Source organism: Nomascus leucogenys, chromosome 10, assembly GCF_006542625.1.
Source record: "Nomascus leucogenys isolate Asia chromosome 10, Asia_NLE_v1, whole genome shotgun sequence".
Classification (NCBI taxonomy): Eukaryota; Metazoa; Chordata; class Mammalia; order Primates; family Hylobatidae; genus Nomascus; species Nomascus leucogenys.
The window spans coordinates 53147573-53262769 of NC_044390.1; the positions used below are offsets into that span (position 1 = coordinate 53147573).

Genomic DNA, 115197 nt, shown 5'->3' on the forward strand with positions numbered 1-115197 from the left:
GTAGTGAGCTGAGATTGCACCACTACACTCTACACTATGCCTGAGCGACACAGCAAGACTCCTTCTAAAAAACAAAAATGAACAGAAAAAACCCCACAAAAACCAAACGTAGACTCAGGTGACAGGATGTTCCCGTACTCAGGCAGCTCCTCCCAGCCCCAGCCCCCTGCTCCCCACTCTTTGAGGATAGAGTTCTCTGCTTGTCCTCCACTGTTCAGCCCCCGCCAGCCTCTGAGACTCCCACAGGGAGTGCAAGTATGGCGCCCAGGGCTCGGCTCCCACCCCAGCTCAGCCTCCTCATGTGTCCTTGGGCCAACCCCCTCCCAGTCCTGGGCCTCAGTTTCCCCTTCTGAATCATGGGCCCCTTTGCCTTCCTTGGCCAGGAATTTAGTCTCCAAGATAGTGACTAGGGGTGGCAGTCCCAGTTCCCTCAGCAGCCGGATGGCGGGGAAATAAACCAAGAAGCCTGGATTCTTTCTCCACATGTTTACTTTTAAAAAATAATTGTATAAAACAGAATGAATTCTTAAGGCATATCAGAAATGCTGAGTCCCAGGCTGGGGCCCTGCCCCAGCCAGGGCTGGGACTCCGCAGTTGGGAGCTTGTCCAGCTGCCCCCTCTAATGCTCTTCTCCTCCAGGACACAGGGAGCCTCCGGAAGCACAGTAGTCCCAGTGTGTCACCTTAGGCTGACCTCTGTCCCCAGGGGTGACGTAATGCTGTCACCGTCTTGAATTCTTCATCATTTAACAGGGAGCCTAGTGTTTTCACTTTGCACATTAGGTATCTGGTCTTGCCTGTCCTACCCTGAACCTGGGTTCCCTGGGCTATGTAACACCCAGGCAGCTCTGATGCCCCTGGGTACTTGGAGGAGCTCCCAGGAAGTCCAAGCCTGCGCCAGGAATCTCTGGCTTTCAGTCTTCAAAGGCTGGAGCGGCTGCCCCTGCCACCCACAGACTCCACATAGCTCTGACAACCTGCTTTCCTGAACGCCTCATCCCTGGGTCCTTTCACCCACCGGACCTCACTGTGTGGCCTCAACTCTGAGGCACCTGCCCTCTGAACCCCCAATTCAACAATAAACGGGGTGGATTCCAAACATCACTCAGCTCTGACCTTCTCTGACCTTTCTTCCTCATTCATCTGCCTGCTGAGCTCCTATTCATACTCCAAAGCTTCAGCTAAAATGCCCTTTCTGCAAGGACGCCTTCTCTGCTTCCTGTCTGGACTCACAGCTGCAGGTCTCTTCTTCTGGTTCTGTGATGCTGGAACTGTCTATGTCTGGCTCTGTTTCTCCCAGACTGAAGGCTCCTGGGGGATTCCAGCACCGCCAACAGGCTGGCAAGACAGGTTATTAAACAGTCTCTCGGATACTGCACTGGGCATTCAATGCCTCACAAGGACAGCGGTCCAGATAAGTCAGATTCCAGCCGGGCTCTTCCTCTGTCCCATGTGATATCCGAAAGGCCCCGCCTCACTCTGACACTTGGTTCCCCAACTTCGATGCAGTCGGGGAGGTCAGCCCTTGGTCCAGCCGCTCCCCCACAGTCACGGTGGCTGAAAGCTGGTGTGCAACCTCATTCCTCGAGGGGTCCCTGTGCCGTTCAGCAAGTCATGCAGCGCGGCCTCATGTCCCCCGAGGGTGGGTTTGGATCCTCCTAAGAGAAATGTTCCTATTAAGCCTCAGGGGACACTGGAAACAGAAATTCAGAAATACCGCTCCCCATCCAGCCATCTCCCAACTCCCACCCTTGACCAGGGAAGAGGCCATCGGGAGGTGGTGTCTACGGCAGACTGGGGTGCAAGGAGGGTTTTGGAGCTGAGTGTATACTGTCCCTTGGTATCCACAGGGGATTGGTTCCAGGAACCCTGTGGATACCAAAATCCACAGATGCTCAGGTCCCTGATATAAAATGGCCTAATATTTGCAAATAGTCTAAGCCCATCCTCCTGTGTACTTTATTTTTATTTCATTTTATTTTTCGAGACAGAGTCTCGCTTTCTCACCCAGGCTGGAATGCAGTGGCACGATCTTGGCTCACTGCAACCTCTACCTCCTGGGTTCAAGCGATTCTCCTGCCTCAGCCTCCTGAGTAGCTGGGATCACAGGTGGACGCCACCACGCCTGGCTAATTTTTGTATTTTTGGTAGAGACCTGGTTTCACCATGTTGGCCAGGCTGGTCTCAAACTCCTGACCTCAAGTCATCTGCCCACCTCAACCTCCCAAAGTGCTGGGATTACAGGCATGAGCCACTGCGTCCAGCCCTCCCATGTACTTTAAATCTCTTCTAGATTACCTGTAATACTTTATGGCCGGGTGTGGTGGCTCACGCCTGTAATCCTAGCATTCTGGGAGGCCAAGGCAGGCAGATCACCTGAGGTCAGGAGTTCGAGACCAGCCTGGCCAACATGGCAAAACCCCGTCTCTACTAAAAAATACAAAAATTAGCTGGGCATGGTGGTGGATGCCTGTAATCCCAGCTACTCGGGAGGCTGAGACAGGGAGAATCGCTTGAACCCAGGAGGTGGAGATTGCAGTGAGCCGAGATTGTGCCACTGCACTCCAGCCTGGGTGACACAGCAAGACTCCATCTCAAAAAAAAAAAAAAAAAAAAAAAAAAAAAAAAAAAATATATATATATATATACACACACACACACACAATATAAATGCTATTTAATCGCTGTTATACTGCATTATTACTATTAGTAGTAGTATTGAGATGAGGTCTTGTTTTGTCTCCCAGACTGGAGTGTGTAGTAGCACAATCATTGCTCACTGCAGCCTCAAACTCCTGGGCTCAAGCGATCCTCCTGTCTCAGCCTCCTGACCATAGATGGGCTCCACCATGCCTGGGTAATTTTGTATTATTTGCAGTAGAGATGGGGGTCTTGCTATGTTACCCAGGTTGGTCTTATACTCCTGGCCTCAAGCGGTCCTCCCATCTTGGCCTCTCAAAGTGCTGGGATTACAGGCATGAGCCACCGCACCCAGCCTATCATATTTTTAATCTGTATTATCCACGTATGTATTTATTTTTCAAATGTCTCTGACCCATGTTTGGTTGAATCTGCAGATTCCAAACCAGCTAACGTAGAGGGCCGACTGTATGTAGAGAAATTCCATCGACAATTAAAATCCACTGCCAGTCAGGTGCAGTGGCTCACGCCTGTAATCCCAGCACTTTGGCGAGGCCAAGGTGGGAGGATCATTTGAGCCCAGGAGTTCAAGACCAGCCTGGACAACATAGTGAGACCCCATTTCTACAAAAAATACAAAAATTGGCCGGGCGTGGTAGCTCACGCATATAATCCCAGCACTTTGGGATGCTGAGGCAGGCGATCACCTGAGGTCAGGAGTTCGAGACCAGCCTGACCAACATGGTGAAACCCCGTCTCTACTAAAAATACAAAAATTAGCCACACGTGGTGGCTAACACCTGTAATCCCAACTACTCGGAAGGCTAAGGCAGGAGAATCACTTGTACCAGGGATGCGGAGGTTGAAGTGAGCTGAGATCGCACCATTGCACTCCAGCCTGGGTGACAAGACTGAAACTCCATCTCAAAAAGCAAAGCAAAACAAAACAAAGCACAAAAATTAGCAGGACGTGGTGGCATGCGCCTGTAGTCCCAGCTAGTCAAGAGGCTGAGGTGAAAGGATTGCTTGAGCCCGGGAGGTCGAGGCTGCAGCGAGCTATGATTATGCCACTGCACTCCAGCCTGGGTAACAGAGCAAGACCCTGTCTAAAAAAACAAAAAACAAAAAAACCCATCTACTATGTCTGCCACCCCACCAAGGCTCCCACGGTCCAGAGAGGCATGGGTGGTTCTCAGACCCCTGAGCTCACCTCAGAGTACAGGGGTGGCGGGCGGTAGCGGAACTCTTGGATGTAGGCAAAGAACGGGCCTTCAAGGCTCATGTCGGGGTCCTGCGGAAGTGGGAAGGGGCTCTGCCCCAAGGCTGCTTCCTCGGTGTCGGCTACCACCTCCGAGTACTCAGGAGGAGCTGGAAGCGAGAGACAGGGTGGGTGAGGTTGGCAGGAGAGAGCCCTGCTCCAAGGGACCAGGGGCCAGGAGCTGGCTTATGCCAGCTCTGGGGCTGCCAGGCTGTATGTCCTTTGGTTGGGATTCCAGGAGACTCGTGGTGAGAGAGTTGACCCGGCATCCACCTCTCCATGTATCCACCCACCCTCTGCATGCAAGCAGGGTGGGAGCTTACCCTCAGGCCGCTCCGGCAAGGCCCCCAGCCTCCAGTCCAGCAGGAAGCTGGCATGGCTGCCCACACTGGAGGAACGGCTGCCAAAAGGGTGCAAGGGAATGGTGCCGATCACCAGTGGCAGCTCCAGCAGCAGCTTGGACGTTCCCGGGATATCCACACAGACCTGGAGGAAGGAACCATAAGGGAGGGTGCCCAGGCAGCCTCCCCCACCCCCACCTCCCTTCTATGCCTGGGGAGACTAAGGCCTCAGCTTCCCCCAGTCTGAGGGAATACAGGGTGAATGTAGCCAATGTCCCCCAGGGCCAGCAGAATGCCCTACCTTGAGTGCGTAGTCCACATGTAGAACGCGGCAGTGCAGGATGGAAGGACCCACTGGGGGGATCCGCAGTGCCCGGCCCTGCCACAGCGCCCGCTGCCCGGGGCCCACTGGCTCGCCCGCGAGGCTGGCCACCACCGCCCGTTTCTGCTTTCGGGCGCCTCGGGCCATGAACGTCTGTGTCTGCACCACAGCTGCCCGAGGCAGCACAGGACGTGTGGAGCCATTGTCGATCTCGGCAAAGACAGGGATGACCTCTCCTGCAGCAAGGAGCAGTGGGGCCTCAGTTTCCCCTCCTGCAGCCCCAACACCAGCCCCTGTCTCGACCCAGTCCGGTCTGCCTACCTGGGGTGTAGCCCTTGCGGTCGATCTTGGCCGAAAGGGAGACAAGGCCACGGTTACAGTACCAGGATCGGGCAACCTTTTCCCGAGCCCCCGCTTGAGGTGCCTGTCGGTGTAGAGGAAAGTGACATGGATGAGTCACTTTGTGCAAACCACAGGCGCTGTGGAGCTTCCAAACCACCCCCAGCTGAGGGAGGACTTTGGGCAGGGCTTGGTTTCTTTTTAACAATCCAGGAACTATCCGTTAAATAGAGCCAGGGACACAACCCATCTTATAAAGCCAGAAATGAAATGTATAAGCCAAGTGTTTGGTGTGTAATTCGCACTTGGTAAGCCCTAGCTGTGGTCTATTTCACAGAAGAGGCATCTGAGGCTCAGAGAGGGCTTCAAGACACTTGCCCAGAGTCACACGGCAAATGGGTGCAGATCCCAGTGGATTCCACACGCATTCCCACACCTGCCTCCCTCCCTGCCAGGGCCCACCTATGACCTCCATCTTATTGGTTGGTGTCACCTAGCAGCCAGGCCCCTTCCTACAATACTCCTATCCTACCTCCCCAAGGGTGGCCACTCACCAGCAGGGCTGGCGTGTTGATGTCCACAGGCTCGATGACAGTGAACACCTTCCTTGCCCGGCGTGCTGGGACCCAGGGCCGGTGCAGGGTGGCCTTGATACAGTAGCGGACACTACCGTGTTTGCCCTCGAAGGATGTCACCAGGGTCCTAGGGTGGAGGGATGAGACTTCAGGGGGCAAGATACAGAGACAAGCAGGCAGGGAGAAGGAGACACAGACACTCCGGGGGCCTCCCACGGGGAGAGTCTTGGGGCTCAGAGGTGCCCAGATACCCAGTATTGGAGGTACAAATCTGGAAGGGGCTGCAGGCTTAGGGCAACCCTGCACCCCAGAGGACTTACGGGGGCAGCTGGAAGCTGAACAGGAACTCATGGCGCCCAGGAGGCAGCGTCGTGGTCGTCCCGGTATCTGCGGGTGGGAGCAAAAGGAGGCGACTGAGCGGTTGCGCTGGGGTCCCAGGGCTGACGGAGGCACCCGCCGTCCAGGTGGTGGGAGGCACACAACCGATGCACACAGCAGGGGTCCCCCATCCGTACCTGGCGCCAGGAGCGTGGCGCGGTGGCTCACAACCTCCACGCGTTCACTGTAGCTCTGCGTGTAAGCCGTGCTCGAGCCCGCGCTGCGCGACTCGGTCCAGTGCACGTGGGCGCGGCCCCGCGCGCGCAGCCTCAGGGCACCCACGCGCGCGGCGCTTGCCAGCTCCAGCAGCACCCGGCCCGCCACGGCCTGGCCGCCGCTAAACACGGGCTCGACGCCCGCGGTCGCGCCGTCCAACTGCACTGAGAACACTTTCACCTTGTTGAATAGCATCGCGCCCAGGGTGCGAACCCACGACACGCGGAACCTGGTCTCGAACCCGCGAACCGGCAGCTCAAGAAGCCGACGCTGCAGCCTCAGAACGCAAAATCGCCGTCAACGCGCAAGCGCGCTCACAAACCAGAGCAGAAAATCCCCGCGCCGTGCGTCGGCGCCGCTTTTATACGGCAGGGCGGGGGGGGGTGGGGTCACCGTCTCTCCCCCGCCCCCGGAAGGGACTCCACCAATAGCGCGATAAGGGGCGTGGCTCTGCCCAGGCGTGGAGCAAAATAACAAACGCCCCTGCTCACCGCCGGCTGCCCCCTTCCCTTGCGGACCCAGGGGAGAAACTGAAGCCCTTAGGCGGCCAGAGCTGGCCTCTCGCGGACCCCGGGGGCAAAGAGGGGAAAAAGAGGTCCCGAGGCAGAGCCCAGGCCTGAGGTCACCTAGCAGAGCCTTCAGCTTCTCGGCTTAATTCGCTCACCAGCAGCCCCTCGTAGACGTGACTCGAGGCATGTCCAGCCCGATTTGGGGCGGGGGACTCTCGCCCCAGTTGAGGGCCAGAGAGCCTATGACTGTTCCAGGCCTGTTTCCCCCGCTATGCAAAGGGAGAAGTGGAGGAGGTGGGTGGGACCGCCCTCCACACTGGTGCCTGCTGCACCCCTTCCCTGATTCAAGTCCCGCTTAGCTGGTGGCTCTGGGCAAATGACAACCTCTTGGAGCCTCAGTTTCCACCTCTGTAGAGCCGGGAGAAAGTAATAATCAGTCCTGACCTCAGAAGGTTATGCATGGGTCATCGTGCAGCCCCAGCTGGACTCCTCCAAGAGCCTCGCTCCCCGGTCATCAACCAGCTCTTGACATACCTGATGTTCCCTTCCCAATTTTCAGCCTCTGGCAAACCCTACCTTCCCCGCAGCCCTTGTGCCTGCTCCAGTCATCCTCAGCCCCCGTCCCGCCACAGAGCTGAATGCAGGGGACGCTCGGGCACCCCCAGGTCCACAGCTGCGGTGTGGCCTCGGGACGGCGTGACCTCTCTCTGGGCTTCAGTTTCCCCAAAGAAAAGTCGCATGGAGTTTCTCCAGCGGTAGTTGCCTCTGCGTCGTCTGCGGGACGCTGTCGCCCTCTCGTGGCAGCGGAGTGCGCTGCCGCTGAACCCATCCCCTGCCCTGACTGTCCGCCTCTGACTGAGCCTGGCTCAGGAGACCACGAGACTTCCACCACCTCAGTGAGGTGTGTGGGTGTGGAGGGGGCGGTCATAAACAAACACGGTCACCCGCAGTCCTTGATGGGGATCAGAACAGGAACGAAGGAGTTGGAGGCACAGTGATCAGCCTGGAAGGCTGCCTGGGAGGATGGGTCTTTGGAATTGAAAGGAAGGCCTGGGACATTAGGCCAGGTTTCAGTGGATACTAGAGGGGAGACAGTAGGCCGTTAAGTCCGGGAGGATAAGCGGGATGAGGTAACCCTGAAGGGAATACTGAGCCAGCGCCTCCCTCAATTCATTTCACAGATGGACCCCAGAGGCCCAGAGAGGGGTGGGGTTCTGCCCGAGGTCACACAGCAGCTCCACTGAACTCGCTCCTCCAGTGTCACTGTTTTTTTCCTTAAATGTTTAACAATTTTTTTTTTTTTTTTTTTTTTTTTGAGACGGAGTCTCGCTCTGTCGCCCAGGCTGGAGTGCAGTGGCGCAATCTCGGCTCACTGCAAGCTCCGCCTCCCAGGTTCACGCCGTTCTCCTGCCTCAGCCTCTCCGAGTAGCTGGGACTACAGGCGCCCGCCACCACGCCCGGCTAATTTTTATGTATTTTTAGTAGAGACGGGGTTTCACCGTGGTCTCGATCTCCTGACCTCGTGATCCGCCCGCCTCGGCCTCCCAAAGTGCTGAGATTACAAGCATGAGCCACCGCGCCCGGCCGCCAAATGTTTAACAATTTTTTAATTTTCTTTTCTTTTCTTTTTTTTTTTTTGAGACAGGATCTCACTCTGTCGCCCAGGCTGGAGTGCAGTGGTGCCATCTAGGCTCACTGCAACCTCTGCCTCCCTTCCACCTCAGCCTCCCAAGTAGCCGGGATTACAGGTGTGTACCACCACGCCCGACTAATTTTTGTATTTTTTGTAGAGATGGGGTTTCACTATGTTGCCCAGGCTGTCTGACTCAGCTCTGCCGCCCAGGCTGGTACGTGGCCAGCCGATTTTTTTTTTTTTTTTTTTTTTTTTTGCAGTGTTGCGCCATCTCGGCTCACTGCAACCTCCACCTTCCGGGTTCCAGCGATTCTCCTGCCTTAGCCCCCTGGGTAGCTGGGAGAATTTAAAAATTAGCCCAGCTTGGCCGGGCGCAGTGGCTCACGCCTGTAATCCCAGCACTTTGGGAGGCCGAGGCAGGCGGATCACCTGAGGTCAGGAGTTCGAGACCAGCTTGACCAACATGGAGACACCCCGTCTCTACTAAAAATACAAAATTAGCCGGGTGTGGTGGCGCATGCCTGTAATCCCAGCTATTTGGGAGGCTGAGGCAGGAGAATTACTTGAACCTGGGAGGTGGAGGTTGCAGTGAGGCGAGATCACGCCATTGCACTCCAGCCTGGGCAACAAGAGTGAAATTCCACCTAAAAAAAAAAAAAAAGTTAGCCCGGCTAATTTTTGTATTTTTAGTAGAGACGGGGCTTCACCATGTTGGCCAGGCTGGTCTTGAACTCCTGACCTCAAGTGATCCTCCTGCCTCGGCCTCCCAAAGTACTGGGATTACAGGCGTGAGCCACTGCGCCCAGCCAATTTTTATGTATTTTAAGAGATGGGGGCCGGGCATGGTGGCTCATGCCTGTAAGCCAAGCATTTTGGAAGGCCGAGGCGGGTAGATCACCTGAGGTCAGGAATTCGTGACCAGCCTGCCCAACATGGTGAAACCCGTCTCTACTAAAAATACAAAAATTGGCCGGGCACGGTGGCTCTACTAAAAATACAAAAAATTAGCCGGGCATGGTGGCGGGTGCCTGTAGTCCCAGCAACTCAGGAGGCTGAGGCAGGAGAATGGCGTGAACCCGGGAGGCAGAGCTTGCAGTGAGCCCAGATGGCGCCACTGCACTCCAGCCTGGGCAACAGAGGGAAACTCCATCTCAAACAAATAAAAATAAAAATAAAAATTAGCCAGCGTGTTGGCGGGTGCCTATAATCCCAGCTACTCGGGAGGCTGAGGCAGGAGAATCACTGGAACCCGGGAGGCAGAGGTTGCAGTGAGCCGAGATTGCGCCGGTGCCACTGCACTCCAGCCTGGGTGACAGAGCGAGACTCTGTCTCAAAAAAAAAAAAAAAGTTAGCTGGGTGTGGTGGTGGCCACCTGTAGTCCCAGCTACTCAGGAGGCTGAGGTTGCAGAATCGCTTGAACACGGGAGGCAGAGGTTGCAGTGAGCCGAGATCGTGCCACTGCACTCCAGCCTGAGCAACAGAGTAAGACCCTGTCTCAAAAACAAAAACAAACAAACACAAAAACAGGGTGGGGGGTGGGAGGTCTTGCTATGTTGCCCGGGCTGGCCTCTAACTTAGCTCAAGCAATCCTTCCGCTTCAGCCTCTGTGGTAGCTGGGACCACAGGTGGACTCACCAGGCTCGCCTCGCCAGTGTTTTTCGTTTGTTTGTTTTTGTTTTTGAGACGGAGTTTTGCTCTGTTGCCCAGGCTGGAGTGCAGTGGTGCCATCTCAGCTCACTGCAACCTCCGCCTGCCGGGTTCAAGCAATTCTTCTGCCTCAGCCTCCCCAGTAGCTGGGATTTCAGGCGCCCACCAGAATGCCCGGCTAATTTTTTTATTTTTAGTGGAGACAAAGTTTCACCATGTTGGCCAGGCTGGTCGTGAACTCCTGACCTCAGGTAATCCGCCCGCCTCAGCCTCCCAAAGTGCTGGGATTACAGGCGTGAGCCACTGCACCCAGCTGCCTCTCCAGTGTTTTAAGGAAGTCGCCGTTGAGTGTCTGGGACGGCCGGCCTTCGGGTGAAAGCGGTCCCAATAGTTCTGAGTCGCAGGGGAAGGGAAGTGCCTCCAGCGCCCCTTCCTGCCCCGCCTCACCACACTTGCTCCTGTTTCCACTGCTGGGGAGGGAAGGGTCCCCCGCACCTGTGGCTCCTGTGTGCCCAAAGCTTCTATTGCCCGCAGCGCTGGGAAAAAAGTGGGGCTGTCGGGAATCTGAGCTGCCTCCCTCCCGGCCCATTTTACAGACGGGTATAGTGAGTTCTGGCTTGGCCCGGAGGAATAGTCAGGGCGGCCTAGAGAGGATGATGCCCTCCCGCAGCCACACAGTAGGGTGTGAGGCTATGGACCACCTCCTTCTGTGACCACTGGCTCGCTGGTGACCAGCTGTGTGGCCTCCGGGTGCTTGGGGTGCGAGAAGGACTGAGGTTAGGGGAAGAGTAGGGACCTGCCCAAGACCCAGACTCCCAGGAGAATGTGACCCCACTTCATCTCTTCCCCTCTGGGATGCATTTCCATCTCCTCACCGGGAAATGCTACCAGACCCCCAACCCTACCCCAGGGAAAAACTCACCGCTGGAGACCCTGTGGGGTAAACTGAGGTGGGGCCCTGGGTAACACGAGTTGGGGGCCTTCTCTGAGAATCAGGGACTCCAGGCTTGGGATCAACGGAGACACTGGGGTCCACCAGGGAGATCTCCCATTCTATTTCCCAGGGGTTTCCTGGACTCTAATAGGAGGGTCCCCCTGCTTTGAAAGGGGGCTGCCCACCGCACAGCCTCTAAGTCGAGGGCGTCTGGCTCCAGAGAAGCGAACACCCAGACCCTGGGTAGACGTTCCCGGTTAGTGGGGGTCCTGAACAGGGCGCGGTGGGTGTCCAGGCTGTAGTGCAGTGGTGCCATCTCAGCCCATTACAACCTCTACCTCCCAGGCTCAAGCGATCTTCCTTCCCACTTCAGCCTGTAGCTGGGACTCCAGGCGCGCGCCACTAAGCCTGGCTAATTTTTGTAGTTTTTGGACACATGGGGTTTCACCAAGTCGCCCAGGCTAGTCTTGAACTCCTGACCTGTGGGAGGGTCAGGACCCCGGGAAGGGTCCTTGAAAAGGATCACCCGACCGCAGAGGTTCTAAGTTGAAAGGCTTTTGGCCCTGAAGAGGGTCCCGGCCGAGGGGGTCCTGGCTGCTGCGGGGGCGGCGCGACTAGTGTCTCACCTCGGAGCAGCAGCTGCCGACGCCGCAGGTAGGTCTCCGCGGCCGCGTAGTCGCTGGATACGGCGTTGACGCCCACGCTGCGACCCTCCAACCAGTGGGTGGCTGCCCCGCCGCGCGCCTTCACCTCGAGCGCTCGCACCCGCAGCGGGGCCGCCGCCTCCAGCAGCACCCGGCCGCACAGCCGCTCCCCGCCGCGGTAGGCGCCGCCCGGGCCCCGCGCCAGCTCCAGCGCAAAGCTGCGCACGCCCCCACGGCGCATGGCGCGCGGCTGGGGACACGGCCTGGACACGCGGCGAGGAGGCGCACGGCCGGGGCGCGCCTGCAGATCCCCGGGGTTTCCGCGTTCCCCCGTCGCGTCCCCCGAGCTTCCTCCGGGCCCCCCCGGCGAACTTGGGCCGGCGCCGTTGTCCCAGGGCGGGCGCGTCGTCGGCGAACTTCCTGGTCCTCTGCATCCGCCCCCGTGACGCACACGGGCCGCCAGGGACTGGCCGCCCGCGTACCCGCGCTGTTGACTTTGCCATCCTCGGAGATGGGCGGGCCCTGTTTTTGTAGGGTCGGCGCTGTTGAATCAGAGGCAGGCAGGAGCGGAGGTGGCTGGGGAGGCACCGAGGCGGCCGCAGATCTCAGCCCTATGGTCTCATTCGCACCCCCCCGCCACGCCCAGAACCCGGCACCGCCTCAGCCTCCCTGTCATTGTCACTTCTTGGCTGTCCCCCAAACAAAATCCACCTAGAGTAGCCCTCTTCGCCTCCGCACTGGGCTGTTCCGCTACCAGATCCGTTCTCCCACCCATCTCGCCCACGCCCAAATGCCACTTCCTCAGAGTCTCCTTGCCACCTCTGGCCTTGTTTACTTTTCTCTTTGTTTTTTCCTTCCTTCCTTCCTTTCTTCCTTCCTTTTCTTTTTTTTTTCTTTCTTTCTTTCTTTCTTGCCTTGTTTACTTTTCTCTTTCTTTCTCTCTCTTTTTTAAAGACAGAGTCTCGCTCTGTCGCCCAGGCCAGGGCACAGTAGCGTGATCCTGGCTCACTGCAATCTCCACCTCCCTGTTTCTAGCAATTCTCAAGTCTCCTGAGTACCTGGGACGACAGGAGTCATCCACGCCCAGCTAATTTTTGTATTTTTAGTAGAGATGGGGTTTCATCATGTTGGCCAGGCTGGTCTCTAACTCCTGACCTCCGATGATCCTCCCACCTCAGCCTCCCGAAGTACTGGGATTACAGGCGTGAACTACCACGCCAGGCCTGTTTATAACTTTATGGCTTTGGGTTTTTTTTTTTTTTTAAGTACTATGGGTTTACTGTGCCTCTGCCATCAGACCTGGGAGCTACCACTGGCACGGAAGTTACACCCACGGATGTTCCTGAACTGAGCCCTGGGTTCTCACCCTGAAGTACAGCCCCTTTCCTTCTCAGGCCTTAGTTTCCCCAGCCAGACAACAGGGTAGAAAGGATGAGTCCTGCCAAAGACTCTGATGTGATCCCTCAGGCGGGAAGGAACATTTATTGAGCACCTACCAGTTGCCTGGCCCTTTTTAGGGAGTTCTAGTTAAATAGACTGTCACCCCATTTTACAGATGAAATAACCGAGGCCCCAGAGGGGCAGCCACTGCCCAGAGTCACCCAGCAGTTGGCAGAGTCAGGACTCGAACCCCAGTCTGACCAGCATCTCCTCATACCCTTCTCGTGCCTGGGCCCAAGCTGGTCATTCATGCACCAGCCACGGCCTAGTTATCTCATTGAGCCAGGCGATGGATGACCTTATCAGAGGCTGCCAGGACCTGGGGCTCCTCAGCTATGCACAGCATCGTCTCCCCAGGAGCCAGGTCTCCTCGCCCCACCCAGGGCTCAGCATCTGCCAAGTAAGTGCCTGCTGCTCCCAGCACCCAAGCCCATGGCCTCCAGGGACCTTTCTGATTCTACCTGTGTCTGGAACCCTCCCCTCTAGCCCACCCCTGAAGGATCTCTCTGACCTTTGGATGTCACCAAATACCCCCTCCTCCTGACGTCCCCATGGCTCCTCCATGGAGTCCCTTCCACGAAGTCCAGGTTCTTTTTTTTCTCACTGCAACCTCCACCTCCTAGGTTCAAGTGAGTCTCCTGCCTCAGCCTCCCGAGTAGCTGGGATTACAGGCGTGCACCACCACGCCCAGCTAATTTTTATACTTTTAGTAGAGACAGGGTTTCACCATGTTGCCCAGGCTGGTCTTGAAATCCTGACCTCAGGTGATCCGCCCGCCTTACCGTCCCAAAGTGCTGGGATTACAGGTGTGAGCCACTGCGCCCAGCCAGTCCGGTTCTTTACTTTGGCCTAGGGGATTTCCAGTTTGAATGCACCATCCCTTCTCGAAGTGTGGTCCCAGGTAGGTAGATTCACCTCTCTGGGCCTCAGTTCCCCCCCATCCCACCGTGGTCAAGTTCTGATGAGGAATCAGTGTGGTAATTGACATTATCACATTCTCTGTAGACAGCAGGTGCTCAATACAAATCTCACAAAAACCCAAATGACCTTCCTCACCGAGGTCACCTCCCCCATGGGCCCTGCTGGGGCCTGGCACACAGTGGGTGTCCATCAACGCGGTTAGTTGAAGGGGAGAGATGCTTCCGGCCAGGGCTGGGCCACGCTCTCTGCGGGATCTCAGCACCAGGTGGAGCTGGTACAGGTGTCCCTAGAGTTGTCCCTCACTGAGCTCCAGCCCAGAGGGAGAGGGGAGTTCTAGGCTAGGATTCTAGGCTAGGCCGGTGATGGGAACAGGTTTTTTTGATTCCCACATTCATCTTGGTACCTGGGGCTGGGGGTCTGCCTCCTGGGACATCACCAGTGCCTTCCAGCCACGCACACAGGCAGCCACTAGGCGGGTCCTGCTTTATTCAGAACCAGCACGGACCCCTCCCCGGGCTGCTCCATGCCCACCGGGGGCCTGGGGAGAGTCGGGGGACCAGGTGACCAGAGGAAGCTCCGGGCTCCCCTGCCCTCACCCATGGTCCAGCCCTGCCCTCTGCCTGGGCAGTCTGGGCGGGGCAGGCCTCAGTCCACTCAGCCTGACTCAGCGTCGGCTTCTTGAACTCCAAGAGGCGCCACTGTACAAGGCTTCCCGGAGGTGGCGGCCACACGATGGCCAAGATTTAGGGGTCTGGTGGCGGGCAGGGCCGTCACCCGCAGTCCGAGGGGGCCACGGGCGTCCACCGGCAGGGGGAGCTCCGGGCTGCCTGGTCTTGGGGGCCGGGGCTGGGCCGGGGAGGCAGGGGAGGCGGGGGCGGGCGTATGGCTTGGGCGATGAGGCCGGGCAGGGCCTGTAGAGAGGCACCCAGCGCATCCAGGCGGCTTTCCAGGGTGGCCAGACGGGCCTCCAGCTCCTCGTGCTGAGCGTGCAGCTCCGATACAAGGTCGTACATAACACTTTGGGTCTGCCGGAGACAGAGAGGGGCAGGAGAGAGGCGCCGCTGAGTGAGAGAGGAAAGGACGATACCACGACACCAATGACAGAGAGGGACAGCCCACATGCTCCAGGTGGGTGGCGGCCGCTAATGGGGCCCATGTGAGGGGTGGCTGGGAGGACACCCCCAGCCCCAGAGGTCCCTTGCTGGGCCCAGGGAAGGATTGGAGAGTGGATGAGGGGAGAGACTGGTCTTTTCTTTTTTTTTTTTCTTTGAGACAGAGACTCTCTCTGTCACCTACACTGGAGTGCAGTGGCCCAATCTCGGCTCACTACAACCTCCTCTTCCCGGGAGGTGCCCAGCCTAAAAGACAGGTTTTTTTTTTTTTTTTTTGAGACGGAGTCTCGCTCTGTCACCCAGGCTGGAGTGCAGTGGCGCGATATCGGCTCACTGCAAGCTCCGCCTCCCGGGTTCCCGCCGTTCTCCTGCCTCAGCCTCTCCGAGTAGCTGGGACTACAGGTGCCCGCCACCACGCCCGGCTAATTTTTTTGTATTTTTAGTAGAGACGGGGTTTCACCGTGGTCTCGATCTCCTGACCTCGTGATCCGCCCGCCTCGGCCTCCCAAAGTGCTGGGATTACAAGCGTGAGCCACCGCGCCCGGCCAAAAGACAGGTCTTAAATGCCAAGCTCAGCTGGGTGTGGTGGCTCACGCCTGTAATCCCAGCACTTTGGGAGGCCGAGGCAGGCGAATCGCCCGAGGTCAGGAGTTTGAGACCAGTTTGGTCAACATGGCGAAACCCCATCTCTACTAAAAATACAAAATTTAGCTGGGCCGTGGTGGTGGGAGCCTGTCATCCCAGCTACTCGGGAGGCTGAGGCAGGAGAATCGCTTGAACCCAGGAGGTGGAGGTTTCAGTGAGCCTGAGTGACAGGAAAATCCGTCTCAAAAAAAAAGAAAGAAAGCCAAGTTCAGGGCTGGCAGGCCTGGGAAAGGCCTAGTGAGGTCCTGGGTGGAGGGACATGGCCAAAGCTGCCCTGGGGGTCTAGTGGCCACAGGGCACACGCAGCCACAGGCGGTGCTCAAGTGGTACCCACAGACCTGGGGGATGTTTGGGGCTGACGTTGCTCCAGGCTGGGGAACAGCAGAAGCCTGGGGACATGGCCACCTAGGAGGAAGAGGTGGGGGGACCCTGCTCAGTGGTGAACTGCCACCCTTCCCATTAGGCTGGGGAGGGCACAGGGGTCTGATGAGGAAGGTGACTGCCTTGAGAATCTGACACAATCACAGACTGGGAACACGACAGCCACAATTACTGTTACAGCAGCCAGTGGGGCGTCCCCACCACCTCAACTGCCCGGTTCTGGCACTGTCCCCCTATGTGCAGGGGAGGCCGGCCAGACAGGGACAGTCCTGGGTGCAGACACCACTCTGGCCACCAGGTGGCACTAGAACATCACTCCACGGCTCTGAGCGCAGCTGGGTCAGGACACCGGTTTGCCACCCCACGGCGGCCTCCGTGGGAGGATGGAGGCAGTAGTGGAAGGAAGACAGGACAGGACGAGGTGCCCACCCCAGCTCCTCTGTCCTCTCACTCCCAGCCTCTTCCTCCCAGCTTCCCCCACTGTGCCCCCTACCCTTTTCCCTCCATCACTGCAAGGCAGACCCTACTCCGAGTGCAAACACCTCGTGGGGGCTGCCCCTCTTAGCACCACTGACCTCACCCTGGCCTCTCTCATGCGCCACAGTCCCCAGAGCCAGAGGGTGACACCTGGAGGCCAGAGCATCATCCAGCCTTCGGGTGGTTCTTTTTAGTCTTTTCTAAGGTTTAAAATTTTTATTTTTATTTTTATTTTTGAGACTGAGTCTCGCTCTTGTCATCTAGGCTGGAGTGCAGAGGCATGATCTCGGCTCACTGCAACCTCCACCTCCTGGGTTCAAGTGACTCTCCTGCCTCAGCCTCCCGAGTAGCTGGGATTACAGGCGCCCGCTACCACACCCGGCTAATTTTTGTACTTTTAGTGGAGACAAAGTTTCACCATGTTGGCCAGACTGGTCTTGAACTCCTGACCTCAGGTGATCCGCCCGCCTTTGCCTCCCAAAGTGCTCGGATTACAGGGATGAGCCACTACACCCAGCCTTAAAATTTTATTTTTTAGAGACAGAGTCTTGCTCTGTCTCCCAGGCTGGAGTGCGGTGGTGCAATCACAGCTCACTGTAGCCTTTACACCCCGGGCTCAAGCGATCCTCCCACCTCAGCCTCCTGCTAATTTTTTTTTTTTTTTTTTTTTTGTAGCGATGGAGTTTTGCCATGTTGCCCAGGCTAGTCTTGAATTCCTGAGCTCAAGTGATCCTCCCTCCTGAACTTCCCAAAGTGCTAGGATTACAGGCATGAGCCACTGCACCTGGCCTGATTTTCTTAATATTTTCCTTTCTCTACCGTACCTTATTGTAAGAATACAGTATATAATATATATACAAAACACATGTGAATCAACTGTTTATCAATAAGGCTTTTGGTCAATGGTAGGCTATCAGTAGTTAAATTTGGGGTGAGGGGGCGTCAAAAGTTATATGAGGCTGGGCACAGTGGCTTATGTCTGTAATCCCAGCACTTTGGGAGGCCAAAGCAGGTGGATTACTTGAAGTCAGGAGTTCAAGACCAGCCTGGCCAACATGGTGAAACCCCATCTCTACTAAAAGTACAAAAAGTAGCCAGGCGTGGTGGCATGCACCTGTAATCCTAGCTACTCAGGAGGCTGAGGCAGGAGAATACCTTAAACCTAGGAGGGAGGCTGCATTGAGCTGAGATTGCACCTCTGCACTCCAGCCTGGGCAACAGAGTGAGACTTTGTCTCAAAAAGAAAAAAAGAAGTTATATGGGAATATTTGACTTTTAAGGGGTCAGCACCCCGTAACCCCCGTGTTGTTCGAGAGTTAACTGTGTATCTTCAGGGGTCTAGAATATGTTTTTCTCTCTGTGAGATTCTTTTCTGGGTGCGGTGGCTCACGCCTGTATTCCCAGCACTTTGGGAGGCCAAGGTGGGAGGATCACTTGAGCTCAGGAGTTTGAGACCAGCCTAGGCAACATGGTGAAACCCCATCTCTACAAAAAATACAAAAATTAGCAGGACCTGATGGTGTGCGCCTGTAGTCTCAGCTACCTGGGAGGATGAGGTGGGAGGACTGCTTGAGCCTGTGGAGGTTGAGGCTGCGGTGAGCCATGATTTTGCCACTGCACTCTAGCCTGTACCACAGAGCAAGACTCTGTCTCAGAAAAAAAAAAAAGATTCCCTTCCAAATTAAATTTATTGTAGGTTAATATTAAGCTAGATTACATTCTCTTCCTAGTGATGGAGGAAGTGAGTCCAAAATGCACTGGGGACAAGAAATAAAATAGAATGGGACTTAACATTTTCTAAAGATAACATGAAATTAGCCTCAGGCTGACTGACAGATCAGGGGATGTAGCCACTGAACAAAAGCTATTTTCTGAAACTATGTCATTGGTCAGAAGGGAATTCAAATCAGTGTTGCAAAGATCTCAAGCACTTGATTAATTGCAACTGGTCCAATGACACATCTTCCAGTGGAAGAATTCAAAAAGCGGGAAATGGGCTGGGCACAGTGGCCCACGCCTGTAATCCCAACACTTTGGGAGGCTGAGGGGGGTGGATCACTTAAGGTCAGGAGCTCGAGACCAGTCTGGCCAACATGGCGAAACCCCGTCTCTACTAAAAGTACAAAAATTAGCCGGGCATGTTGGTGCATGCCTGTAATCCCAGCTACTCTGGAGGCTGAGGCATGAGAATTGCTTGAACCTGGGAGGTGGAAGTTGCAGTGAGCCGAGATTGCGCCACTGCACTCCAGCCTGGGTGACAGAGCAAGACTCTGTTTAAAAAAATAAATAAATAAAGCTAAAAAAAAAAAAAGTAGGAGATGACTTGATATTCGAATCAACACACAGATCCATGTATAACATAAACTGATTTCTTTCTTGCTTTTTTTTTTTTTTTTTGAGACAGGGTCTCGCTCTGTTGCCCAAGCTAGAGTGCAGCAGAGTGATCATACCTCACAGCAGCCTTGACCTCCTGGACTCAAGTGATTCTCCCGCCTCAGCCTCCCTAATAGCTGGGACTACAGGTACTCATCACCATGCCTGGTTAATTTTTTTATTCTTTTTGTACAGATGGAGTCTCTCTGTGTTGCCCAGGCTGGTCTCAAATTCTTGGGCTCAAGTGATCTGCCTGCCTCGGCCTCCCAAAGTACAGGGATTATAGGCATGACCCACGGCACCCGGCCCCAATTTCTCTTGCAATCAATTTAAATTTCCTGACAGATGTTTAATTGCTATACAAATAAGCTTTCTCCCAAGGCTATCATTTGAATTTATACCCATAGCAAAGGAATTTTGTTTTTCTCTTCCATTTCAGAGCTTGAATTGAGGTGGTATGCCTAAATCTAGAAATACCTCTTCACCCACTTAGCCCCCTAACTGTATACTCCTTTTAAATTTTTAAATTATTTTTAAAATTATTATCATTTTTTTGAGACAGGGTGTCACTCTGTCACCCAGGCTGGAGTGCAGTGGTGCCATCTCGGCTCACTGCAGCCTCAACCCCCCAAGTTCAAGCGATTCTCCTGCCTCAGCCCCCAAGTAGCTGGGATTAAAGGCGCCTGCCACTACGCTTGGCTAATTGTTGTACTTTTTGTAGAGACGGGGTTTCACCATGTTGCCCGGGCTGGTCTCAAACTCCTGAGCTCAAGCGATCCGCCCGCCACTGTCCTCAGCCCACAGTGGGTCCTTGTGCCCTCCTCTGGCAGAAGCTGAGCCCCATCCCATCTGCTCCGGGGCCCTACCTGCCCTGTCCGGCCCACCCTGCCCCAACCCACTCACCTTGGCCAGGTCGGTAAGCGTGTTAGCCTGGTCGTTCAGCTTCCCTTGCTCGATCTTCACACTCCTGAGCCTGTGGGGACACGGGGTTGGGGGAGGGGGTTAGGCAGGTTCCCATGGAGGCTGCAGTGGGGGCAGGGACTTTCATGCACCCACCCGGGGTCACCTATGGGACATGCATCAGAGGATGAGGTGGGAGTTTGGAGGCCAATTCCCTGTGGTCTATTCCCTCTCAACACACAGCGGGTGCGCCAGGGCCAGAAGTCAGCCTGGCCACCACCCACACCACCCATTGGCTGGTCCTGTCTCCAGCCCAACTCAGGACTGCCACAGGAAGTTGGATCCCAGACCAAGGTGAAGCCTGCACCAAGCCATGGAGCAGATGTGAACCCTGCCCGCCTGAGGCTGGGGTTGGCACGCCCCGGGTATACCCCCTGTCTGTGACCACCATGCACCCCCGATTTCCCAGCCCCACCAAGCCCCTGGGAGAAGACTTACTTCTGAGCCCTGGCAGGACCGGGCAGAGCAGGAGAAAAATCACAAGGCAATTTTAACCTCAGCACAGTTGTGCGGCATGTACCCAGCCCTACCCACCTCCCGGGGGTGCCACCCCAGGGCCCCGCGTGGGGTTCCCAGATGGCCGAGGGGCTGCCCTTGCTCTGGGGAGGTGCCCAGCCTCTGAGGGTTCTGTGCCAGCCGCTCAGGGGCAGGCCTGTCCTCTGTCCTGTCCCGGAGGCAGTGTTTCATTCAGAAAACTATGCCCACACCATCTCCTGCGGGGGAAACTGAGGCTCAGAGGGGTAAAGCCACTGCCCATCTGCACCCCGGCAGGATTTGAACCCACACTTGCTACTTGGTGTTGGTGTTGGCACTGGTGACCCTGGTCTCTGGGCAGCTGGCCACAGGGGTAGTTGGTTAGTGTATGCCCTCGCCCCTTTTGGCCATCCCTTTGTTTTTTTTTTTTTCTGAGACGGAGTCTCACTCTGTCGCCCAGGCGGGAGTGCAGTGGTGCAGTCTCAGCTCACTGCAACCTCCGCTTCCCCGGTTCAAGCGATTCTCCTGGCTCAGCCTTCTGAGTGGCTGGGATTACAGGCACTCAACCAGTACACCTGGTTTAATTTTTGTATTTTTAGTAGAGATGGGGATTCACCATGTTGGTCAGGCTGGTCTCAAACTCCTGACCTCATGTGATCCGCCCGTCTCAGCCTCCAAAAGGATTACAGGCGTGAGGCACTGCACCCGCTGGCACTCCCTTCCGTACCTAAGTCAGTCCAGGGGACTGTCTCAGCGTGATCTTGGCTCACTGCAACTTCAGCTTCCCAGGTTCATGTGATTCTCCTGCCTCAGCCTCCCGAGTAGCTGGGACTACAGGCATGTGCCACCAAGCTCAGCTAATTTTTTTGTACTTTTAGTAGAGATGGGGTTTCACCATGTTGGTCAGGCTGGTCTTGAACTCCTGACCTCAAATGATCCACCCATCTTGGCCTCCCAAAGTGCTGGGATTACAGGCGTGAGCAAGCACGCCCGGCCTTTTGTACTTTTTTCTAATGTGGCTGTTAGCAAATTTAAAATTATATATGTTGTTCACGTGATATTCTAGTGGACAGCATCGTCACCAGCATATTATGGCCTGTGGGTCAAATCTAGCTGGCTGCCTGTCTTGGAAAATAAGGTTTCTTTGGAACATGGCCACACCAGGTTATCCTCACTGCTTCCCTGCCTCAGCAGCAGAGAGTTGAAGAGTGGGACAGAAACAGTCTGGCCCATAAAACCTGAAAGATTTACCATCTGGCCCTTTACAGAGAAAGTTTGTTGACTGGCTGCATATTGGACTCACCTGAGGAAATTTTATTTATTTACTTATTTTAATATATTTTATTTTTTATTTTTTGAGACTGAGTCTTACTCTGTCACCCAGGCTGGAGTGCAGTGGTGTGATCTCAGCTCACTGCAACCTACAGGCATATGCCACCACGCCCGGCTAATTTTTATATTTTTAGTAGAGACAAGGTTTCGCCATGTTGGCCAGGCTGACATCAGGTGATCAACCTGCCTTGGCCTCCCAAAGTGCTGGGATTACAGGCGTGAGCCACTGCGCCCAGCCATATATAGTTTTTAAAGGCAAGGTCTTGCTCTGTGGCCCAGGCTGGAGTGCAGTGGTGCAATCACAGCTCACTGCAACCTTGACCTTCTGGGCTCAAGTTATCCTCCCACCTCAGCCTCCTGGGTAGCTGGGACCACAGACATGTGCCACCACACTGGGCTAATTTTTTTATTTTTGTAGAGACAGGGTCTCACTTTGTTGCCCAGGCTGGTTGCAAACTCCTAGCCTCAAGCGATCCCCTGGCTCAGCTTCCCAAAGTGCTGGGATTACGAGGTGTGAGTCACCACACCCAGCTTTATTTTTTAATTTTTACATAGAGTGGGGTCTCGCTATGTAGCCCAGGCTGGTTTCCAAATCTTGGCCTCAATCAGTCTTCCCTCCTTGGCCTCCCAAAGTGCAGGGATTATAAGTGTGAGCCACCATGCCCAACCAAGCAGTCATTTGAGGAATTTAAATGTAAACCCAGACTGCAACCCAGACTCTACTAAGTAACTGATATTGGATGTGGCTCTTGGGATTTTTAAAAAGCCTCCTGGTGACTTCAGTGAGCAGCCAAGGATTTAGAGCTACTTTATTAAATAATTCTCAGGCAAAGAAACAACATAGGAAATCAAGCAATTTCTTTCTTCTTTTTTTTTCTTTTTTTTTTTTTTTTTTTTTTTTATGAGACGGGGTCTCATTCTGTCGCCCAGGCTGGAGTGCAGTGGCACAATCTCGGCTCACTGCAAGCTCCGCCTCCTGGGTTCACGCCATTCTCCTGCCTCAGCCTCCCGAGTAGCTGGGACTACAGGCGTCCACCACTATGCCCGGCTAATTTTTTGTATTTTTAGTACAGACGGGGTTTCAATTTGTTAGCCAGGATGGTCTTGATCTCCTGACCGTGTGATCCACCCGCCTCGGCCTCCCAAAGTGCTGGGACTACAGGCATGAGCCACCGTGCCCGACCTTTTTTTTCTTTTTCTTTCCTTTTCTTTTTTTTTTTTTTTTTTGAGACAAGGTCTCACTCCGTAACCCGGCTGAGTGCAGTGGCGCAATCATGGCTCACTGCAGCCTTGACCCTGCACACTCAAGTGATCCTTCCACCTCAGCCTCCCGAGTATCTGGGACCACAGAGGCACACCACCACACCCAGCTAAGTTCTTAGTTTTTGTAGAGATGGGGTCTCCCTGTATTGCCAAGGATGGTGTTGAACTCCTGGACTCAAGCGATCTTCCCTGCCACCCAAAGTGCTGGGATTACAGGCATGAGCCACCACACCTGGCCCAATTCATTTCTAGTTACCCCACATGATCCCATGGATCAGACCATGGATTTAACTATGAGCTTCCCGGCAGACAAAGCAAAAAGAGGAAATCGCTTCAAAGTCTAAAGGGTAAGAATTATCCTGGTTATTCCAGAGAATAAAATATATGTCCTGCCACTTACTGAGTCATGTCCATGACTTAGCAGACCCCATCATCTGCCTCCCTCTGAAGATCCTCCCATCCACCCAGCTCAGAAGATGCAGGCCCCAACCAACTGACCACCCGTCCCTGGCAGGGAGCCGTGAAGAGGCCACACAGAGCTGCGAGGGCTGCCTCCGCGCCATGTGGACACAGAAACGTGAGCTGGAAAGGTGCTAGACTTACTGATGGATGGCTTGGAGGAACTTACGCTGGTGTTTCCGAACCCGGGCTTGGTCTGGCTTCTTCACCAGCCTGGTGTGTTTGTAGATGAGCCACGTCTCCCTGAGAACGTTAGCAGCGGCGTTTTTTACCTGGGGCCAGAAAAAGAACAATTCCTCAGGGTTGGCACGAAATTCCAAAAGGCTCCAGAAATGTCTAGAATCTTCCAGAAACCTCTAGAAACTTCTGGAAATGCCTCTCAGGGTCCCTGGGCTATAAGGCAGGGCCATGCTTGCACAATGTTTGTGCAGTGTGTGTATACCTAACACACATCACTCATGATGGGCCAGGCCCCATCTATGCACCTTGCAAATGTTTTTTATGTTTTTTGTTTGTTTTTTGAGGCTCTGTGGCCCAGACTGGAATGCAGTGGCATGATCTTGCCTCACTGCAACCTCCACCTCCCGGGTTCAAGTGATTCTCCTGCCTCACTCTCCCTAGTAGCTGGGATTACAGGCGCCTGCGATCACACTCAGCTAATTTTTGTATTTTTACTAGAGATGGGGTTTCATCATGTTGGCCAAGGCTGGTTTTGAACTTCTGACCTCAAGTGATCCGCCTGCCTCGGCCTCCTAAAGTGCTGGGATTACAGGCATGAGCCACCGCGCCCGGCCATGATGCAGATGTTAACTCAGTGAATCGGCATGTGTTTTTATTTCCCTGATTTTCTATATGGGGAAGCTGAGGTACAGAGCAGTCAACCCGCCAGGGTCAGGCAGCTCTCAAATTGCATATGGCAGTCTGGCCCAAGCCTCTTACTGAATGCCCATGGCTGGACATGACTGGGCACAAGGGTAGATGCCACGATGTCTCTCTATGCATTACTCACAGATGGGTGCGTGGTGGCAGAGCCAAGCACAGTCATTTTTTTTTTTTTTTAAGACGGAGACTTGCTCTGTCACCCAGGCTCGAGTACAGTGGTGCCATCTTGGCTTTCTGCAGCCTCCGCTTCCCAGGCTCAAGCGATTCTCCTGCCTCAGACTCCCAAGTGGATGGGACTACAGGCAACTGCCACCATGCCAGGCTGGTCTCGAACTCCTGACCTTAGGTGATCCACCCGCCTTGGCCTCCCAAAGCCAGCACAGTCTTGACACGGGGCTGCATGGTAACCCATGGGCACATGAGCGTGCCCGGCACATACAGAGGGAAAGCAGGGAAGTTCTACGCTCGCTGACAAGGCCAGGAGGCGGCCTCCATGGGAACCACAGTCCTCACCCGCTTGGTGAGCTGAGTGTCCATCATGAAGTTGTGCACATGCTTCTCAGCCTTGGTGAGCTCCAGCTTCCGGGCCACCACAGCCACCACGAGCGCAGTACAGCCAGCTCCCTGTGTGCAGGGCAGAGGGGGCACATCAGCGTCCTGTCTTGAGGTCACTCCCTCCTCCAGGAAGCCTGCCCAGATTGCGGCCTCCCCATTCTCCGAGTCAGCAGTGTGAGCGGATTCCATCTGCTGAGCTCACTGACTCCAGGTCTACTCGTTTCCTATTCATCAAATGTCAGGTGGAACCACGTCCCACACATTAGCTCATTCGACCCCCAACAACTGCAGGAGGTAGGACGATTCTTTTTTTTGTTTTTTTTTTTGAGATGGAGTCTCGCTCTGTCGCCCAGGCTGGAGTGCAGTGGCACAGTCTCGGCTCACTGCAACCTCCACCTTCCAGGTTCAAGCGATTCTCCTGCCTCAGCCTCCTGAGTAGCTGGAACTAGAAGCGTGCACCACCACATCCCGCTAATTGTGTGTGTGTGTTTTTTTTTCGAGACAAGAGTCTCGCTCTGTCGCCCAGGCTGGAGTGCAGTGGCGCAATCTCGGCTCACTGCAAGCTCCGCCTCCCGGGTTCACACTATTCTCCTGCCTTAGCCTCTCCGAGTAGCTGGGACTACAGGCGCCCGCCACCACGCCCGGCTAATTTTTTTGTATTTTTAGTAGAGACGGGGTTTCACCGTGGTCTCGATCTCCTCACCTCGTGATCCGCCCACCTCGGCCTCCCAAAGTGCTGGGATTACAAACTGGGAATCCCACCAAGCTGGGATTACACCGTGCCCAGCCGTGTGTCTGTATTTAGTAGAGAGGGGCCTTCACCATGTTGGTCAGGCTGGTCTCGAACTCCTGACAGGTGATCCACCCACCTTGGCCTCCCAAAGTGCTGCGATTACAGGCATGAGCCATTACCATGCCCAGCCCCAAGCAGGTTTAGATGCCAACACCCTGAGCCTGAGCAGGGTTGGCCTAGAGCACAAGCAGGGGCTCCTGGAGGAAACCCTGTCTCGGTTTCCAGGCCAGGACAAAGGTTTTGAGAGGACCCAGAAGCCTGTTCTCGGGAAAAACCCTGTCAACTGGGACAGAGCGACTTGCTGGAAACCTCCACCTAGAATACTAGACAGCAAGGAAAAGGAATGGACAACGGCCCTGCAACAGCACGATGCACCACACAGATGGTGCAGGGAGGGACCCACGCTGGGCTGCCAGCAAAAAGCCAGACGTGGACCAGGTGCAGTGACTTGTGCCTGTAATCCCAGCACTTTGGGAGGCCAACGTGGGCGGATCACCTGAGGTCAAGAGTTCGAGACCAGCCTGGTCAACATGGTGAAACCCTGTCTCTACTAAAAATACAAAAATTAGCCGGGCCTGGTGGCGGGTGCCTGTCATCCCAGCTACTCGGGAGGCTGAGGCAGGAGAATCGCTTGAACCTGGGAGGGGAAGGTTGCAGTGAGCTGAGATCACGCCACTGCATTCCAGCCTGGGCGACAGAGCGAGACTCCATCTCAAAAAAAAAAAAAAAAAGGCTGGCGTGGTGGCGTCATGCCTGTAATCCCAGCACTTTGGGAGGCTGAGGCAGGTGAATTATCTGAGGTTGGGAGTTCAAGACCAGACTGGCCAGCATGATGAAACCCTGTCTCTACTAAAAATAGAAAAATTAGCCAAGCCTGGTGGCAGGCGCCTATAATTCCAGCTACTCAGGAAGCTGAGGCAGGAGAATGGCTTGAACCCGGGAGGCGGAGGTTGCAGTGAGTTGAGATCGCGCCATTGCACTCCAGGCCGGGCAACAGAGTGAGACTCCATCTCAATGAAAAAAAAAAAAAAAAAAAGTCGGACATGGGCCAGGTGCAGTTGCTTAGGCCTGTAACTCCAGCACCTTGGGAGGCCCAAGCAGGAGGATCACTTGAGCCCAGGAGTTCATGACCAGCCTGGACAACATAGTGAGACCCCATCTTTATAAAAACATAAAAATAAAACATGGAAAAGCATTTGTTGGCATGGGCATAAAACATGTCTGGAGAGAAAGAAGGTTCTGGAAAGAGGGGATGGACAGGGACCCCAGTGATTGAATCAGGGAAAAGAGAAAGCAGTGAGTGTGAAAGGATGTTCACAGGCACCCACGGCAGACTTGAGAATCCTTCGGGGAGACAGGGTGCTGCCTGTGCCCACTGAGTCACGAAAAACTCAGGGAACACCCCGAAAGTCAGCCAAGGAAGGGGGTTTGGGCTGCAGAGGACACAGCCCAGCAGGTTTTTTTTTTTTTGAGACTTACTTCACTCTGGTTGCCCAGGCTGGAGTGCAATGACGTGATCTCTACTCACTGCAACCTCCGCCTCCTGGGTTCAAGCAATTCTCATGCCTCAGCCTCCCTAGGAGCTGGGATTACAGGTATCCGCCACCATGCCTGGCTAATTTTGTATTTTTAGTAGAGACAGGCTCTCACCATGTTGGCCAGGCTGGTCTCGAACTCCTGACCTCGTGATACACCCGCCTTGGCCTCCCAAAGTACTGGGATTACAGGTGTAAGCCACCACTCCCGGCTATTTTTGTATTTTTAGTAGAGACGGGGTTTCTCCATGTTGGTCACAGGCTGATCTCAAACTCCCAACCTCAGGTGATCTGCCCACCTTGGCCTCCCAAAGTGCTGGGATCATAGGCGTGAGCTACCACGCCCGGCCCCCAGCAGGTATTTATAGCGTGTCCATGGCATTCACAGTTCTGGGATTCTCACATAAATAACCTACTTAGCCCTTGCAAAGCAGAGGAAGTAGCATTGGTCACAGCTGAGGAAACTAAGGCACATCAGCATTAAGCCCCTTGCCCTGGATCCAAAGGCTGTGTGAATAAATCGGGCTGTAGAGAATAAAGGGGTGACAGTGATTCTCTGGTCAGAGTGGACCACAGCTTCTTACTGGGCAGGCATGGTGGGAGCTGCATATCTAGGCCTGGGAGGGCCGCAGGGAGATGTCCTGTGGGTGTGGCTTCCACGTGACCTCAGAGGAAAACGGCAGAGCAGAGGAGGGGTGGACTGACGGAGGGACGCTGATCAGGCACAGCTCGTGATGGGGCGAGCACCCTGTCAGCAAGGCGTATGCAAGGGCTGGTGGAGCGGGCGGCTGGCTGGACCTCCTAGGATCATACACATGGACCCTCACCCTTACCATGATTCCAGTGAGCAGGCACACACCCTTCCCGCAGTAGGTGTGGGGCACCATGTCGCCGTAGCCGATGGAGAGGAAGGTGATGGAAATCAGCCACATGGCCCCCAGGAAGTTGCTGGTCACTTCCTGCTTGTCGTGGTACCTGGGGAAGAGGGAGGGCTCAGTCTACACCATCCCCTCTGCTTCCATCACACCCCCTGGGGCGGCGCCAGGGCTGGAAGGCCCTGAGTCCACCTCGCTGCGTTGGGGCCATGTCCTGTGGGTACAGGACAGGCGCACTCTCTCCCTCCTACAGCCCTTCCACTTTCCCTTTGCCTGCCCGCCAGGCTGCTTCCCGGGATGGGGCAGAGAGGGGCCCAGGTGAGGTTGTATGAACATACAATCCCCCTCCCAACGACAGACACACACAGACCGGGGGACGGGTGACCACAGCACCAGAAGCGGCAGGAGGTGGAGGCAAGGATTCGGGTCAGACACCAGGAAGAACTTCCCCAGCCACCAAGGCCCCAAGGAGGGAGGAGGACTGGAGGAGGTGGGAGGCTGGAGGATCACCACCTGGGGCTTGAGCGAAGAAGGGACGCCCATATATGAAGGACATAGACTGGAGGACAGCATGAGTCCCCCAACTCAGCCTATGTTGCATCTGGGGGTTGGGAAGAGAGGGGCATCGGCTTTGGCGCTGGGGAGATGCCTTGGGCTATATTTGGGACCCAGGGAGACAGGCCCCAAGACTGACAGAACTTAGTCCTGGTCACAGCCGGGCTTGGGACTTCGGCCAGAGGGGCTGCAAAGAGGTTCTGCCTGTGGCCATGCCAGGGGGCCAAGGGCTTGGCTCTCTGGGTCTGGGGGTGGCTCTGGGATCTGTTCCCACTCAGCTCTCAGTCCCGAAATCCCCTTGGCCTTTCTCTGGGGACTGGGCCCCCTCTGACCTGGCTTCCAGCTAACCCACTCCTTCCCAGGGCTTAGATCATCTGAGCCCCAAGCCAGCCTCTGGGGGGTTCAAGGTCAGAGGCCAACTGGGGTAGCACCGAGGAAGTGGCCTGGACAGAGCAGGATCTTCAGGGGAGGCCTGTGCCAGGCACAGTGAGTGACACAGCCCAAGGACAGGGCTGGGGTCAGGCTCCGGAGGGAAGGAGATGGAGGCTCCCCAAAGATTGGCATTTGGGGGTCTTTGCTCCCGCAGAGGTCGAATGCCACTCCAGGCACCTCCAGTCTGGGCTTCTAAGACGCTTGCTGGGTGAAGGCCCAGGGACTGACCCCATCTTTTTTTTTTTGAGACAATATCTCTCTCTGTCGCCCAGGCTGGAGTGTAGTGGCATGATCTTGGCTCACTGCAACCTCCACCTCCCAGGTTCAAGCGATTCTCCTGCCCCAGCCTCCCGAGTAGCTGGGACTACACGCGCCCACCATCATGCCTGGCTAATATTTTTTTTTGTATTTTTAGTAGAGACAGGGTTTCACCATGTTAGCCAGGATGGTCTCAATCTCTTGACCTCGTGATCCACCCACCTGGGCCTCCCAAAGTGCTGGGATTACAAGCATGAGCCACAGCGCCCAACTGACTGACCCCCATCTTACACCAAAACATCTGAGCCCCAAGTTGCCTGACCCCCAGAGGGCAGGAGGGGCGGGGGGTGCCCTCTAGTTGGTAGGTGGGTGAGCCCCAGATCCAGACGGAGCGATGGTGGGGGGTGCCACAGGACCACCCAGGAGCAGGGCTGGGGGACATGCGGGAGGCGGGGGTGGGTCAGAGCGAGGCAGGCAAGGGGGCTTTAAGCATTGTCGCCAGGCTCAGAATTTAGGATTGGCTGCCTGCCAGCCCTGCCCCGTGCCCCACCCCCCCAGAGCCCTGTAAGGACCCAGCTTGGACCTCAGGGATACCTGATGAGGGGCACCCCATACCCCTGACCCTAGTTCTGACCCCACCCATCAGGGGTGTGGGAGCTGCATGGGGGAACATCAAGGGCCCAAGGAGACCCCTGGAAGCCTTGACAGCTGGAGAAACTGGGCCTTTCATCCCTGAGAGCCAGGCCTCAGGCCCAGGCAGGGCCCGTGGGAGTATGGGGGGTGGGGGCTGGGTGGAGGGATGAGGATGGGGTACTGAGGGCAAGCAGGGGTCCAGCCAGGGACCCCTCCAGGGCCTCCACCAGCTAGGCACATGGCAGGGAGACCCTCTCCCAGATAAGGCACCATCACACCCCAGGCCTGGCGGAGCCCCTCCTGCCTCTGAGACTGCCAGGACTCAGGCCTCTGGGCAAGTCCCTTTGCCCCCCAGAGCCTCAGTTTCCCTCTCTGTAAATCGGGTTGATGGCCCACCACCTCTTAGGGGTATTCACAACAGACTCCCTCCTGTTTGGAGGTCCCAAAGGTGCGGCCGGTTTTCCTTCACCCCAGACCCATTTATTTGTCTTTTTTTTTTTTGACTGGAGTGCAGTGGCGCAATCTCAGCTTACTGCAACCTCCACGTCCCAGGTTCAAGGGATTCTCCTGCCTCAGCCTCCCGAGTAGCTGGGATCACAGGCACCACCACCGCGCCCAGCCCACCCCAGATCCATTTAAGTCTTGGGAGGAAACATCGGAGCTCCCAGGGGTCAGCTGCCCAAACACAACATCAGAGCCAAGCCCTTCCTTAATCCCCCGCCCTTTGGACACAAGGGCCCTGAGGCTCGGAGAGGACGCCCAGTGGAGTGGCCTGCCCCCGAGATGGGGGGACTGACCCAGGCCCACCCTGCCGGGCCCGTTCTCCCTGCCTCCCTCCCCTTGCGGCAGCTAATCTTAAATTCCTAGCGGGTCGGGGATGGCGGCAGCGGTGGCAGCGGCTGCTCTGCGCACACAGCTCAGCCGAGGGTGGGACTCACATGTTTTCCCTAAAGTCCAGTGGAGCGGGCAAAGGGGAAAATGAAAGCTGGTTAAACGTGAGACGTGGGAGACAGAGCGGAGGGGGAGATGTCCCTATGCCTGCTGCCTGCGCCCCCCGGGGCCAGAGATCAGGAGTCAGCCTCCCAGGGAGCCGAGGGGCTGGGAGAAGGAGGCTTGGGAGACCGTGGCAGGGAGGATGAGGGAGAGGGAGCTGGGGTCCCTCCCTGGTTGAGGGCAGCTGGGGACACAGGGCTAGGTCCCCAGGGAGGATGATTACTGAAGCCACAAACTGGAAGACAGGAGGCACCACGGGTGTCTTGCAGTCGGGGAGACGGAAGCAATGGCCAGGGTCGGGAGGGGCCCAGGGTCAGTGAAATCATGAACGGGCACGGAGGTCCAGGGAGACGGGGGCTGGGGGATGGGGGGGCTCCAGGGGCGGGGGTCGCACCTCTCGCAGACGCGCACGGTCCAGGCTGCGATGATCCAGGAGGAGATGCTGAAGACCAGCAGCACGGTGCCGGGGCAGATGGTCATGAGCGTCTTCATGACGAAGCGCGTGTTGAAGGTGATCTTGTTGAGGGCCCCGATGCTGCGGCTCGAGGCGTCCGTGAAGATTTTGCTGTGCAGTAGCATCACCCGGCCCAGCAGGTAGAGGCGCAGGAACATGGGGATGGACAGCAGCACGTCCACGTCGGCCTCGGCCACCGAGGGCGCGTACGTGAAGGCCAGCCGCGCCGTCCACGTGAAGCGGTAGTGGCCGGGCACCGGGTGAATGGCGCACACCGCCAGCTCTAGCGAGATGAGGAACACGCGCTCGCAGGTCATGGCGATGCGCCAGTCATCAGCCCCGTTGTCCACCATGAACAGCTGTGGAGGGCGGGAGGGAGCCAGCCATGGGTGTCAGACACGCGCCGCGCTCCCTGCCCAGCCCCACCGCGCCCCCAGAGAGTGATGTCAGCCTGGCCTGAAACCCCACAGGCTCAGATTTTTCTTTCTTTTTTTTTTTTTTTTTTGAGATGGAGTTTTGCTCTTATTGCCCAGGCTGGAGTGCAATGGCACGATCTCTGCTCGCTGCAATCTCCGCCTCCTGGGTGAAAGCAATTCTCCTGTCTCAGCCTCCAGAGTAGCCGGAATTACAGGCTTGCTCCACCACACCTGGCTAATTTTTGTATTTTTAGTAGAGATGGGGTTTCACCATGTTGGTCAGGCTAGTCTCGAATTCCTGACCTCAGGTGATCTGCCCACCTTGGCCTCCCAAAGTGCAGGGATTACAGGCATGAGCCACCATGCCCAACCTCTTTTCTTTCTTTTTCTTTTTCTTGAGACAGAGTCTCACTCTGTCACACAGGCTGGAGTGCAGTGGCACAATCTTGGTTCACTTGGCTCATGCGCCATGAAGACGATCTTGGCAACCTCCGTCTCCAGAGTTCAAGCAATTCTCCTGCCTCAGCCTCCCGAGTAGCTGGGATTACAGGCGACTGCCACCATGCCCGGCTAATTTTTGTATTTTTAGTAGACACAGGCTGTCACCATGTTGGCCAGGCTGGTCTCAAACCCCTGACTTGAAGTGATCTGCACGCCTCGGCCTCCCAAAGTGCTGGGATTACAGGTGTGAGCCACTGTGCCTGGCGAGGATTTTTCTTTTCTTTTTCCTTTTTTTGGAGACAAGGTCTTGCTCTGTGCCTGGACTGGAGTGCAGTGGTGCAATCACAGCTCACTGCAGTCTTGAACTCCTGGGCTCAAGTAATCCTCCCGCCTCAGCCTCCTCCTGAGGAGCTGGGATTACAGGCATGCAACACCATGCCTGGCTAATTTTTTAAATTTCCTGTAGCGATGGGGTCTCCCTATTTTGCCCAGGCTGGTCTAAAACTCCTGGCCTCAAGTGTCCTCCTGCCTCAGCCTCCCAGAATGCTGGAATCACAGGTGTGAGCAATCGCATCAGCTTCAGATTTTTCCAAGAGAAGTCAGGAACGTGACCTTGTATGCAAAACTCTCTAGTTCTCAGCACTGGCTACAATTCGAACGAAATATCAGATGAGTGTTCCCCAAAAAGTTCAACATAGAGTTACTAATGACCCAGCAATCTCACTCCTAGACAGACTCAAGAGAAATTAAAACAAGTGTTTAAGCAAACCCTTGGACAGACACATTCACAACAGCACTATTCACAACCTCCAAAAGTGGAAACAGAATGGGCGCAGTGGCTCCTGCCTGTAATCCCAGTGCTTTGGGAGGCAGGAGGACTGCTTGAGGCCAAGAGTTTGAGACCAGCCTAGGCAACATGGCAAAACCCCGTCTCTATTAAAAATACAAAAAAAATTAGCCAGGTGTGGTGGCGGGTGCCTGCAATCTCAGCCTTGAGAGGCTGATGCACAAGAATCACTTGAACCTGGGAGGCAGAGGTTGCAGTGAGCCAAGATTGAGCCACTGCACTCCAGCCTGGGCAACAGAGTAAGACTCTGTCTCGATAAAAAAAAAAAAAAAAAAAAAAAGAAAAGAAAAAGAAAATTTATGCAGAGATGGGGACTCGCTCTGTTGCCCAGGCTGGTTTTGAACTCCTGGGTTCCAGCAGTCCTCCCACCTCAGCCTCCCAAAGTGCTGAGATTCCAGGTGTGCGTGCCCAGCCCTTCACTATACTTTTCTCTTCCTTCTGAACGTGTGTATAACTCCTAAGTATCTTTTTTTTCCTTTTTCACGTGTCATTTTAAAAATAAGAAGCAATAAAGTCATTCTAAAATAAGAAAAAGAAAAAAAGTTACTTCCTTAAAATGTGGCGGCCGCGCGTTCTAGGGGCCTCCTCCGCTCGCACATCGGCAAAGCATTGACATAAAGGACACCCTGCAGCGCAACTGCTCCCCCGGGCCCTCCATGGGGTACCATGGCCATGTCCAGGGCCAGTCCTAGGGGAGGTGAGCAGAGCGCCAAGATACATAACATCTGTCAGTTACGGAGCCGGGACCAATCATATCGGAGCTGGAGGCAAAAGTTATCATCAGTAATGTGGCCACGCCCCCTCCCCCACCCCCGCCTGCCCTTTTTTTTTGAGACCTGCTCCTGCTCTGGCGGGATCATAGCTAACTGCAGCCTCTAACTCCTTCCTTTTTTTTTTTTTTTTGAGACGGAGTCTCGCTCCATTGCCCAGGCTGGGGTGCAATGGCGCGATCTCGGCTCACTGCAAGCTCCTACTCCTGGGTTCACGCCATTCTCCTGCCTCAGCCTCCCGAGTAGCTGGGACTACAGGCGCCCGCCACCACGCCTGGCTAATGTTTTGTATTTTTAGTAGAGACGGGGTTTCACCATGTTAGCCAGGATGGTCTCGATCTCCTGACCTCGTGATCCGCCCGCCTCGGCCTCCCAAAGTGCTGGGATTACAGTCGTGAGCCAGGCCTTTTTTTTTTTTTTTTTTTTTTTTAAGAGGAGGGGGTCTTGCTATGTTGCCGTCCATACTGCCTCCGTTTTTTTTGTTTGTTTGTTTGTTTGGTTTTTTGTTTTGTTATTTATTTTGAGAGGGAGTCTCATTCTGTCCCCCAGGCTGGTGTGCAGTGGTGCGATCATGGCTCACTGCAGCCTTGACTTCCCTGGGCTCAGGTGATCCTCCCACCTCAACCTCCCAAGTAGCTGGAACTACAGATGTGTACCACTATGCCTGGCCAACTGTTGAAAAACTTTTGTGTAGAGACGGTGTTTTGCCACGTTGCCCAGGCTGATCTCGAACTCCTGTGCTCGAGTGATCCTCCTGCCTTGGCCTTCCAAAGTATTGGGATTACAGGCGTGAGCCACTGTGTCCAGCCTGAATTACAGTTAAAAAAAAAAAAAAAAAAAAAAAAAAAGCCGGTCCGTGGCTCACACCTATAATCCCAACACTTTAGGAGGCTGAGGCAGGAGGATCACTCTAGCCCAGGAATTCGAGACCAGCCTGGGCAACATAGGAAAATCCTGCCTTTATATGTGTATGGTTTTATATATCTGTATATATAATGTTTTACATTTAGCTGGGCATGGTGGTCTGTGCCTGTGGTCCCAGCTACCTGGAAGGCTGAGGCAGAAGGACTCCTTGACCCCAGGAGGTACATGCTGCAGTGAGCTCTGACTGCACCACTGTACTCCAGCCTGGGCGACAGAACGAGATCCTGTGTTTAAAAAACAAAAACAAAAACAGGCTGGGCAGTGGCTCATGCCTGTAATCCCAGCACTTTGGAAGTCCGAGGCGGGTGGAACACGAGGTCAGGAGTTCAAGACCAGCCTGGCCAACATGGTGAAACCCCGTCTCTACGAAAAATACAAAAATTGGCCCGGTGTGGTGGCAGGTGCCTGTAATCCCAGCTACTCAGGAGGCTGAGGCAGGAGAATCACTTGAACCCAGGAGGCAGAGGTTGCGATGAGCTGAGATTGCACCACTGCACTCCAGCCTTGGTGACAGAGCAAGACGCCATCTCAAAAAAAAATAATAATAATAAAAACAAAAAAAAAGTATACATATATGAAATTCACAAACCGTACAATTCTCCCATTTAAAGTGCACAATTCAGTGGCATTTAGTACACCTCTTCTATCTAATTTCAGAACACTTCCATCACCCCAAAAGGGAGCCCTGTCCCCATTAGCAGTCGCTCCTTTCCCAGCCCCCGGCAATCACTAATCTCTTTCTGTCTCTGCGGATTTGCATCTTCTGAAAATTTCACATAAATGGAAGCATGCGATTTGTGGCCTTTTATGTCTGGGTTCTTCTGCTGAGCGTCATATTTCTGAGGTTCATCCATGTTCAGTATCAGAAATTGTTATAGGTTGATTTGTGTTCTGCTGAAAAAGATATGTTGGCATCCTGACCTCTAGTACCTCTGAATGTGCTCTTATACGGAGATAAGGTCTTTATAGAGGTCATCTCGTTAAATGAGGTCATTGTAACGAGGTCGGCTAGTTAAAATGAAGTTAAGCTGGAATCAGGCCAGGCATAGTGGCTCAGGCCTGAAATCCCAGCACTTTGGGAGGCTGAAGCGGGAGGATCGCTTCAGCCCAGGAGTTCAAGACCAGCCTGGCCAACACGGTAAGACCCCCTTTCTACAAAAAAAAGCAAAAAATGTAAAAATTAGCGGGGCATGGTGGCAAGTGCTTGTAATCCCAGCTACCTGGGGGCTTACCTGTGTAAGCCCAGGATGTCGAGGCTGCAGTGATCTGTGATCAAGCCACTGCATTCCAGTGTGGGTGACAGAGCGAAACTCTGTCTCAAAAAAAAAAAAGTGGAATCATCTAATTACAGTGGGCCCTAATCCAATAATGACTGGTGTTCTTATTTTAAAAAGGGGAAATTTGGACACAGACACTCTCAAAGGGAGAACATCATGTGATCCTCAAGGCAGAGATTGGAGTGACACATCTCCTAAGCCGAGAACCCCCAAAATTGCCAGGAGCAACCAAAAGCTAGGAGAGAGGCCTGGGATGGATTCTCTCTCATGGCTCTCAGAAGGAACCAACCCTGCTAACACCTTGATCTCAGACTTCTATACTCCAGAACTTTCAGACAATACATTTCTGCTGTTTTGGTGTTTCGTTCTTTTGTTAAGGTTGAATAGGCCAGGCATGGTGGCTCACGCTTGTAATCCCAGCACTTTGGGAAGCCGAGGTGGGAGGATCACCTGAGGTCAGGAGTTCGAGACCAGCCTGGCCAAAATGTGAAACCCCCATCTCTACTGAAAATACAAAAATTAGCCAGGCGTGGTGGCGGGCACCTGTAATCCCAGCCATTCAGGAGACTGAGGCAGGAGAATCACTTGAACCTGGGAGGCGGAAGTTGCAGTGAGCCAAGATAGCGCCACTGCACTCCAGCCTGGGCAACAGAGTGAGACTCCATCTCAAAAAAAAAAAGGTTATGCTGGGCGCGTTGGCTCACACCTGTAATCCCAGCACCTTGGGAGGCCGAGGCGGGCGGATCACCTGAGGTTTGGAGTTCAAGACCACCCTGACCAACATGGAGAAACCCCCTCTCTACTAAAAATACAAAATTAGCCGGCTGTGGTGGCACATGCCTGTAATCCCAGCTGCTCGGGAGGCTGAGGCAGGAGAATTGCTTGAACCCAGGAGGCATAAGCTGCGGTGAGCTGGAGATCGTGCCATTGCACTCCAGCCTGGGCAACAAGAGTGAAACTCCGTCTCAAAAAAAAAAAAAAAAGGTTGAATAATTGTCCATTGTACAGGTGCACTACATTTTATTTATCCATTCATGCCTGGTTGGACACTTGGACGTTGTTTCTGCTTTTTGGCTACTTTGTAGTTTTGTTTTTTGAGACGGAGTCTTGCTCTGTTGCCCAGGCTGGAGTGCAATGGTTCCATCTCAGCTCACTGCAACCTCTGCCTCCCAGGTTCAAGTGATTCTCCCGCCTCAGTCTCCCAAGTAGCTGGGATTACGTGCACCTGATATCATGCCTGGCTAATTTTTGTATTTTTGTAGAGACGGAGTTTCACCATGTTGACCAGGCTGGTCTTGAACTCCTGACCTCAAGTGATCCACCCGCCTCAGCCTCCCAAAGTGCTGGGATCACAGGTGTGATTTTTGGCTACTTTGAACAGTGCTGTTATCAACATGCATGTGCAGCCAGGCATGGTGGCTCATGCCTATAAAGTCCCAACACTTTGGGAGGGTGAGGTGGGCCGATCACTTGAGCCCACGAGTTTGAGGCCAGTCTGGGCAATATGGCGAGACACCGACAAGACAATACAAAAATTAGCCAGGCGTGATGGTGCGCAGCTGTAGTCCCAGCTACTTGGGAGGCTGTGGCAGGAAAATCTCTTGAACATAAGAGGTCAAAGCTATGACTGCGTCACTGCACTCCAGCCCGGGCAACAGAGTGAGGCCCTGTCTCAAAAACTAAACAAATAGGCCAGGAGCAGTGGCTGACACCTGTAATCCTAGCACTTTGGGAGGCCGAGATGAGTGGATCACTGGAGGTCAGGAGTTCAAGACCAGCCTGGCCAACATGGTGAAACCCAGTCTCTACTAGAAATACAAAAATTAGCAAGGTGTGGTGCCATGTGCCTGTAATCTCAGCTACTTGGGAGGCTGAGGCAGAAGAATCGCTTGAACCCAGGAGGCAGAGGTTGCAGTGAGCCAAGATCGTGCCACTGCACTCCAGCCTGGAAACAACCCGTGTGTCCCAGAGTCCCAGCTCAGCTCCTCACTTTCTCACTACCTGTTCTTTTTTGTAAATAATCAATGAAAATTAAAACACAGATGTGTGTTTCAAGGAAATCTAGAATGATGGAAACTGTGTGTCTTTATGGAGATCTTTTTTCTATCAGAAGCCAATTGTTCATCCTTTTATGTTTTGTGGGGATGGGATCCAAGGTGGGCAGGTGTGGGGGGATCTGGGGTTTGAGGAGAGGGGCTGCTTCCTGCAGCATTCAGCACTGACCTGGATCTCCCGGGCATGGTAGAGGACAACAAGACCCAGCAGGATGGCCGTGGAGAGGCTGATGAGGCATTTGAGTGCGAATGAGTACAGAGATTCCTGGTAAAGAGAGAGGACACAGCCGGATGGACACTGGAGGCGGTGGGCCGGCGGCCCTCCCATCCCCTTACCCTGGCTCCCGGGCATGGGAGTCAGCCAAATGGGGCTCTTCCCAGTGGCTTCTCCCACTGTACCCCGAATTTCTGCTAGTTCCCCAGACCTGGGGCTGCTGTGTGTGAAACAGCTTATCAGGGCTGGGCGTGCAACAGGTGCTGTGTTCAGGAAGCAGTGCTCTCCTGTCCTTATTCCTGGGGACTGGGCTGACAGCAAGATGTGTCCAGTGCTTCACAGTTTATGAGGCCTGGCCTCACTTGGGCACAGCACTTCACAGTTTATAAGGCCTGGCCTCACATGGGCACAGCACTTCACAGTTTATAAGGCCTGGCCTCACATGGGCACAGCACTTCACAGTTTATAAGGCCTGGCCTTACATGCGGAGAGCACGTCACAGTTTGTAAGGCCTGGCTTCACATGGGCACAGCACATCACAGTTCACAAGGCCGGACATCATCCAGCCTCGACACTTCACAGTTTATAGGCTGACACAGCCCTGATCTCTCTCCATCCTCACACATTCTAGGTGGCATGAGGGAACCCACAGCCAGGCTTGTAACCTGGACGCACTCACTCTTGGAAGGGGAGGAAGCTCTTCTGTTGCTCCCCAGAGCAGGCTCACTCTGGGGAACCCCTGTCCTGGGGGGAAGCCCGCCTCCGCCTTAAGCCAGGGTGCAGCCCCTTGACACCTGGCCATGGAATGGGCTGGAACCTTCCCTCCCCATGTGCAGCCTCCCTGCTACCTTCCCGGAGGTGGGTATGCAGAAGGCCAGGGAGCCCTCACCTCCAGGAGCCCCCTAACACTCCCTATCTCCTGGGGGGCCCTGCCACCCCCAACCCCATGTCAAGAAAGCTAGGTAGGCTCGGTGGAACCTCCCTGGAGTGCCTGGGGGAGGACCACGCCTACCTTGGTATACACCCCCCAGGACAGCTCGGTCTCCGTCACCATGACGACGATGCCAAACATGCCAAAAATGAGGGCATAGTCGCTGAGGCGCTTCCGCTTCTCGAAGAGCGCCCGCCGGTGGCCCAGGCGGTGGCCCACATTTGAGGGCTTCCCTGAGGCTCTCTGCCTGCCGGCCTCATCTTCCTCATCATCCTCGTCATCGTCCTGGTCCTGGGGCTGCCCCCGGGGGCTGCCGGGTGAGGGCCGGGCTGGCTCACTCTTGGCCACTACCACCTGGAGGCCCGGGCTATGCGGGGGTTGTGGGGGGCGGCCGGCCTCGGGGTCCGGAGGGTCTCGTCCCAGGGCGCCCGGCCCGCTGCCCAGCGGCCGCCCCACGCTGCCATTGTAGCTGTGGCTGTTCATGACTACCTGGGTGCAGGGGTTGGGCTCGCTGCAGGCCACCCGGGGCCCGGCATGGCTCAGCGGCTGGGCTCCTGCACTGACCTGCAAGGGCATAGAGGGACATGGTCACAGCAGGGTCCAGCTTACTGACCAGAAAGGCAAGGACCATCCCGGCCATCCCAGAACGTTCTAAGTTTGGGAGTGGCCCAGAGTGCTGACACGTGGGTTTATCATCCCATAAACATCTGAGTCAGCCTGAATCCCTCCCCTGCTCAAAGCCCTGCCACAGCTCCCCAGTGCCATCCCATTGAAAAAATCAACTCCAGAGAGCTGGGCACGGTGCTGCAGCTCTGGTAATTGCAGCTACTTAGGAGGCCAAGGCAGAAGGACCGCTTGAGGTCAGGAGTTCGAAACTGGCCTGGCCAACGTGGTGAAACCCAGTCTCTACTAAAAATACAAAAATTAGCCGGGCATAGTGGTGCATGCCTATAGTCCCAGCTACTTGGGAGGCTGAGGCAGAAGGATCTCTTGAACCCAGGAAGCAGAGGCTGTAGTGAGCCAAGATCATGCCATTGCACCCCAGCCTGGGTGGCAGAGTGAGACTATGTCTCAAAAAAAAGAAAAAGAACAAAGAAACTCCAGAGCTGGGCCCAGTGGTGCAGACTTGTAATCACAGCTACTTAGAGGCTGAGACTGGAGGATCACTTGAGCCTGGGAGTTTAAATCCAGCCTGGACAACATAACAAGACCCGATCTCTAAAAAAAACAAAAACAAAAACAAATAAAATAAAACACCAAACTCTTCACTATGGCCAAGGGGCCCTCTGTATCTGGTTCCCACCTATCTCGTCCTTCTTACTCTCCCCAGACCCAATCCCTCCAGCCACAGTGGTCTCCCAGTCACCAGATTCCAACAAGTTCATCCTTCTCTGAGCCCTTGCACAGGCTGTGCCCTCTACCTGGAACACCCCCCTACCAGCCCCCTGCCTGCCGACTTTTTGTGTATCCAAGCACCTAGAACAATGCCTAGCAAACAGATGACACTCAGGAAACACTTGCTGAATGCTGGAAGATGAAATCTACCAACGGGCTTGCCTGGGAGGATAGGGTGGCTAACGGTATGCTTAGAAGGTGGTTTTCATCTGAGCTCATCCTCTTCCAACCTTCAGACTCTTGGATGAGTTAACCTCACCTCGCTGTGCCTCCTGCATTTGTAGGCTCCTGCACTGTGGCCTATGGGACACTAGGGACCCCCGCTGTGGCTACAGAGATCCTGAGGCTCCCTCCTGCCTGGGCAAGAGGGGATCCATAATCTCCAAACAGATTCCAGGACTAGTGTGGCAATGCAGGATTTAACTCCAAGATCTGGAATCGATTCTGCAGGGCTTTGTAAGACATAAGACATGCTTGGCTGGGCTCTATGATCTCAGGCCAGCCTGTTTCCCTGCCAGGCTATCTGAAAAGCACCCTGTGTGATTACAGAGCAATGTCCTGTGGCATCATGTGTGACAGCAGGGACCTCAATGATGGTGACACAGTCATCATGCTCACCAAAGCACTGATGAGGCTGTATGAGTCTCTGGATCCAACTTGTCAGATTCTCCCCTGCCCTGCCCAGCCCAGTATCTCAGACCCTCAAATTGCACTCCTTGCCTGCTCTGTAGCCCAGGCTGGAGTGCAGTGGGGCAATCCTAGCTCACTGCAGCCTCGGACGCCTGGGCTCAAGCGATCCTCCCACCTCAGCCTCCCAAGTAGCCAGGACTACAGGTATGTGCCACCACCCCCAGCTAATGATTTATTTTTCCGAGACCGGATGAGATCAGGCGTGTTCAGGGTGGTACGGCCATAGATGATTTATTTTTATTTCTAGTAGAGATCAGGCCTTGCTACATTGCCCAGGCTGGTCTGGAACTCCTGGGCTCCAGTGATCCTCCCTCCTCGTCCTCCCAAAGTGTTGGGATTACAGGCATGAGCCACTGTGCCCGGTCCCAGGCTCCATTCTTTAGGTAAATGTTCTCCTGAATCCTAATACTGCCAAGAAGTGGGTCCTGGGATTTGATCAGTTTTACATATGGGGAAACTGTGGCATGATGTTGTGAAAGAACCTGCCTGGGCCGGGCACAGTGGCTCACGCCTGGAATCCCAGCACTTTGGGAGGCCAAGGTGGGCAGATCATCTGAGGTCAGGAGTTCGAGACCAGCCTGACCAACATGGTGAAACCCTGTCTCTACTAAAAGACAAAAAATTAGCCAGGCGTGGTGGCTCATGCCTGTAATCCCAGCTACTCAGGAGGTTGAGACAGGAGAATCGCTTGAACCCGGGAGGCGGAGGTTGCAGTGAGCCGAGATTGCGCCATTGCACTCCAGCCTGGGCAACAAGAGCAAAACTCCGTCTCAAAAAAAAAAAAAAAAAAAAAAAATACAAACCTGCCTGAAGACACACCTTCTCTTTGCAAGGAAGATTCTGGACCTGGCTCCTTTGTGAGATTTTCCCAACAAACTGGGCAGGGGTGGGTGGAGGGCCAAGTGTTATCCCCTTTGAAATGGTCACAACAGCATGCAATGGGGGTCCCCCATGTGCCAGGCCTGGGAGAAGGGTTGGGGGGCAGCTGTGTGCACAGGCAGGACACTTGCCACACGCACTGGGGGTGACAGACTAACAGATCATCATTCCAGGACACAGCAAGATGAGCCACACTGGCTGGGTGCGGTGGCTCACGCCTGTAATCCCAGCACTCTGGGAGGCCGAGGTGGACAGATCACTTGAGGTCAGGAGTTTGAGGCCAGCCTGGCCAACATGGCGAAATCCTGTCTCTACTAAAACTACAAAAATTAGCCAGATGTGGTGGTGGGCACCTGTAATCCCAGCTACTTGGGAGGCTGAGGGAGGAGAATCGCTTGAACCCCAGAGGTGGAGGCTGCAGTGAGCTGAGATCATGCCACTGCACTCCAGCCTGGGCAACAGAGTGAGACTCTGTCTCACAAAAAAAAAAAAAATGAGCTACACTGCTGGGTGGGACATGGGTGACTTTGGCCGCCGCACACATTGCAGGACCACCTATGCCTTTGTCCGGCACCCCCCACACTGTCTGTCCCTCACCATGTGTCTCCAGATACTGGTGTCAGCAAACAGGAGTGCAAGAATCATTCCTTTGTGGCCGGGTGCGGTGGCTCATGCCTGTAATCCCAGCACTTTGGGAGGCTGAGGCGGGTGGATCACTTGAGGTCAGGAGTTCAAGATCAGCTTGGCCAACATGGCAAAACCGGCTGGGCATGGTGGCTCACGCCTGTAATCCCAGCACTTTGGGAGACTGAGGCAGGTGGATCACCTGAGGTCAGGAGTTTGAGACCAGCCTGGCCAACATGGTGAAACCCTGTCTCTACTAAAAATACAAAAATTAGCTGGGCGTGGTGGTGGGCACCTGCCATCCCAGCTACTTGGGAGGCTGAGGCACAAGAATCACTTGAACCTGGGAAGCGGAGGTTGCAGTGAGCCAAGATCATGCCATTGCATTCCAGCCTGGGTGACAGAGTGAGACCCTGTCTCCAAAAAAAAAAAAAAAAAAAATCATTCCTTCAATGGTCAGGTGACCTCATGAGTCTCAGAACTTGTCCCACCCCTTCCCACCCTCACCTGTCACATCAATCAGGCTGTGGTTTCCTGTGACCAGGCACTTCACAGCTTGTAAGGCCTGACCTCCCGCAGGCCCAGCACTTCCCAGTTTATGAGGCCCAGCCTCATGTGGCCTGGTACTTCCCAGTTTATCAGGCCTGACTTCCTGCCGGCCCAGCACTTCACAGCCTGGCCTTGTGGGCCCAGCATTTGACAGTTTATGAGGCTGACCTTGGCCCTGATCTTTTCCTAACCTCACAAATACTTAGGTGGGCCTTCTGCTCCGAGGCTCAAACCCCTGCCTAACGCCTGAACATCCGCTGGCTACCAGGTGGGGCTGGGAGCTTGCACTAGGGTGCACACAGGGACCCCAGATCCTGCCCTCCTCCAGGGGGCCCAGGAAAACCCAGGCACCCCCTCCACCATCCCTGAGGGTGCAAAACTTCCCCAGCTGGGGATGGGGGGCACAGGGATGAGAAGCGGGTGGCCTGGCAGACAGAACCCAGAGGGGGTGTAGGCCTCCGAGGGCCTCTGCAAACGACCTTCCGAAACGCACCAATGAAGATGCAATTTGGGGATGTGACTCAGCCACCCGACGCATGGGCCAAATTCAGCCGTGTGTCTGCCATGTTCCTCCTCGCCTGGCAGCCGCGTCCTAAGGTGCCCTGGGCAGGGAGGGGGTGGGGAGGAGGAGAGAAATGGCAGGTGGCTTCCAAGACGGTGGAGGGATGGAGGGATGGAGGGGTGGAGGGCTGGAGGGCTTTCCCGGCACCCACCACGTTACTGTGGACCGGGCTCTTACTGTGCTTTGAGCCTGAGATCAGGATGATCACATTTAATCCCTATCACCACCAGTGAGCAAGGTGGCGTTCCCGTTCCCATTTTACAGACGGGAGACAGAGCTCAGAGAAGCTCAGCACCTTTTGCGCAAGGTCACCCAGCCAGGAAAGGCAGGGACCAAATTAGTGCCATCCAGGCATGGCAGGTGGCAGGGTCTGCTTTCTGGGAGGGGAACCGGCCTGGTCCTGCCCTCGAGAAGCCACTAGCTTGGAGCACAGAACTGATGAGTGCCTGGGCCTTCCCCATTCCTGGGTACACATCCCCTCCCCCACTGCAATCTGGGCCTAACACTGGAGTCCCTGGGACCCTCAGGGATTGCCAGAGACTCAGGAGCCCCTGGGAACCCTCAGCCAAGGTTTAGATGTCCATGAAAGGGTATGTTTTTCTGGGTAACAGCCCTGGGTTTGCCAAGTGAGGAATACCACCCTATTAGCTAGGTATACACCTATAGTTCCAGCTATTCGGGAGGCCGAGGCAGGAGATCACTTGAGCCCAGGAGCTCGAGACCAGCCTGGACAACTAGCAATATCCCGTTTCTAACAAACAACAAACAAACGTCCTACGGGGTGTATTTGGGTTGGAAGGTCTTTGATATTGCTTTACTTTTACTATTCTGTCTGGTCATGAGAGCTCCCTTCCCTGAAGCCTGGGGTGGGGGGGATGAGAAGAGACCCACTTCCACACCATCCCTGGAGACACACACTTCTGGGGGAATCTGGTGGGCCTGGGGGGACCCAAGAGAGCTCTTGAGGAGAGGATGAGGGTAGCAGGGAGCAGGAATGATGGCTCTTTAGATTCCCCACCCAACAGGACATGGGGAGAGACAGAATCCCAGCCAGGCCCCCAGGGCCCTCCAGCGAGCATTTTTACAAATGACAGGTTGGTTAAGGCAGCCACTGAGGAGGGGCGCTAGGTACCCCTGCCAGGGAGCAAGTTACTGCCCATTCCTCAGCCACCTGCTTTGTAAAGATTCCTCATGGTGCCTCCCCCCGACCCCCCCACTACAAGGGTTGGTGTCCAGAACAGAGTGAGATCTCGCATGGCAAATGCTTTGCAGGCTGTAAGAGCTTGGTGCCATTGATTTCTGTTCTTCAGAACTGGACCAAGAGAAGGTGCTCCCTGCCCCTCAATCCCCAAGGCAGACCGCCCCTGCCCCCCAGATGCACACCCAGGGGCTTCCGGGTACCACAACCAGATCAGCACACAGCAGAAACTTCTGGGACATGTGGGCCTGTTGTGGGTCCCCAGCGGGTGCAGCCAGAGTCCGGGTGTCCCTGCTGAGGTTGAGGAAGGTCTCCAAGGATCCCCCTTCCCACCACCACCCCCACCCCTCTCCTCCCCCAATAATCCTAGGGCCCTAAATCTGCAGGGCAGGCAGACACTGCCTGCCCTCCCGTCCCATGGGCCGCCCAGGAGCCAGTGCAGCAAGGCGCTGGCTGCCCGCCCGATCCCCCCATCACCACCTGCCAGGAGCCTGCCAGCAGCCAGCAGGGTGCAATTAGCCTGCTCTCCCGGAGGCTGCCTCCCTCGGGGGCCCTCCATTCTGATGCATCTCCATCAGCCTTTCCGCTCAGACCCCAGCCTCGGGAACTCCCATCTGCTGGCCAGCCCTCCAGAACAGCAGGGGCAGTGCCCCGAGCTGGGTCCGGGACTTCTGTCGGGGGAGAGCTGGAAGACCCGGTTCCCTGACCCCTCCCTGAGTGCCCCAACCCCTGGATCCAGGGGCCAGTGGTGGGTCACCTCCCTCCCATTCCCAAGTCATTGCGGGTCACTGTCCATCCCTGAGAGCTCCCCGACCTCCAACCCTATCTACGGAGTTTGGAGACTCACAGCTCTGCCCTCCCCCAAAGTGAACCCTGCACCCTCCCCCTCCCAGGATGGGGGTGCGTGGATCCTCACTCACTCGGGCAATGTACATGCATTCATTCCCCCCACCTTTCCTGTGTCTCCTAGGCTCCGGACCGCACGGAGACCCTCCCTCTTGGCCCCTGCCCCAAACCGCGTCCCCCTCCGAGACGTGCCTCCCTCCTTGGGCGCCCCGAGCTGCAGACCCTGGATCCTCCCGCACCCTCACCCATCCCACCCTGTACCTGCGGGGCTCGGCCCGAGCGGGCGGACAAGGCTGGAGGGGAGAGGGTCCCGCGCGGCCGCGGACACCCGGTCGGGGGCCGGAGCCGGGGTCGCGGACGGGGCGGGCAGCAGCGAGCGGGCGCGGGGCCCGGGGGCGGCGGGGCCGGGGGCGGTGGCGGCAGGCGCATCCCCCGCCGCCCAGTCCACGGGCCCGGCGGGGGGCGAGCGCCCGCCCGGGCCGGGAAAGAAGGGGGCGGTGCGACGCGGGAGCCGCCGCCGATTGGCCGAGCCCGGGTTGGCACCGCCTTCGACGACCCCACAAGCCCCGCCCATATTTAAAGATCCCACATTCCCCGGCGCCCCCTGCAATCCCCCAGCATGCGGCTGGTCTTCGAACTCCCCCTCTTGCCCCGTGCGACGGGGAGGACCTTGGTGAAGCTCCAACCCCCGCCCCCAACAGCCCTCCGGGCCTCCTAACTATACCCCCTCCCCAAAATTAGGTCCCAAACTTCAGCTGCTCTGTCCACCTTTGCACGCCTGGGAATGTCCTCCCCGTAAGCATCAGCTGAAAGACAACTTTGCAAAGCGACTCAATGCCTGCCCCTCAAACGACCTCCTCCGGGGTCTAGCTCTGCATAGGGGAGCCTTGAGGGGGACTAGGGTGATTGCAAGTTGGGGGGTGCCTGGGAGTCAGGTGTAGGGGCTTCCAGGGGTGGGACCGCGTACATGCTGGGGCACTCGGTTAGAGGCCACCTTCTGTGGGAGGAGAGAGGCCCGTCTGGATCAGGCCACCCAGCCCTAACCCCCAACACCCATTTCCAGGATGACAGGAAGCCAGAGCCCCAGGGAGTTTGGGATCACCAGGGCTGGGGGTCCCCAAAACAGTGCTCCTTCCCCCAGCACCCAGGCTGAACTTGGCCGACTCATTCATTCAAAGTTAATGGCGGCTCCAGGGAGCTTTGGGGACCAGTGGGTAGGGAGCTCTTCCTTCCTCCTCTTCCAGTCTTACTGCCTCTGCCTCTGCCTCACCCTGTTCCCACCAGGCTTGAGGTGACTGTGTTCAGCTCTGTCCCTCACCAGCCTGGGGGCTTCCTGGAGCCAGCAGATCCCACCCCCTATCTCTCTCCCACACCCTCCATCTGTTTTCTTCCCAGCCCAGAGCTTGGGCCCAGGTCAGGAACATCTGAGTGTTTATTCCTGAGGGAGGCTGGTCTTCTGTGTTTCCTCTGCGGAGCTCACAAAACAGTTGGACTGAATGAAGGAAGGAAGGAAGGAACGCGTGAATGAGGGATAGCTGCATGGGCTGAGGGTGGCGGTGAGTCACAGAGGGGCCAGGTGATGGCTCAGAGTCTCAGACAGGACCTTTGTTCCCTCCCCTGGAGAGCCTGTTCCTCATCCCAGCCTGTCTAGACTGCTCTGCCCAAGGCCCGGCTGTGGTGACAATGCCCAGGACTGTGACAGTCAGGAAATAGAGGCCTGGGTGGTCCCGGTCAGATCCACAGAGGTACCAGGCGGGGCCAGATAGGATCAGTAACAGGGGACTGTTACACAAGTGACCTGACCAGACACAAGCAGCTTTGAGAGTCACTGCAGAGTAAGAAAGGGGTCGTGGGGACCCCAAAGGGGCGGGTTTTCAGCCACGCCTGAGAACCAGCCACCCCTCTTGCATCTCTCCACTGACTCACCAGCACTCCGACCTCCAACCAAGCCTTCTCAGTCTCCCCTTGTCACGGTTCCCATCTCCAGGCCTTTGCACTTGCTGTTCCCCTGCCTGGACCACCAGGAGCCCTTTCTAAAGCACAACGTTGGAGCCATCCACAGCTCCCTCAGGATTGGGCACATCCCTGAACCACATTCAATGCTTCTGGCCCCTGACAGCTCAACCCAGCCCTCGCAGGGGTCCCTGAGCCACGAGCAGCATACCATGCCCACAGGCTGACCCTGGTCTGCTTGCACAGACTGTAGCATCAGACGCTTTTTTTTTTCTTTTGAGACAGAGTCTCACTCTGTCACCCAGGCTGGAGTGTAGCAGCATGATCTCCACTCATTGCAACCTCTAAACCTCCACCTCCTGGGTTCAAGCAATTCTCATGCCTCAGCCTTCCAATGTAGCTGGGAGTACAGGTGTGCACCACCAAACCTTGCTAATTTTTGTAATTTTAGTAGAGACGGGGTTTCACCATGTTGGCCAGGCTGGTCTCGAACTCCTAACCTCAAGCGATCCACTCCCAAAGTGCTGGGATTACAGGCGTGAGCCACTGCGCCCGGCCAGATGCTTTTTGAATTCAAGTCTAACATGTAACTGTCCTGAAATTCACAAAAACATCAGCCACAGCACTCCACTGCCCCCAATCCCCTGCATCCCTGCCCACGCCCCTGTACCCACCTTCTCCCTCTGAAAAGACCTCTGCTTGTTCTCCTTTGCATTCACCTGCCCTGAGGGATCGGGGACTGCCCCCATCAGGAAGTGGAACTTGGACAATCAATCTGGTGATCAACGGCCTTGCCTCCTACCTTAGTCAGTCCTGCCACCTGCTGGAATCCCACCCCTCAGAGACAAGGTCGGCAGCGTGAATGGGAGTCAAGGTTGGATGGAGGTGGGGCTTCTGGTGGGGGCCGTCTGGGTCTCCATTCCAGGCAGAGCCTCTCACCAGCCCATGGTTGGCTGGAAGAGACCCAAGAAGCCTGCAAGTGAGCCTGTCAGGCAGCCAAGACGCCCCCGGGACTCATGCCCTGGGAAACTGCCTTGCGCACAGGCTGTGTCCTCTGCAAACGTCAAGCATGGTGGAGGTGGCTGGACAGCAAGCCCCTCCTCAGGGGGCCTGAGGGCTGGGCCTCTGGTCTCTGGGCAGTGACTAAGGGTCTGGGTGCAGGAGAACTGGAAGATGTTCACAGGAGCTGAGGGACACAAAGGTAGTGGCCTGAGCAGGGAGTGGCCTGGCCACACGAGCATCTCCCTACACCTCCATCCCCAGCACCCCTCCACATGTGCATCCACCGAAATCTTGGACCCAGCCTAGGCTGCCTGGATGGAAGCTGGAACCTGGGCCCCAGTGAGTGTCAGGATGGCAAGGGTGAGTAAGATATTCACTCATTCAGCCATTTATTTATTCACTGATTCATTCATTCATGCACTAATTCATTCATTCATTCACTCACATATCCACGTAGCCCCTTCTCTGAGCCTGGTGCTGGGGAATGCAGCACCCTAGAGAGATACAAACCGTGCCCCTCTTGAAGCTGGCTTTCTAAAGGAGGGGGACAACCCTCTCCAAAAAGGAAAATAAAACTGAGAATTTTAGATACACAAAAGTACTGTCCAGCCTAGGCAACATAGCGAGACCCCGTCTCTACAAAAATTTTTTAAAAATTAGCTAGGCATGGAGCCATGTGCCTGTAGTCCCAGCTCCTCGGGGCGGCTGAGGCAGGAAGATCACTTGAGCCCAGGAGGTGGAGACCGCAGTGAGCTGTGATCATGCCTCTGCCCTCCAGCCTGGGAAACAAAGCAAGACCCTACCTCAAAAAAAAAAGTATCATTAAGAGATCCAATAAAGTTGAAAGAACTAAGAATGAGGACAGGTAGACTTGAGTTAGGGTGGTTGGGGAGGTCTCTTAGAAGAGAAATTTGAGCTGGGTGTGGTGGCTCATGCCTATAATCTCAGCACTTCGGGAGGACAAAGAGGGGGCGGATCACCTGAGGTCAGGAGTTCGAGACCAACCTGGCCAACATGGCAAAACCCTGTCTCTACCAAAAATACAAAAAATTAACTGGGCGTGGTGGTGGGCACCTGTAATCCCTGCTACTTGGGAGGCTGAGGCAGGAGAATTGCTTGAACTTGGGAGGTGGAGGTTGCAGTGAGCCAAGATTGTGCCACTGCACTACAGCCTGGGCGACAGAGTGAGACTGTGTCTCAAAAAAAAAAAAAAAAAAAAGGCAGCTGGGTGCAGTGGCTCACTCCTGCAATCTCAGCACTTCGGGAGGCTGAGGCAGGCGGATCACAAGGTCAGGAGATCGAGACCATCCTGGCTAACACGGTGAAACCCCGTCTCTACTAAATACACAAAAAAATTAGCCGAGCAAGGCATGGTGGCCGGCGCCTGTAATCCCAGCTACTCTGGAGGCTGAGGCAGGAGAATGGCGTGAACCCAGGAGGCGGAGCTTGCAGTGAACCGAGATTGCGCCACTGCACTCCAGCCTGGGCTTGACAGAGCGAGACTCCGTCTCAAAAAAACAAAAAACAAAAAACAAAAAAAAAACCGGGCGCGGTGGCTCACGCCTGTAATTCCAGCACTTTGGGAGGCCGAGGCGGGCGGATCACGAGGTCAGGAGATCGAGACCATCCTGGCTAACACAGTGAAACCCCGTCTCTACTAAAAATACAGAAAATTAGCCGGGCGAAGTGGCGGGCGCCTGTAGTCCCAGCTACTCGGGAGGCTGAGGCAGGAGGATGGCGTGAACCCCGGCGGGGCAGAGCCTGCAGTGAGCCGAGATCGCGCCATTGCACTCCAGCCTGGGCGACAGCAAGACTCTGTCTCAAAAAAAAAAAAAAAGGCTGGGCGTGGTGGCTCACGCCTGTAATCCCAGCACTTTGGGAGGCCAAGGCAGGCAGATCATGAGGTCAGGAGTTCAAGACCAGCCTGGCCAACATAGTGAAACCCCATCTCTACTAAAAATACAAAAAATTAGCCGGGCGTGGTGGCGCTATAATCCCAGCTACTCGGGAGGCTAAGGCAGGAGATCGCTTGAACCCGGGAGGCAGAGGTTGCAGTGAGTCGAGGTCACGCCACTGAACTCCAGCCTGGGCGACAGTGCAAGACACCATCTCAAAAAAAAACAAAAAACAAAAACAAGATCTGGAGTGTTGGCTCCCTCGGGCTCCTGGGAACTGCAGGGGCAGGAAGGGGAGAGGGAAGACCAGGGTGGGAGCTGGGGCAGGTGTCGCAGAGGGCTTGTCCTGAGCTCTCAGGATTCAGGGACCTGGGATTCCTTCTATCAGCATCTACTGAGCACCTCCTGTATGCAAGACTTGTACTCTAAGGCAGGGACACTGTGGTGATAAAGACACACAAAGCCCCCCAAACTCCCAGTTTCAGGCCAGAAGACAAGACCGGCTTTGATATGATAAATACACAAGGGCCCTGCAGACAGAACACGGAGGAAAAAGGGGCACAGGATGGGAAGGGAGGGACTGGGCCTGATCCTCCCCGGTCCTCCCCATGGGCTGCCTGCTGTGTTCTCAGCCCTAGAGGAGGAGGTGGGAGCCTGGGGGTGACAGGCAGGCAGGGTAGCAGTTCCATCATAAGCAAGGAGTCCCCAAAAGCATCCAAGGCTGTCAGGGAGCCCCTGTCATGCCCACCAGCAGCCCCACCCTGGGACTGTCCCGTCCTGTCCATTCAGACATGAGCGCCCCTCCCTCCTCACGCTCAGGCTAGAAGGTTCTAGCCTCCTTTCTCTACCACCCCCACATCCAGTGGGTCCAACCGATCCCATAAATTTGCTTCAGGGCACCCCTCTCTCCTCACTGTGGCAGCCCCCTAGAGGAGCAAAGGTTTGACTCCAAAGCCCAATGTCTTTCTACGCAGGTGGACTGGTTTGAATAGTATGCCCCCAAAATTTGAGTCCTCCCCAGAACCTCAGACCTTATTTGAAAATAGGGTTTTTTTTGGCCAGGCTCATGCCTATAATCCCAGCACTTTGGGAGGCCGTGGCGGGTGGATCACCTGAGGTCAGGAATTCGAGACCAGGACCAGCCTAGCCAATATGGTGAAACCCTGTTTCTACTAAAAATATAAAAATTAGCTGAGCCTGAGCATGGTAGCATGTGCCTGTAATCTCAGCTACTAGGGGGTGCTAAGGCAGGAGAATTGCTTGAACCCAGGAGGAAGAGATTGCAGTGAGCCAAGATTGTGCCATTGCACTCCAGCCTGGGCAACAGAGCGAGACTCCGTCTCAAAAAAAAAAAAAAAAGAAAGAAAAGAAAAGAAGGTTTTGTTTTGTTTTCTTTTCTTTTGTTTTTGAAGCCGGGTCTCACTCTCTCACCCAGGCTGGAGTGCAGTGGTACGATCATGCTCATTGCAGCCTCTGTCTCTCGGGCTCAAGGGATCCTCCTATTTCTTTTTCTTTTCTTTTTGTTTTTAAATGTAGAGACGAGGTCTCATTATGTTGCCCAGGCTGCTCTTGAATTCCTGGGCTCAAGTGAGGCTCCCATCTCGGCCTCCCAAAGTGCTGGGATCATAAGCGTGAACCACTGTGCCTGGCCTGGAAATGTTTTTGCAGATGTAGTTAAATGAAGAGGGGGTCATAGTGGGTTAGTTCTGATTCTGATCTAATAACTGGTTTCTGGGTTTTTTTTCTTTTGAGTCAGAGTCTCACTCTGTTGCCCACGCTGGAGTGCAGTGGTACGATCTCGGCTCACTGCAACCTCCGCCTCCTGGGTTCATGCAATTCTCCTGCCTCAGCCTCCTGAGTAGCTGAGATTACAGACGTGCACCACCACAGCCGGCTAATTTTTATATTTTTAATAGAGACGGGGTTTCACCATGTTGACCAGGTTGGTCTTGAACTCCTGGCCTCAAGTGATCTACCCACCTCGGCCCACCTGATGAAGAGGGGCTCATGGTAGATTAGGGCCGGCTCTGATCTAACAACTGTTTTTTTTTTTGTTTTAATAAGAAGCCCATATGAGGATACAGATGGACAAACAGGGAGAAGGTCATGTGAAACCAGAGGCAGAGGTGGGGGTGACACAGCCAAAGAACACCAGGAGCCACCAGAGGCTGGAAGAGGCAGGAAAGGATCCCCCTGAGAGCCTCCAGAGGAAGGCGACACCACCAACACCTTGATTTTGGACTTCTGGCCTCTAGAACTGTGAGAGCACAACTTTTTGTGTGTTTTTCTTTTCTTTTTTTTTTTGAGACAGAGTTTTGCTCCTGTCACCCAGGCTGGAGTGCAGTGGTGAGATCCCAGCTCTCTGCAATCTCCGCCTCCCGGGTTCAAGCGATTCTCCTGCCTCAGCCTCCCAAGTAGCTGGGATTACAGGCACCCACCACCACGCCCGGCTAATTTTTGTATTTTTAGTAAAGACGGGGTTTCACCATGTTGGCCAGGCTGGTCTCGAACTCCTGACCTCAGGTGATCTGCCCACCTTAGCCTCTCAAAGTGCTAGGATAACAGGCGTGAGCCACCCTGCCCGGCCAACTTTCTATGGTCGTAAGCCATCCAGCTCATGGTCATTTGTGGTGGCAGCCACAGGAATGAAGGCAGTGATTGTGGACAAGGGACTAGTAACTCTGAGCCTCCATTTCTTCTGCAGGGCAATGCTAGGGCCTCATTGGAGGCCAGTGGCATGAAGTTCAGCGCTAGCACTCCATGAATGCTTACGGCTGCTACTGGCCTGACCATTACCCGAACTATTTCTTTTCCTTTTTTTTGTTTCGTTTTTTGTTTGTTTTTTTGAGAGGGAGTCTCACTCTGTAGCCCAGGCTGGAGTGCAGTGGCACTGTCTCCACTTACTGCAACCTCCGCCTCCTGGGTTCAAGCAATTCTCCTGCCTCAGCCTCCTGAGTAGCTGGGATTACAGGCGCCCACCATCACGCTCGGCTAATTTTTGTATTTTTAGTAGGGCGGGGTTTCACCATGGTGGCCGGGCTGATCTCAAACTCCTGACCTCGTGATCCGCCCACCTCGGCCTCCCAAAGTGCTGGGATTATAGGCGTGAGCCACCGCGTCCAGCTGATCTGGACTATTTCAAAAGCACCTCTTGAAATCTGTCACTGGGGTCTAACCTCCCCCAGAGCCCCCCACCTACAGGGAATCTATTTTTATTTTTAAGAGCCAGGGTCCCATGGCTCAAGCCTGTAATCCTAGCACTTTGGGAAGCCAAGCTGGGCTGATTGCCTGAGCTCAGGGATTCAAGACCAGCCTGGGCAACATGATGAAACCCCATCTCTACTAAAATAAATAATAAATTTAAAAAATATAACCGGGTGCGGTGGCTCATGCCTGTAATCTCAGCACTTTGGGAGGCCGAGGTGGGCGTATCACGAGGTCAGGAGTTCAAGACCAGCCTGGCCAACATGGTGAAACCCCGTCTCTACTAAAAATACAAAAATTAGCCAGGTGTGGTGGCAGGTGCCTGTAATCTCAGCTACTTGGGAGCCCGAGGCAGAGAAACACTTGAACCTAGGAGGCGGAGGTTGCAGTGAGCTGAGATTGCACCACTGCATTCCAGCCTGGGCGACAGAGTGAGACTCTGTCTCAAAAAAAAAAAAAAAACAAGACCAGCGTGGCCAACATGGTGAAACCCTGTTTCTACTAAAAATACAAATAATTAGCCGGGCGTGGTGGCGCATGCCTGTAATCCCAGCTACTTGGGAGGCTGAGGCAGGAGGCAGGAGAATCGCTTGAACCCGGGAGGCAGAGGTTATAGTAAGCCGAGATCACGTCATTGCACTCCAGCCTGGGCGACAGAGCAAGACTCCATCTCCAAAATAAATAAATAAATAAATAAATAGGGCCAGGTGCAGTGGCTCATGCCTGTAATCCCAGCACTTTGGGAGGCCGAGGCGGGTGGATCATGAGGTCAGGAGATCGAGACCATCCTGGCTAACATGGTGAAACCCCGTCTCTACTAAAAATACAAAAAAAATTAGCCGGGCATGGTGGTGGGCGCCTGTAGTCCCAGCTACTTGGGAGGCTGAGGCAGGAGAATGGCGTGAACCTGGGAGGCAGAACTTGCAGGGAGCCGAGATAGCACCACTGCACTCCAGCCTGAGTGACGAGGCAAGACTCCGTCTATAAATAAATAAATAAATAAATAAATACAATTTAAAAATAAATAAATAAAATAAAAATTAGCCGGGCATGGTGGCAGGCACCTATCTGTAGTCCCAAGCTACCCAGGAGGCTAAGGTATAAGAATCACTTGAGCTTGGGAGGTGGAGGTTGCAGTGAGCTGAGATTGCATCACGCACTGTAGCCTGGATGACAGAGCGAGACCCTGTATCAAAAAAAAAAAAAAAAAGAGACAAGGTCTCCCTTTGTCTCGCAGCAGTCTGGAGTGCAGTAGTGCAGTCAGAGCTCACTGCAGCCTCGATCTCCTGTCCTCAAGTGATCCTCCCACCTCAGCCTCCTGAGTAGCTGGGGCTACATGTGTGTGCCACCATGCCTGGCTATTTTTTTTTCCTTTTGCAGAGATGGGGTCTTGCCATGTTGCTGAGGCTGTTCTTGAACTCCTGTCCTCAAGTGATCCTCCTACCTTGGCCTCCCAAAGTGCTGGGATTACAGGGATCTTTCTTGGTTACAAATCTGATCATGTTGCCCCAGATTCTGGGTGCTCAGTGACCCTCTGGCATTTGAGCAGTTAGATCCCACATGACCCCAGCCTTATCTGCTGGCAAACTTCTACTTGACCTTCCAGACTCAGCCCAAAGAGCACCTCCTCCAGGATGCCTTCCCAGGTTTCCCCAAGCACAATGAGTGCTCCCTTCTCTCACAGTAGCGCCTTGGCATGAGATGGAAACCTGGCCACATTTCATCCTCCAACCCCAACCCAGTCCCAGAATGTGCCCACTTTTTTCCATCTGAGGCTCTACCCTGGTACCAACCCAGCTGAAACCACCAGACATCTCCCCGGCCTCCATTCTGGGCTCCTGCCACCTCCACTCCTGCCCTGCTCTCCACAGCAGCCACAGGGCTTCTGAAAATCTTAACTGAGACCACGCCTCTCCCCTGCTCACACACCTGCTATGGTTCCCCATTGCTCTGAAGTCCACACCCTCACCGCAGCCCCTGAGTTCCTTGTAGCTTGGCTCCTACCTGCTGACCTTCTTGCCTTCATCTTCCTCCTCTCTCCCACTCACTCTATTCCAGCCACAGCAGCCTCCTCACTGTTCCTCAAACACGCCAAGCTCATTCCCACCTCAGGACCTTTGCACATGTGGTTCCCTCTGCTGGGTATGCTGTTCCCCCAGCTGTCAGCGGGCCACTTCCTCCTCTTCCTTCAGGTCTCAGCTCAAGATCACTGCCCTAGAGAGGCCTCTCTGACTTTTACAAGAGGCTTCCCTGCTCCCTGGTCACTAATACATCCTCATATTCTATTTTCTTCCTAACAAAACAATTTTCTTCCTTCCCTACCTCTCTCCCTCCCTCCCTTCCTTTTTTCTCTCTCCCTCCCTCCCACCCTCCCTCTCTCTCTTTTCTCCCTTTCCTTTTCCCCTTCCCCACCGTCCCCTCTCCTCCCCTCTCCTCTCCTTTTTTCTCTCTCTCCCTCCTTTCTTTTCCTTTCCTTTCCTTTCCTTTCCTTTCCTTTCCTTTCTTTCCTTCCTCCTTCCTCCTTCCTTCCCTCCCTTTCTCTGTTTTTTTTTATTTTTTTGAGACAGAGTCTCGGAGTCTCGCTCTGTCGCCAGGCTGGAGTGCAGTGCCGCGATTTCGGCTCACTGCAACCTCCAACTCCCTGGTTCAAGTGATTCTCCTGCCTGCCTCAGCCTCCTGAGTAGCTAGGATTACAGGCACTTCCGACATCACCCCTGGCTAATTTTTTGTATTTAGTAGAGACGGGGTTTCACCATGCAGGATGGTCTCTATCTCTAGACCTCATGATCCGCCCACCTCAGCCTCCCAAAGTGCTGGGATTACAGGCACGAGCCACCACACCCGGCCCCCTTTCTCTCTTTCTCGCTTTCTTTCTGAGACAGAGTCTCACTGTCACCCAGACTACAGTACAGTGGTACAATCATAGCCCACTGTATCCTCAACCTCTTGGGCTCAAGTTATCCCCCCATCTCAGCCTCCAGAGTAGCGGGGACCACACGCATGCACCACCCCACTGGTCAATTAAAAAAAAAAAAAAACTGTAGAGATGGGGTCTTGCTACATTGCCCAGGCTGGTCTCAAGCTCCTGAGCTCAAGTGATCCTCCTGTCTTGGCCTCCCAAAGTTCTGGGATCATAGGCATCAGCCACTGTATCCAGCACAAAACACTTGCTTAATTGATGCCCCATGAAATTCCACAAGGGCTGACCTGGGCTGGCCTTTGTCCTTATTGCATCCCAGCATCCAGCCTAGGGCCTGGCGGACAGTAGCTAGCTTGCTCAGTGTTTGTTGATTGACTAAATGACCACCACCTCTGTTTTCTCCACACCCCCATGGGCAGCTTAGTGCTGACCCTGGATGTCAGTCAATGTTCACCAAGGAGGCCTGGCTCAGTGGCTCATGCCTGTAACCCCAGCACTTTGGGAGGCCAAAACAGGTGGATCACCTGAGGTCAGGAGTTTGAGACCAGCCTGGCCAACATGGTGAAACCCCGTCTCTACTGAAAATACAAAAATTAGCTGGGCGTGGTGGTGCATGCCTGTAATCCCAGCTACTTGGGAGGCTGAAGCAGGAGAATCGCTTGAACCCAGGGGGTGGGGGGCAGAGGTTGCAGTGAGCCAAGATCATGCCACTGGGCTCCAGCCTGGGCAACAGTCAGACTCTGTCTCAAAACAAACAAACAAAACTAAACTAAACTAAAAAAAAAAAAAAGTTCACTGGAGAAAGGAGCACAGGAACTGCCTTCCACGGAGCTGGCCTATCCTGGGGGCTATCTCCAGTGAGACCACGAGAGCCGGGAGGTAGAGACTGTGTGTGTGGGGTGAGGGGGGCGGGAGTGGTGGGACAGAGCTCTTCCAACCTGGCTCAACACCCCACTTCTAGGTCATCTGGCCTCTCTGAATAGGTTCCCCAACTCCAGTGATCAAAGAAAGTGGACAGTAACTCCCTGGAGGCTCTAGAAAGCATAGTCCTTGCTATCATCATCATGATATATATGATATAATAATAATTATATTATTATTATTTTTCTTTCTATCTTTTTTTTTTTTGGAGATGGAGTTTCACTCTTGTTGCCCAAGCTGGAGTGCAATGGCGCAGTCTCAGCTCACTGCAACTTCCGCCTCCTGAGTTCAAGCGATTCTCCTGCCTTAGCCTCCCAAGTAGCTGGGATTACAGGCATGCAGCACCATGCCTGACTAATTTTGTATTTTTAGTAGAGATGGGGGTTTCACCCTGTTGGCCAGGTTGGTCTCGAACTCCTGACCTCAGGTGATCTGCCTGCCTTGGCCTCCCAAAGTGCTGGGATTGCAAGCGTAAGCCACCACGCCCGGCCTTTTTTTTTTTTTTTTTTTTTTTTTAATTAAAGAGATGGGGGTCTCGCTCTGTCGCCTAGGCTGGAGTGCAGTGGCCATTCACAAGCATAATCATAGCTCACGGCAGCCTCGAACTCCTGGACTCTTGATACTCCCACCTTAGCCTTCCGAGTAGCTAGGACCACAGGTGCACGCCACTGTACCCAGCTTGTTATTATTTCAAAAGCTGGCACTTTTTCCTCAGGTCACCTTTTTTTTTTTGAAACAGAGCTTTGCTCTGTCACCCAGGCTGGAGTGCAGTGGTGCGATCTTGGCTCACTGCAACCTCTGCCTCCCGAATTCAAGTGGTCCTGCTGCCTCAGCCTCCCAAGTAGCTAGGATTACAGGTGCCCACCACCATCCCCGGGTAATTTTTGTATTTTTAGTAGAGACGGGGTTTCGCCATGTTGGCCAAACTGGCCTCGAACTCCTGACCTCAAGTGATCCACCTGCCTCAGCCTCCCAAAGTGCTGGGATTACAGGCGTGAGCCACCTAGCCTGCCCAGTTACCAATTTTTCTATCCAATCCCTGAGCCACCCCCACCCCCAAAGGCGACCCAAGTCTGGGACTCACTCACCCTAGGGTGCAGGGGTCTCCTCGCCGGGCCACTGCAAAGGGGCTGTCCCCCTCAGTCCTGCTGGTGACCACTTGACTGGGAGAAAGGGTGGCTGCTGCTGCCTTTCCTGTCCCTTTGAGATCTGTAATGATCAGACAGGGGGTGCGGGGTGGAGGCGGGGACCCAAAAGAGTAGGGTGCAGACAGCTCCCGGACTACAATGGTCTTTTTTATTTTTTATTTTTTCGAGACAGAGTCTTGCTCTGTCACCCAGGCTGGAGTGTAGTGATGTGATCTCAGCTTATTGCAACTGCTGCCTCCAGGGTTCAAACAATTCTCCTGCCTCAGCCTCCCAAGTATCTGGGATTACAGGTGACTGCCACCATGCCTGGCTACTTTTTGTATTTTTAGTAGAGATGGAGTTTTGCTGTGTTGGCCAGGCTGGACTCGAAGTCCTGGCCAGAGGTGATCCACCTGCTTCAGCCTATTACATACAATGGTCTTTAGAGCAGATCTGTGCTCCAGCTTGGTGTTGCTGAGCTGGGTCATCTCCTAAGCTTTCAGGAAGCTTAAGATCAGTGGCTTTATGGCTCCAATGGGGCCCTGGGCTAGCCCCACCTCTTCCATGTCCCCTCCCTAAGGCCACTCCTCCTTTCACTGGGCTCCAGACGCTGAATGCTTTATCTGTCTTTCCCAATGCTGTTCCTGCTCACCCCCTCACATTGCCCCTAGTTCCTTCACCATGGGGAGATCTAGGTGGGTAACATTCAGGGAGGTGACATTTTGTCACCCAGGGTGGAGTGCAGTCGCATGAACATGGCTCACTGCAGCCTTAACTTCCTGGGCTCAAGCGATCCTCCCACCTTCGGCCCCCAAGTAGCTTGGACTACAAGTGTGCACCACTACACCTGGCTAATTTTTTTTATTTTTTGTAGAGACAGGGTTTCAGTATGTTGCCCAGGCTGGTCTCGAACTCCTGAGTTTGCCTTGCCCTTCCAAAGTATTGGGATTACAGTTGTGAACTACCTCGCTTGGCAGACCAGCTGAACTCTTGCTCCCCAGCGCTGAAGCTGCCCTGGGGGCCTGTAGCTCCCTTGGGGTACTCCCTCCATCTATTTAGAGCTGTCTGCAGACGGCTTATAGAAGCACATGGTACCCAAGTCCGATCCTGGAGAAGGGGGCAGAAAAGGACACCCCATGGTGGGCAGGGGCAATGCCAGACCCCAGAACAGGACTGAAGGGGAAACCCCCAGCTGCCCTTTCTCTCACCAGGACCTGGGATCGGAGCAATGGTCACCTTGGATGGCTCAGGGGCCACCTGTTCCAGCCAGGGGGACTTGGTGCTGACCCTAGCCTTGGGAGGGCAGGGCCTTGTCCAAGGTCACTCAGCGGGTTGCTGCGTCGGAGTAAAAATTCTCTCCTCCGTGGCTCCAGAAGCTTTGACTTCCCCATCTATAAGCCCCTTCCCTCCAGGGATTTCCTTTGATGAGGTCTTGGGCAGCCTGAGGAGGCTGGGAGGGGGGGCACAGGGGGGACAAGAGGAGGTGAGATCTGGGAGCCCCTGAAGAGAGCGAGGCCGGGGCTTCTTGGCTCAGTCCTGTCTGGGTCTCTAGCCAGAGGAGAAACTTGGAGAAAGTAAGGAATCCCCCCAGTTCTGGGGCCCTGGCACCCCACGCTCAGGGTTAAACGGCGGCGGGGGCAGAGGATCCCAGAGCTGACCTCACCAGCTGGGTCCCGGGATTCGTGGATCTGACCAGAAACCTGCTCTGCCCCAGCCCAGCTGGATGACCTTGGGCGAGTGGTAACCCTCTCTGGGCCTCAGCCCCTCCTCCTGTCCGGGAGAGGGGAGGGGGGAAGGGAGGGAGCTTAGGGAAAAGAACAGGAACCCGGAGCCCAGCGCACAGTAGGCTGGCAGGTGGGGGTTTCCCTCCTACTGCGCAGCGGGGCCAGCACAGGGAATCCCCGCCACCACGCAAGGAGAAAGGGAGAAACCTGAGGGGACAGAAAGGGAGGAGGGGGCAACGGGAACCAGCGCTCCTTTCCCCCCACCACTGAGGAGGGTGCAGGCGTGGAGGATCCCCATGTCCCCACCTTCACCTCGCGGAGGGAGGGGGATGTCTGCGCATCCCCAGACCTGGAAGCAGGAACCCCCTCCTCACAGGGCATGGGGGTGGGGTCAGGAGCTGACTCCCGGGATCGGTGTTGGAGACCGGGGTTGAAGAAGGGATGCCCCGCTCCTCCCGCAGCTCCCCTTTGAATTCCCGGAGTCGGGCAAGCTTTGACCAATCCGCCCACCAAAGAGGAGACCGCCGCCGGGACCGAACGCTCCCCGCCGTGCCCCCCACTGCCACTCACCGGCCGGAGTCGGCCGCCGCAGCCGGAGTCCCTGCGCCCAGCCCGAGCGCGAAGACAAGTGCACGGCCGGGCAAGGGCGTGTGAGCCGGGAGGGTGTGCGCGCGCCGCCGCAGAGCCGACCCCCTCCCCGCCGACCTGGGCCCCGCCCCGCCGCCCGGGGAGGGGGCGCGGACCCCGCAGGCCGAGGGAGGCAGTCCGTCGCGGCCACAGCCCGGGCCCTCCCCCCCGCAAGGCGTCTCCTCTAAAGCAGGAATGGAATCCCCCTCCAGGTCTCTCGCCAAAGCCCATTCTCCCCCCTCCACCCAGGGGCGTGACAGCAAATCTTAGAAAACGGTCAAAGAGATGGGAGGACCCTCTGCCGCCTCTGACCCAAGGTGTTATCTTACAGACGAGGAAGCTGAGGCTCGGAGAGCTGAAGCCCCTGGCCAGGGCCCAGTGTCCCAGCGGCACGCAACAGGGCTGCTCCCCTCACTCTAGGGGGCCGCTCTCCCAGATCCAGGAAAGAAGACAGAGAGAAGGCAGACAATTAAAGCCTCCCCACCACGCCACTGGGGAGGATCGGGGGACCCAGAGGCTTCGGGCAGCTGGCGACGTTGACCGGGCTGGAAGGTCCCAGCTAGGAAAGGGGAGCCTGGGTGGCCAGAACCAAAGCACAGAAAACTTCTCTATTTCATTGTTGGGCTGGTGACACCCTCCCCCCAACCTGCGCGATTAGGGACCCCTTGAGCCTGATTGGCCCGGGCTTGGGTGGCAGAGTTGTGAAGGTCACTCTGCCACCTTAGAACAGTGTGGCTCCCGGGGTCTGGCTCGGTAGCGGATGGAAGGGAAAAGTCCAGGGGCAAGCCCTTCCCATGACCTCGGCCCTGCCAAGCCCCTTTCTGAGCCTCAGTTTCCCTTCAGCGAATGGACAAGTGCCCACCTCCGGGGTCCCTCCAGCTCTCCGAGTCCGTGGGGCCGCCGGATATGTCTTGCTGTTCTCCTTCAGCTGCCCCCTCCAACAGAAAGCGTGGCTCCAGCTCAGACCACCGTGTTCCTCCTCTAAGTCCCCTGCCCCGCCCCGTCTCTGAACCCCCACCCACCTTCAGCCTTGGTCTGGGGCGGGGGACAGGGAGGGGGGTTCCTCTTGGAAGCAGGGAGGCTTCTACAAACCTCCATTCTGGTTTTTGTTTTTTGTTTTTTTTCCTCTCTTTTCTTCCATTCATTCTAAAAATAGCCCTCCCCCCTCCCTAGCCCCCCGGCGGGGAGCCTCCCTGGAAAGGTAACCAGCTTCCCGGGCGGGGTCTGGAGGCCGGGATTCCGTGGCGCGGGCGGGGCTCGGGGACGCCGATACTGAGGGGAGGGGAAATTGGGAGCGCACCCCCCACCCCCATTGTGTGTGAGATGCGCTCAGAGGGAGCCGCCGGTGTGACCGTGACCGTGTGGAGGGAAAAAGAACAAAGGGGAGGAGGCCTTCGGGTCTGCACTGTGGAGGCAGAGAGCCGGTGGGTTCGCAGGAGCCGAGGACAAGGGGTGTCACCCAGCACCCTCCCTGGGGGGAACTTCCCGCCCCTGTTGGGGAAGGCTGCGACCCATGCTTTAGTCAGACACAGTGAAGGAGAGTCAGGCTGCAGAGGTGACAAGGACACCCATGATCAGGGGATTCCCCTACACCCCGTGGACCCCACAATCGCCCAGTGGAGCCCGAAAACCCTCCCCAGTCCCGCGGCTCCTCCTGTCCCCGCCTCAGTCCTTCTCCCTGACGCAGCCACAGACTTCAGTCCTCACCCGTGTGACAGGTCACGTCCCTGTCCCGCATGACCGCCCTCCCCCCACCTCCCTTCTCTTCTTGAACCAAGAGGAGCACCCTGACTCCTCACAGGCCGGCGCAGTCTGCCCCCCCAACGCCCACCCTTTGTTCCAATCCCTCGGCGGTCTCCCGGGACCGCCCACCACATTCTGGACACGCCCAGCGTCTCCCCCTAACCGGTTTAGCCTCAGAGCCTTTGCATCTGCGGTTTCTTGGGCCGGGATCGCCCTTTCCTGGCTCTCCTTACCCCCTGTTCCCACCTGTGGTCTTCAGGGCTCCATCCAAGGTCACCTCTTCCCTAGAGTCGCCCCTTCTCTGGGCACCTCGCCCTGGTTTACTGTTCTCACTGCCCTCAACCCCTGGTGTGAACTTGCTTGCTCTTTCATCTTCTCCTCTCTCCGCCCCTGGGAATGAGGGGCCAGGTGCAACTTGGTCCTGGCTGATGGGAGGAGAGGGCCGCTCCCGACCCAGCACCACCCCAGGAGCTACCTAGCTCCAAATAAAGGGACAGCACCACCCTCTGCCCAGCTAGCCGCCCTAGAAATGCTTCCAAGACACGCCACAGCAGATCCACAGCCGTCTTCTGCAGGGACGTCACCTAGGCCAGCGAAACTAAAAACACAAGAGCCAACGTGTCCCCAACCCGGGACCGCTTAGCCCGTTTCCGGAATAATATGCCCCTGGGGAAAATGATCCGCAAGGACCGAGCTCCTGGCCGGTTGAGCAGAAGCCAGGCCGGAGGCGCAAATGTTCCACTGTTCCGATGGAGAATAAGTAAAAGGAGCGAACGTGGCAAGTTGGGGAAGTGTTGGGGGAGACGCTGGGGGCAGCCCAGGGCCAGGGACCCCTGGGGGGCTGACCTTTCCCCCTTTGATTTTGTTTTGATAACAAAACAGTGTTTTGTTATCTTACACTTTTTGAAACCAAAGGGAAGGATAAAAGGGAAACTGCTTTGTTGGAGGGGACAAAGGCCCAGAGAGGGTATATGTCCCCATGGGATGAGGACGCAGTTGTCCGTGTCGAGAAATGCAACACTCCCTCACCTACACTTGCCTCCATAAAATCACCCTCAAATGTTTTCTTCGTGAGCACCTACTACGTGACTGTGTACTTTTGTGCCCAGAGAGTGAGGGAGGCTGCCCGAAAGCAGAGCCCTGGAGGTTCCTGGAGGAGAAGGTGAGGGTGTCTGGGACCCGCGGGGCGATGTGGCCTTGGCAGGCCAGGCCCATAGCGGAGGGTTTGGAGGTCGTGGGGGGTGAGGAGCGCTTAGAAAATCCCCGAGGGTGCGTGCTGCACCTTTGTGCATTCCCCTGCCTAGCCTGGACTCGACTCAGGCTGTTGTTCAAGGCCAGGAGGACGGCAGATGGCTGGGGGAGGGGATGGCGGGGTCCGGGGGTACACCCCACATGCCGGGCTGTGGGGCGCTAGGCAGGCGGGAGACAAAGGCGTCTTCCGCGAGGGTCCGCACAGCTTTCGAAAAGGATAGGGACAGGTGGTGTGTAAATTGGGGGGTGGGGGGGGAACGACAACAGCCAATATTAGGGCTGCGGGATAAAGTAGAGAACACGGAATGGGACATACTTACAATAAAAAATTGCTCGTTTATCTGAAAGTCAAGTTTAGGTGGGCGCCCTGTATTTTTTATTTATTTTTATTTTTTTTTTCTAAATCTGGAAACCTTAAGCTCGGACTCGAAGATCCTGACTTTCTGGCACAGCAACCCCCACCCTCGCAGAGCAATCTGCTGGGCGGGAGACTGCAGGTGCCTAAGGTGTCCCCCAGCGCCCCCTCCCATCGCCCCCACTGCCCCAATGTACCCCTCTCCTTGTCCATATCCCTTCTGTACTCCCTAAGCTCCCCCTCCCATCCCCCTCCGCCTTTGTCGTCCCCCTCCCTCTACGCTCTCCCCCGTCACCCCCTCCCTGGCGCGCATCCCCAGTCTCGCCTCTCCCTGCACCCCTCCCTATAGTCCCTACCCATTGCGTTTTCCCCCACCGCCCCCTCCTCGGCACCCACCCCTCCTCCCCTCCCGCGCCGTCTCTTCCCCCACGGTCTCTTCCTCCCCAGCACCCGCTTCCCAGCTCCCATTCTCTACTCCCCCGCCGTCCCCCCGGTGCTCGAGGGGGAACCCCGGCTGCAGGCGCGGAGCCCCGCGCAGGCGCAGAGCCACCCGGCTTCCCCGAGGCCGCCGCCGCCCGCGCACTGCCGCCCGCGCGCCCGGTTGCTAAGGCAACGGCGGGGGCCGGAGTGGGAACCTCCGGAAGACCCCGCTCTCGCTCCCTCCCCCGCCACCTCCTCGGCAAATCCCACTCCGGTTTGAGCCGGTTTCCCCGCCCCGCCCCCATGCGCACTGCGGCGGGTGAGGATTCCCCGGCCCTCAGGGCGGGTGGGTTGGGGGCGGGGGGGGGGGGGGGTCGGGTGGGGCCGACGCATGCGCGCTGGGCGCGGCATCCCCTCTTCGGCTGGGGCGCGACGGGAAAGCCCCGGCGCAAATGGCGAGCACCCCCGCGCAGGCGCAGTGAGCGACCGGCGGCCCCGCGGCCCCGCCCGGTCGTCCTGGCAACGCACGCGGGGCGGGCTGGGCGCGCACGGAACTCCCCTCTCACGCCCCCTCCCGCTCTCTGCGGCGGAGCTGGGGATTCCCTGCTGCCAGTGCGCACGCGCGGGCCCGGGATTCCGCGGGGGCGGGGGTGGGGGCGGGGGCGGGAGCGGGGCTGGGGCCGGGGCCCGGGCTAGGGGCCGAAGCGAGTAAGGGCCTTTCTGTAACAGGGAACAAACGTCATCACCTTGTCTTTGTGCCCGAGGGCTGACGGCCACCCTCTCAGCTCCTGTCCTGAGTTTCATCCTCACTCTTGTCCACCAGTTGTCCCTGTGCAGGCGCCCGGAAAAGCCTGCCGCGCGCCGCTCTGATCCGCTCCCTGCCCTGCTCATAACCCCGCCGGGGCTCCCCATCATCCTGGGGTGAAGCCCCACTCCTTTGCCTGGCGTCCAAGGCCCTGTGTGCCCAGTCGTGGCTGGCTGGCCCTCCCGTCGGCTTCTTCCCTCGGATCGATTACCATTGGTCCCAGACCTTCTCTCATCCCCAGCCACAAAGACTCTAACATGGTCCTGTGGGCCAAGCCCTTCCCCACGTACCCTTCCCAGGTACCATCTCCTTGATTCTCCAGATAGCCTGGGGTTGGGCGCGGTTTTTAGTCCTATTTTACAGGAGAAACTGAGGCTTAGATCATTCAGAACCTTGTCTAAGGTCTCAGAAGAGTCAGAGGCGGGATTCGAACCCAGGCCTCCATTTGTGGGGAGCTATATGGGCTATTCCATTCATTTCCTGGCTGGCATCTTCAGCCCCGATTCTGGGCCCCAAAACTACCCCTGCTGCCTTCCTGGCGGCTCTGGGTGCTTCCCGGCTATGTGACGCAGGTAGGTGACTTAGTTTTCTTTTTCTTTTTTTTTTTTTTTTTTTTTTTTTTTTTTTTTTTTTTTTTTTTTTTTTTTTTGAGACAGTTTTGCTCTCCTTGCCCAGGCTGAAGTGCGATGATGTGGCCTCGGCTCACTCTGCCTCCCGGGTTCAAGCGACTCTCCTGCCTCAGCCTCCAGAGTAGCTGGGATCACAGACACCTGCCACCACGCCCGGCTTTTTTTTTTTTTTTTTTTTTTTTTTTTTTTTAGGTGGAGTCTCTCTCTGTTGCCCAGGCTGGAGTACAGTGGTATGATTTCGGCTCACTGCAACCTCCACCTCCCGGGTGCAAGCGATTCTCCTGCCTCAGGCTCCCGAGTAGCTGGGATTACAGGCATGCAGCACCATGCCTGGCTAATTTTGTATTTTTAGTAGAGACGGGGTTTCTCCATGTTGGTCAGGACGGTCTCGAACTCCCGACCTCAGGTGATCCACCCACCTGGGCCTCCCAAAGTGTTGGGATTACAGGCGTGAGCCACTGTGCCCAGCCTTAGTTTTCTTATATACAAAAAGGATCAATATCTCATAGGGGCTGTCCCCGGGGCTCAGTGAGGGGCTGCTGCCACCTGTTTGGCCAAGGCCTGGCACCCAGTGGTGCCAGTGCCTGTCTCCTCCCACGTGGGAGACTCTGCTTGTTGGTGCCCCCTGCAGGATGCCTTACCTTCCTCTCCTTTCCCTAACCTTCACCAAAGGTCTCTCCCAGATATCCCACATTTCCTACAGTCACTGTCTCAGGGTTGGTTCTTGGGGGACCTCCAAACTAAGCTAGTGCCCAACATATGTTGGTTAGTTTTTATGTTAACTTCAGCTGTACCCAGTTTATTTTTTAGAGACGGGGTCTCGCTCTGTCACCCAGGCTGCAGTGCAGTGGCACAGTTATGGCTCACTGCAACCTCCTCACTGCAACCTCTAACTCAACCTCAAGGGATTCTCCCACCTCGGCCTCTGAAGAAGGTGGGACCACAGGCGCATGCCATCACGCCCTAATTTTAAACTTTTTCTGTAGAGACAAAGTCTTGCTTTCTTGCCCAGGCTGGTCTCAAACTGCTGGATTCAAAAGATCCTTCCACTGTGGCCTCCCAAAGTCCTGCGATTATAGATAGGCGTGAGCCACGGTGCCTCACCTGTACCTAGTTATTCCTGGCACCTTTTGCCCTCCATTGAACAGGAAGCGGTGTGACTTCCAGACCTTTGCACGTGTGATTTCTTTGACTTTTCTGTCCCTTGTCTGTGTGGAGAGCTCCTATGCATCCTGAAAGGCCCGTCCTCCATGATACATTCTATCTCCCACCTCTGGGCAGAGCCTAGCCCCTTCCAGCCTGCCCAGCCCTCCCGCCCTGATTACACAGAGCTGAGGACCTCTGTGGAGACCTGCATGCACCTAAGACTTGTGATCTGGGAGGACAGTGATTTTTTTTTTTTTTTTTTTTTTTTTTGAGATGGAGTCTCACTCTGTTGCCCAGGCTGGAGTGCAGTGGCTCACTACAACCTCCACCTCCCAGGGTCAAGCGATTCTCCTGCCTCAGCCCCCTGAGTAGCTGGGACTACAGGCACTTGCTGCCATGCCCGTCTAACTTTTTGTATTTTTAGTGGAGACAGGGTTTCACCGTGTTTCCCAGGCTAGTGTCGAACTCCTGAGCTCAGGTGATCCACCCACCTCGGCCTCCCAAAGTGCTGGGATTACAGGCATGAGCCACCTCGCCCAGCAGGACGGCGTTCTTGGTGGAGGGATCAAGCCTGCTGTGTTGGAGGCTTGAGAAGCCAAGAGTAAGGAGGCTGGAGGTACTGAGCTGAGAGGGTAATGGGGAGTCAGGGAACAGCCCTGTGGGCATAGGAGGTGGGTGTCACCTGGGCAAGAGCCATAGCAGTGGCCTGGTAAGCCCTTCAACCCTACCCTCTACACTTGTGCCTCAGTTCCTCCCACTGTTATGGATGACACAGTGGGGCCTTGATGGCCATTTCCTGCACCAGGGTCTGCTCCAACCTCTACCCAAGCCCACTGGGTAAGTGCTGCAGATGATCCGACCACTGCAACTTTTTTTTTTTTTTTTTGCCGGTCTTGCTCTGTTGCCCAGGTTGGAGTGCAGTGCTGTGATCTTGACTCCCTGCAGCCTCTGCCTCCTAGGTTCAAGCGATTCTTGTGCTTCAGCCTCCCCAGTAGCTGGGATTATAACCATGCATCACCACACCCAACTAATTTTTGTATTTTTAGTACAGAGGGGTTTCACCATGTTGGCCAGGCTTGTCTCGAACTCCTGACCTCAGGTGATCCACCCACCTTGGCCTCCCAAAGTGCTGGGATTACAGGAATGAGCCACTGCACCCGGCCCTGGCCACTGCAACTTCTGGGGGCACCTCCTTCCCCTGTCCGCCCTCATGAGTCCAAGCAATTTGCTCAGCCCACACAGCCTCATAGGCCCATCTCCCAGCTGCCCTTCCTCTATTCTTCCGGGCTGGCTAAGTTCTAGGAAGACAGAACTAGGTTCAAATCCCACCCCACCCTTCCCAGATGTGCAGTCTCCAACGGGACGCTTGCTCACACCCACTCAGATCCACCTGCTCACTGCAGCCTCCAGGCCTTTCCCGGCCCAGTGCCTTCCTCCTCCCTCTGCGATGAGATCTGACTCATCCCCCACTAAGGAAGAAATCCTCCACTGGGAAGCCTGCCCAGGATTCAGCACAGAAGGATTTGGCCCAGATGCCTTCCCTGTAGGAATAACAGCAGAGCAGCCAGCATTTCCTGACCCCAAACACAGCATGGCACCCCCAATCAAGTCCTAGGGCCCACCCTGAACTGGAATCTCAGGAGGCAGACAGGCTCCAGCTCTTCTCTGGCTCTGCCCCTTAAGTGTGGCCAGCGCCTCCACCTCCACCTGTCTGAGCTTGTGCAGGGGACAGTGGAGCAGGTCCCTCACTGGACAAGTGGCACAGCCAAGGAGGGGTGCTGGCAGGAGCTGATGAGGCACAGCTGGCAGCAGGAAGGAGCACGCTGTTGGGGGCTCTTGTGTTTCCTAGCTATGATCCCAGTGTGGTTCACAGCAGGTCCCCAAAGCTGTTCCCTCTCCCCCCTCTCCGCCCGCCTCTCCCCACCCACTCACTTAGGCTTCAAGTGCCTCACCGCAGCCTTGCCGCCACCTTTATTGGGCGCTCAGCCCTGAGGTTCTACACACACGCGCTGGGGGATGGGAGGGGATGGGGTGTCACTCGGGGCAGGGACCCTCTGGCGGGAGGACGGGTGGCTGGTGATAAGAGCATGGCCCCGGGGCCCGGCGCCTTGGCCCCCGGAACGCTCTGTGACCCTCGCAGCTGACCTGGTCTAAGAGCGTGCAGAGTCGTGACCTGGACCACCCGTGGGTGAACTGGCTCCCCAAGTTCTGGGCTCACTTGGGGGCATTGAAGGGCACGGCCCGCTGGTTCATGGGGTTGTCAGGAGAGCGGAGCCACTCCTTCTTGAGCAGCTGTTTCAGCTGCGACAGCCGCATGTTGGGGTTCTCTTGTTTGAGCCGCGGCAGCTGGGCTTCCTCAAAGGCAGTGAAGGCTGCCCGCATGCGTCTTTCTGGGTGCCGGTCGGCCGCCTCCTCCGCCACGCTGGGGGTGGACATGAGCGTCAGGGGGCCTTGGGCGCAGCCTCGCCCCAAAAAGCCCGGCCCCGCCCCCCGGCAGCCCCGCCCCCGAAGACCAGCTCCATCCCTGGGAAGCCCCAAGCCCCGCCCCGTTACCTGAGCACCGCAATGGCGTCCTCGATGGTGCGCGCCTCCACGCTGCCCTCCTCCAGCACGCGGCGGTTCACGTTCTCCTCCAGCGGCACCTCCAGATGGCTCTTGGCTTTCTCGGCTGGGCGGGTGGGTGGGTGACAGAGACAGAGAGAGATAAGCAAAGATGCACAGTTCCAAGGAGATGAGATAGAGACTGGCAGGAGAAGCTAGGGGCGGGAGGAAGGCGGGAGAGATGAGGGGGGATGGAATCGCGACTTCAGCTGATAAGCCCTCTTGGGACAGGTCCCACCCTCCCGGCGCCCAGTTCTCTGCCTTACTTTCCGGCAGCCCTGCAAACAAGAGGACCCCCGGGGGCACAAGCCCTGAAGTTGCTCACGGCCAGGCCTACCAGAAGACTGCCTACCCACCCACCCTGCACTACGTGGAGCCCTGGCAGCTTCTCTGGGGGCCAGGAGGGGCCAAATGGACTCAAGGTCCACTGCCTCTGCAGTGAGCAAAAGTGCAGCTCCAGAGCGGGATGCCGCCCGACCTGTGTCCGGGGCCTCCCTGAGCTGATGGTCTCGGCGCAGCGTGTCCTCGATCTGGGCCCGGGTGACCTTGCTGGACGTGGCCACCCGCGGCGCCTTGCCGCCCTTGAGCTTGGAGTCCTCCTCCTCCAGCAGGCGCTGCGTCTCCTTCTTACGTTCCAGCTGGTCGAGGCGCCGCTTCTCCTTCTCCTCCTGCGGGGGCCGCGTGCATGGTCAGGCAGAGGACCCCACACCCCCGCGCCACCCACTAGCCTGGGGTTCGAGTTTTCATCTCAGCCAACGAGGATTTAGGCTCTGTGCTGGGTGCAGGGGACATGCCAGGAACAAGACAGGTCCCGGTGCTGCCCTGGGCGGGGGATGTGAGGCCAACAGGGGAACCTTGGACAGGGCGGGTGGGTGGCTCTTGAAGGAGAAGTGACGCTCCTAGGTCCGAAGAGGGCCGGCCAAGGGGGAGAGCTGGGGAACAGGAGCGTCCTTAGCGGCAGGGGTATCAGTGCAAAGACGCCGAGGCAGAAGCCATTTGTTATAACTGGAACAGCTTAGAGGCTGGAGTGGGAGTGAAGGGGGAGGGGGAAGAGGTCGGGAGGGAGACGGCTGGACCATGCGGAGCCTCTGGGGGCCAGGGAGGGGTTCATGTTGGATTCTAAGAGCCGTGGGAGGCCTGGACCCATTTCAGGCTAGGGCAGGGGCTTTGCCCTTATGAGTCGGGCAGCACTGTCCACGTTTCCCTGCGGTGGGTCACTGAGGCTGAAACTGATTCCACATCGGCCGCCCAGGGAAGCCCTGATGCTGGCTGGATGAGGGACATCTGGGCTACAGGACTTGCCCTTGCCCTGGCCTGCATGGACCCCAGGGGGCCGAGCGAGTCCATGGTTTATATATAGTGCTGCTGGAGGCTCAGGGCAGTACTCTGCCCGCTGCCTGGCACTCCCGCAGGGCCCTGGTCTCGGACACCCCTGCCTGCCCCCTCACTGCCTGAGACTCCATCATCTGACTCTCACACCTTCAGCCTTCCCAGGGACAATCCGCACACCTGCAGTGTCCCCCTGGGACACTACCACTGCATCTCCAGATAGATTTGACAGAAGGGAATGTCACAGAATAGGGGTGGACGCACCTAAGGACACTGCCAGGGCCTGACCCTCACCCCCACCTGCACAGCAGGAAAGTGGAGGGGGCGGTTAAAGTCAAGGCTGTTGGAGCGCACAAACTGGGCTCCCATTGCTGTGCTGAGAAGCCTCAGTTTCCCCCTCGGTCAGAGGCAACGTCCTGAGGCTCCCAGACCGACGCATGTCACACACACATTCTGCCTCAGACAGGGTCCTTTTTTTTTTTTTTTTTTTTTTTCTGAGACAAAGTCTCTCTCAGTCACCCAGGCTGGAGTGCAGTGGTGCGATCTCAGCTCATTGCAACCTCTGCCTCCCGAGTTCAAGCAATTCTCACGCCTCAGCCTCCCAAATAGCTGGGATTGCAGGTGCCCACCACCACGCCTGGCTAATCTTTTGTAATTTTAGTAGAGACGGGGTTTCACCATGTTGCCCAGGCTGGTCTCGAACTCCTGACCTCAAGTGATCTGCCTGCCTTGGCATCCCAAAGTGCTGGGATTACAGGTGTGAGCCACTGTGCCTGGCCAATGCATGATGTTTGAAGTGAGGAGAGGTATCACTGGTGGGGGACTGACCAGGAGGGGTATGAGGGAAACTCACGGGGGCTGAGAATGTTCTAGAGAGCAGGGGTTGACGAACTATAGCCAACTAGCCAACTGCCTGCTTTGGTAGAGGTTTTTTGTTTTTCTGTTTGTTTTTTTGAGACGGAGTCTTGCTCTGTCGCCCAGGCTGGAGTGCAATGGCACAATCTCGGCTCACTGCAAGCTCCTCCTCCCGGGTTTACACCATTCTCCTGCCTCAGCCTCCTGAGTAGCTGGGACTATAGGTGCCCACCACCATGCCCGGCTAATTTTTTGTATTTTTAGTAGAGATGGGGTTTCACCATGTTAGCCAGGATGGTCTCAATCTCCTGACCTTGTGATCTGCCTGCCTCGGCCTCCCAAAGTGCTGGGATTACAGGATTGAGCCACCGCGCCCGGCCTTTTTTTTTTTTATTTTTTTTAGGCAGAATCTTGCACTGTCGCCCAGGCTGGAGTGCAGTGGTACAACCTCCGCCTCCCAGGTTCAATCGATTCTCCTGCCTCAGCCTCCAGATAGCTGGGATTACACATGCCCATCACCACGCCCGGCTAATTTTTTGTATTTTTAGTAGAAATGGGGTTTCACTATGTTGGCCAGGCTGGTCTCGAACGCCTGACCTCGTAATCCACCTGCCTTGGCCTCCCAAAGTGTTGGGATTACAGGTGTGAGCCATCATGCCCGGCCCCTTTGGTAAAGTTTTATGGGCACGCAGCCACACCTATTTGCTAACCTACTGTCAGTGGTGGCCTTCGTGCTCAATGATAGGGTCTAGTGGCTTCCTGTCTGGCCCCTAAGTGAAGTCTAAGCTATTCATCACCTGGCCCCAATTGCCCGTCCAACCCGCTCCATACCTTATCCCGGATGCATGCAATACAGGTGTGCGCAGAGGTACATGCTTTCTGACCCACACTCCTAGGACAGGCACGCTTTGCTGTCCCTTAATCAAACCTCTCAACAGGCCAGAGGCAGTGGTGCACGCATGTAATTCCAGCACTTTGGGAGGCCGAGGTGGGCGGATAACTTGAGGTAAGGAGTTGGAGACCAGCCTGGCCAACATGGTGAAACCCCATCTCTACTAAAAATACAAAAATTATCCAGGCGTGGTGCCATGCCTGTAATCCCAGCTACTTGGGAGGCTGAAGCAAAAGAATCACTTGGACCTAGGAGGTGGAGGTTGCAGTGAACTGAGATCACGCCACTGTATTCCAGCCTGGGCAACAGAGAGAGACTGTCTTAAAACAAACAAACAAACAAAAAAACAAGGCCAGGTGCGGTGGCTCACACCTGTAATCCCAGCACTTTGGGAGGCCCAGGTGGACAGATCACTTGGGGCCAGGAGTTTGAGACCAGCCTGACCAACATGGTGAAACCCCATCTCTACTAAAAATGCAAAAATTAGCCTGGCATGGTGGCGCACACCTGTAATCCCAGCTACTCAGGAGGCTGAGGCAGGAGAGTTGTTTGAACCTGGGAGGCAGAGGTTGAAGTGAGCTGAGGTCACGTCACTGCACTCCAGCCTGTGCGACAGAGTAAAACTCTGCCTCAAAAAAAAAAAAAAGCCTCTTAATAAACGAGAAGGTGCCAGTCTGGCTCCAGCTCTTCCTCATAGCCATGTGATCTGGGCTTTCTGCCTTCTCTGCCTCAATTTCCTCATCAGAGGATGGGGCCAACCCCAGTGGCCAAGATGCAGGCCACAGGGAGGACTAGGCCAATGATCCTGACACTATGGGTGGAAAGGTCTCTGGATTCTCTGTCTGGATACTGGATCTTTTTGTTTCTTTTTTTATTTTATTTTTTTGAGATGGACTCTTGCTTTGTCGCCCAGGCTGGAGTGCAGTGGCGCGATCCTGACTCACTGCAACCTCCATCTCCCAGGTACAAGTGATTCTTGTGCCTCAGCCTCCTGAGTTGCTGGGGCTACAGGTGCGTACCACCACGCCCAACTAACTTTTTTATTTTTAGTAGAGATGGGGTTTCACCATGTTGGCCAGGATGGTCTTGAACTCCTGACCTCAGGTGATCCGCCTGCCTCGGCCTCCCAAAGTCCTGGGATGACAGGCGTAAGCCACCGCACCCGGATGGATACTGGATCTTTGACAGACATTGTTTTTCCTTTTGAGTTTTCAACTTTCCTGTAGTGTCAAAATTTTGATGATCCCCCAATCCCCAAACTATAAATATCTCCATGGACCCAGTGCAGCAGGGTGGGTAGAGGTGGGGCTGGAAGGAAGCCAGGGACATTGAATGTGTGCTAAAAACAAGGCAGGCTCTACCCCTTCACAGAAAGACAATGGGAGGCCAGGCGAAGTGGCTCATGCATGTAATCCCAGCACTTTGGGAGGCTGAGGTGGGAGGATTGCTTGAGCCCAGGAGTATGAGACCAACTTGGGCAACACAGTGAGATGACCCCCACCCCCTACACAAAATACAAACAATAGCTGGGCGTGGTGGTGCAAGCGTATAGTCCCAGCTACTTGGGAGGCTGAGGCAGGAGGCTTGCTTGAGTTCGGGAGGTCAAGACTGCATTCATTGAGCTGTGATCGTGCCACTGCACTCCAGTCTGGGAGACAGAGCAAGACCGTCTTTAAAAAAAAAAAAAAAAAAAAAAGACGGGTAAAACAGGTGGAAATGTCCAGATTCCCCCCAAGAACTGGGCACGTTGTCAGGATAGTAGCCCCTAATCTGGGGGGTTGCCTACAGGGCCGGTGTCTCAGCTACCCAGGGTGTGGAAACCAGGAGCTACGGCTAGCATGGGTCACTGGCGCCACCTACTGGACCAAGCAGGTCAGCATCAGCCCTAAACCACAACCCAGACACCAATGAAGCATGGTGCTTAGCCCTGGGCTTTTTGATCCATCTTGAGTCACAGTCTCATTCTGTTGCCCAGGCTGGAGTACAGTAGCACGATCATAGCTTACTACAGCCCTGAACTCCCAGGCTCAAGTGATCCTCTCACCTCAGCCTCCCAAGTAGCTGGGACCACAGGCACACACTACCATACATGGCTAATTTTTACATGTTTTGGGGAGATGGGGTCTTGCTATGTTGCCCAGGCTGGCCTTGCGCTCCTGGCCTCAAGCAATCTTCTCACCTCAGCCTCCCAAAGTACTGAGATTACAGGCATGAGCTACCATGCCAAACCATGGCTTTTAAAAAATAAACACCTGGGCTGGGCACATTGGTTCATGACTGTGATCTCTGCACTTTGGGAGGCCAAGGCAGGCGGATCACCTGAGGTTGGGAGTTCGAGACCAGCCTGACCAACCTGGAGAAACCCCGTCTCTACTAAAAATACAAAATTAGCTGGGCATGGTGGCACATGGCCGTAATTCCAGCTACTCAGGAGGCTGAGGCAGGAGAATCACTTGAACCCGGGAGGCAGAGGTTGCAGTGAGCTGAGATCGCGCCATTGCACTCCAGCCTGGGCAACAGAGGGAGACTCCGTCTCAACAACAACAACAAAAATAAAATAAACACCTAGAAGAACCTGTGGACCTGGGTCAACAGGTTGGAAACGGGGGCCTGATCACAGCGTTTCTCAGCTTCAGCACCGCTGACATCTGAGGCTGGCTCATTCTTTGCTGTGGGGGCGTACTGTGCATTCTAGGGTGTCAGCATCTCTGGCCTCCACCTTCTAGATGCCAGCAACACCCCCTCTCCCCGAGTTATGACAACCAAACACATCTCCAGGTGTTGCCAAGCGTCCTCAGGGGCAGAGTAGCTCCACGGTGAGAATGACCATCCAGCCCAACCCTGGCATTACTCAAAGGAGAGGAATGTCCACAGAGAGCAATGACAGCCTCACTGTCCACAAACAAGCAAGACCGTGCCACCCCAGGGCCTTTCCACACACCATTTCCTCTGCCTCCCTCCCCTCTGCCATCCCCAGTGCCTCCTGGCATTTTGCTTTTTGTTTTCTGAGACAGCGTCTCACTCTGTTGCCCAGGTTGGAGTGCAACGGCACGATCTCAGCTCATTGCAACCTCCGCCTCCCGGGTTCAAGCAATTCTCCTGCCTCAGCCTCCCAAGTAGCTGAGATTACAGGTGCATGCCACCACGCCTGGCTAATTTTTGTATTTTGAGTAGAGTCAGGGTTTCACCATTTTGGCCAGGCTGATCTTGAACTCCTGACCTCAGGTGATACGCCCACCTCGGCCTCCCAAAGTGCTGCGATTACAGGTATGAGGCACTGCGCCCGGCCTCTTTTTTTTTTTTTTTTTTTTTTGAGATGGAATCTCGCTCTGTTGCCCATGCTGGAGTGCAGCGGGGAAACCTCAGCTCACTGCAACCTGCGCCTCCCAGTTCACGCAATTCTCCTGCTTCAGCCTCCAGAGTAGCTGGAACTGTAAGTGTGCGCCACTACGCAGTTAATTTTTGTATTTTTAGTAGAGACGGGGTTTCACCATGTTGGCCAGGCTGGTCTTTAACTCCTGATCTCAGGTGATCTGCCTGCCTTGGCCTCCCAAAGTACTGGGATGACAGGCGTGAGCCACAGCGCCCGGTCCCTCCTGGCCTTTCAGATCAAAGCTCAGAGGGGCCTCTTGCTGTTCACCTACATTGACAATAGGACCACTGGCCTTGGCCACAGGGCATGCGGGCTGCGGGGACTCGGGATGCACGCACCTTGCGCTGCTCCTTCCTCATGACGTGTTTGTCGTCGTCCTTCCAGTAGGCATCCTCCAGCTCCTTCTGCTTCTTGGCATCAGCGGCCGCCTTGGCCTCTGCCCTCCGTGCCCGGGCCGCTGCCGACTTGGTGTTCTCACCCTGGAACTTCTTGGGCATCCCTCAGCAGGCTGCGGGAAGAGGATGGGGACGGGGGAGCAGGGGCCAGTGGGGACATCGGCACTCAGCACCCCCAGGCTCACACCTGGGCAGCCAGGACCCTCTTGGGGCCTCCGTGGCCTTCTCTGTATAAAACAAGGGCTTTGGACTTAGCGCTCTCCTTGTAAAAGTTTATTAATTCACATCATGACACCAAATGAGCTCATTTAGGCCAGGTCTGGTGGCTCACACCCGTAATCCCACCATTTTGGGAGGCCGAGGCGGGCAGATCACTTGCGGTCAGGAGTTCGAGACTAGCCTGGCCAACACGGCAAAACCCCGTCTCCACTAAAAATACAAAAATTAGCTGGGCATGGTGGTGTGCACCTGTATTCCCAGCCAGTCAGGAGGCTGAGGCAGGAGAATCGCTTGAACCCGGGAGGTGGAGGTTGAAGTGAGCCAAGATCGTGCCACTGCACTCCAGCCTGGGCAACAGAGTGAGACTCCGTCTCAATGAAAGGAAAAAGAATCAATTTAAAGGTGTACAATTCCGGCCAGGCACGGTGGCTCACGCCCGTAATCCTAGCACTTTGGGAGGCCAAGGTGGGTGGATCACCTGAGGTCAGGAGTTCAAAACCAGCCTGGTCAACATGGTGAAACCCCGTGTCAACTAAAAATAAATAAAAATTGCTGGGTGTGGTGGCGGATGCCTTTAATCCCAGCTACTCAGGAGGCTGAGGCAGGAAAGTCGCTTGAACCTGGGAGGCAGAGGTTGCAGTGAGCCGAGATAGTGCAACTACACTCCAGCCTGAGCGGCAGAGTGAGACTCCCTCTCAAAAAAAAAAAAAAAGACCTGGGTGTGGTGGCGCATGCCTATAATCCCAGCTACTCAGGAGGCTGAGGCAGGAGAATCACTTGAACCCGGGAGGCGGAGGTTGCAATGAGCTGAGATCACACCACTGCACTCCAGCCTAGGCGACAGAGCGAGACTCCATCCCAAAAAACAAAACAAAAAAAAGGTGCACAATTCAGTGTTTAAGTATATTCACAGCATTGTGCAAATACCACCTCTGTCTAGTTCCAGAACACTTGCATCCCCACAAAAGAGGCCACATCGTCATCAGCAGTCACTCCCTATTCCTCTTCCCCTAGCCCCTGGTAACCACCAATCTGCTTTCTGTCTCTATGGCTTTCCCTGTTCTGGACATTTCAGTCCATATCAATGGAATCATAGGCTGGGTGCAATCGCTCATGTTTGTAATCCCCGTGCTTTGGGAGGCTGAGGCAGGAGGACTGCTTGAGGCCAGGAGTTCAAGACCAGCCTGGGCAACATAGCAAGACTCCATCTCTACAAAATAAAAAATAATTAGGCACAGTGGCTTATGCCTGTAGTTCCAGCTACTTAGGAGGCTGAGGTAGAAGGACTGCCTGAGCATAGGAGGCTGAGGCCACAGTGAGCTATGATTGTGCCACTGCACTCCAGCCTGGGCAACAGAACAAGACCCTGTCTCTTAAAAGAAAAAAAAAAAGGAAACAAGGAAACGAGGCACCAATATATACATGATACAATGTGGTTGAACCTCAACACAATACTGAGTGAAAGAAGCCAGACACAAAAGGCCACAGTGTGAGAGTACATTTATTTATTTATTTTGGAGACAGGGTCTCACTCTGTCACCCAGGCTGGAGTGCAGTGGCGAAATCTCGGCTTACTGCAGCCTTGACCTCCTGGGCTTAAGCGATCCACCCACCTGAGCCTCCTAAGTAGCTGGGACTATAGGTGCAGGCCACCATGCCTAGCCTTTTTTTTTTTTTTTTTTTAAGGCAGGGTCTGACTTATGTTGCTCAGGCTGGCCTTGAACTCCTGGGCTCAAGTGATCCTCCCGCTTCGGCCTTCCAAAGTGCTGGGATTACAGGCCTGAGCCACTGCGCCTTGCCCTTCTTTCCTTTTTATGGCTGAATATTCCTCCACTGCATGGATATGCCACATTTTGTTTATCCATTTGTCCACAGCTAGACATTTGGGCTGTTTCCACGTTGGGGCTTTTTTTCTTTTGAGACGGAGTTTCGCTCTTTCACCCAGGCTGGAGTGCAGTGGCACAATCTCGGCTCACTGCAACCTCCACCCACCTGGTTCAAGCAATTCTCCTGCTTCAGCCTCCTGAGCAGCTGGGATTACAGGCACCTGCCACCACGCCCGGCTAATTTTTGTATTTTTATAGAGATGGGGTTTCACCATGTTGGCCAGGCTGGTCTCGAACTCCTGATCTCATGTGATCCACCCGCCTTGGCCTCCCAAAGTGCTGGGATTACAGTCGTGAGCCACCGCACCTGGCCCCGTTAGGTCTCTTACAAGTCATGCTTCTGTGACCATGTGGCGGTCTGTGTGGGGCCCCTCCCCTGTCTACCACCTGGAAGGCTTCAGTCCCTAAATTTCCTAGAGCTGGGTGAACAATAAAGCCACCATAAATTGCTCCTGATGGCTTGGGGCCTGCATCACTGGGAGATGTTATAATAATCCTAAAGCTGCGGGCCCGTGGGCACCTGGTCCCTACCTGGTGTGAAGCCCACGCGGGAAGCCAGGAAATGACAAGGCACACGCAAATGGTAGGTGCCACCATTCACCAAATGTCTAACCCTTGGCGAAGTGCTTTACAAGGACCAAATCAATGGAATGTCCCCAAAACCTTAAATGTGCAGACTGTCATTTATCCCCATTCTAAGGAGGGGAAGCCAAGGTCTCTGGCCAGGTCACACAGGGCTGAGCCTGGCGCCTTATCTCAAAAGCCTGTTTTCAGGTGAATGGGGGGAAGGCCACCAGCTGAGAAATTAACAGCACTCCACCAGGGTGCTGAGGATGCCAGTGCTGTGCCATCTAGGGCATGAGACTTCAGCACTCTTCTTAATTTATTTTCAGACGGAGTCTTGCTCTCTCACCCAGGCTGGAGTGCAGTGGCATGATCTCAGCTCACTGCAACCTCCGCCTCCCCAGTTCAAGTGATTCTCCCGCCTCAGCCTCCCCTGCAGCAAGGACTACAGGCATGTGCCACCATGCCTATCTGATTTTTGTATTTTTAGTAGAGACAGGGTTTCACTATGTTGGCCAGGCTGGTCTCAAACTCTTGACCTAAAGTGATCCGCTTGCCTCGGCCTCTCAAAGTGCCTGGATTACAGGCGTGAGCCACAGTGCCTGGCACTTTCTGCTGTTTAAGCCACCCAGTCTGTGGTATTAGTTATGACAGCCCAAGCTGACAAATACAGACACTCACTTGCACACACGTCATTCAACAAATATGTACTGGGCACCTAATACGTGTGCGATACTGGGGAAAGAGGTGGCACAAATGAGCTTCCTGCCTGCATGGGACTCCCAGACAAGAGCCAACACATGCAATCAGAGTCCTAATAAGGACACGCAGGGCGCTGGGGAAGCCCGGAGAGGACTTCTGATCCAGCCTGGGTCAAAGGGCTTCCTAAAAGAGACATCTAAGGAAAAGTCTGAATGAGTGGGGGAGAGCCCGGCCCGCATGCGGGATGCAGGAGATAGGCTGGAAAAGGGGGTGATTTGTATTCCAGGGAGATGGGAAGGTGTGGAGGGCGTTAGGGCCGGGAGGCCCAATCTATGGGTCACACAAGCCCTCTGGGGTTGGTGAGGAGGTGGACTCCCCAGATGGCAGGAGCTGGGAGCCCAGGCGGGACCCAGGAAGTGGCTCAGGCTGGGCGAGGGGCACACTTAGAAGCGAATCAAGACCCACGGGGATTAAGACCCCACGGATGTGAAGGTAAAATAACAGAATACAAAATTCAACAACGCCTCCTCCAAGCAGTCCTCCCGGCTATGCCTTTTGAGGTCTCCCACCACTAATCCCCCTACAAGAGGCCGGGGGTGTCCGCACCCAACTCTGTCCCTCTCGAGACCGGAAGCTGCCCGGTCAGTCCGGGGCCAGGTGGCCTCGAACACTATGCTGTCGCGTCGGGCTTCAGTCGTCTAGTCTGGAAATGGGCATCGCCCCCAACTAGGTGCGGTTCAGACTGGACGCCGGAAGTGCTCCCGCCTCCCAGCACCCCTCCTCCAACCTTCCCAGGGGATGGTCCCAGACCAAGCAGCCCCCGCCCCGCGCCTCTGCTCCCCGAACCCGCGTTCCGCCCGCGCCGCAGACGCTCCTACCTTCTTACCCCAGCGCCGGCCCGGTCGCGCCTCCGTGACGTCACCGCGGGGCCTGCGCGCTGAGCTCCTGGCGGCGCGCAGTCATTGCGCCTCGGTACCGCCGCCATTTTGGTAAAGAAAAAGATGGCTGGCCCTCGGTCCCAAGCTAGGGTAGTCAGCCACTTCTTCGTCTCTTCAAAAAGAGGACACTTAATACGCCCTCATTCCCTACGCTCATTTAATATATTGATGAACCAGGAGGGGCGGGCAGAGGCGAAAATCTAGAACATTGCCTTTACCAAGATGGCCGATGCCCGGATGAAAGATGGCAGCTGCGACTACAGACGTGGTCCGGCGGCTTCAGCCTGGAGCGGCCCGGCCGCCAGAGCGCGCCCGCGGTCCATGAGGGGAGGTGGACCCAGCAGAGCCCCGAGGAAGCCTCTCCGTAGCTCTTCGCAATTCCTTAGCGCTTTAAAAGTGCTTTCCTAGTCCTGAGTCTCTGCGTCCCACTGGTGGCGCAGGGGCGGGGCTGAGAGAGGGGAGATAAATGGGGCAGAGAAATTAACACACACCACGCAGTCCAGGTAGGGAAACCGAGGCTGAGAGAGACCAGGAATTGAGTCTGGCAAAAATGTAACCGCGAGTAGGTTCATAACCGCGAGTAGGTTCAAATTCCGTCTCTTGCTCCTGCCAGTGCCTCCTCCTGGATTGGCTGACCTGCTCCCCACTTCTGCAATATTATTTATTAATTTTATTTAGAAATTAGGTTCGAGGCGCCAATTTGTCTTAGGCACTATACTTTAGATTTTCTGCATTTACTACTTCTCAGTGTCCTCAGCAGTAAAAATGGCAGTATTAGGGGTCTAAGGTTACACTGGTCCTGACTGTGGAGAGGGAAAAGCAAATGCTTCGGGGGCAGTTCAGGTAGGAGTAGTTGACCACAGAGTCCATTCCCTAAAAGGCATCCCCCCAGCGACCTTGCTGGGACCTAAATCCCAGTGCGCGATGCACCTCCGCTGCTCTAACGCCTCCCCTGAGTTCCCATGGTCCCACAAGACTCCTCCCACCTCCCACCCCATCTCCCTTGCCTTCCCTCATCCTCCCGTTAGCTCTCTGCTCAGGTCGCACCAGCCCCCTTCTTACAAATTGCCAGGCGCAGTCTTGTCTCAGGGAGTTCCCCCAGGAATTTCCCAGGTTTTTCCACGGCCAATTCCTTCCCTTCCTTCAGGCATGAGACAGAAAGGTCTCTGGTTGCAGGGGGCTCAAAGTCGGAAAATCACATGAAAGATTATTACCCTGGCTGGTCGCAGTGGCTCATGCCTGTGATCCCAACCCTTTGGAAGGCTAAGGTGGGAGGATCGCTTGAGGCCAGGTGTTTGAAAGCAGCCTGGGCAACATTATGAGACCCCATCTCTACAGAAAATAAAAACATTAGCTGGGCGTGGTGGCATGCTCATCTTTCCGTTCAAGAGAATCACTTGAGCCCAGAAGTTGGAGGGTACGGTGAGCTATGATAGCGCCACTGCACTCCAGCCAGCCTGGGTGAAGGAACCTGTCTCTTAAAAAATACTAATAAAGGCCAGGCATGGTGGCTCACGCCTGTAATCCTAGCACTTTGGGAGGCCGAGCCAGGCAGATCACCTGAGGTCAGGAGTTTGAGACCAGTCTGACCAACATGGCGAAACCCTGTTTCTGCTAAAAACACAAAAATTAGCTGGGCGTGGTGGCGCATGCCTGTAATCCCAGCTACTTGGGAGGCTGAGGCAGGAGAATCACTTGACCCCAGGAGGCAGAGATTGCAATGAGCCGAGATCATGCCATTGCACTCTGGCCTGGGCCACAGAGCGCAACTCCATCTCAAAATAAATAAATAAATAATAATAATAAAGGCCAGGCGTGGTGGCTCATACCTGTAATCCCAGCACTTCAGGAGGCTGAGGCGGGCAGATCACTTGAGGTCAGGAGTTCAAGACCAGCCTGGCTAACATGGTGAAACCCCATCTAAAAATTACCCAGGCGTGGTGGCATGCGCCTGTAATCCCAGCTACTTGGGAGGCTGAGGCAGGAGAATTGCTTGAACCTGGGAGGCGGAGGTTGCAGTGAGCTGAGATCACGCCACTGCACTGCAGCCTGGGTGACAGAGTAAGACTCTGTCTCAAAAGTAATAATAATAATAATAAAACAATGATCCTAATTGTGACTAAAAGATGTGCCTGGGGTTGAAATAGGGTTGTGGAGGCCCACAGCCTGGGTGATCAAAGAGGGCTTCTCAGAGGTGGTGGCATTTAAGGAGAGCTCTGAAGCTTGAGAAGGAAAGAGCTGAGTGAAAAAGAGAGGGAAAGGTGTTCTGGGCAGAGGGAACAGCATATGCAAAGGTGAGGAGGTGAATATAAAGTGAGGAAGAAAAAAGTAGCCCTGGACCACAGTCAGCTAGCAGTTGGCCTGGCAGTCACAGCTAATCTGTGGAGTTTTTTGATTGACCAAACCCAATTTCACGGAATGTCCACATCAGACAGGGACACTCAGACCAGTGACACTTGGCCATAGAAAAACAAAAACCTTCCGTAATCGAGTCTTAGCACAGGTGAATACAAGAGCATTGTCCAAACCACAAAAATGGCCAAACCTCCCCATCTCCTGGCCAAAGGGCGTGACTGCTAGTTTTCGCCAATTCCCAGCAGGTTCCCCTGCCTTCTAGGTAAAAAGATTATTAAAGGCCGGGCGCGGTGGCTCACGCCTGTAATCCTAGCACTTTGGAGGCCGAGGCAGGCAGATCATAAGGTCAGGAGTTCGAGACCATCCTGGCTAACACGGTGAAACCCCATCTCCACTAAAAATACAAAAAATTAGCTGGGTGTGGTGGTGGGCGCCTGTAGTCCCAGCTACTCAGGAGGCTGAGGCAGGAGAATGGCATGAACCCGGGAGGAGGAGCTTGCAGTGAGCTGAGATCACACCACTGTACTCCAGCCTGGGGGACAAAGCAAGACTCCATCTCAAAAAAAAAAAAAAAAAAAAAAAAAAAAGATTATTAAAATACGTAGAGAATTGTCTCCACTAGCTGTTTGCATGCAATCTGGGGCAGAATCCCACTCCCTTGAACTCTCCTCGAATCACCCCACAGTTGCCCTAGTTCCGTAACACGCTCCTTCTCACTTTGTCTTTCTGAGATAAACAGAGCCCCTTCTGGTGTTTCTTCCTTCAATGCATTAATCCATAAACCCAGATGGGTTTCACTGCAGCTGTTTTTCTGGTGGTATTTGACATCAACAGGACTGGACGTCCTACTGAGATTGGGCTGAGACCCTCCCTGCCACCAATCAGTACCCTGGACTCAGCAAAAGTGCGCCCATCTGAGGTCAGGTGCGGTGGCTCACGCCTATAATCCCAGCACTTTGGGAGGCCGAGGAAGGCAGATCACCTGAGGTCAGGAGTTGAAGACCAGCCTGGCCAACAGGGTGAAACCCCGTCTCTACCAAAAATAAAAAAAGTAGCTGGGCATGGTGGTGTGTGCCTGTAATCCCAGCTACTCGGGAGGCTGAGGCAGGAGGATCGCTTGAACCCGGGAGGCAGAGGTTGCAGTGAGCTGAGACTGCACCACTGAACTCCAGCCTGGGTGACAGAGCAAGACTCTGTCTCAAAAAAAAAAATGTGCACATCTGAGACCCTTGTGTCTCTATCTGCTTAAGGTGATTCTGCCTGTGGCTGGAAGGTAAGTTAATGCTGACTGGAGCTTCAGTTATGATCTCATTAGGGCCCTTCTGTGTAGGGTTAATTTCGTTTACTATTCTAGGAATGAGTTTCTCCATGGCTTTTTGGTTTTCTGATCAGCCACTCTGTTCCTTGGTGAAATTGTTTTCTCTCTCGACACCTCCTCCTGTGGTCTGTCTCTTGTACAGGGCTGTATGAGTTTCTGGTGGCTACAGTAACAAATGACCACAAACTAGTGGTTTTGAAAACAACAGAAATTGGCTGAGCGCGGTGGCTCATGCCTGTAATCCCAGCACTTTGGAAGGCCAAGGCAGGTGGATCTCCTGAGGTCAGGAGTTTCAGACCAGCCTGACCAACATGGTGAAACCCCGTCTCTACTAAAAATACAAAAATTAGCCGGTCATGGTGGTGTACGCCTGTAATCCCAGCTACTCAGGAGGCTGAGGCAGAAGAATCTCTTGAACCTGGGGGGCAGAGGTTGCAGCGAGCCAAGATAGTGCCACTGCACTGCAGCCTGGGAGACAGAGCAAGACTCTTCTCCAAAAAAAAAAAAAAAAAAGGAAATAACGCAAATCAATTCTCTCATAGTCCTGGAGGCTTCAAGTCTAAAATCAAGGTCTCACTTTGTTGCCCAGGCAAAAGTGGAGTGGTGCAATCTTGGCTCACTGCAGCCTCGACCTCCTGGGCTCAAGTGATCCTCCTGCCTCAGCCTCCCAAGTAGCTGGGACTACAGGCCTCACCACAAAGCCCAGCTAATTTTTGTATTTTTAGTAGAGACGGGGTTTCACCATGTTGGCCAGGATGGTCTTGATCTCTCGACCTCGTGATCCGCCCATCTTGGCCTCCCAAAGTGCTGGGATTACAGGTGTGAGCCACCGTACCCGGCCAATTTTTGTATGTTTTGTAGAGACAGGGGCTCACCATGTTGCCCAGGCTGGTCTCGAATCCTGGGCTCAAGTGATCCTCCTGCCTCAACGTCCCAAAGTGCTGGGATTGCACTGTGGGTCCATCAGGGGAAATGTTGATAGAGGGAGGACGGGCCTAGACTCAGTAAGTCACCCTTGAGTCAGTGTTGATGGCCAAAGTATTCCAAAGATCTCCTTGGACCACTGTCCTCTGGGCAACTTTTCACCATTTCAAAATCTTAGAAGGAAGCTGTGTGCAGTGTTGTGCGCCTGTAGTCCCAGCTACTCGGGAGGCTGAGGCAGGAGAATCGCTTGAGCCCAGGAGGCAAAGGTTGCAGTGAACCATGATCACACTACGGCAATCCAACCTGGGTGACAGAGCCAGATCCTGTCTCAAAAAAACAAAACCAAAACCAAACAGTCTCTCTCCAATGGTAACTCCCACTGGGGACAATTTAGAATTTGAGTGGCCACTGTGAGACTTTTCCATTGGAGAGGAGACTTACAACAGAAAGACAAAATTCTCATGAGGCGATCATCTGTTGTGTTTTTTATTTATTTATTTATTTGAGACAGGGTCTCATTCTGCTGCTCAGGCTGGAGTGCAGTAGTGCAGTCACGGCTCACTGCAGCCTTGACCTCCCAGGCTCAAGCGATCCTCCTGCCTCAGCCTCCCGAGTAGCTGGGACTACAGGTGTGTACCACCATACCTGGCTACCTGAAATGTTTTTTAAAAAATTGTGATAGGGTCTCCCTCTGTTTCCCAGGCTGGTCTCGAAGTGCTGGGCTCAAGAGATCCTCCCACCTTGGCCTCTGAAAGTGCTGGGACTACAGGTGTGAGCCATCACGCCCGACTAATTTTTGTATTTTTATTAGAGACAGGTTTTTGTCATGTTGGCCAGGCTAGTCTCGAACTTCTGACTTCAGGTGATCCGCCCGCCTTGGCCTCCCAAAGTGCTGGGAGTACAGGCGTGAGCCACTGCACCTGGCCAATTAATTATCTTTTGAAGGTCCAATTTTTATGTTTGTCTGGAGCCCCCTTTATCTCTGTTCTTTAATTTTTCTTTCTTTTTTCTTCCTTCCGTTCCCTTTTTCTTTTCTTTTTTCTTTCTTTCTCTTTCCTTGCTTTCTTCCATCTTTCCCTCCTTTCCCTTTCTTTTCTTTCTGGTCTCTCTCTCTCCTTCCTTCCTTTTCTTTCTCTCTTTCTCTTTCTTTCTTTCAATAGGAACATGGCAACATATTGAGACCTATAGCAAGAACTGTTCCTCTAACTCATTTTTTTCTGGCCTTCTCCCTCCCTTTTCTCCTCACTTGGGAAACTTGAAAGATGACAGGCCAGCCACAGTGGCTCATGCCTGTAATCCTAGCACTTTGGGAGACCAAAGTGGGAACATCACTTGAGGCCAGGAGTTTTGAGACCTGCCTGGGCAAGATAGAGAGACCCCTGTCTCTACAAAAATAAAAAAAATCAACTGGCGTGGTGGCAAGCTCGTCTTCCCAGCTACTCAAGAGGATTGCTTGAGCCCAGGAGTTGGAGGCTGCAGTGAGCCACCATTGCACTGCCTGCACTCCAGCTTGAGCCACAGAGTGAGAACCTCTCTCAAAAAAAAAACAAAATCCTAACTGTGACCAAAAGATGTGTCTGGTGTTGAAATGGGTTATAGAGGCCCACAGCCTGGGTGATCAAAGAGGGCTTCTCAGAGGAGGTGGCATTTAAGAGCACTCTGAAAATTGAGAAGGAAAGAGCTGAGTGAAGACAGGGAGGGAAAGGCATTCTGAGCAGAAGGAACAGCATATGCAAAGGCGAGAAGGTGAATGTAAAGTGAAGAAGAAAAAATTGGCCCCAGGCTCTGGTCAGCTGGGAGTTGGCCTGGTAGTCACAGCGAAGCCGAGGAGTTCTTTGGTTGAACATACACGATTTCACAGAATGACCACATCAAACAGGGCCACTCTTTCCAGGATGAAACCAGACAAAAATCAAAACCCTTCCGTAATTGAGTCTTAACCACAGATGAATATAAGAGCATTGTCCAAACCACAGACATGGCCAAACCTCCCCATCTCCTGGCCAAAGGAGTGACTGCAGTGAGATACAGTCACACCACTCCAGCCTGGGCGACAAAAGTGAGACCCTGTCTCCAATTTAAAAAAACAGAGAAAGAAAAGGAAAAATCACTGTTATTCTATGTGTGGAAAAATCATTGTCATTCTATGTCCAGAATAGGAGTGTCCACTTCATGGCTGGGCATGGTGGCTCATGCCTGTAATCCTGGCACTTTGGGAGGCCGAGGCAGGTGTATCATCTGAGGTCAAGAGTTCGAGACCAGCCTGACCAATATAGTGAAACTCTGTCTCTACTAAAAATACAAAACTCAGCTAGGTGTGGTGGTGCATACCTGCAGTCCCAGCTACTCGGGAGGCTGAGACAGGAGAATTGCTTGAACCTGGGAGGTGGAAGTTGCAGTGAGCCGAGATCACACCACTGCACTCCAGCCTGGGTGACAGAGTGAGACCCCATCTCAAAAAAAAAAAAGGAGTATCCACTCCAGTTAACTATTCAAAAAGGACTAAAAGACACACGTTTATAGCAGTATTGTTCACGATCATCAGAAAAATTCCCTTAAAGGATGTGTGGATCAACAGACTGTGGTCAGTTCATGAAATGGAATATTATGCAACCATAAAAAGGAATGCAACACTGATCCATCCTACAGCACAGATGAACCCTGAAAACACGATGCTGAGTGAAAAAAGCCAGGCACAAAGGCCCATAGAGTGTCTGATTCCATTTATAAAAATGTCCAGGGTCATGTCCGGGCATGGTGGCTCACACCTATAATCCCAGCACTTTGGGAGGCCAAGGCAGGCAAATCACCTGAGGTCAGGAGTTCGAGGCCAGCCTGATCAACATGGTGAAACCCTGTCTCTACTAAAAATGCAAAAGTTAGCTGGGTGTGGTGGTGGTGCCTGTAATCCCAGCTACTTGGGAGGCTGAGGGAGGAGAATCACTTGAACCCAGGAGGCGGAGGTTGCAGTGAGCCGAGATTGTGCCATTGCACTCCAGCCTGGGTGATAGCGTGAGACTCTGTCTCAAATAAGAAGAAGAAGGAGAAATGTCTAGGGTCAGGCATGGCGGTTCACACTTGTAATTCCAGCACTTTGGAAGACCAAGAAGGGAGGATTGCTTTGAGCCTAGAAGTTGGAGACCAGCCTGGGCAACACAAGAAGACCCCATTTCTACAAAAAAGCCAGGCATGGTGGCTCATGCCTGTAATCCCAGCACTTTGAGAGGCTAAAGCCAGAGGATCACTTGATCTCTGGAGTTCAGGACCAGCCTGGGCAACAGAGAGAGACCATGTCTCTATCCAAAAAAAGTTTTAAAAATTAGCCAGGGCTTGGCGCGGTGGCTCACGCCTGTAATCCCAGCACTTTGGGAGGCTGAGGCGGGCGGGTCAACAGGTCAGGAGATCGAGACCATCCTGGCTAACACTGTGAAACCCTGTCTCTACTAAAAATACAAAAAATTAGCCAGGCATGGTGGCGGGCGCCTGTAGTCCCAGCTACTGGGGAGGCTGAGGCAGGAGAATGGCGTGAACCCGGGAGGTGGAGCTTGCAGTGAGCCGAGATTGCGCCACTGCACTCCAGCCTGGGCGACAGAGCGAGACTCCATCTCAAAAAAAAAAATTAGCCAGGCATGGTGGCATGCACCTGTAGTCTCAGCTACTCAGGAGGCTGAGGCAGAAGGATCACTTGAGCCCAGAAAGTTGAGGCTGCAGTGAGCATTGATCATGCCAATGCACTCCAGCCTGGGTGACAGAGTGAGACACTGTCTCCTAAAAAAAGGAATAAAAATAGAATAATTTCAAAAATAATAAATAAAGTGTTAAATGAATTGGGCAAAAAAGAAGGGCTTAAGATAAATAAAGCCAGCCTGGGCAACATGGCAAGACCCCATCTACACAAAAATTTAAAAAATTAGCCAAGTGTGGGGCTGGGCACTGTGGCTCACGCCTGTAATCCCAGCACTTTAGGAGGCTGGGGTGGGCGGATCACTTGAGGTCTGGCGTTTCAGACCAGCCTGACCAACCTGGTGAAACCCTGTCTCTACTAAAAATACAAAAATTAGCCCAGCATGGTGGTGGGAGCCTGTAATCCCAGCTGCTTGGGAGGCTGAGGCATGAGAATCGCTTGAAGCTGAGAGGCGGAGGTTGCAGTGAGCCGAGATCACGCTACTGCACTCCAGCCTGGGCGACAGAGTGAGACTACATCTCAAAAAAAAAAAAAATAGCCAAGTGTGATGGCGCATAGTTGTGGTCCCAGCTACTCAGGAGGCTGAGGTGGGAGGATTGCTTGAGCCCAGGAGGTTGAGGCTGCAGTGAGCCATGATTGTGCCACTGCACTCCAGCGTGGGTGACAGAGCGAGACTCTGTGTAAAAAATAAAAAATCAGGCCGGGCACAGTGGCTCATGCCTGTAATCCCAGCACTTTGGGAGGCAGAGGCACCCTGAGGTCAGGAGTCTGAGACCAACCTGGCCAACACGGTGAAACCCCATCTCTACTAAAAATATGAAAAATTACCTGGGCGTGGCGGCACAAGCCTGTAATCCCAGGTACTCAGAAGGCTGAGTCAGAATTGCTTGAACCCGGGAGGCGGAGGTTGCAGTGAGCCAAGATCATGCCATTGCACTCCAGCCCAGGCAACAAGAGGGAAACTTCATCTCATAAATAAATAAATAATAAATAAATAAAAAACCAAAAAACAAAGATGAGGGAATTTGGAACATGGGGCCATGTGATGAAGAAGGCAGTGACAGGAGAGATGCGGCCACAAGCCAAGGAATTGCCAAGGATGGCTGAAGCCAGGAGAGAGGCCTGGGATGGATTCTCTCTCAGAGTCTCCAGAAGAACCAGCACTGCCCACACCTTGATTTTGGACTTCTGGCCTCTAGAACTGTGAGACAATACATTTCTGCAGTTTTTTGTTTTTCTGCTTTTTGTTGTTGTTGAGACAGTGTCTTGTTCTATCACCCAGGCGGGAGTGCAGTGGCACGATCTCAGCTCACTGCAACCTCCACCTCCTGGGCTCAAGCAATCCTCCCACTTCAGCTTCCCTAGTAGCTGGGACTACAGATGTGTACCACCATACCTGGCTAACTTTTTGTATTTTTTTAGACACAGGGTCTCACCGTGTGGCCCAGGTTGGTCTTGAACTCCTTGGCTCAAGCAATCTTCCTGCCTCGGCCTCCCAAAGTGCTGGGATTACAGGTGTATGCCATCATGTCTGGCCTTTTCTGCTGTTTTAAGCCATCTAGTTTGTGGAGCTAGGTTACATCAGCCTCAGGAACCTCATGGCATAGATTTCCTTCTATAGGCCCATCCTAGAATGTACATTTCCTTCACGTACTTAATCCCAACCTTCATCTTTCAAAATTGGATCTTAATCTTATGTCCACAAACTGCTTCTGCTGAAGTCATTACAACCCCATCAGTAAGCCCGGCCCATCAAGACTGGAAACAAATATTGGGATTATCCTTGTTGTAATAGTCAATGTGTTCTTAGGGATGCCTCAGCCGCTGCAGGAACTGTTTAACTGACTTTAGAAAATCCCTTCCCTGGCCAGGCGCGGTGGCTCACGCTTGTAATCCCAGCACTTTGGGAGGCCGAGGCGGGCGGATCACGAGGTCAGGAGATCGAGACCACGGTGAAACCCCCTCTCTACTAAAAATACAAACAATTAGCCGGGCGTGGTGGCGGGCGCCTGTAGTCCCAGCTACTTGGAGAGGCTGAGGCAGGAGAATGGCCTGAACCCGGGAAGCGGAGTTTGCAGTGAGCCGAGATTGCGCCACTGCACTCCAGCCTGGGCGACAGAGCGAGACTCTGTCTCAAGAAAAAAAAAAAAGAAAAAGAAAATCCCTTCCCTGGCCTGGCACAGTGGCTCATGCGTGTAATCCCAGCACTTTGGGAGGCCAAGGTGGGCAGATCACGAAGTCAGGAGATTGAGACCATCCTGGACAACATGGTAAAACCCCGTCTCCACTGAAAATACAAAAATTAACCGGGCGTGGTGGTGCATGCCTGTAGTCCTAGTTACTTGGGAGGCTGAGGTTGCAGTGAGCTGAGATCATGTCACTGCATTCCAACCTGGCAACAGAGTGAGACTCTGTCTCAAAAAAAAAAAAAAAACAAACAGAGAGAAACCCCTTTTCTTAAGGGATTACTGTGTGGCTCACTCATTTATTTATTTTTGAGTCAGAGTCATGTTCTGTCCCTCAGGCTGGAGTGCAATGGCGCGATCTCGGCTCACTGCAACCTCCACCTCCTGGGCTCAGGCAGTCCTCCTGCCTTAGCCTCCTGAGTAGCTGGGATGAAAGGCTAAATGTTTCTTTTTTGAGGTGGGGATGGGGTCACTCTGTGTTGCCCAGGCCGGTCTTGAACTCCTGGACTCAAGCGATCCTCCTGCTTCGGACTCCCAAAGCACTAGGATTACAGGCATGAGCCAGTGCACTTGGCCATGGGGGAAGCCTTTAAGATGGTTTGCAATGATTCCCACCCCCTGGCATTCTGACTTTTCTAGAATTCCCTCTCTTTGAATGTGAGCTGATTGCTTTTTTTTTTTTTTTTTTTTTTTTTTTTTTTTTTTTTTTGAGACAGGGTCTCACTCTGTCACCCAGGCTGGAGTGCAATGGTGATCTTGGCTTACTATAACCTCTGCCTCCTGGGTTCAAACAATTCTCCTGCCTCAGCCTCCAGAGTAGCTGGGATTACAGATGCCCGCTACCACACCTGACTAATTTTTGTATTTTTAGTGGAGATGGGGTTTCACCCTGTTGGCCAGGCTGGTCTTGAACTCCTGGCTTCAAGGGATCCGCCTGCCTTGGCTTCCCTTTCTGCTAAAAATACAAGAAATTAGTGGTGCATGCCTGTTAATCCCAGCTACTCAGGAGGCTGAGGCAGGAGAATTGCTTCAACCCAGGAAGCAGAGGTTGCAGTGAGCTGAGATCGTGCTGCTGCACTCCAGCCTGGGCGACAGAGTGAGACTCCGTCTCAAAAAAAAACAAAAAAAGAGTTTTTCTTCGGCACGTGTGGTGGCTTATGGACTGGAATCCAGTGCTTTCTGAGGCCAAGGCAGGAGGATCCCTTGAGGCTAGGAGTTCAAGACTAGCATTAACAACATAGTAAAGCCCCATCGCCACCAAAAAAAAAAAAAACCACTTTTTTTTTTTTTAAATGAGCTGGGTGTGCTGCATGTGCCTGTAGTCCCAGCTACTCAGGAGGCAGGGAGGGGAATGGTTTCAGAATGATTCAAGCAGATTACATTTATTGTGCACTTTATTATTATTATTATATATATGTTTTTTCAAGACAGAGTTTCGCTCTTGTTGACCAGGCTAGAGGGAAATTTGCGATCTCGGTTCACTGCCACCTCCGCCTCCCAGGTTCAAGCGATTCTCCTGCCTCAGCCTCCCAAGTAGCCAGGATTATAGGTGCCCGCCACCATGCCCAGCTCATTTTTGTATTTTTAGTGGAGACGGGGTTTCACCATGTTGGCCAGGCTGGTCTCGAACTCCTGAGCTCGTGATCCGCCTGCCTCGGCCTCCCAAAGTGTTGGGATTACAGGCATGAGCCACTGCATCTGGCCTATTTCTGTTATTATTACATTGTAATAATACAACTGACCATAATGTAGAATCAGTGGGAGCCCTGAGCTTTATTTTCTGCAACTAGATAGTCCCATCTGGGAGTGATGGGAGACAGTAACAGATCATCAGGCATTAGATTTTCTCTCTCTCTCTCTCTGTCTCTTTTTTTTGAGACAGTCTCACTCTGTTGCCCAGGCTGGAGTGCAGTGGTGGGATCTCAGCTCACTTGAACTTGCACCTTCCAGGTTCAAGTGATTCTTGGGCCTCAGCCTCCTGAGTAGCTGGGATTACAGGTGCGTGCCACCACATCTGGCCAATTTTTGTGGTTTTTTTGTAGAGATGGGGTTTTGCCTTGTTGGCCAGACTGGTCTCAAACTCCTGACGTCAAGTGATCTGTCTGCCTCTGCCTCCCAAAGTGCTGGGATTACAGGCGTGAGCCACTGCGCACGGCTGCTTCCTTCCTTTTTATGAGGAAACCTGGAGAGTCTTGAGTCTGTGACCCAACACTATGAGCCCTGTCCATGCTCTGACCCCAGGACTCCCCGCCTGGAGTCTCAGAGTTGGAGACAAACCTACAGGTCCAGCCTTCTGCAGCCTCTCCTACTCTGCCCCAGCTGTGAGCTCTGACCTGGCCAGAGGGCATGAGGCCCTCGCAGGCATCTTGTCTCAAAAAAACAAATGTTTAGGCAAGGATTGAATTCAGCAAACAGCCTGTACTTCCGTGCAGGATGGCTGGGTCAGGGTGGGCTTGGGCAGGAACCGGGCGTTAACGTGCAACCAAGCCCCTCAGAGACACAAAGCCTCTGTTTGCTTTCTGGACTTGACACTTCTCCCCAGTAAACTGCAATCTGTGGGCTCCCTGCAGCCTTTGTTCACCTTGGGTGTGTTTTCCCTTTGTTCTGATAGCTGCCAATCTGGTGCCTCTTTCCCTGTATCAAACATGACCTTCCCCACCAGCAACTGAGGCTGGGGTCTTTACCCTGGCCACACCTCCGGCCAAGGGCACACTTTTTTGTTTTGTTTTGTTTTGTTTTGTTTTTAGGCAGCCTGTTGCCTCTGCTGGAGTGCAGTGGTGGGATCTCAGCTCACTGCAAGCTCGCACTCCCAGGTTCAAGCGATTCTCATGCCTCAGCCTCTGCAGTAGCTAGGATTACAGGTGTGCACTACCACGCCCAGGTAATTTCTGTATTTTTAGTAGAGACAGGGTTTCTGCATGTTGGCCAGACTGGTCTCGAACTCCTGACCTCAGGTGATCCACCCACCTCAGCCTCCCAAAGTGCTGAGATTACAGGTATGAGCCACTGCACCCAGCCGGTACTGTGATTTATGGTAAGATAAATATTTGGTCTTTGCCCCAGTTCCTGACACAGAGCTCCTGACACCTTTGTAATCTCCTGAGTGATGGGAACATCTGACACAGAGTTCCAAATTTCTTTGGGATTTACTGGGTGACAGGAGTGTCTTTTGTTCTAATGAGGTGACGCTTGGGAGGTTCCTGGGTCGGGGACCAAGAAGACCAAGCCATGATTACAAGCCTGGAGCTTTCAGCCTCACCCCCTTTCTCTGGAGAGGGAAGAGGGGCTGGAAATGGAGTTAATAATCGATCATGGCTTCATAATAAAGGTTCCATAAAAATCCCTCAACTACGGAGTTTGAAGAGCTTCCACATTGGTACACACTTCCACATACCAGGAGGGTGGTGGACCCCACTCCATGGAGGCAGAAGCTCCTGTCTCCCTCCAGACCCTGCTCTAGGTATCTCCTCATCTGGCTGTTCACCTGAATCTTTTATTATTATTATTATTATTATTTTGAGACGGAGTTTCACTCTTGTTGCTCAGGCTGGAATACAGTGGTGCAATTGGCTTACTGCAACCTCCACCTCCCAGGTTCAAGCGATTCTCCTGCCTCAGCCTCCTGAGTAGCTGGGATTACAGGCACATGCCACCACACCCAGCTAATTTTTGTATTTTTAGTAGAGACGGGTCTTGAACTCCTGACCTCAGGTGATCTGCCCACCTTGGCCTCCCAAAGTGCTGGGATTACATGCATGAGCCACTGTGGCCAGCCACCATTTTTTTTTAAGATGGGGTCTTGCTCTGTTGCCCAGCCTGGAGTGCAATGATGCGATCTCGGCTCACGGCAACCTCCACCTCCTGGGCTCAAGCGATTCTCCCATTTCAGCCTTCTGAGTAACTGGGACCACAGGTGCACACCACTATGCCCAGCTAATTTTTTGTATTTTTTGTAAAGATGGGGTTTCACCATGTTGCCCAGGCTGGTCTCAAACTCCTGAGCTCGAGTGATCCTCCCACCTTGGCCTCCCAAAGCGCTGGGATTACAGGAGGGGACTCTGTGCCCAGTCTAAGGGAGTCTTGATTTACAACCAGTGCATTAGAAGTACAGGTGAAAACCAACTGTTTGCAGATGGCATCTGCAGTAGGGACCATCTTGTGGGACCAAGCCCTTAACCTATGGGATCTGATACTATCTTCAGGTAGATAGCTTCTGAACGGAAATGAATTTAAAAACACCCACCTAAAAAAATAAAAAGACAAAAAAACAATCAAACAAAAAACCCCACCCAGCTGGTGTCTGCTGGAGAATTACTTGATGTTTGGAAAAGTTCCCATACATCTGGTGTCAGAAATGTTGTGTTAAGGCTGGGCACAGTGGCTCATGCCTGTAATCCCAGCACTTTGGGAGTCTGAGGCTGGCGGATCACGTGAGGTCAGGAGTTTGAGACCAGCCTGGGCAACATGGTGAAACTCCATCTCTACTAAAAATACAAAAGTTAGCTGGGTGTGGTGGCGCACACCTGTAGTCCCAGCTACACGGGAGGCCAAGGTAAGAGAATCATTTGAACCTGGGAGGCAGAAGGTTGCAGTGAGCAGAGATCATGCCATTGCACTCCAGCGACAGAATGAGACTCCGTCTCAAAAAAGAAAAAAGAAAAGAAAAGAAAGAAATGTTGTGTTGAGTGATGTGTGAGCAGAAAAAAAATAATTTATGTTTTCTTCTTACTTTTGGTGCCAGAAGTGGGATTTGGACTTGATGCAGATCTTAAGTGTAATAATACACTATCTCAATGATATTATGATATTGTTGGAAACTGAAGATCAGTCTAGGACTGAGTTGAATGCAGTGGGGATCCACATGACCAACCAAAGCTGGCTAATAGCTGTCCAAATGGTGAAATTCTTAGAATAGGCCAGGCGCCAGTGGCTCAAGCATGTAATCCCAGCACTTTGGGAGGCCGAGGTGGGTTGATCACCTGAGATCAGCAGTTCAAGACCAGCCTGGCCACCATGGTGAAATGCTGTCTCTACTAAAAATACAAAACTTAGCCGGGCACCATGGCAGGTGCCTGTAATCCCAGCTACTTGGGAGGCTGAGGCAAGAGAATTGCTTGAACCGGGGAGGCGGAGGTTGCAGTGAGCCGAGATTGCACCACTGCACTCCAGCCTGCGTGATAGAGTAAGACCTTGTCTTAAAAAAATAAAGAAAGAGAAATTCTTAGAATAATCTAGGCAGGAGCCACCCAGGATAGTCCACAAGTGACTAAAAATAAATTGCTGGCCAGGTGTGGTGGCTCGCGCCTATAATCCCAGCACTTTGGGAGGCCGAGGCAGGTGGATCACCTGAGCTCAGGAGTTCGAGATTAACCTGACCAACATGGAGAAATTCCATCTCTACTAAAAATACAAAATTAGCTGGGAGTAGTGGTGCATGCCTGTAATCCCAGTTATTCGAGAGGCTGAGGCAGGAGAATCGCTTGAACCCAGGGGGTGGAGTTTGCAGTGAGCTGAGATCACACCACTATATTCCAGCCTGGGTGACAGAGCAAGACTCCATCTCAAAAAAAAAAAAAAAAAAAAAAAAAGGAAAGAAAGAAAAAAAGAAACAGGCATCGTTACCTACCCCCAGGACCAAACAAGAAACGCCAGTGTTTCAGGAGTCTCCAACAGGACTCAGTTCCAATACCTCTGCTCCCCGTGAATTCAGAGAACAGCACTGGGGCTGGAAGGGCCTTCAGTAGGTCCAGGGCCTTCAGTAGGTCCAAGGCCAGCACGCACAAGCCCCACTGCCCAGAGAAGAGGGAGATTCGGGTCCTCCAGTGGTCCCCAAGCCAGTTTGTTTGACAGATTGAGGAGGTCCAAGCAAGCTGGCAGCCTCTGTGTCCCCCAGCCTCAGGCCTCAGTGTCTGGGACTCCAGCTTCACAGGCATTTGCAGTGGGGCATCCTCAGGGAATACAAAGTTTTGTGAAGACCTGGATATCTTTTTTCAAAAGCACGATTACAGGTTTTCACACAGACTAGTCTTCATTCATACCTAAAACTCTCATTTCTGGTAGAAAATATGCACCAGTGAAAAACAGGGCATGGGGCTGGGTGTGGTGGCTCATGCCTATAATCCCAGCACTTTGGGAGGCTGAAGCAGGAGGATTGCTTCAGTCCAGGAGTTCAAGACCAGCCTGGGCAACTTAGTGAGTTGCTGTCTCTACAGAAGATAAAAAATTAGCTGGGTATGGTGGTGTGTGCCTGTAGTCCCAGCTATTCGGGAGGCTGAGGTGGGAGGATTGATTGAGCCTGAGAGTTGGAGACTGCAGTGAATCAAGATCTCCCCACTGCACTCCACCCTGGGCAACACAGCAAGATTCTCTTTCTAAAGAAAAGTTTAAAAATAAAAATAAATAGTCTGGGCAGGGTGGCTCATGCCTGTAATCCCAGAACTTTGGGAGGCGGAAGTGGGCAGATCACTTGAGGCCAGGAGTTTGAGACCAGGGTTGCCAACATAACAAAACCCCATCTCTACTAAAAATACAAAAATTAGCCAGGCCTGTGGCGCACACCTGTAGTCCCAGCTACTCGGGAGGCTGAGGCAGGAGAATCGCTTGAACCCAGGAGGTGGAGGCTGCAGTGAGCTGAGATCACACCACTGCACTCCAGCCTGAGCAACAGAACGAGACTCCGTCTCAAAATAATAATAAATAAATAAATACATAAATACATAAATAAATATTTGGTCTTTTGACCCTAGTTCCTGACAGAGTGATGGGAGTGTCTGACATAGAGCTCCTAAATCCCCTAGAGTTTCCTGGGTGACAGGAGCATCTTTGGTTCTAAAAAGATGACTCTTGGTGGGTTCCTGGGTGGGGACCAACAAGATCAAGCTGTGATTAGAAGCTTGGAGCTTTCAGCCCCACCCCCTTTCTCTGGAGACCGGAGAAGGGCTAGGGACTGAGTTAATAATCAATCATGCCTTCATAATGAAGCCTCCATAAAACTCCCCAAAAGATGGGGTTTGAAGAGCTTCCGAGTTGATGAACACATCTGCAGGTTGCAAGCGTGGGGTATCCCACTCTATAGAGACCATTGTGTCTCAAGGCGGGCTGTTTTGTGGGATTGAGCCCTTAACCTGCGGCATCTGATGCTGCGTCTGAGTAGATAGCATCGGAACCAAATTGCATCAGAGGAATCCCAGCTGGTGTCCACTGGAGAATTGCTTACTATGTAGAAAAAATAAAAACAACCCACACATCTGGTGTCAGAAGTGTGGTGTTGAGTGGGGTGTGTGTTTTGTTTGTTTCTCTTACATTGTGTTTTGAAATAAAACCAATACTCAGCCGCAAAGCAATCGCATTGGTCACACTTCTGCAACGATTGTGTTAATGTTTTTCTTGATTTCGTCAAACATGAGAGCCGCGGGGGTCTGCAGATTTTCATAACAAGGCCTCCAGGACAAATTGGCTCTTGAAATTATTTTGTGATTAAAAGAAAAAAAGAAAAGCCAAATTTAAGAAAATAAATTAAAAGAAGATTTAATAAGATTTATATGTATTCAAAAGAAGATTTAATAGGATTTATATGTATTCACCAGGAAACATGTTTTATGATTTGTTTTGGAAGGGCAAAAGCAATTTTCACAGTAATGTGAATTTTGTAATCTAATGTTCTTTTTTTTTCTTTTTTTAGTTTTTGAGGCAGGGTCTCACTCCCATCACCCAGGCTGAAGTGCAGTAGCATGATCACAACTCACTGCAGCCTCAACTTCCCAGGCACAGGTGATCCTCCCTCCTCAGCCTCCTGTGTAGCTGGGACCACAGGCATGCTTCACCGTACCAGGCTAATATTTGTATTTTTTGTAGAGATGCAGTTTCACCATGTTGCCCAGGCTGGTCTCAAACTCCCGGGCTCAGATGATTGTCCTGCCTCCCAGAGTGGTGGGATTACAGGCGTGAGGCACTGCACCTGGCTCATTTTTCTAAGGAAAAAAAAAATCTTTCTCTCTAGATTTTTTTTTTTTTCATGTTTGAGGGCTCTGCATTGCTGGGGCAACTGTGGATTTGACCAGCTCCTTGAACAATCCATTGCCAGGTCAGGACTTGGAGAAAGCAACTCGGATGACCCAGAGAGGGGCAGCGACTGGCTGCAGGCCACACAGCAATTTCATCAAGATTCCATCCTTAGGCCAGGAGCGGTGGCTCACGCCTATAATCCCAGCACTTTGGAAGGCCTAGGTGGGCAGATCACTTGAGGTCAGGAGTTCAAGACCAGACTGGCCAACATGGTGAAACCCCATCTCTACTAAAAATATGAAAATTAGCTGGGTGTGGTGGCGGGCGCCTGTAATACCAGCTACTTGGGAGGCTGAGGCAGGAGAATCCCTTGAACCCGGGAGATGGAGGTTGCAGTGAGCCAAGATTACGCTACTGCACTCCAGCCTAGGTGACAGAGCAAGAGTCTGTCTCAAAAAAAAAAAAAAAAAAGATTCCATCCTGGTGGGGTAGGTGGCATGAGGTGAGCTACTTCCTGAGAGCCACCAGTTTTGGGATGATCCTCAATCCCAGCCCCAGTCTCAGACCTGGCTCTGGGGAGAATAGGATGTAGGGGAGACCTTCCATCCTTGCCGTGCTGTGCCCCAGGTGGGCCTGGAGCCAGCCGCACCTGAAGCTGACACAGCCCTGGGCCTCGGTAGGAGGCAAGTGGAGTCGTTCCAGTGGAAACTTACCTGCTTCCTGCCTGGTCTTGTCTTCTGCTCCACCTGGCTTCTTGACAACTCTCCCGCTGTACCAGAAAGAACAGGAATTCGGGGCCTCAGTATTGGCTTAAGCTACAGATACCAAGATCAGCAGGGGAGACACAGACAAGCCTGTGGACCTGAAGGGGAGGGGCCCTACCTCCCAGCCATTTAGGAGAACATTCAACAGGGCTGCAGGACAGGGCTCGGAGGGCGCAGAGGAACAGGAGGCAAAGGCACTGCCTGGGGTGCTGGGGTAGGCAGCAGGGTTGCCCGGAGGAAGAGGAGATTCTGGGAGGAGGCCTCTGGAGCTGCTTGGTTGAAGTCACCCAGTTGACCTTATGCAGAAGTTCCAGGATTCCTGTGGGAATCAGCTCAGCTGCAGGGTACTGAGCTGCCAGGAAGAGGTCAGGGCTCTTGGTGCGTGCAAAAATGCTAAATAAAACATTAGCAAATTGAGTTCAGCTGTGCTTTAAAAGACACTATACTAGGAGTATGCAGGGTCTTATTCCAAAGCGACAAGGAAAGTTCAGCTTTAGAAAGCTTCATTTATTCAATGAAAAGATAAAAGGAGAAAAATTCCATGTGATTATTTCACCATGGAAAAACTTTAGATAACATTCAGAAACCACTTTCCTTTTTTTTTTTTTTAAGTTCTTAGAATTTTTCTTAAAAGTTCTAATCACCATCGATGGTGATTAGAAAGGAATCACCTGCATCCTGTTAGATGGTAAAACAGAGCTGGGTGCAGTGTCTCGTACATGTAATCCCAGCCCTTTGGGAGGCAGAGGCAGGCAGATCACCTGAGGTCAGGAGTTTGAGACCAGCCTGGCCAACATGGTGAAACCCTGCCTCTACTAAAAACACAAAAATTAGTCAGGCGTGGTGGCATGTGCCTGTAATCCCAGCTACTCAGGAGGCTGAGGCAGGAGAATCACTTGAACCCAGGTGGCAGAGGTTGCAGTGAGCTGAGATCGTGCCATTGCCTAGGTGACATAGCAAGACTGTCCCCCCCACACACACACACACAAAACAAAAAGATGGTAAAACAGGATGCACAACATATTTTAGGATGAGGCAGGAATGCCTCAAATCATGGCTAATATTTAGTGCTTATGTGGAGGTGCTGGCCAATGCAATAAGAAAAAGAATTAGGCCGGGCGCGGTGGCTCACGCCTGTAATCCCAGCACTTTGGGAGGCCGAGATGGGAGGATCACGAGGTCAGGAGATCAAGACCATCCTGGCTAACATGGTGAAACCCCGTCTCTACTAAAAATGCAAAAGAAATTAGCCGGGCGTGGTGGCGGGCGCCTGTAGTCTCAGCTACTCCAGAGGCTGAGGCAGGAGAAGGGCGTAAACCCGGGAGACGGAGCTTGCAGCGAGCCGAGATTGCGCCACTGCACTCCAGCCTGGGTGACAGAGAGAGACTCCGTCTCCAAAAAAAAAAAAAGGAAAAGAATTGAGACCAGATGATATGACCATCTACAGAAAATAAAAAAGAGTAAATAAAATGAATAGAACTGAGGAAGATGCTAAAAGCAAGAACAATATAGATTAACCATGGGGGACTGTTTATTTATTTATTTATTTTTATTTTATTTTATTTTTTTTTTTTTTTGAGACGGAGTCTCGCTCTTTTACCCAGGCTGGAGTGCAGTGGCGCGATCTCGGCTCACCGCAGGCTCCACCCCCCGGGGTTCACGCCATTCTCCTGCCTCAGCCTCCCGCGTAGCTGGGACTACAGGCGCCCACCACCTCACCCGGCTAATTTTTTGCATTTTTAGTAGAGACGGGGTTTCATCATGTTAGCCAGGATGGTCTTGATCTCCTGACCTCGTGATCCGCCTGCCTCGGCCTCCCAAAGTGCTGGGATTACAGGTGTGAGCCACTGCGCCCAACCTATTTATTTATTCATTGAGACAGAGTCTCTCTCTGTCACCCAGGCTGGAGTGCAATAGCATGATCTCGGCTCACTGCAACTTCCACCTCCTGGGTTCCAGCGATCGTTCTGCCTCAGCCTCCCAAGTAGCTGGGACTACAGACGAGTGCCGCCACACCTGGCTAACTTTTGTATTTTTAGTAGAGACAGGGTTTCACCTTATTGGTCAGGCTGGTCTTGAACTCCTGACCTCTTGATTCACCCGTCTTGGCCTCCCAAAGCGCTGGGATTTCAGGCATGAGCCACTGCACCCAGCCAAATACAGGGGATTTTTAGGGCAGTGAAACTATTCAGTACGATAGGTTGTGATGTTGGATACACACCATTGTGCATTTGTCAAAACCAATAGAATACACAACCCAAGAGTGAACCCTAATGTAAAATGTAGACTTCAGTAATAATAATGTATTAGGCTGGGTGCGGTGGCTCACACCTGTAATCCCAGTACTTTGGGAGGCCGAGGCAGGTGGATCACCTGAGGTCAGGAGTTTGAGACCAGACTGACCAACATGGTGAAACCCCGTCTCTACTAAACACACAAAAAATTAACAGGGCGTGGTGGCACACACCTGTAATCCTAGCTATTTGGGAGGCTAAGGCAGGAGAATTGCCTGAACTCAGGAGGCAGAGGTTGCAGTAAGCTGAGATCATGCCACTGCACTCCAGCCTGGGTGACAGAGCAAAACTCTGTGTTGAATAATAATAATAATAATAATAACGTATTAATATTTGTTCATCTATTGTAAAAAATATACCACTCTAATGAAAGATAATAATAGGGGAAATTGTGGGGTGAGGGAGAATAGAAGAGGTATATGAGAGCTCTCTGAAATTTCTGCTTAATTTTACTATAAACCTAAAACTGCTCTAAAAAATAAAGCCTATTAATTTTTCAAACATCAATAAAATAATTACTTCGAAAAAAGTGTATCCTACTGAGTCTTGGCTGGGCGCGGTGGCTCATGTCTATAATCCCAGCACTTTGGGAGCCTGAGGCAGGAGGATCACAAGGTCAGGAGTTCGAGACCAGCCTGGCCAACATAGTGAAACCCCATCTCTACTAAAGATTAAAAAAAAAAAAATAGTGCAGGGTGTGGTGGCTCACGCCTGTAATCCCAGCACTTTGGGAGGCCGAGGTGGGCAGATCACCTGAGGTCAGGAGTTCAAGACCAGCCTGACCAACATGGAGAAACCCCGTCTTTACTAAAAAAGCATACAAAATTAGCCGGGCATGGTGGCGTGCACCTGTAATCCTAGCTACTCGGGAGGCTGAGGCAGGACAATCACTTGAACCAGGGAAGTGGAGGTTGCAGTGAGCTGAGATCGTGCCATTGCACTCCAGCCTGGAAAACAAGAATGAAACTCCATCTCAAAAAAAAAAAATTAGCTGGGCATGGTGGTGTGCACCTGTAATCCCAGCTACTCAGGAGGATGAGGCAGGAGAATTGCTTGAACCTGGGAGGCCGAGGTTGCAGTGAGCCGAGATTGCGCCATTGCACTCCAGCCTAGGCGACAGGGTGAGACTCTGTCTCAAAAAGAAAAAAAAAAGAGAAAAGAAAAAGTGTATCCCACTGAGTCTCTGCTCAATAAACATCAACACATTTTTTTTTTTTGAGACGGAGTCTCACTCTTGTCGCCCAGGTTGGAGTGCAATGGTGCCATCTTGGCTCACTGCAACCTCCACCTCCTGGGTTCAAGCTTCTCCTGCCTTAGCCTCCTGAGTAGCTGGGATTATAGGTGCTCGCCACCATGCCCGGCTAATTTTTGTACTTTTTTAGTAGAGACAGGGTTTCGCCATGTTGGCCAGGCTGGTCTGGAACTCCTGACCTCAGGTGACCTGCCTGCCTTGGCCTCCCAAAGTGCTGGGATTAGAGGCGTAAGCCACCACGCCCAGCCAGCCCATTTTTTTTAAAGAGACAAGTTTCACTCTGTTACCAAGGCTAGAGTGCAGTGGCATGGTCATAGCTCCTTGCAGCCTAGAACTCCTGGGCTCAAGCAATCCTTCTGCCTCTGCCTCCTGAGTAGCTAGAACTATAGGTACACATCACCCTGCCTGATTATTTTTTTTATTTTTAGAGATGGAGGTCTCACTATATTTTTCAAGCTGGTTTCAAATTCCTGGCCTCAAGCGATCCTCCTGCCTCAGCCTTTGAAAGCCCTGGGATTATAGGCGTGAGCCACCAAGTCCAGCAATAAACATCAATACTTTATTTATTTATTTTTTTTGCCAGGCATGGTGGCTCACGCCTGTAATCCCAGCACTTTGGGAGGCCAAGTGGGGGGTGGATCACGAGGTCAGGAGATCGAGACCATCCTGGCTAACATGGCAAAACTCCATCTCTACTAAAAATACAAAAAATTAGTTGGGCATAGTGGCGGGCGCCAGTAGTCCCAGCTACTTGGGAGGCTGAGGCAGGAGAATGGCGTGAACCTGGGAGGTGGAGCTTGCAGTGAGCCGAGATTGCATCATTGCACTTCAGCCGGGGCAGTAAGAGCGAAACTCCATCTCGGGGGAAAAAAAAAATTTAAATATAGGCTGAGCATGGTCGCTCACGCCTATAATCCTAGTACTTCGGGAGGCCGAGGCGGGCGGATCGCGAGGTCAGGAGTTTGAGACCAGCCTGGCCAACATGTCGAAAACTCATCTCTACTACAAAAATTAGCCCGGCATGGTGGCATGCGCCTGTAATCCCAGCTACTTGGGACGGTAAGGCAGGAGAATCGCTTGAACCCGGGAGGTGGAAGTTGCAGTGAGCCAAGATTGTGCCACTGCACTCCAGCCTGGTCAACAGAGCAAGACTCCGTCTCAAAAAAATAAAAAAATAATAAATACATATTATGGAAAAGAGAACCCTACATATCCTTTTTGATTCTTTTTTAGCACAGAATAGTGATCCTCAAGCAAGGATGATTCTGCTCTCCTACTCTGCCCCAGGCCCTAGGGAACAATCGCCATGTCTGGAAACAATTTTGATTGTCACAACTGGAGTGGATGGTGGTGCTACCGGCACCTAGTGGGATAAGGCCAGAGATGTTGCTAAACATCCTACAGGCCAGGTGTGGTGGCTCATGCCTGTAATCCCAGTACTTTGGGAGGCCAAGATGAGCGAATCACTTGACGTCAGGAGTTCGAGACCAGCCTGGCCAACGTGGTGAAACCCCATCTCTACTGAAAATACAAAAATTAGCCAGGCGTGGTGGCACATGCCTGTAATCCCAGCTACTGGGGAGGCTGAGGCAGGAGGATTGCTTGAACGTGGGAGGTGGAGGTTGTAGTGAGCCAAAATCACACCACAGCACTCCAGCCTGGGTGACAGACCAAGATTCCATCTCTCTCTCTCTGTCTATATATATATATATAGACAGATATATATATATAGACAGATATATATATAGACATATATATATACACATATACATATATATAGACATATATATATATAGACATATATATATAGAGAAAGACATATATATATATATGAAGTTTTAGCCAATGTGACTAGGCATGAAACAGAAATTGAAAATTTCTGCATCCAAACTGGAAAAGAAGAAATAAAATGATCTCCGTTTGCAGATGACATGATCTTATACATAGAGTATCCCAGAAGTTACACACATGTCCACAGAAACCTGTTAAAATAAGCAAATTTGCAGAATACAAAATCAATTCAAAAAAATCAATTTGATTGGCTGGGCATGGTGGCTCATGCCTGTAATCCCAGCACTTTGGAAGGCTGAGGCAGGTGAATCACGAGGTCAAGAGTTCAAGAACATCCTGGCCAACACGGGGAAACCCCGTCTTTACTAAAAATACAAAAATTAGCTCGGCATGGTGGCACGCGCCTGTAGTGCCAGCTACTCGGGAGGCTGAGGCAGGAGAATCGCTTGAAACTGGGAGGCGGAGCTTGCAGTGAGTCGAGATCACACCACTGCACTCTAGCCTGGGCCACAGAGTGAGACTCCATCTCAAAAAAAAAAAAAATATCAATTGTATTTCTACACCACTAACAACAAACAATCTGAAAAGGAAATTAGGCAAACAGGCCAGGCACAGTGGCTCACATCTGTAATCTCAACACTTTGGGAGGCCGAGATGGGAGGATCACTTGAGCCCAGGAGTTCAAGACCAGCCTGGGCAACATAGCAAGACCCCATCTCTACAAAAAATTTTAAGATTATCCAGGCATGCTGGTGCTTTCTGTAGTCACAGCTACTCAGGACACTGAGGTTGGAGGATTACTTGAGCCCTGGAGGTTGAGGCTGTAGTAAGCTATGATCATACCACTGCATCCCAGCCTCTGCGACAGAGACCCTGTCTCTACAACAACAATGAAAAAAGAAACCAATTCTAGTTTGTTGTTGGAGAAAGGAGAAAAACGAAAGCACAAAGAACCTCCACCACTATCACCACCAGCACAGCCCTGCAGAAGCCCAGAGGATAACCGGGTCACCTTCAGCCTTCCCTGCTTCCCACCACTGGCTGCCTGCATTCTTGGACCTGGTCCCACCATCTGTTACAACATGGAGAATTACCACTAAGATCTAGGCATGCAGAGACATGCCTCACCCCAGGATGTGAAAAAGGCATATGAGGTCGGGTGTGGTGGCTCTCACCTATAATCCCAGCACTTTGGGAGGATGACACAGGAAGATCACTTGAGCCCAAGAGTTCGAGACCAGCCTGGGCAACATAGTGGGGCCCCATCTCTACAAAAAATTTTAAAAATTAACCAGGTGTGATGGTGCATGCTTGTAGTCCCAGTTACTTGGAAGGCTGAGGTGGGAGAATCACTTATACCCAGGGGTTCATGGCTGCAGTGAGTTCGGGCCACTGCACTCTAGCCTGAGAGACAGAGTGAGAATTTATCTTTAAAAAGTAAAAATAAAAATATGTAGTATTAAGGTTAGGTGGGGTTTTTTTTGTATGTTTTTTGTTTTTTTGAGATGGAGTCTCACTCTATCATCCAGGCTGGCGTGCAGTGGTACGATCTCGGCTCACTGTAGTCTCCACCTCCCGGGTTCAAGTGATCCTCCCACCTCAGCCTCCCAAGTAGCTGAGATTATAGGTGCCCAGCTAATTTTTATATGTTTAGTAGAGATGGAGTTTCACCATGTTGGCCAGGCTGGTCTTGAATTCTTGGCCTCAAGTGATCCACCTATCTCGGCCTCCCAGAGTGCTAGAATTACAGGCATGAGCCACTGCACCCGGCCAAGGTTAGGTTTTAAAAAGTAAAAATGGTAAACTGTGTCGCGTTATTTGCTTTAGAAAAGAAAAAAAAAGGCCGGGCACGGTGGCTCACGCTTGTAATCCCAGCAATTTGGGAGGCCAAGGCGGGCGGATCATGAGGTCAGGAGATCGAGACCACGGTGAAACCCTGTCTCTACTAAAAATACAAAAAAAAAAAAAATTAGCCGGGCGTGGTGGCGGGTGCCTGTAATCCCAGCTACTCGGAGAGGCTGAGGCAGGAGAATGGCGTGAACCCGGGAGGCAGAGCTTGCAGTGAGCCGAGATTGCGCCACTGCACTCCAGCCTGGGCGACAGAGCAAGACTCCATCTCAAAAAAAAAAAAAAAAAGAAAAAAAAACCGAAGTGACACAACTGAGGCTCACTGCAAGATCACAGCTCACTGTAAGAAAAAAATTCCACCTATGGTAATGTCCAAAAGAATAAAAAACTTAAACTTAGCCAAGGAGCTGAAAGACTTGTACACTGAAAACTGCAAACCATTGCTGAAATAAATTAAAGACAAAAATACTAGAAAGACATCCCATGTTCATGAATTAGAAGACTTAATATTGTTAAGATGGCTATAGTACCCAAAGTGATCCATTGATTCAAAGCACTCCTATCAAAATCTCAATTTTTTTTCAGAAAGAGAAAAATCCATTCTTAAATTCATCTCAAGGAACTTTGAGGTCAAAACTATATAGACAGACATATAGATCAATAAAAGACATGGAGAGCCCAGAAATAAACCCTTAATATACGGTGAGATTATTTTTGACAAGGATGCCAAGACCATTAAATGGGAAAGGACAAGTGTTTTTCAACAAATTGTGCGGAAAACTGGATATCCACAGCAAAATGATGACGTTGGACCCTGTATTAGTCCATTTTCACGCTACTAATAAAGACATACCTGAGACTGGGAAGAAAAAGAGGTTTAATTGGACTTGCAGTTCCACATGGCTGGGGGGGCCTCAGAATCATGGCAGGAGGCAAAAGGCCCTTCTTACATGGCAGTGGCAAGAGAAAATGAGGGAAACACAAAAGCAGAAACCCTTGATAAAACTATCAGATCTCGTGAGACTTACTACCACGAGAACAGTATGGGGGAAACCACCCCCACGATTCGATTGTCTCCCACCAGGTCCCTCCCACAACACATGGGAATTATGAGAATACAATTCAAGATGAGATTTGGGTAGGAACACAGAGCAAAACCATATCTTTCTGCCCCTGGCCCCTGCCAAATCTCTTTTTTTTTTTTTTTTTTTTTTTTTGAGACGGAGTCTCGCTCTGTCACCCAGGCTGGAGTGCAGTGGCGCGATCTCGGCTCACTGCAAGCTCCGCCTCCCAGGTTCACGCCATTCTCCTGCCTCAGCCTCTCCGAGTAGCTGGGACTACAGGCGCCCGCCACCACGCCCGGCTAATTTTTTTGTACTTTTAGTAGAGACGCGGTTTCACCGTGGTCTCGATCTCCTGACCTCGTGATCCGCCCGCCTCGGCCTCCCAAAGTGCTGGGATTACAAGCGTGAGCCACCGCGCCCGGCCCTGCCAAATCTCATATCCTCACATTTCAAAAGCAATCATGTCTTCCCAACAGTCCCTCAATGTCTTAACTCATTTCAGCATTAACTCAAAAGTCCACAGTCCGAAGTCTCATCTGAGACAAGCAAGTTCCCTTCCTTCTTTCCTCTCTCTTTCTTTTTCTTTCTTTTCTTCCCTCTGTTGCCCAGGCTGGAGTGTACTCGGCTCGCTGCAGACTCCCTGCCTCCGGCTCCCGTGATTCTCCTGCCTCAGCCTGCAGCCTGCCTGGGATTGCGGGCGCGCGCCACCACCCCTCCCTGGTTTTTCTCCTTTGGCTGGAGGCGCGGTTTCGCCATGTTGGCCAGGCTGGTTTCCAGCTCCTGATCTTGAGTGCTCTGCCCGCCTCGGCCTCCCGAGGTGCTGGGACTGCAGACGGGGTCTCGCTCACTCGGTGCTCAGTGTTGCCCGGGCTGGAGTGCGGTGGCGTGGTCTTGGCTCGCTGCAGCCTCCGCCTCCCAGCCGCCTGCCTTGGCCTCCCAGGGTGCTGGGATTGCAGCCTCTACCCGGCCGCCGCCCCGTCAGGGAGGTGGGGAGCGTCTCTGCCTGGCCGCCCATCGTCTGGGATGTGAGGAGCGCCTCTGCCCGGCCGCCACCCCGTCTAGGAAGGGAGGAGCATCTCTGCCTGGCCGCCCATCTTCTGGGATGTGGGGAGCGCCTCTGCCCGGCCGCCGCCCCGTCTGGGAGGTGAGGAGCGCCTCTCCCCGGCTGCCCATCGTCTGGGAAGTGAGGAGCACCTCTGGCCGTCCGCCCCGCCTGGGAAGTGAGGAGCGCCTCTGCCCAGGCCGCCACATCGTCTAGGAAGTGAGGAGCTTCTCTGCCCGGCCGCCCCGTCTGGGAAGTGGGGGGGTGCCTCTGCCCGGCCACCCCGTCTGGGAAGTGGGGGGCGCCTCTGCCCGGCCGCCCATCGTCTGGGAAGTGAGGAGCGCCTCTGCCCGGCTGCCCCGTCCGGGAAGTGAGGAGTGCCTCTGCCCGGCCGCCCATCCTCTGGGAAGTGAGGAGCGCCTCTGCCCGGCTGCCCCGTCTGGGAAGTGAGGAGCGCCTCTGCCCGGCCGCCCCGTGTCTGGGAAGAAGTGAGGAGCGCCTCTGCCCGGCTGCCCCTTCCGGGAAGTGAGGAGCGCCTCTGCCCGGCCGCCCCGTGTCTGGGAAGAAGTGAGGAGCGCCTCTGCCCGGCTGCCCCTTCCGGGATGTGAGGAGCGCCTCTGCCCGGCTGCCCCTTCCGGGAAGTGAGGAGCGCCTCTGCCCGGCCGCCACCCCGTCTAGGAAGTGAGGAGCGTCTCTGCCCGGCCGCCCTGTCTGGGAAGTGAGGAGCACCTCTGCCCGGCCGCCCCATCTGGGATGTGGGGAGCACCTCTGCCCGGCTGCCCCGTCTGGGATGTCTACCACAGAGGCCAGACGCAATGTGGGGGCTGGACGTGGTGGCTCACGCCTGTAGTCCTAGCACTCTGGGAGGCCGAGGCCGGTTGATCACTTGAGGCTAGGAGTTCCACACCAGCCTGGCCAACATGGCGAAACATATGAAAAATACAACAGACAAACCAACCAACCAACCCAGTGACAACAAAACAGGTCTACCCTGGAGTCATACTCTAATTTTTTCTATTTTCCTCCCTTTCTGATCCTTTATCCCACTTTCTTTTTCTTCCTCTTCCTTCTCCTTCTTCTTTGTCAAATAGAGGATTGAGTTATTATCATTGATCCATACAAAGTTCCTCTCTCATTTATTTTCTTTAATTCCCACCCCCCATTTCTATTCCCCATCTTCCCATGTGCAACCTTCCTAATATGTTTGATATGCATCTTTTTGTTTGTATGCATTTTTAGAAAATGTTTATTGTTTTGTGTGCAAAAAATAAATAAATAAAAAATGAGATGAGCAAGTTCCTTGTGCCTATGAGCCTGTAAAATCAAAAGCAAGTTAGTTATTTCCTAGATGGAAATGGGAGTACGGACATAGGGTAAATACAGCCGTTCCAAATGGGAGAAATTGGCCAAAACAAAGGGCTACAGGCCCCATGCAAGTCTGAAATCCGGCAGCGCAGTCAAATCCTAAAGCTCCAAAATTATCTCCTTTGACTTCATGTCTCACATCCAGGTCATGCTGATGCAAGAGGTGGGTTCCTATGGTCTTGGGCAGCTCCGTCCCTGTGACTTTGCAGGGTACAGCCTCCCTCCAAGCTGCTTTTACGGGCTGGTGTTGAGTGTCTGTGGCTTTTCCAGGCATATTGTGCAAGCTGTCAGTGGATCTACCATTCTGGTGTCTGGAGGATGGTGGCCCTCTTCTCACAGCTCCACTAGGCAGTACCCCAGTAGAGACTCTATGTAGGGGCTCTGACCCCACATTTCCCTTCTGCACTGCCCTAGCAGAGGTTCTCCATGAGATCCCCACCCTTACAGCAAACTTCTGCCTGGGCATCCAGGCATCCATACATCTTCGGAAATCTAGGTGGAGGTTCCCAAACATGGATTCTTGACTTCTATGCACCCACAGACTCAATGCTATGTGGAAGCTGCCAAGGCTTGGGGCTTGCACCGTCTGAAGCCATGGCCTGAGCTCTGCATTCGCCTTTTTCAGCCATGGCTAGAGGGGCTGGGACACAGGACACCAAGTCCCTAGACTGCACATAGCTTGGGGACCCTGGGCCCAGCCCACAAAACCACTTTTTCCTCCTAGGTCCCCAGCCCTGTGATGGGAGGGGCTGCCGTGAGGACCCCCGACATGCCCTGGAGACATTTTCCCCATTGTCTTGGGGATTAACATTTGATTCCTCATTACTTATGCAAATTTCTGCTGCTGGCTTGAATTTCTCCTTAGAAAATGGAATTTTTGGCTAGGCGCGGTGGCTCACGCCTGTAATCCCAGCACTTTGGGAGGCCAAGGCGGGCAGATCATGAGGTCAGGAGATCAAGACTATCCTGGCTAACGCAGTGAAACCCTGTCTCTACTAAAAAAAATACAAAAATTAGCCGGGCGTGGTGGCGGGCACCTGCAGTCCCAGCTACTAGGGAGGCTGAGGCAGGAGAATGGCGCAAACCTGGGAGGTGGAGCTTGCAGTGAGCCGAGATCGTGCCACTGCACTCCAGCCTGGGTGACAAGGCGAGACTCTGTCTCTAAAAAAAAAAAAAAAGAAAATGGAATTTTCTTTTCTATCACATTGTCAGGCTGCAAATTTTTCAAACTTTTATGCTGTTTCCCTTTTAAAACTGAATGCTTTTAACAGCACCTAAGTCACCTCATGAATGCTTTGCTGCTTAGAAACTTCTTCCACCAGATACCCTAAATCATCTCTCTCAAAGTTCAACGTTCCACATATCTCTAGGTCAGGGGCAAAATGCTGCCAGTCTCTTTGTTAAAACAGAACAACAGTCACCTTCGCTCCAGTTCCCAACATGTTCCTCATCTCCATCTGAGACCACCTCAGCCTGGACCTTATTGTCAATATCACTATCAGCATTTTGGGCAAAGCTATTCAACAAGTCTCTAGGAAGTTCCAAACTTTCCCACATTTTCTTGTCTTTTTCTAAGCCTTCCAAACTGTTCCAACCTCTGCCTGTTACCCAGTTACAAAGTCACTTCCACATTTTCAGGTATCTTTTCAGCAATGCCCCACTCCCAGTACCAATTTACTGTATTAGTCTGTTTTCACACTGCTGATAAAGACATACCTGAGACTGAGATAAAAAGAGGTTTAATTGGACTTGCAGTTCTACATGGCTGGGGAGGCCTCAGAATCATGGCAGGAGGTGAAAAGCACTTCTTACACGGTGGTGGCAAGAGAAAATGAGGAAGATGCAAAAGCGGAAACCCCTGATAAAACCATCAGATCTCGGCTGGGCACGGTGGCTCATGCCTGTAATCCTAGCACTTTGGGAGGCTGAGGCAGGCAGATTGCCTGAGCTCAGGAGTTCGAGACCAGCCTGGGCAACACAGTGAAACCCTCTACTTTCTACTAAAATACAAAAAATTAGACAGGCATGGTGGCAGGCACCTGTAGTCCCAGCTACTCGGGAGGCTGAGGCAGGAGAATCGCTTGAACCCGAGAGGTGGAAGTTGCAGTGAGCTGAGATCATGTCACTGCACTCCAGCCTGGGCAAAAGAGAGAGACTCTGTCTCAAACAAAACAAAACAAAACAAAACAAAACAAACAAACAAACAAAAAAACATCAGATCTCATGAAACTTATTCACTACCACAACTACCACAAGAACAGTATGGGAGGAAACCGCCCCCACGATTCAATTATCTTCCACTGGGTCCCTCCCACAACACGTGAGAATTATGGGAGTACAATTCAAGATGAGATTTGAGTGGGAACACAGAGCTAAACCATATCAGACCCTTACCTCATATACAAAAATTAACCCAAAATGAAACTGTAAATTTCCCCTTTTTGTTGTGGCCAGGTGCAGTGGCTCATGACTGTAATCCCAGCAGTTTGGGAGGCTGAGGCAGGCAGATCACTTGAGGTCAGGAGTTCCAGACCAGCCTGATCAACATGGCAAAACCCTGTCTCTACTAAAAATACAAAAACTAGCCAGGCATGGTAGTGAGTGCCTATAATCCCAGCTACTCGGGAGGCTGAGGTACGAGAATCGCTTGAACCCAGGAGGTGGAGGCTGCAGTGAGCTGGGATTGCACCACTGCACTCCAGCCTTTTTTTTTTTTTTTTTGAGACAGAGTCTTGCTCTGTTGCCCAGGTTGGAGTGCAGGGGTACAATTATGGCTCATTGCAGCCTTGATCTCTGGGGCTCAAGGGAGCCTCCCACCTCAGCCTCCCAAGTAGCTGGGACTACAGGTGCATGCCAACACGCCCATCTATTTTTTTTTTTCTAGAGACAGGGTTTCTTCATGTTGCCCAGGCTAGCCTCGAACCCCTAGGCTCAAGCAATCCTCCTGCCTTGGCCTCCCTAAGTGCTGGGATTATAAGCATAAGTCACTGTGCCCGGCTTGCAGTTTCTTAAAAAGTCAAACATATATCTACTGTCAGATCCAGCCATTTTACTTCTAGATACTTACCCCAAGAAAAATGAAAATGTTACCCAAAAAAGGGGGTTCATTTTGCCTAGTAACAAACTACTCTCCAAGAGAATGCAGGTTTTGATCAATAGGGGTTTTATGACTTGTCCCAACTAAGCAAAGAATCGGGAGTGGGCTTTGCTTTTTTTCCAAAGCAGTGTCCCCAAGAGGGAAAGTGACAGGAGGGTTTTCTGGGGCAATGGAGAGGGGAGAGGGTACATCACTGCATGCATAGAAAGTGTTGCAGTGGGCCGGGCGCAGTGGCTCACGCCTGTAATCCCAGCACTTTGGGAGGCCGAGGCAGGCGGATCACGAGGTCAGGAGATCGAGACCATCCTGGCTAACACGGTGAAACCCCATCTCTACTAAAAATACAAAAAATTAGCCGGGCGTGTTGGCGGGCGCCTGTAGTCCCAGCTACTCGGGAGGCTGAGGCAGGAGAATGGCGTGAACCCAGGAGGTGGAGGTTGCGGTGAGCCGAGATTGTGCCACTGCACTCCAGCCTGGGGGACAGAGAAAGACTCTGTCTCAAAAAAAAAAAAAGAAAGTGTTGCAGTGGCGCAGATGCAATGAGCCGTCACACCAGCACGTAGGTCGCATTGTGAAGGCATTGAGCTGTAGTTTCTGCCAGCGTGGAAACTTTATTTATTTATTTATTCGTTTGTTTGTTTGTTTGTTTGTTTGTTTATTTATTTATTTATTAAGACAGAGTCTCACTCTGTTGCCCAGGCGGGAGTGCAGTGGCACGACCTTGGCTCACTGCAACGTCTGCCTCCTGGGTTCAAGTGATTCTCCTGCCTCAGCCTCCTGAGTAGCTGGAATTATAGACATGAGTCACTACACCCGGCTAACTTTTGTATCTTTAGTACAGATGGGGTTTCCCCGTATTGGCCATGTTGGTCTTGAAC

The 115197-nt window shown here is 53.6% G+C and overlaps 3 protein-coding genes across 9 annotated transcripts; all 3 read right to left on the reverse strand.

The window, feature by feature from the left end:
- Nucleotides 1-471: 471 nt before the first annotated feature.
- ARRDC2 (arrestin domain containing 2) lies at nt 472-11861 on the reverse strand. Of its 2 annotated transcripts, none has more exons than XM_030820438.1 (8): nt 11418-11861; nt 5795-5861; nt 5454-5601; nt 4882-4984; nt 4540-4796; nt 4221-4383; nt 3850-4007; nt 472-1657 (listed from the first exon to the last, which is right to left on the reverse strand). In XM_030820438.1, exons 1-8 carry the CDS (start codon nt 11674-11676, stop codon nt 1604-1606), a joined length of 1209 nt encoding a protein of 402 aa, XP_030676298.1. In that variant the 5' UTR covers nt 11677-11861; the 3' UTR covers nt 472-1603. The 2 variants fall into 2 exon arrangements, with proteins under 2 accessions (XP_030676298.1, XP_030676297.1); XM_030820437.1 differs by lacking the exon at nt 11418-11861 and adding an exon at nt 5990-7407.
- A 1993-nt stretch (nt 11862-13854) lies between these two features.
- On the reverse strand, nt 13855-62197 carry KCNN1 (potassium calcium-activated channel subfamily N member 1). Of its 6 annotated transcripts, none has more exons than XM_030820436.1 (12): nt 62090-62176; nt 58838-58958; nt 39193-39675; nt 38136-38231; nt 31178-31596; nt 30729-30737; nt 27871-28012; nt 24668-24778; nt 23417-23544; nt 20183-20191; nt 19688-19757; nt 13855-14821 (listed from the first exon to the last, which is right to left on the reverse strand). In XM_030820436.1, exons 3-12 carry the CDS (start codon nt 39592-39594, stop codon nt 14567-14569), a joined length of 1641 nt encoding a protein of 546 aa, XP_030676296.1. In that variant the 5' UTR covers nt 39595-39675; nt 58838-58958; nt 62090-62176; the 3' UTR covers nt 13855-14566. The 6 variants fall into 6 exon arrangements, 5 of the variants coding, with proteins under 5 accessions (XP_030676296.1, XP_030676295.1, XP_003275870.1 ...); XM_030820435.1 differs by lacking the exon at nt 62090-62176 and adding an exon at nt 61171-61246; XM_003275822.4 differs by lacking the exon at nt 30729-30737 and having other exon boundaries at nt 62090-62197.
- A 7323-nt stretch (nt 62198-69520) lies between these two features.
- Nucleotides 69521-81309, reverse strand: CCDC124 (coiled-coil domain containing 124). The gene is made up of 5 exons (XM_030820439.1): nt 81271-81309; nt 76965-77134; nt 70656-70845; nt 70130-70244; nt 69521-69998 (listed from the first exon to the last, which is right to left on the reverse strand). The coding sequence occupies exons 2-5, from the start codon at nt 77121-77123 to the stop codon at nt 69791-69793; spliced, it is 672 nt and encodes a 223-aa protein (XP_030676299.1). The 5' UTR covers nt 77124-77134; nt 81271-81309; the 3' UTR covers nt 69521-69790.
- Between the last annotated feature and the right edge of the window lie 33888 nt (nt 81310-115197).

Coding starts and splice junctions, on each gene's coding strand:
- ARRDC2 (XM_030820437.1), bottom strand. CDS start 6,263: ATGCTATTCAACAAGGTGAAAGTGTTCTCAGTGCAGTTGGACGGCGCG. Junction 4,008..4,220: donor CTTGCCGGAGCGGCCTGAGG/GTAAGCTCCCAC, acceptor TCTCGCTTCCAG/CTCCTCCTGAGTACTCGGAG. Junction 1,658..3,849: donor CGCCACCCCTGTACTCTGAG/GTGAGCTCAGGG, acceptor CATTTCTCTTAG/GAGGATCCAAACCCACCCTC.
- KCNN1 (XM_030820432.1), bottom strand. CDS start 46,283: ATGCGCCTGCCGCCACCGCCCCCGGCCCCGCCGCCCCCGGGCCCCGCG. Junction 31,597..38,135: donor ACCATGCCCGGGAGATCCAG/GTCAGTGCTGAA, acceptor CGCCCTCCACAG/CTGTTCATGGTGGACAACGG. Junction 23,545..24,667: donor ACACTCAGCTCACCAAGCGG/GTGAGGACTGTG, acceptor TTCTGGCCCCAG/GTAAAAAACGCCGCTGCTAA.
- CCDC124 (XM_030820439.1), bottom strand. CDS start 77,123: ATGCCCAAGAAGTTCCAGGGTGAGAACACCAAGTCGGCAGCGGCCCGG. Junction 70,846..76,964: donor TGAGGAAGGAGCAGCGCAAG/GTGCGTGCATCC, acceptor CGGCCCCCGCAG/GAGGAGAAGGAGAAGCGGCG. Junction 70,245..70,655: donor CAGGGAGGCCCCGGACACAG/GTCGGGCGGCAT, acceptor CCACCCGCCCAG/CCGAGAAAGCCAAGAGCCAT.